General features: G+C 37.5%; 3 protein-coding genes and 1 long non-coding RNA gene across 9 annotated transcripts; 3 read left to right on the forward strand and 1 right to left on the reverse strand.

Annotated features, from left to right (window-relative positions):
* Nucleotides 1–3769: 3769 nt before the first annotated feature.
* On the reverse strand, nt 3770–83247 carry NAA15 (N-alpha-acetyltransferase 15, NatA auxiliary subunit). 5 transcript variants are annotated; one of them, XM_081303638.1, is made up of 21 exons: nt 82942–83247; nt 51101–51185; nt 48977–49081; nt 46722–46879; nt 45256–45390; nt 43965–44118; nt 38781–38900; nt 37212–37307; nt 36969–37075; nt 35649–35721; nt 32867–33036; nt 31470–31622; nt 30784–30912; nt 29274–29487; nt 23855–24048; nt 19206–19314; nt 16787–16885; nt 10189–10332; nt 7261–7293; nt 6894–6991; nt 3770–5202 (listed from the first exon to the last, which is right to left on the reverse strand). In XM_081303638.1, exons 1-21 carry the CDS (start codon nt 82993–82995, stop codon nt 5002–5004), a joined length of 2631 nt encoding a protein of 876 aa, XP_081159764.1. In that variant the 5' UTR covers nt 82996–83247; the 3' UTR covers nt 3770–5001. The 5 variants fall into 5 exon arrangements, 4 of the variants coding, with proteins under 4 accessions (XP_081159764.1, XP_081159765.1, XP_081159766.1 ...); XM_081303639.1 differs by lacking the exon at nt 7261–7293 and having other exon boundaries at nt 82942–83245; XM_081303640.1 differs by lacking the exons at nt 51101–51185; nt 82942–83247 and adding an exon at nt 50327–50408.
* A 157-nt stretch (nt 83248–83404) lies between these two features.
* On the forward strand, nt 83405–96200 carry NDUFC1 (NADH:ubiquinone oxidoreductase subunit C1). Of its 2 annotated transcripts, none has more exons than XM_081303643.1 (4): nt 83405–84119; nt 89579–89682; nt 92765–92847; nt 94243–96200. In XM_081303643.1, exons 1-3 carry the CDS (start codon nt 83945–83947, stop codon nt 92822–92824), a joined length of 339 nt encoding a protein of 112 aa, XP_081159769.1. In that variant the 5' UTR covers nt 83405–83944; the 3' UTR covers nt 92825–92847; nt 94243–96200. The 2 variants fall into 2 exon arrangements, with proteins under 2 accessions (XP_081159769.1, XP_081159768.1); XM_081303642.1 differs by lacking the exon at nt 83405–84119 and adding an exon at nt 89040–89187.
* On the forward strand, nt 89702–91235 carry LOC308654365. The gene is made up of 2 exons (XR_014023242.1): nt 89702–90452; nt 90499–91235. It is a non-coding gene; the product is annotated as an uncharacterized lncRNA (long non-coding RNA).
* Nucleotides 96201–102683: 6483 nt separating the features above from the next.
* Nucleotides 102684–119210, forward strand: MGARP (mitochondria localized glutamic acid rich protein). The gene is given in 6 exon segments (XM_081303644.1): nt 102684–103277; nt 103627–103640; nt 103642–103729; nt 108691–108794; nt 116366–116459; nt 117985–119210. Coding segments are annotated over 6 exon segments (813 nt in total). The 5' UTR covers nt 102684–103195; the 3' UTR covers nt 118416–119210.
* Nucleotides 119211–144179: the final 24969 nt, after the last annotated feature.

Here is a 144179-nt window from a genome sequence, read left to right on the forward strand (position 1 = left end):
AATTACAGATAAGGATAAAAAAAATTGTGAGACTTTGTAGGTGACCTGAAAGTTAACAGTACTTTATTGCTATTTTCTACAATCTGTAGAGCAATAATATTCACAGCAAGCTTAACAAGGATTTAAATATCTACTATGCACTGTCCTAGTCACTATCTTTATATCAGGTACCCAGTGTAAATCCTTAGGTTTTCATACAACACATTAAAAACGGATTTACATGAGTCTGAACCAAAGCATTAATAATTTCACTCCATATTATAATTGGGCATTTTTCTCAAATAAAAAGCATCCTAGCAGGTGAATGGAAAAATGCTATGTTAAATGGAATGTCTGAAAAAACAGACTTTTAAAAATTTTTAAGCCATAAAAAATTACAAGTGAAGGAGTTGGCTCATTCTTAGAGGTCCTTTTTAATGAACTTCTGGACAAATATTAACTATACAACTATGCTAAATACATTTTTAAAATACTTCTATTAATTTTTTTCACTAAATGAATTAAGAATTAGTATTTAGTATTCTAGAGTTCAGAACTAAGAAGGAATAATGTAGAAGAGCGGGATGTTATTACCTACTTCTTTAAATGGCCATCTTTTTATTTTAAAAGTTAAGCAGTATGACTATTTGAAGGCAAATAAGCAGTTCATAAGGAAAGATGAGAGGTGGTAATTATTAAATAAAATTTTAGAAGCACACTTTACCCATTTGTGGTGAGGCATTAAGCACACACCAAGGACCCAAACTTGTAAATCAAAATCAAAGTAAACAGACTGCAAATTTATAAAAGCTCAAAGTTACAATCTACCTATGGTAATCTGGGCTTGGAATGTTAGGGAGGTTTGTCTTAATGCACAGAATATAAATTTAATTATATTTAATTATACTGAAAGCAAGCCACAGGTCCAGAATATACTCCAAAAATAGATTTTTTTCTAAAAGAAAATAATTTGTACTTATTGAAGCCAAGTTAAATATTTAGCAGCAGTGGAAATGTGTATATCACAGAAAAATTTCAAGCATATTTTCATCATAATCAATTCTTTTCAGTTAAAAAGAATTACACCACTTGTATGGAATAACACAAGACTCTTAAACTACAGAAAAAGACCTAATTTTTAAAAGATGAAGTACCACAGTATGGTCTGTTAGTTTGCTTATACTTTTGGTATAAGTAGCCTTGAAACAAAGTCTTTTTTTTTGGCCAAAAGAATTCTATAAAGGACGCTGAAGACTTCCAATCTTGTCTGTAGTTGACTAGTTAGTAAAAGTTCTAATATTATCTGAGTTTTTTCTTTCTTCTGGCAATAGTACCAAAACTGACAGTACTTAAAGGCACCTGAATAAATCAACAGTGGGAAACTTCCACTTCTTTCTTATACTATTCCCTCTCCTTTGGCTCATTTTTAATGTAATCATAAAGGGATATGTCCTAATGCAAATACCAGTTTGTGCTGGTATTTATATATTTAGGGAGTATATAAAAGATACTCTTCTGTGCTGCTAAAATAGAGCATTATTTTCTCCAGAACCTCCTCATAGTACAAATATTTTATTTCAAGATCCATCTCATAGGTTGCATGCTGAAAGTTAAAAGTGCAATTTGATAAATAATTTTCCAAAAATGTTTTATTGCTACAGGTTGAGAGATTTTTGAATGTCAAAATTGAAACAAAATTTAATGTTTTGGCATCCCATGTTACAACACAGTCATAGCCATTACATGGGATCTTGTTTTTAATTTAGACTTAGTAGCAGATTCAGCAACAGTTATTAAGAAACAGAATATTAAGAAACCTTATCTTGGGGCTGGGGTTGTGGCTCAGAGGTAGAGTGCCTGCCTAGTACACATGAGGTACTGGGTTCGATCCTCAGTACCACATTAAAAAAGAAAGAAAGAAACCTTGCCTTAGAGGAAAAAAAAAAAAAGCAGCAGCAGCATGAGCTAATAAAATAGGAAGACTACACTACTTTCCACCAGAAAGTTCTTTGAATTTTCCTAATTTCAGAATTCAAGGCTGGCAATTTTCAAAGACAAGGATATACACAAGTATGTCTTGTATATACCCATCTTTTTCATTTTTTACCTTTTCCCACACATGGTACACATGGCAGCTGAAATATTCCTAGAAATTGTACAGAAGAGAGATTTCCCTGAATTTATTGTAACCTACCTGAATCTGGACCGCACTGTTCTGACCTCTTCACAGTCAGTTTTCGTTTCACAGCTCTAATAAGCAACATACCACAGAGTACATGCAAACACTGAAAAACAGAGCCTGATACAGCCCACAGAAAAGCTCTTCACTAATATCGGCACTACTTTTAGTCATGCCATGATAGATCATACTTTATTGTTGCGCATAATAAATACAGAAAAAATGGTGAAAATGTATGACTCAGAACTATCTAATTAAAGCTGAGTAAACTAACCTAGTCAAGATTTTAGTCTTCCAATGAGAAATGACAAGAGTAACTGAATATAAAGAAAAACGAAAAGAACTTTACTTTCCTATGTTAATACAGGTCAAGGGACCCTTTCTTATCAAAAGGGTTGATAACACCAGTTCTTAGCAATAAACATAAGGCACTTGTTTAGATTACAACATCACTGCAATTTTTTCCACTTGTTTTCTAACCCTGTTTTTCCCCCACAGTATCATTGGAAATTAATGAATGAGGCAAATATGAGATGATTTAGTTGATACTTCTTAGAGCAAGAGGGTACAGTACACAATATTTTAGGGGTGATGTCTGGACATAAAATGAACCCAGTCAAGGTCCTCTGACACCAGACAATGTATCCACTATCAAGTAAACCTGAAAGAAAATAAAAGATTTATTCAATAGTTTCCAGTAAAATCGGGTTGGAATACAATATACATGTTAGGAATTTAGCTCCCCATGGGTGGCATCTGCATTTAGAGTTCTGAGTACTTTTCATTCTAAGACAATCTACATCATTTGAACATTGTCAAGACATATAGATGAATTTCATTTCAATATACAGTAGAGTTTAAACAGAATTCACACACATACCCCCTACATATGGCTGGTGCCTCCTCCAAACACCTCATTAGTGGCAGAGGTAGCACTAGTGTTCTTTCCCAACAATAAGAACTTCTGTTGCCACTCATAGGAGAAGTTAAAAAAAAAAATTTATTTTTTTGCCATCTGTTAAGATGTTCCTGAGACAGGGCCAGTTAATAAAACAAAACAAAGCACTGGAGTTCTGTTTGTAATTTTCTTTTTATCACTAAACTGTTAGACTGGGGTGTGGAATGCAGGTCATGTACTATGAAAGAATCAATGAAACAATTAGGACTTCTGAAAATTCCCTTTAGAGTATACACTCTATATACTAAAAGTACTACAAAAAGTTCAATTATATATACAGCTGATTCATTTTACTTAATCTTATTTGCTCAGATCTTGCAAATGCAATGAGAATATTGAGCCTGAGGCTAGTTCTCAGTGTACAGGTTTGACATGTTTAAGGCTCATTTTTCCCAAAGTAGCAGTTTTGTTTTCCTTTCAGAGTATGAGTTACATTCATAGTACCTGCCACCATCCCACCCTCAATGAAGCCTTAATGTCGGGGCACATTACACTTCATTACGGAACTTCCCTGACACCAGCATCAGCCCATTCTAAAAGCGCCCACTGCACTAGCTTGACAGTGCGCTACATGGCCTCTGGCTTGCACCTCTGTTTCCACCTGTGTATTTTCACAGAAGCCCAACACAGATTAGTGGAAATATTCACACAACTGTTTTTCAAAACAATTTATTGCATCATATTTGGTACCTTATGTTTGACAACAAAAAAGAAATTACATCTGTAACTGCAGGAAAAAGAAGCTGGTCTGTTATTGGAAAAAAAAAAATCTTGGGCCCTTTAAAAATTACAAAGTCTTGGGCTTGCCTGAAACAACTGAGCAAGAAATATATTCTTAGAAATGTAGGGCTTCAAGTATTACAAACCTGTGACACTGTGGAAAAATTCCAGAGGTATCTAAACTGCAGCACTTTTTTTTTTTCTGCATATCGTGAACAAGGCCTGCTGAGGTTTTAACTATTAGTCTCTTGATCAGTCATAGAATGGTAGTCAGGAGTTCTGTCTGTAACTTCAAGCCATGGTGGATTTTCTTTTTTCACTCTTGGGTGAAAAATTCATGCTTGCTAATTAGTTGGTGCCACATCACAGTGCATTTGGTTCTTGCATTACAGTTTTAACAAGTTTGGCCAAAACAATGCTAAAAGGTTTGCATTGTTATTTTAGTTCTTCAAGTTTTAGTTAAAATTGAGATTGTTCCAACTGGTTCCTTCAGTTAAAAACTGTGGTACAAGAACACCAAACTGATCATGTACAGTGAATTTTGGAAACACAACAAGCGTATTGAACACCTCCTAGGTTTCTTATAATCCTGCTTGGTATCTATATGTCCCAGTTTCTACAACATCAAGCATCTGTTGTAGATTTCTCCGTAAATAGTGATTCACATCGCATACTTCCTATGGTCAGAATCAACCCCGTAACAAAATCAGTCAGATGCTAAAGCCCCAACAACTCTTTGTGCTCAGTGAAAGAATCCAGTGCTAAAACAGCATTTATGCTGTCTGAGATATAGTAAAATCTCACAAGACAAATTTAAAGTAATATTTCTGCCACACACCTGCTTTGTTAGCTGTAATAGCCTCCAGATTTTATATAAATTAGTTTAAAAACATGGTGGGTAGGTAGGAATAGGATAAGGTATCTTTTTTTTAATCCCTCAATTTTAGCAGCTTTTAATTTTTTAAGAAACTGAACCTATGTCCTGTAATGTTAGATATCTTATATATACTTTTTCAGCAGGATAAAAAAACGTAAAACACTATTTGAAGGCAAGAACATTTACTCCTCTCATTCTGTGTAAGTTAGAGCAATGCAGCAGGTGCGTGACAAAAATATTATACACTAGATATGGTCCAAAATCATCCATTTTCTTGTTTAATGATGTTCAAATTTCATTGGCCAGTTCTTCGGTTTCTGCAGAACTATCTCCATTAACTGTGATCTTCATATCCTCTTCATATCCAGGAGGCATAAAAGCCAAAGCATAAGGGAAAAGCTTATGACAACTTGCTCTATAAGCTTCAGCAGCTTCTTTACAGTCTCCTAGGCTACCAACACACAAGGCTTCTAATACCTCCATACAAGTCTAAAGAGAGAAGAAAGGTCATGTTATAACTTGTTCAAAAATGGACTTTTTTGTGAATTCATGAGACATTTTGACATTAACCGATTTCTAAAATAAAAAAAAATAATTATTATTTAAAAGGGGGGGCATACTAAAAAGGAAAAAATGTACTCCTGTGTACACATTCTATTAGAATGTTCTTCAAGGCCTTCAAAGTATTTCTTGCAAATTTCAGGGTTTATACAAAAAGCATAAATAGAGACAAATAAATGAACAAGGTCAGGACTAAGGTGAGGCAATGTATACAAGGTGCTGAATTTAAAGGAACACTCAGCAAGTGCATGACCCTTCACTTCATACCTACCCTAGCCCTCTGTATAAATGTCAAAATTTACAATGCCAATGCCAATTAACACATGAAAGCATTCTGAATATTTTGGAGGCTTATAGCCACCCAGCAAAATCAAACACTGGTTTCTCAACTTTGTATTCCAATTAAGAAGCATCTTAAGGAATATCCACAAACTAAGCACAAACCAAGAAAAACTGGGTTGATGAAAACAAAACAATGATTCTTTCAGTCACCCCCTAAGTAAGTCTGTTTCTTATATTTTTAAATGATTCATACTGAGTTGCATTTCTCATGTTTTCTTTATCTTTTCACTTAGAAAACACTACTTAGGGGGCTGGGGATGTGGCTCAAGTGGTAGCGCGCTCGCCTGGCATGTGTTTGGCCGGGGTTCGATCCTCAGCACCACATACAAACAAAGATGTTGTGTCTGCCAAAAAATAAATATTAAAAAATTCTCTCTCTCTTAAAAAAAGAAAACACTACTTAGGCCAGGCACAGTGGTGCACACCTGTAATCTCAGCGACTTGGGAGGCTGAGGCAGAAGGATAACAAGTTCGAGGCTAGTCGGAGCAAGCTAGTGAGACCCTGTCTGAAAATAAAAAATAAATAGGGCTGCAGATATAGCTCAGTGGTAGAGCACTTCTGGGTTCAATTCCCAGTACCCAAAGGGGGGGGGGGAGCTGGAAAACTATTTAGTTTCTAGACAACATAGTACCCTATAAACTTTGCCAAGCTACCAAAGACCTTAAATCCAGGTTCTAATCTAAATGATGCATTAATTTGCAACCAACAAGTTTAATTATTCCTTTTTATTTGTTATTAAATGAACATGAAACTATCATCAATAAAATTGTCTATCAAGCTGATTATAACATGAGGCAGCTGTCCTTTGTTTTTAATTTAAACTAGAAGTAACATTTTGCCATATCCTCATAATATATATTTTGTTCTATTTCAGTTTTTTAACTTAGTTCCTGGTAAATAAATCATAAGTAGGTAATAATCTTCACTGAGACCACTGCTAACTCAGAAAAGGTGAATTAGTTGAAACCCCAAAATAACTACAGAATCTCTCTATAACTTTACAAAAACATATCTCTAAAATAGTTATTCCAACTTATAGATGTAAAACTCGTTATGAAATGTCAGGTACCCTGGTGCATGCGCGCGCGCGCGCGCGCGCACACACACACACACACACACACACACTCCTAAATAAATTTAAGATAAGCTGTTTCTGATACAAATTCATAATGGTTTAGAGAATATTATACATAAATAAAGAAACAACAATTATTTCTCTTGGTGACTAGAGAAAAGGTAGTTAGGTTTTCTTACAAATTATTTCAAAACTCTTTACCTGGAGATTTCTGTTAGTGAGGGATTCATCAAGGGTTGTTGCCAATTCTACAGCTCGTTTCTGACTAGAAGGATCTAAATAATATACCATTTTGGCAGCTAAACGAGAGGAAAAAACGAAATTTATTTTAAGGTAAAACCATTATCTTATCCTCTACTCAATCAAATATAAAATGCAGGATATAGGTGCACATAATGTATTATTACATATTAAAAATGGGAAGACACTGTAATTTAAGAAACAAAAATCCTGAGAAACAGTCTAACAGTCCAGAGTAGGAGATTATAATACATTAGCAATAAAACACTATGTATTTGGAAATGTGCACAAGGAGATAAAGAAATACAAATATTCTAATCATACTTGCCTTTATGTGGTGAAACCATGGAAAGTTTTCTTTCTAAAATAAACATAAGGATTTGGTGGTGAAGGGAATACTTTTGGTGGTGAAGGGAGAGGGAGGTGAAGAGAGGCTACCAAATCTCCATGGTGTGAGACAAAAGCTGAATTCAGGTTTCCACAAAGGCAATAATAGCTGCTGGGCTTCTTAGTCAGGAATTTAAAAAGCATACCACTAAAGCACTACCCACAAAGTCCCATAAAGTCCCGACCTTGATTCTTGGACATAGACCTTTTACCCTTAGATTTTGTGAACTATGAGATGATTTCAGGTTTATCATTACTAAATTTGATACCTACATAAGCATGAGAAATGGGATATGAGGTTCACATGGAGAGAATCTGAAGAGCATAATGAGGGAAGAATGAGAAGAAAGCAAGCTCCACCTCCATTGTTATGTACATGTTTATATTCAATTATATTTGTTTGTAATGCCAATGGTGAACTAGGAGAAACAACTGGTCTTGATTTAAGTTTAATTCTATAAAAACAGGCAAATTTAAGTTGCCTGTTTTTATAGAATTAAAATATAACAGGCCTCCTCCTAGGGGCTGTTATAAGGAGAGTTTTGTTCCTGAGCTATCCCTTCCACCACGATATTCTGCCTCACCTTCGCAACCATGAACTAAAATAAACTTTTCCTCTTCTAAGTTATTGGGTTGTTTTGGCTTTTAAAAAAAAATTTTTTTAGTTGTTGATGGACCTTTGTTTATTTATACGTGGTGCTGAAAATTGAACCCAGTGCCTCACACATGCTCAGCAAGTGCTCTACCACTGAGCTAAAACCCTAGCCCCTCTAAGTTGTTGTCACATATTTTGGTCACATTAATGAAAAGCTGACATTAACATAGAAATTGGTACAATGATGTAGGGTCATTGTTGTGACTAACCCATCAGTCTTTGAAACTGCTTTGTAGGAACAATTTGAAAGTATGGGGATGCAGGCGAGGGAAGCCATAGAATGCTGTAAGCACAGCTTAATGGGCAATTTTGGAGTGAGCTTTAAAGACCAGAATAGACATGCTCTTGAGGTTTCAGATGCACTAATTGTTAAATTTGGTGGAGGATATTTCAAAGCAGCATAGCATGCAGGCAGTGGCATAGATACTGCTGAAGCTTTTAGCAATCTTCACTGTGAGAATTGGGAGTAGAAAGCACAAAAGATTTGAAAGTCTTGCAGTTTGGCTAGGAAAGACTGTGAAACTGGTACCAAGGAAAATGTGATTGCTGAAGAGAATACCACCACTAAAGAGAAGCTAGGTACTTAGCACAGACTAACAGGAAAGATGTCTTGAGGGCATGTCAGGAATTGGCAAGACTCAAGTGTGTATAAGTGAAAGCTTGTTTGGAATATGTTACATCCAGGCTTCCTGAAAAGTGGTTTCCCCGGGATTCAATTCACCATGTTCAGCCACCCAGGCACCCAAAGGCTTCATGCAGCAGCAGTGGCCCAAGGAGGCCCAGATATTGCCTGAGCAGGCAGCAGACCTTGACATCATCCACATGCTGCTGGTTCTGTAGGAAGACAGGATGCTGCTACAAGGGGTCATAGAGGCTTCCACTCAGATTCAAAGGAAGGCCTGGGGGCTCAGGCCAGTGTAGCAGAGGCAGAATCCCTGTAGGCATCCCAACAGAGTGATGTGTGAGGCTTGGGAAAAAAAGCCAAAGCTGAGGTAAGGATCCCTGGGATTAAAAGAGACCAAGAAGGCTGGGATGTCTGCTGAGGAAAGTTGAAGAAAGTGAGCACAGGCCAAGAGAGAGGCCATATGTGCTACAATGAACCAGGCTACAGGGATGGGACTGTCTAAACCTTCTGGAGATCATGTGTCCCCACCATGTGTCCCAGATGCCAGATATGGAGCTACAGGACATCTGTGTTTCAGTCTTGCTTTGCCCTATCCCTTCTTTCTACACCTCTATGCCTTTCATTAGGAACAGAAATGTTTACTTTGTGCCACTATATATCAGATGCATGTAACTTTGCTTTCGATCCTACAGGGGCCCACAGACAAGAGTTTACCTTGAGTCTCAGAGGAAACATTGGACTTGGACTTCTGGGCAATGCTGAAACTGTTAAGACTATGGGAACTCCTAAAGATGAATTGAATATATTTTGCAATGTGAAATGGACATGAACTTTTGGGGCCCTGGAGCAGGATGTTAGTTTGAATCTGGGAATATCCCCTGCAAAAATCTCATGTTTTGAAAGCATGATCCCCAATGCAGAAATGTTCAGATGTGAATGATTAGATTATGAGAGCTGTGAGACCTCATAAGTGGATTAATCCATCTGATGAAGTAATAATTTCAATGGACTACTGGGTGCTAACTGTAGACTGGTGGAGTGTGGCTGAAAATAGCAGGTCACTGGGGGCATGATCTTGGAGATTGTATTTTATTCCTGGCTCGGACCACACATGTTCTGTTGTGAGGTGACAACTTCCCTTCACCATGATGTTCTGCCGCAGCTCAGGCCTGGGGCAATGGAGCCAGCTGACCATGGACTGAGACCTCTGAAATCATGAACCCAATATAAACTTTTTCTCCTCTAAGTTGTTCTTGTTAGGTATTTTGTCAAAACAAAAAAAAAAGCTGACTACACAAATCTCTCTTCTTAATACCCAGCTAACTCTTACACCCACTTATAGATACAGCCAGATCTCACCTCCTCCTCACATCTGCATCTCTTCAACAGGGCTAACACCTGTGCATGCCTCTAACATTTTTCCATATAGAATTCTGTAAACATTACTATTAGGTCTAATAAAAATAAAACATGTTCTCTTTTTTTAAAAAAAAATGCATATTCCCTCTTCTAAGCTTAACTTATCATTGTTCCATTAAAATACTGAAGTTGTTTTAGAAAGCTGAAAAAAGACAAAGTAAGGTGATTACCTGATAATCTGTGAGGCAATGAATCAGAATTCCTTTTCAGAAAAGTTTCATTAAAATTCTTTGGATTCGTTGCTCCAAAAAGACGATTCATTTCTTGTTTTAATACTGTTCTAACTGTATCAGGCAAATCTTTACTTTCACACACTGTTGAATAAAGTAAAGTAAACTCTCTTAGCATTTAGATACTTTGATAAAGGTTTTAGTACTTAAATTATCTGCTTGATGAGATCAATGAAACAGCCATTATACACCAACACCTATGGATAATTCAACATCTAAAGAGCTTACCTACAAAAATTTAAATGATATGTAGTATTATTTTCTTACTCTTTCCTTCCATATCCACATAAATTTATCAATTAAAACAAAAATAAAAACATGGTTGACTTTAGTAACCTTTATCTCAAGGAACTATATGAACTGAGCTATTTATAAAAAGCTCTTTAAGAACCACCAAAACATTTTCCTATAATAAATACACTGGAGTCATCATATTCTCATTGGACTTTGGAAGTGAAAAAGTAGACCCCAATCTCTCTAGACTAAATCCAAGTTATGCTTTGTTTCATTGTTATTTTGGTACAGTCTGGAGCTTTATAGCTAGACAGACCTGGGTATGGATCTAGGCTTGAATAAGTTATAACCTCCCTGAATCTATTTACTGATATATAAAATGGGGAAATAGCTAACCTAGAAAAACTGCAGGAAGAAAAGGCTATGTATAAAAATGCTAATTAGTGTGTAATAAATTGTAGTTACTATTTTTATCACAGTCTGAAAAGAATAAGTAGATTTTCATTATGGCTAAGAACTAATGTGGTGGCTTCCAAATTTTGACTTGCAATTATTTATCTGTACTGGGACAAATATACATTCCATATCCATAGTATGTGCAATACATGCTGGCATTTTCTGTAATGTCCTATTTGAGGTTTTCAAATGCTAGTAATGTTCCACTGATAATCGATCTCACTGTTCCACTAATGGATCATGACCCTAAAAGTTCTAACGCTAAACTCTGAGGGGGAAACATCTAAGTTAACTATTCTACACAAAATTATTAATTGAATAATTCATTGATATGCCCTTTGTTGGTTAACAGCACCTTTTTCTATTGTACTATAGAACTGGATAGCTCAAATAAATGAGCTACTAAAAAGTTTAGTTTAATCTTCAATGCCACTGTACTTTCAAATTTGTTTTGGCAATTTATCAATACTTGTTTCTTAAGGAAGAAACAAGTTGTTTTTGTTTGTTTTTTAAAGGTTCTGAATTTATTAGACAGCAAGGAAATAACAGGTTTAGACTAAACTACAAATAGAGCTCAAACTGCTCATAAATAGCAACTGGGCTTACTTGGGGGTAGAAAGAAGGGAAATTCTTCAGACTACTGCACAAGGACACAGACTCCTCACCCTAAACAAAGTATTAAAGAGTAAACAGGAAAATTTCTGGTAAGACAGAAAATAGAAAAATCCACATACTAAATAACATGTCCATAATGACTTAACACATCCCTTAGGGTTAAGCATGCATTTGTAGGAAGCAAACAATGCTTTCCATAGAAAGAAAAGTTGTCAAAATAGGTTAGGGCCAATTAAAATGAACATTACCTCAAAAATTACAGATCTTGTATAAAACACAAATTATTTCCAGGGACCTTGGTGGTATACCTAAAATGTTTTTGGAAACTACATAAATATAAAGGGGAGGGGCGCTTTATAATTTTTGTTACCTATATTAGTTTATTTCCCTCAGACTAATATCCCTAGAAGAACCAAAACTGCTAAGAAAAGAATCCTACAAAAGTAAAAACAACCTATAAATACATATGTAACAAATCATATACACATAAACTTCCATTCTTACTAATAGTTGCTTACGAAACCATTACTTCATTTACAATTTTACAAAAATTCACTTTTTAAAAAAAATTTTTTAGTTGTAGATGGACACAATACCTTTATTTATTTTTCTTTATGTGGTGCTGAGGATCGAACCCAGTGCCTCACATATGCTAGGCAAGTGTTCTACCACTGAGCTACAACCCCAGCCCCACAAAAATTCATTTTTAAAAAATCATATAGATTTTAAGTGTAACTTCCAGGAAGATAGCAACAATCTCCCCCGCCCACCACCACCACCACTATAAGAAATGCCTTACGAAATTCCTTTATTTCTTTTCCCCTTGGTACTATGGACTCAACTTAGGAGTTCCCTACCACTGAACTATATCCTCAGCCCTTTGCTTCTGTTTAACTGTTAAGTCAGGGCCTCACCAAGTTGCTCAGGCTGGCCTCAAAGTTGGAATCTTCTGCTTCGACCTCCCTAGTTGCTAGGACCACAGGCTTGCATCACCATTTCTGGCTGGCCCATGGAATTCTAAGAAAGGAGCAATATCTAGGCTAGGGCTATAGCTCAGTGGCAGAGTTCCTGTCTTACACTTCTGAAGCACTGGGTTCCATCCTCATTGCCACATAAAAATAAATATAGATACGGTGTCCATCTAAAACTTAAAAAAATATTAAAAAGAAAAAAAGAAAGGAGCAATGTCACATGGGACAGGTTTATTAGAGGACCTATTGCTGCTAAAGACTAATGGGCAAACCAGGTGCAGTGGCGCAGTCCTGTAATCCCAGTGGCTCTGGAGGCTGAGACAGAAGAATTCAGAGTTCAAAGTAAGCCTTAGCAATAGCGAGATGCTAAGCAAGTCAATGAAACCCTGTTTCTAAATAAAATACAAAATAGGACTGGGGATGTGGCTCTGTGGTTGAGTGACCACGAGTTCAATCCCTGTTCCCAAAAAAAAGGAGTAAATAAGTCACATGAATCAAAGAACAATAACTGAGGAGAGGTTGGCTGGGGGTGAAACAACAAAATTTCTTCTAAGGGGTCTCTGATTTGGATCCTATTATATCTTAAAACTAAAACAGTGTTTGGTTCAAGCTATTAGTTTATCAGCAGACAGAATTAATTAAGTAATCATCAATGATTATAAGTTCCACTAAAAGGCAAATCTAAGCAAAAGGAGTTGCCTTAAGTTACCAGGCCAGCTGTCATTATTAAAAATTTGAGCTGGGTGCAATGGTGCACATATCTGTAATCCCAGGGCTCAGAGGCTGAGGCAGAGGATGCCAAGTTCAAAGCCAGCCTCAGCAAAAGTGAGGCGCTAAGCAACTCAATGAGACCCTGTCTCTAAATAAAATATAAAATAGGGCTGGGGATGTGGCTTAGTGGTCAAGTACCTGTGAGTTCAAATCCCTAGTAGCCCCCCCTGCAAAAAAAAAGTTTGGGTTGAAAAAATGCTCATATTTTCAAACCATGGGTTACTAGCTTGTAGGACAATCTACTAAATGATTACCACTGATATAGCAAAATAAATGAGAATATTAAACAGAATTAAATAAAATGATAAAAGATCAAAGGACATTTGAGATGATACACAAATACAGAAGAAAAGTAATCTTGGCAGATAAAAAATGAGGCGGTACAAATGAAAAAGAAAAGAGATATAAAGTTCATTGTGGAGCCAGATAGCCAAATAGTACTAACTTTTAAAGTATTTAAGAGAATATAAACCTGTTTAAAAAAAAAAAAAAAACTAGACAAACTGAATATTAATATATAAACTTCTGTCTTTTACTTAGTACTGGTCAAAATGTAATTAAAGTTGCTTAAGTTTACAACAGTAAGCTGGAGGTGGGGCACATGCCTGTGATCCCAGTTTCAAGAGGTTGAGGCAGAAGGATCCAAAGTTTAAGGCCACCCTGAGCAACTTAGTAAGACCCTTGGTAATTTATCCAGATCCTAACTCAAAATAAAAAGAGCTAAGAAGGTAGCTCAGTTGTAAAGCACTCCTGGGTTTGATCCCCAGTACCATAAATAGAAATAAAAATAAATATTTGATAAAATATACATTCACTTCAAGAAAATTTTACAACTAATAAAATAGTTATATACTCTGTTTTTTTTCTTCCATACTCCCCAGAAAACTGTGCTCATGTGTACAGTTATCTTTGTAAAGGAATTATAACCAATACTTAACACGACAAATGTATTCCTGAAAAGTTACCTCTAAATCAAAGTATTAATTATATTACTTAAAGATATCTTGGAGCATAATAAAAATGCCCCTACTATCTTATATTCTGTAGTTTCACAAATATTCACTCTTCTTCTTAACAAAGGGAATGATAAACAGACTACCCAAATTCTTAAAGGTCTTTTAAGAGCACATCTCTATCACTACAAATAATCACTGCCTATATTCAAAATAGGGATTACTTTGTAAAGTCTCTTTGTAACAGTAACTTCAGCTGCACACTTAGAGCAATAACATAGCACAGATATGCGATAATTTTAACTACTTATTAATAATTCTAAGTCCATATGCATTTTAATTCTAAAATAATCTGTAGAAAGAGAAGTCATGTCAATCAACCTACACTACTACAAGCAAAATCATTTAAATGTGTAACATTTTGGGGGGAGATGGGATGGGTATAGGGGATTGAACTCAGGGGCACTCAACCACTGAACATCTCCAGCCCTATTTTGCATTTTATTTAAAGATAGGGTCTCACTGAGTCGCTCAGCACCTCGCTTTTGCTGAGGCTGGCTTTGAACTCACATTCCTCCTGCCTCAGCCAGTGGATTATAGGCATACACCACCACACTTGGCTAAATATGTAATTTTCAATGCATTATTTAAAAAGAAAGTCTCAAGCTTAGAAGGATTTCCATCCTATTAACTCTAACCTTAAATTCTGATTCATGATTTTAAGAATTTTGCTGTTGGGACTGTGGGGGTAGGACAACAGTCCTGGGGATTGAACCCAAGGACCTTTTACCACTGAGTGAGTTATAATCCCAGCCCTTTTCATTTTTTATTTAAAGACAGTCTCACTAAATTGCCCAGGTTGCCTTCAAACTTATGATTCTCCTGCTTCAGCCTCCCCTGTTGCTGGGATTATACATGTATGCCACCATATACAGCTTTAAAGTTCTTTATTAGCAACCCAAAAAAGACTAAAAAGGAAGTGTCTTTATTTTCCCTAAAATACAGAAATTCTTTCATTTTCTAACATGTTATCTATAATATTATAACTGATAAATTTTTAAAATTGAGAACATTTTTGTAATTCCATTTCTAAAAAGCTTTTATTTTTTAAAACCATAAATATAATATTTTTTAAAAAATTTTAACCTTTACCTTATGTGTTTTTATGTGATGCTGAGGCTCAAACCCAGTGACTCACTTGTGCTAGGTAAGCGCTCTACCATTGAATTACAACCCCAGCCCCTCATAAATATAATTTTAATAAGGCTTTACTTCTGCTTGGAAGTCAAAATAAATTTAGCTCCTTTTTTTATTTATGTTGGGGATGGTGGGGATTCAGGGAGGGGCATTGTGTTGCTAGGGACTGAACCAGGGCTTGCGCAAGCTAAGCATCCACTTCATCACTGACCTAGACCTCAGTCCAAATTCAGCATCTTTTTAAAATGTGACTGAAATGCTTGGTTTAATTTCATCACTTTTATACAAATGTATGGAGCCGGGTATGAGAGAGCAAATTTAATATCATTTCAAACTCTGTATATTGTTCTGTACTCCTCTTTTAGTTACTTAAAAACCAAAACCGAAATCCAAAAGGTTTTGAGCACTGAACAAATTACCACAAATGGAAAATTTCGTATCTGTCTTGTCTGACAAGTCACAAAACACAATTGCACTAAAAATACTGTATAAAATTTTCTTCAGGCTAATATGAGTTGTATATGAAATACAAATAAACTTTATGTTAGACTTGGGCCCCGTCCTCAAGATACCTCAGTTTATGTACAAGCAAATTCCCCAAGAATGAAAAAAATCCCAAAATTGAAACCCTTATGGTCCCAAGCATTTCAGATAAGATACTTAACCACAAGAGAAAGAACAAATAGTCCCTATTTCATTACTAAGTAGTTATTTTACCTAGAATTAATTATTTAATCTTTTAGGGTTCCAGATTTCTTAAGTATAAAACAAGAGATAATTGGGGGGGGGGAACCCTACTTTTGGGTTTGTAAAATTCCATGGTTCTATTTCACACTAAAATGAAATGTACTGATCTGTTTGTCAAAATATTTCAAGGGCACAGATGATGATGTTTGAAGTAACAAAAACAATCTATGACTTAATTGTGCTAAGCAAACCTAATTCTTACAAATTGAGGTCTTTAAGAGATAATAAGGAGAAAACTAATCAATTTAAAAGAGAACCTTCAATTTTAAAACAATTTAGTAAGGTACTTTATATAATGAAACATAATTTAACACTTCAACTTATTTGACTTTTTTTTTTTTTAAACAACCAAAATGAGTCTCAAATACCTGGGCTAAAAAATAATGTCCAAATCAGGTAACATCTGTAGCTCTAAAATAAATGCCTTTATTAAAAAGAAAAGTGCCCTGCTTTCCCCTCAGCTAACTGAATATACAAAAGTTTTTAAATTACTGAATTTATGATAATCTTATACAGATTACTTATACAGAAAATATCAACTACTATGTCAACTACTATAATCAAATATTTTAGTAATGGAAAATAAAAACATACCAGAACTAAAGAGTCGAATCATACACTCATGAAGCCAGGGATGACTAGAATCAATAGCAAACGCCCTTTTTACTGATTGTAGCATCAAAAGAAATTTTTCTGTAAAAAAGAAAAAGGTATATTTTGAACATCTGATAAATTGCCTCCTGTGGGGAGCCAAGACCTTAGAAACTGAAAAAATGAATTTAGACTCCATCACAACTGAACTGACTAAAGCAAACAATTTTTCTTCAATTAGCAACATATTTTTCATACAATATTAAGAAAAGGTTTTACAAAATAGAGAAAACCTTCACAGCATTTAGAAATATTTGAATTAATGCCATATAAACAAAGAAAGAAAATTTGAAGCTATTTCCTAATTTCCTTTAGTCAAAATAAAGAAATGTATGTACGTCCTTCTTTTGATCTATTAATTTATTAATGATTCCCCTTCTACCTGACTGTTCCTTTCCTTTTCTGATTTCTCTGTCACCTCTATAGGTTTGAGATCACCTTGGTTATATTTTCAGCCAATTTCTAATTTTTCCCTATGAGGTGCCCATTCTCAACTTCTATCTTTCCCAAGCTTCAGTAGCCTTTCCACCTGTTAAATGGAAATCTTCAATTGAATACTCAGTCTACTTTCATGTCGTCTTTATAATCATTTCTTTGTAGAGACTTCTTTAATTGGTACCATTTCCCAAAGTACAAAACTCCAAGTTCTTCTGACTATTCTTTTTCCGTTCCCCACAATACTCAGGAAGCTTAAAACACAGCCCTGCTCTGTCATTACACATTTCACACTACTACAGTGGATTCCAAATGTTGGTTCCTTTTCTGAGTCAGCATGCAGCCAAGAAACTATGTGGGGGCTTTAGATTACCCCTCCCCACTTTAAGCAGAGCAGCTTTCGTACTTTATATTTTGGAGTTCCATCTGATAACCCCCCGCTTTTTTTTTTTTTTTTTTTTTTTTTGGTACCAGGGGTTGAACTCAGAGGTGCTTAACCCCTGAACCACATCCCCAGCCCTTTTTAATTTAGAGACAGGGTCTCATTAAGTTGCTTACGGCCTTGCTAAGTTGCTGAGGCTATCCTCAAACTTGTTATCCTCCTGCCTTAGCCTCCTGAGTTGCTGGAATAATATGCATACTCCACTGTGCTCAGCACATCTAAGAACATTTATAAAGAGGAGAGCTGTATTAAATGTTAAAAGTTTGAATATTGCTATTTATTAAATTTATTTTCTAATTTATAATCACTATGAAAAATAGAAAATATAGTAAAAAATATATTTGGAAAACCAAAATTTTTATCAAGAGACCATATCTATTACCTTTTGATTTCTTCTCAGTTTCTTCCAATCCATAGTAAGTTTTCTATATCCTATTTCAAAACTGTATTATGCCTGGGCAAGTGGCACATGCCTGTAAGCCTAGCAACTCAGGGAGACCCTGTCTCAAAATAAAATATAAAAAGAGCTGGGGATGTGACTCAGCGGTTAAACACCCCTGAGTTCAATCCTCAGGACAAAAAAAAAAAAAAAAAATCTGTTATCATGTAGCAACTTTTACCCAAGAATTTAATTTAAAAAAATTAAAATTAAAATTAAATGTCTAATAAATTGCCCAGGCTGGCCTCCAATTTCTGGGTTCAAGTGATCCTCTTGTGCCAGCCTTCCAAGTAGGAGGGACATAAAAAGGCATACCCTGTCAAACCTGGCTTTTCAACAATTTACTTTTCTGATGTAACAACCTCCTGTCTTCATTAACAAAAGTTGTTCTTCAAAATGCATCACCTCAAGATAAAATTTAATAGCTTCTTCCAATGGAGTTTTTAATGAAGCAGTTGGATTACATCAATTCTGTACAATAAAAACCTATTATCTACTGTATATAGTCTCAGCATTCTGAGTCTAAAAACCAGGACCCTTATCTTTTACCTTGCTCCAAAGCTATATAGACAACATCAACATATTCATACACTCCTGTGTTTTCTTAATGGGTACTCTTCCCTTCTATGTATCTTTAACTTTGAACACGATTCATCCTTCAAGATCCAACCCAAAATATCTTCTATTTATAACAATAGCTAATAACAGGTAGTATTTATTTGATGCTTACTATGGTATAAACACTATTCTGAGCATTATATACAATAGCTGATTTTACCCAATCATCAGCTACTTCACTGAACCACATATTTGACCTTAAACCTAGTTTATCTATATTACCTATTGTTGATTTTAATGTCTTCGTAATGGTAACTGTATCATTGTCATTCCCCACAACATTCTGCACATGGATGGCATTTCTGTAAGGATGCTACAATCACTTGTCCAAAAAAAGCCTACAAAGGTAAAGCTATCTGAAGTGTGTCTCTATACCTAAGAAAAACAGTGATCAGTTTTATCAGGGCCACAACAAGATAAATGCCTACCTTTCCTAAAGTAAATTTCAAAGGCAAAAAGATGAGTTTCTATCTTGTTCTTCACCAAGTTCTTCAATGGTGTTAAAAATTTAATAGCTTCTTCCAATGGAGTTTCAACCTAACAAAAATAAAAGATATTATACAAATGTAAAAAAAGATTCTTGGAGAATGTGATTTTATTCTGTTAAAAATATGGAGGTGGGGGGAGAACCTCACTTACCAATCACCCAGAAATATACGGTCATATTTTAACTTCCCATAATCTAAACAAAGGAGATTCTGAACTCTACAACTGTATGTGTGTGTCAGTACTAGGGATCAAACCCAGGGTCTCACGCATGCTAGCAAAGTAAGTTCAACTACAGATGTCATATTATCTCTGGATAGAAACTATCAAAAAATAAGTGGATAGGGCTGGGGTTGTAGCTCAGCGGTAGAGCGCTCGCCTAGCACGGGCAGGACCCAGGTTCCATCCTCAGCACCACATAAAAATAAAGGCATTGTGTTGTGTCCACCTACACATTAAAAAAATAAATATTTTTTTTAAAAAAAAGAAGTGGATAAAATAGAAGAACCAGGGAAAAACAACAGCCAAAAGAAAAAAAGACAATGGATGTAAAATAGCATCAAAAGAAAAGGAGTATGAAGAAAATTGTCGGCAACATTAAAGAATAAGTAAATGTTCTTTATAATCAAGATATTCAGAAGAGTATACTATCCATGCTGTCTTGCTTTGTTTTACTACAAATTCTATAGAAAAAATCACTTTATTTACATGCCATACTAATGGAGATGAAATCTAAAGACTTTATACAATTCTGCCCCTACCATCCATTACTAATCACATAAATGCCATGTTCATGTAATCATTACTAAGCAGGAATAATATTTACCCCATGATCATGCTACTGTTATATTCCCAGACTGAGTATAAAGACAAGTTAATTCCTGCACACTGGGGTGGGATGGAGAACAATGTCATATTTATCAGACTCTAAATTCTTCTCTCAAAGAAGCAGCAACAATTTACTCTCAATGGAAAATGGATTTGCCATTATCTATCCTACAGGCTTCTGCCAATAGAATATCTGTGGTTTTACCAATATAAGTTCTCACCAAGGAAATTATTCCACAGAATTAAAACAAATTTAGCAATGAAGTAATCTCTCTGGGATTCACCCTGTCTTTTCATGTAAAGCAGTCAGCCTTATAGGACAGTAAGGCTATCCATTAAAACCCCAGCTACCATTGCTGAATGGTGTTATTTTGAAGGATATGTGTTCCAAACCAGAAACAAACTTTATATATGGAACTGTCTCTCTAATTAAACTACAGAGTCCAGAATCAAAGGGTAGAAAATGTGGTCCTTATACATGTGCTTTTCTTGCACAGTTTTAAATATTTCCCTTCTTGTTCCCATGATACTATATTCTATTGGGTTTCAATTTGTGAAACACAGGGAAGAAAATGTTTCTTCCCTGGAAAGGCAAAGAATGAAAACTGAAAATGCCAATCAGTTCTAACAAATTTTTCATGTCTATGGGGGTACAGTCTGAAATGAGGGCCAGTATGTTAACCAGGATCATTTACTCTCAGGGTGATAGAACTACTATTAAAAATAGAAAACAGAGGCTGGGGTTGTGGCTCAGTGGTAGCACACTTGCCTGGCATGTGTTGAGGCATTGGGTTTGAATCTCAGCACCACAAAGATCCATCAACAACTTTAAAATTTTTTTTTTTAAAAAGATGAAAAACAACAAGGAATAGAGGAAGGTAAATCTATACAAGCATCAGTATGTAGTAAAATCAAGCAATTGAGAGGGAAAAAACAAATTATGTCTGTAATTCTTAATAAATAAGAACATATGTCTCCAAAGGAGACCTGGCTGGGGTCTGTTGTTCCCACATATAGTCTCAGTTTCTGTGTGTCTTTCACAGGTAAGATTTTATCAGGTCAAATTTAATTGTTTAAATATACACACCCAATCACAACAAAACTAACTATATTCCATCTTTAAACACACATTAAGTTCAGGGTTATACATAAATGAAAACATACAAACAAGAATGAGCTTTTAAAATTGGTGCTTAAGAGGAAAAAATGTAGTCAAAAGATTAAAAAAAAAGGGCAGGGGTTGTAGTTCAGTAGTAGAATGCTTGCCTAGCATGCATGAGAACTGGGTTTGATCCTCAAGTAAAATAAAGGCATTCTGTCCATCTACAACAACAAAAAAAATTTTTTAAAGATAAAAAATAATATTAGTTGCATATATGTATGAAATCACTATAGGAAGACTGCTGCACATAAGAACTAAGACAGATTTAACGAACAGTAGTTGTGCCTTCCTCCTGTTCAACTAGGATCCCATGTTCACTGAGTCAAATATTGGATAGAGTTGAAAATGTTATGCATATTCTTCTATGTCACTCTTTGAAAAAAAAAATTAATAATAATTAAATAAATAAATAATACTGCACGAAGTTGCAAAGACTTAAATTCACCAAAGACTACAGTGTACTTGACTGGCAATTTAGGACATCTTTTGCAAAGACACTATTCATCACATACAATTTTTAAATTTACAAAGTGACTTGAAATCCCATGTCAAGACATGTTGTACAGTAGTCTCTATTCACTACTCTCACAGCATAGCAACAAAATGTTTAAGATGATTAAACTCTACAAAGGAAGATGTAAAAAGGAACATAAGATGGGTGGTACGTGACAGAATTCAGAAATACCAACTACTGAGCTGGGGTTGTGGCTCAGCAGTAGAGAATTTGCCTAGTACAAGTGAGGCCCTGGGTTCGATCCTCAGCACCACATAAAACTCATTAACTAAATCCCTTCTCAATTCTTCCTTTCTTCTTTTTAAATGATATCTCTGCTGGGCTGGGGTGATGGCTCAGCAGTAGAATGCTCACCTAGGTGCTGGGTTCAATCCTCAGCAACACATAAAAATAAATAAAATAAAGGTACTGTGTCCAATTACAACTAAAATAATAAACAAATAGGTAGATAGATGAATGAATGAATAATATAGCTGCTAACATAAAAATGCTTTCATTTTATTTTATATGTTATCATGAACCGGTGACACAATTTGCCACATGGAACAATACTGAAATATAGTACCAGATAAAAAAGCTAAACCCAGATACAGCAAGCAATTTTTAAAATAGCCTACAATGCCACTCCTTGTTATGATAGCTTAGAGTAATTTGACACTGCTACCACAATGGTGTATGGATGCTATTAGAACAGGCATTTTGGAGAAAATTAGCCTATGTGCTTAACAGGCAAGAATATACTCCTTCCAAACAAAGCCATCAAAAACATATTCTATAGGTATTTTGTTCTGACATGCTTTAAGCCTAGCTACAAATAATTATACCACAGCTTGACATGTGGCACAAAGGCAACCAAATAGCCTGAACATAAGAAAAACCTAACAAGTCTATTAAGGAGGGCTGGTATAATAATTCTAATGTGAAAAAAAAAAAAAAAGAATTCTAATGTGTAGGGATACATACTCTTTTTTAGAAAGTGACAAATAATACAAATATCTGTTCAAGAACTATATGAAGATATGGAGGAACCTGAAGTTCATTATACACCAAAGGACTCGTGCAATTTTCCATGAGACCCAAGAGGTGAATTTTCTGTGCTTCTTCACTTCCCAGTGTATTCTTCCAGTAAACTCCCAAATAATAAAAAGGTACTATCTTCGTCCACAGTGACTACACATTTGTGAAAACACTTCAATCAATATACCTTGTGAAATCCAAACTAGATTTTTCTAAATTTCTTTTATTAATATTACTGTTTCTATGAGCCACTACTATCCTTCTGCTCTGGTATAATTATAAAAATATTTTAATTTTGAATTTTCAGTTATTACTGAGACTAAAATTCAAGTCTCAGGAAATATACTTACTATTGCTTTAACAAAGAATTATGTAAATATTTTGACATGGAGTAGGATGTCAAAGGTCAAAAGAAGAGCCCCGATATTAATCAAAATTAGTCAAAATGTTTCATGCGATGTTTTCTCAGAATGCAAAAAAAGATCAGATTCTGGATTGGGAAAAATATTTACAGGTTTTTTAAAATATTAGATTCAAATGGAGAAGACCAGTGAAGAAATATTATTAACTGACAATAAGGATGATTGAGAGATACACATATAGTCTTCAGAGTATGGCAAGCTCAACTTAGCCTAGATACAAAAAAACTTTCATTTTACCACTTGTAAAGACCCTAGATGCTCTACATATATATTTTCTCAAGTCCTAGTAAGGACTTATTGCCATTTTACAGATGAGAATACCATCAGAAAGATTTGATGAAGTATCCAAGGGCACACAGTAGAAATATAAGAGCTGATATCTGGACCCAGATCACAATGACTCACAAGTGATAACTTTTTCCACCATACCAACCACACTAATCACTCTGGACCTAGGCTCATTATTTCAAGTTTTAAAAATGAAATATGATTTTTAAAATATATATATTTATTAATGAGAGAAAGTTAAAAAATGAACATGATTTTTGTCTCTAATATTGATAACATTGGGCAAATAAGGCAGTATAAAAGTGACAACAGCTGGCCATCAAATTTCACTCAATTGTGAAAAAATCTATTACTAATTACCTTGGCCAGTTTCTCTGGGATAAGTTCTTCTTTTGGCCCTCCAATTTCCTCATCATCATCATCCTTCTTCTTTTTCTGATTTCTCTGCTGCTTTTCTTTTTCTGCATTTTTTTTCTCCTCTTCTATCTGGGCTTTTTTTTGAGCTCTTCTTTGTTTGTTACGTAGCTTCTTTAGCTCTTTATCAGACATGTTCGCTATAGGCAGTAAGTGTTAATGAAATTAAAAGCATGTTAATCAGACTAATAATTATCAACCTATACTTTTTACTATCCCCAAACTCCTGTAAAAGAATGCAACACAGTATGCATGTAAATGTGCCTACATACACCTAGCCTTTTTATGGTTCCACGTAATATAGCAAAAACAGGTAACCTCTTCAGAATTTTTTTTTTAATTACATGGGTTATACATATAAACATGCAACAAGGCAAAGCACACCAGTTCCTCCAGCAATAATAAACTATTTGCAATTCTTGAACGTAAAAGAGTTGTTGCAGCTATCTCTATGGCTTTATTATATTGTACTCTGCTATATTATACTCTGCTTTGTATTATACTTCATATATTCTGCTCATCACAGTATCTTATACATTGTCTCTTTATAGATGTGGGCTCCTTGGGGATGAGATGCCACTTTACTCATACTCTATATATATTCTCAAGGCCTAGCAGCAAGTTGAGCATACAGAAAACACTCAAAAGATTTGTTAAGACAGAATAAATGAATAACTATGATAACTTAAATTTTTACACTGAAAATTCATAATATCTCTACAGGTACAAAGTTCAGAATGTCTCAAAGGAATAATAAAACACGGGCAAATAAATATAATAAAGTGAAAAATGTATATTGTTTAGATTTCATGCAACAAATGTGAAAACTACATGCTCAGTGTTTATTTGGTTAACACTTGTTAATACTGAAAAATTTCATTCCAAAAGATACTACACTGTGATTTCAAAATATGCCTACAAAATTCTTCCCTTCAAAATGCAGAGACTATGGGACTGGGGTTATGGCTCACTGGTAGAGCACTTGCCTTGCATGGGTGAGGCACTGGGTTCGATTCTCAGCACTACATATAAATAAATAAAATAAAGGTACATCAACAACTAATAAATTCTTTTTTTTAAATGCAGAGCCTATTTCCTTCCCCTTACTTGGACACAGGTTTTACAATAATGATTCACTTATAAGAAGAATGCACTAGAAATGAAGGTATGTAATAACCTAAGATTTGGTTAAAAAAAAAAAAAAAAGCATTGTAAATCTTCCTTGTTTGTTCATCACTCCAAGGAAGCCAGCTGCCATGTGGTAAGTAAGCCCAATCTACCTTATAGACTATAAGACACAGTGGCCAAGAACTGAAGACTACAAGAGTAAGCTAGGCTGGGAGCAGGTCTTCCAACCCAACTCAATCCTTAAATGCTCTGGCTAACATCTTGACTTCAACCTCCTTAATATTAGACCCTGATTCTTCAGAGCCATATGGCTAATGTGACTTCTGAATTCCTGGCCCACTGAAACTGTCAGATGATAATCATGCCATATAAAATTTTTGACTAATGTATTTTGCAGCATTAGATAACTAAAGAGGATGCTGGTATGCAGAAGTGGAATAGTGCTATAACAAAAACCTAAAATGTGATAACTTTGGAACCAGGAAGCAGGGAAAAGTGGACTTAAATGAACTTCAATGAAAGTTTGAAGAGTTTTAGCCTATTAATAGAAGTCAGCTTTGAGGGGACTGCAGATAAAGATTTAAAGTGGCAAAAAGTTTAGCAAATGTTGTAAAATAAACTGATGATCTAGCTAAGGTGATTTTTAGGCAAAGTGTTAAATTGTAGCACCTGATTACAGTTCTGCTTAGAATAAAATGCAAGATAAGAAAGCAACTAATGGAAGAATCAGGGATTTGACGGTTTTGAAAACTTTCATAAAAATCTCTTCAGAAATGGCTACTGAGCAAAGATCAAATCCAAGTCATTGTCAGGAAAACACATGCCAAGAGAGAAAGTCAAAGTATTGGCTATAAAATCTTTTAAGACCCAGAACTCAGAAAGTGGGTGCCTTAGAATAACAGTCAACCTGAAGAAAGTTTTCCAAAAAGTTTTTAAGGCGTGACTCACAGGGACCTCTCAATCAAACAAAGCTTGTAAGGAACTTGAAGATGCAAGGTATATATGGATTCCAATAAAATTCACAAAAAGAGCTTTGATGGTCTTAAGAAAATTCCATAGATGGAAGCATACCAAAATTTGGTTGAAAAAATAAAGAGTACAAAGTCACACTGGCCTTTAAAAACTCAAAATTATAAGGGCAGGAAGCAAATGGAAAATATATTCAGTTGCAAACAAATGTCACCTTTCAAGCAAAAGCAAGGACGACTAAGAAGGTGGAACCAAGAACCCAGAGAGCAAGAGTAATATCCAAGAGCCATAGAAAATCAGTCCTCCGTCTTTAGTCTAATCAAGAAACTATTGATCTGTGCCCCGCTGGACTTGAGAATTGACATGAAACAGTAAATTCTGTGGGCCTTTTAAGAATGTACACCATGGGAGTCCTGTGACTGTCCCAACATTTTGTACCAGGTGAATAGCTGGTGATAACTGTCTCTTTAGTTCACAGAATTACATGTCAAGAACTATATTTGAAAAGCTATAGTAGAAAAGCTACATCAGCACTCTTACCTGATTCCTATGATAACATTCTAGATTTTAAGCTAATGCTGCAATGGGATAACACTTCTAATGGCATTGGGAGGACTAACTATATTTTGCATATATATAACATGTTCACAAATTCTTTAACAAGCACAGGTTATACTTGGTGACTCCTTGTCAACCAATTAGGGTGTAAAGGAAGTAACAAGATGAAAACAGAATGTTTTAAAGGTACTGTGGCTTCATGCTCTTCATTCTCTTGTGATGCTACCACCTCTTGAGGAACTCTAGAAACCTATGGAGAGACTACAAGACTAAAGAATGCCAACAACCCTGGGAGTGAGCTACCTAGGAAATGTACCTTTCTTTCAGTCCTAGTCAAGTCTTCATGAGACTGGGGCGCAGCCCAACTTTTAGCTATAACTTCATAAGAGACCCTAAGCTAGAACCATTTAGATGCTTCTGAATTCCTGACCCACAGAAACAATTAAGAGGCTAGATTTGGAGATAAATTTATTATTCAGCAATAAATAATATGCAACCACCAATAATAATTACATACCTATTGCTCTTTTTCCTGGTTAAAAAAAAAAAAAATCCCTTAATAGTAAAAAAGGAATATTTCAAACAAGCAGCAAAAAATTACTTTCTGGAAACACAAGATTATGACCATATAAGAGCTATCTTTTCAATGATGTATAGAATAACTACACCAAGGGCAGTGGTGCGTGCCTATAATCCCAGTAGCTTGGAAGGCTGAGGCAGGAGTATCTCAAGTTCAAAGGCAGTCTCAGCAACTTAGGTCCTAAGCAACTCAGTGAGACCTTGTCTCAAAATAATACTTTTTTTTTTTTTTTTAAAGGCTAGGGATTTGGTGGTTAGGTGCCCCTGGGGTTCAATACCAGGCCCCCAAAATTTAAAAACTAAAACCAAAAGTAACTGCTATACCACTTGGATCCTTGCTACATGCTACCATACATAATGTAATATTCTCATGAATTAGAGAGTAAAATGTTTCTGTAGGTTCTGCATCTGCATTGCATGCAGAATCGCCCAACCTCAAAACAAAAAATATTTGGGGGAGAAATTCTGTTGGTATTAAACATGTTCAGACATTTTTTCTCACCAGTATTCCCTAAACAATACAACCATTTATATAGCACTTACAACATAGTAGGTATTATAAGCAATCTGTAGATGATTTAAAGTGTATTGATAGATATGCATAGTAGGTTAACTGCAAATACTGTGCCATTTTATAAAATGGACTTGAGCATCTATTGATTTGGGTATCCAAAGAGGGTCCTGCAAACAATCCTCTGAGGGTACTGCAGGATGACTGCATGAGGACTGCATGAGAAAACAGAGGTTTCAGTTTTGAAAAATGACAACACAGAGCAATATAAAAGGCAGAGCAAAAATTTAAATCTACTGACTCTGAAGTTAAGTTTTTTCTATTATGCTATACCAAGGGTCAGCAAACTTTTTCTGCAGTGGGCAAGATGTTAAGTATTTCCAGCTTTACAAGTCATAGGTGTTACTGTTTGCATCTGCAATAGCCCTGCAAAAGTCCGTGTTTTAGACGATGCAGCAAATTTCAGAGGTGTTAATGATGGGATCCTGAGGGATGTACCTCATCAGTAGATTAACTACTGGATGGGATCTATAATCAGGTGGGGTATGACTGGAGAAAGTAGGTCACCAGGGGACATTAGGACCGTATCTATCCCTGCCCTCTTCCTCTGTCTCCTACTCTTTTCCTTCTTTCTGGTTGCCATGAGCTGAGCAGCTTTCCTTTGCCACACTCATCTGCCATGATGTTCTGTCTCATGATGGCCCCAGAGCAACAGAGTTGGCCAACTATGGACTGAGACCTTTGAAACTGAACCAAAATAAACCTTTTCTTCTCTAAAATTTTTTTGGGGGTAGGGGTGGTAACCCGGGATTGAACTCAGGGGCATGCGATCTGAGCCACATCCCCAGCACTATTTTGTATTTTATTTAGAGACAAGGTCTCACCGAGTTGCTTAGTGCCTCACTTTTGCTGAGGCTGGCTTTGAACTTGAGATCCTCTTTCCTTAGTCTCCCAAGCTGCTGGGATTACAGGCATGCACCACCATGTCCAGCTAAAAAAAACACCTTTTAATAATCAAAACAAGACTGCAACATGAATTTAAACTATTCTTTATTATCTGCTTTTTAAAAATTATTTTATTTATTTTTATATGGTGCTGAGGATCAAACCCAGGGCCTCACACATGCTAGGCAAGCGCTCTACCACTGAGCCACAACCCCAGCCCCTATTATCTGCTTTTTATCTGCAGTGGCAGATAATAAAGAATAATGGTCTCAGCAGGTTAATTATAAATTACTATTAAAAAGAGGAATTACACTAACAGCCAACCCTAATAGAGTCCCGCACTAATTATGTAGTTAGAAATTTATAGTACTATAAAGTAATTAGCTGGGTAAAACAGATATTAAATGTGAAATTAAAACTTAAATGTTAAAGACTATTTATAATTAAATCCCTATTTATTTTGAAAGTATAAAAGTAAAGCAGTATTTATCTTCTATTGCTTAGAGAAATTCACAAAATATCTATTATTTTCTAACCCTGTAAAACATATTCCCAGAAGATGTTCAATAAAAAGCTGAGAAAAAAACTATATTACTCAAGACACAAATAAATACACACACACACACACACACACACACCCCAGAGCAAATAATAAGAAGTCTTTGAATGTTATACCTGTGTCAGCTTCATGCTCCTTATTTTCATCTGTAAGGGGGTTGTCATGAAGCTTCAAATAGATCTCTATAGCAATTCTTGCTGCCTTGAAGTAAAACGGATGCTGTCGAAGTACATCTTCTAGTTTTAATAAGTCCACATATGATCTAAGGGTAATCTTCCTCATACAGTATGTATGAAAGTCAAACTGGTCGTCAGTGATTTCTATAAAATGCTAACAAAATTATCTTTTTATTATTACACTGAAGTATTGCAATGTCTAAGAAAACTATAAAGTCAAAGCCTTGGAATTACTTGTTTCTTTGGAATGAAAACTTAAGTCAAAAATATACAAAAAATTACAACCATTCAATATAAATATTTTGCATAAATAAAAGATTTTGCATATCAAATAAGCAAATATAGTTGGTCATCACCTAGCAAAGGACATGATATACAGCAAGCACTGATAATCGCTGAATAAAAGAAAAGCACAATGCTTTTATTTACACACACACACACACACACACACACTTTATTCCTGCCTTAATCAGATATAAGTAAAGTCATTCTGACAAACCAACCATAATTAATTAATATGTAAGATGGGGGCTGGGACTGTAGCTCAGTGGCAGAGTGCTTGCCTAGCATACATGAGGCACTGGGTTCGATCCTTAGCACCACATATAAATAAACAAATAATGGCATTCTATCCATCTACAACTACAAAAAAGAATTTAAAAAAGATGTAACTAAAATATATGAATATATATATAATGGTTCAGTACAGTAGACTCATTAGACAATTTAGAACAATCTGTAAAGGATTATTATATGTAGCATTTGATAAAAATATTTTTTCTGAGGGTATAAATCTGAACCCTATGTAGTTTAATGCTGGTATATAGGAGATAAATCAGCTAGCTAGTAAGCCAGACGATCAGCAACTTCCACCTTTCAACCATGCAATGGGATTCTGTGCTTGACAATATTATAAATGTGAATTATATAAACTATTTTTATCTGTGAAAAACACACAAAAACAAAAGCCTATTACTAGTGATAGAAATTAATCTAAAGTGAAGAAGACTAAGAAAACAAAGACTTTGTCAAAAAATAAAGAACTGCACATGCTACAGACATATTGTAAAAGGGTTGTGAAGCTTGGATATTATCAAGAATACACTGCTGGCCAACACAAATCAATCCCACAAGAAACAGGATTCTAGGATTAGTTAATGAGCTATTATGTACTACTGAAGCAGCAGCAACAATTCCAAAGATAAATTAAAAAAAAAACACAAAACCTAAAAACAGCTAAGATACAATAATGTAAAATTTTTAAAAAGAGTTCTTACAAGAAAAATACCATACACAAGTTAGCTAAAAACAAAGCATATAATTCTTCTATTACAAAAACCGAAAACAGTGAATCACCTATTATGAATTATAAATAGAAGAGGAAAAAAACTAGATTTCCCCAAAAAACTTTCAATGTCTGACAGAATAAAAAGATAAATAAGGTACTTACTCTCTCAATTTCATGACATTTCTTAAGTGCTTCACCAAATTTATTCATTGCTTTATATGCCTGGGCACATTCTGTCTGGAACCACATACATTGCATTTCATTCAAATTCTCAACTGCTGATGTTCCTTCCTACATGAAAAATCACACACATCAAGACCATTTCTTACCAAAAACACCATTCATCGCAAGATTTAAAAAGGAAAAAGATAATCAACCGATATGAGTTCTCTCAAAACAATTTGCTGGATCTATAATCAAAAGTCTCAGGGTAAAAAGGAATAGTTCATATGTGAAAGAAAATGAAATTACTTTTTAATCACTAAAAATAATAGATTTTCAAATGATTAAATAAAAGGTGTGTTAATTGTGCAGCAGAGATTAGCATAAGAAAAAGAACACCAGTACACAGCAAATATTCAATAGATACTAATTCTCTTAACCCCTAAAAAGTTCCTCTAGATATATACTAATATAAACCAGAATTTAAAAATCCATCATACAACTATGTAAAAAGAAAATGTTTTATACTGACATTGTTTTAAATGTCTTCTAATATAATAATCTAATTAAAATCTGGACTATTTTGCTGATGAAAATATTAAAAACTAAATTTATAAAGGAGACAGTATGAATATAAACTGGCTCAGGTCCTCTTTATTCATAAATAAGACATAAGTTGTACAAACCCTTGTAAACTTTGAGCACATTTCTTCAGCCTCTTTAATCAGATTGGCTTTTAGCATATACTTTGCACACTTGGAGTTGATGAATCTATCTGCTGTGTCCAAGGCCTGAGCTTCATCCATCCACCTTGCAGCTTCTTTAATATTTCCAGCATGCTTACAAGGTACAAAAGCAAAATAAACCAATAAGTACACTCATTTTACTGTGCAGGTAATTTGTTACCTGTTGATAAGTAATGAAAATAAACAAATGAAGGGGGAAAAAAAAGATATTCTCACGGCTCAAAAGATGCTATTCAATATACAAGCATGTTTTCCTCCATAATCTAAGTTCCGTTATCTTTCCGGCCATCTAAAATGCATGCTCTCTGACAGAGAGTCTGGTTTTAACAATTTTATTTACTGTTAGCCCCATTATATATATATACAGCAGATCCTAGCACATAGCAATACTCAAAAATAGCTGTCAAAATCTAAGAATAAATATTAATAAAAGTCTTTAAGCCAAATAAAAATTTATATATACCAACTTAAAAGTCCCAAGAAGGAAATTAATAGCCAATTTCCACAACAAAGAAACCACAGATAAACATTATTGTTTAGAACATTAATGGACATTCTCCCAATGATCCTCATTCTAATCCACCCAGCTAGTCCATTTGGCAAAGCCATAAAACCTGATGAACAAAACCTGGGCTTTAAAAGGGTTAGAAATACCATGTAATGGCAGAGTGCTTGCCTAGAGTGTGTAACACCCTGTATTTGACCTCTAATACTGCCTACCCCCACCCAAAATAGCAATTTGCAATTAATTACTTAATTTCCTGCTAAATAAACTATTAGTTTATAACCACTCTCAAAAACTTTGATTTATGAAATTGTATTTGCAACAGAAAGAAGAACCAACTTTAAGGTGCTAATCATAATAAGACTGAAAATTCATAAGCAGAGCCCAGAAGGCAAATCAGAAAAGATAATATGTAGAATTCATAATTAAATCTTCACTGTTTTATTTCATTTACACATACCGAGGTGACCATACTTAATAGTTACTATAATCACATACTTTATTAGCAAATAAAATTACCCTTGGATTACATATACTTTTATTCCCCCAAACCAAGAGAATAAACCAGATATGTGTGAATGAGAATATATACACACACATATATAGTACATACCTATAAAATACATATGAATGGCCTTATGTATGTATATGTATATAGACATAGATGAAGGATCAAAAAAGCATGGTCACATTATAAACATAATCAGACTAAGAAATAGACTTCTTATTCCATGTTTTGTATGATGTCATTTTTCTTACATTTAGAATCTATAAAATACAGAAAAAATTATGACTAATATCATTATCTTAAAGGAAAAGGAAAGATTTTTACCTTATAGATTTTAGCTTTCACAAGAAAAAGTTCTATCAATGTAGGTGTACTTTCAATAGCAGTATTTATGTATTCCAGAGCAATAGATGGCTGACCAATTTTGTCATAATGTTGTGCCAAGTAGTACTGGACCCAAAGTAATGTAGTTGGTGGTTCCTCCTTTCCATCATCTTTAAAAAGTGAGGAATATTGGAAGAGAATTCAAATGATTAGGTATTACACATGTTAAGAGTGCCCCCCTCAAAATGGTCCCTATATTCATAAGGAAAGAAGTTTGAAAGTAGTTTGTGTACAAAACTACATCATGGTATATAAAATCTTTGGAAGGGATCATGTTTTCTGTTCTACATCCTCACAATATTTTAGCACAATGCTTTGCATTTAAGAACTTTTCATAACAAATAAGGCTAATAAGTAAGATTAATCATATAACTAACTGCTTTAAAAAGAAAACAAAAAAGAGTGAAGGGAGACAAAATTGTACTAGAACTAGAGAACGCAATGATCAGGATGCTTTTTTAAGGCGGGGTGGGGAGGGTGGAATCAAAAGATATTCCCCAGTAATATGAGGTTTAAAAAAACAAAAAAGACTACTTGAGTTTCTATCTAATGCATTTAACTGTATGTATGTTTGTGATGCAGTTATTTTGAATTTTGGTGGTATTCTTAGTAACCTAATATTATATTGAATATACAAAGATGAATTATTTAGTCTGAATAAAAACTATATTCAAAAATGAGATGACATATTTAAAAAAACTTATATTTTACTTCATGATTTAATATACTCCCCCAAAAATGTGTGGGTTGTATATTTAAATTACACACTAAAATTTTTTTTAAACTCAAATTTCTAAAACTTGGGAACTGTTATTTGCTTTCAAATAAAGCAATATACTGCTTATTTTCTTCCTACTAAAAGCAAGATGGCTCAGTGGACAAACAATAGGAGTGGAACTCACCAACTCCCGATCTGATAGATCTGCAACAAAAGTGCTGCATATTCTTGGGCATGTCATTGAACCTCTTCCACATTTGTAAAATATGTAGGAAATTGCTGATAATCAAAGGAACATCATGATGATTAACCAATGAAACCATGGTAACGCCTTTTAAAAAGTACTATTAAGATTAATCTGAGACTTAGAAACAATGACCAACTTATGCAATGCACACCCCAGGTTCCATTTTGGGCTTTCACAGTATAGAAACCAGAGGTCCTGGAAAAACAATGATTCCAGATCTTCAATGGCAGTGTACAAGATAAACTACAGTATCTTGTCACATCAAATAGCAAAAAAGCTACCATTTACTACCATGGCACGAGAAGGATAAAACCACTTGAGATTGGAAATATCAAGTGTGTTTAAATCACAAGTTCATAATTTTTAAATTTTTATTTGCCATCTCCAAAAGATGCTACTGAACCAATTCATTCTTTTCCAAATTGATACAGGAAAAAAAAAAAAAAAGGTAGACGGTAGAGGAGAAAAAACGTTATTATCATGCTTTTCCTATACAATCTGAAATACTAGATAAGCAGAAAAGAAATGAAACTTCTCTTTTAATCACAAGATATGCCTACTGATGGAAGAATACGCCACCTATAAAATAATCTTGGCTTGCCCCTCTGGTGTTTTAAAAAAAAAAAATAAAGATAAAAGCAAAACAACCATAATAGAATATCACATCTAATCAAACCTCAAGCCAGACCTATGTATTAGAAGGTTCTGCAATAACAGAAATGTTCTATATCTGCCCTGTCCAATTTGGTAGGCAGTATCTATTGTACAGCACTTGAAATGTACTGTTAACTGAGGAACTGAATTTTGTTTAATTTTTAAAAAGTGCAAGTAGTCACTGAGGCTAATGGCTACCATATTAGACAACTCTATATCCAACCACCAACTTACAGAAAATTCAGAGGACAAAAGAACAATGTGCTAAAATGTAGGGGTACATTCAAAATCTAGACTAAGAAAACACAAAAAAATTTTTCTTCAACAAAAAATTTATAGTAAATTATAAACCTTATCTGGATCTACATTCAGACAAACTTTTAAAAGTATGGAAAAAAGACAAATATAATGGGAAATGTGAATATGGACTGGATAGTTTATGTAAATAAAGCTTTAATTTCTTTTTTTTTTCCATAGTACTGGGGATTTACCCAGGGGTGCTCTGACACTAGCCCCGTTTTATTTTTTTTCTTTTGAGATAATTTGCCAAGGTTGGCCTTGAACTTGCAGTCCACCTGCCTCAGTCTCCAGAGATGCTGGGATTATAATAAGCATGTGCCATAGCACCTGGGTGAAAGTATTAATTTTCAATCATGATAATAGTAATTACACGATATTTTAAGTTCTTTACCTTTAAACATACTGAAATATTCACAAATGAAATGCGAGTTTCAGATTTATTTCAGAATATAAGAACAGAGAGAAGTAGGTAAGACTATAAATAAGATGAATAAAAATACATTTGGACATGAATTTAAAATTACTGAAGTTGAGTGATGTATAGGAAGGACATTTACATTATTACCTCTAGTTTTATTGAGGTTTTAAATTTTACATAAACTTTTCCCAATAAACTAATATGAATCTCTTCTAACAAAATATCGTTACACAATGTACAAATTAATGGTTCTTCATTATAGTAGGAAAAAAATTGTAATGTACCATGTTTGTAACAAATAATTAATACTGACCTTCTGATTAAGAAGTTCATAATGTATTAAGAATTTCAAGGTGTTTTCAAAAGGCAAAGCTTAGGCACTTACCATTGGGGTTAAATAAACGGCAGCTTTTTAGAGAGGTTTCATAACCTACTACTAATTCTTCTATGATTGCCACCTAAAGTATAAACACATAAGCACACTTTAATAGAAAAAATACGTGGTTACCACTCATGAAAAATTTGCTATTTACTAATGAAGACTAAATAAACACACTCACCTTTATAAATATCTTACCCTCTGAGTAAAAATTTGAAAATAAGTAATATATTTGTGAGCTACACATTAAGCTCTAACTTTTTTTTAAAAAGTTATTGGTAAACTCCTTTTCCCTGGTAGAAAATAAAGCATCAGCTGAACTAGAAATCAGGAAAGGCAACACTGTATATGATTTATATCTTGAATCATTTTTATCTCAAATCACATAAATAACACCCACGAGTGTTCTTTAAGAATCAAGAATTAAACAGTATGTGAAAAGAGAAGTTTCCAAAAGTAGATGGTTGTGTTCAACTGTCACTTTCATAATCCAGGAGAGAACATTAGTTGAAAGTGAAACAGAACACTGGGGCATCTGAGGCCCAGGAGAACAAGTGGCTATCTAGGTGTGATTTCTCCAGAGTCTGGACTGTTCTACCTTTTCCTGGCTTCCTGAGAGATCTTGAATATTCTTATTTCATTCATTCTCTTCTTTAAGCTGAACAAGGTTACATTTTTATGGACTTGATTTGTGCAAGGAAAAGAGAAAAATTAATAAAGCCCATAACTTCAGTTTTTCAATAAAGACTGGCAATGCAAGCTACAGTACATGTTATTCATATTTAATTTGTTTCATTTCTCTGATTCTTTTCAATATATTTTGTTTTTAATCCAACTAACATGTTTTGCTTGCACTTGCAAGCAAATTAATGTAAATCGAGATTAAAACACCCTCTAAATAAGCATTTTGAATCTTACAACACAGTGCTGAAAGAGAAAGTTAAGTCACTGGGGACAGTAAATAACTCTTCTGACAATTTTTTTTTTCTCTACCAAATAAAAATCAAAAAATTACTAAGCTAAAATAGATTTTAAAAAATCACTTCTGACTTCTGAAATAAGGATTAGAGAAAACGTTGGAGAAATCAGTATTTTATCAACTTTTTATAACCCACACTGACTCATTAACTTATTAGCAAAAACAAAGGAAAGAAAACAACCACTGAGTTACCAAAGAGAAAAGGGAATTAAAAGGCACAGAGGCATTCAAACTGCAAACTAAGAAGACTGATAGCAGATTCACAACAGGGATAATCAAGACTCAATCATTGTAAATACTGAATATAAAGACATGACACTAAAAGAAAACATTGTATTTTATTTTACCTTTTCTTTATCTTTATATAAGGACCTCAAAGTATTGAAGACTGGTGGACAACCTTTGCTGAAATTCATCCGTAGGAATTTATCCAAACATTCTTTAAACTTTTCACCTTGGAAGAGAAAAATCCTGTTGGCTTACATTTGCCCAGAGAGACAACTCTAACAAAGCATACCTTAATCTTCATTTACATACTCATGCTTAAAACCAACAGCATTTTCATGCCTTTGCCATTATTCTCAACTCACCAGATAAAAAGTTTAATGGCAGCCTTCTTGGCACCAGTCCCCTGGGATATTTACTCCAGGCTTCCTCATATATTTTTAGCCGTTCTAACATATTAGCTGTGAAAAAAGAAAACTTGATTTTGTATGTAATTATAACTTACACATTTTTATGGCAAATTTTAAGTTTCTCACAATAATTAAAATATGTAACAAGAAAATTTGAAGATGAGAAGAAAATTTATTTGTAATCTTGCCACCTAAATATATTATCATTTAAAAATATTTATATCCAGTAATTTATGTCATATCTTAAATACCTAGAACTATACAGTGTAATTTTCTTTATCCCATTCTCACTTAGGTAAGCTTTCAAAATCTGAGAGCTTTACTTAGTACTGAAAAGGTTTCACTACTGTGTCCCCCTAATGTTGCTTCTCCACTATTTATCTTCAACCCTCTAACTGCTCTCCTTTGATCTCTCCAGAGCTTTTGGACCAATCCCCTCTCTTACATTTCTCCCTATTTATTTTATGTTTTTTCTTCTACTCTCAGTGCAAACATAAATAGGCTTTCCTCAGTTTAATCTTTCATTTCACTACTTTTTCTCAGCTGTGACCTCTCTTATATTCAGCCTATTAAGATTTTTATTTCAATTAATAGGCTTTTCATTTCCTAGATTCCTAATGAGTACTTTCACATGACTATTCATGTTTCATGGCTGCAATGCCCTCTATTCATCTTAAATTCCTCCACCATCTCTACTCTCCCTTTTGTAGTCACTGTTAGTTACTATCCAGTGCTGGTGTTCCCATGATAGTCCGAGAATCTTTGTTACAAAGTATCAGTAGTCAGGTTTCTCTTCTATACATCAATGGTAACAAGAATGGCTCACTTGAGGGAAATAGCTTCATATTATATCGTTTTGCTAAGAATCCTGCCTATTTGTTTCTGGGCCTGTCTCCACAAGTGGACACCATTTTGGGAAAGAGGAAGTTGGGGGAGAGGCCACAAACAGGGTCTCTGGAACCAAGTTTATCTGAGTGATGGAAATTTTATCTTTCTACAAAGGAACAATACTACTCATTCAGCATGGTTATATGCATATGACACTGGGATGATCTTCTGTTATAGCCACAGTTTACCACAGAGATTATGCTTTGCATCTTTCCTTAAGGAAAACATCTCCATTTCTGTCAATTGAAATTTCCATTTCAGGGCTGAGTTTGTAGTTCAGTGGTGGAGCACTTGCCTAGCAAGCAAGAGGCACTGGGTTCAATCCTCAGTACCACACAAAAACAAATAAAAGTAAAGGCATTGTGTCCATCTACAACTAAAAATATATATATATTTTTAAAAAAGAAATTTCCCTTTCATGATTTTGAGGCTACTGTGCATTTGTGAGTTTTCTTTAAAATTGAGATGTTTTCAATCAATTTGTAGCAGAAAAGATTTTAGGACATGCTCAATTTGTCATATGAAATGGAAGTATGAAATGTACTTTTGTATTCAGATTTTGAACCAACTCTTAACAGTTATTTTTCTAGTACGTTAACAAAAGAAGCAATTAAAACTTAGTATTAACAACTCTACCTGGCTTCAGTGCTTTTTCTAAGCCTTTGTAATAGGCCCAGTTCTCAGGATTTCGCTCTTGTAATCCTCTATATACATCAGCAGCATCTTCCAAGCGACATAATTGCAACAGAAGTTCCCCTGATTATTTAAGAAAAAAAAAAAAAAGCTAAGAAAAATCTTCAAATTTTTTTTTAAACTTTTCCTCAAAATTTCTCTTAAAACCTTATTATAAATCAATGTTGAGAAGTGGATAGATTTGGTATCCCTCTGGAAGTCCCATCTCCCTCCAAGAAGACTATTTATCATGTAATTTTATTATCTCCTTCTTAGAAGTCTACATTATTTAGAAATGCCATTTTTTAAAATAATGTTATTATATTTTTTACAATTTTATTTATGTTTATGTGGTGCTGAGGATCAAACCCGGTGCCTCACACATGCTAGGCTAGCACTCTGAGCTACAACTCTAGCCCTAGAAATGCCATTTTCTTCAGATCCTCTATTTATTCCGGAAATAAATTCAGGACTGTCCAACCTCAGGCCGCATTCCCATGTTAACTGAACACCTATCACCAAACCACCATCTTCCTCAAGTATTCCTAATATCTTAAGAAAAACTTTGAGGCTGTGGCTCAGGGGCAGAGCACATGCCTAGCATGTGTGAGGCACTGGGTTTGATGCTTGCACCATGTATAAGTAAATAAAATAAAGGTCCATCTACAACTTAAAAAGAATTAAAAAAAAAAAGAACTTTGACATCTAAATCAATAACCCAATTTAATACCCTGTCCTCATGATCCCTTAATCAACTACAAAACAATTCTATGGTAGCAATCCATAACAACCTGACCACATTCAAAATCACCTGGCCTAGCTGGAAGCAGTGGTACACACTTATAATCCCAGTGGACCAGGAGGCTGAGGCAAGAGGATTGCCCTAAGCAACTTAGTGAGACCCTATCTCAAAATTTAAAAAATAAATAAATAAATGTGGTTCAGTGTGGTTATGCATCTCTGGGTTCAATCCCAGGTACCAAAAAAGCCCCATTAGTCTTTTATCTTTTTATCTCTTCCAACAACCAAATAAGCATCCTGCTTTAAGCTTAACTGTCTCTCTTATCTAATTTTACTCCAATCCCAAACCATTCCCTTTTCTTTAAGCCTATTAGCAAATTATAGACTCAATGCTTGCCTTCCCCCAGCTATAATAAATCATTCCCTGAATAACATTAGCAGTAACAAGCATCAAAACTATCTCAAAGCTAGGCTTCCATTATTTACTTCACACCACACTAAAGACTGGATAATTCCAAATGTTTGTTGAACAATTTCTCATGGAAGGAAGCAAGTTAGATGAATAAAGAGAGACAATAGTTGCAATGGAAATACATGAGCTCCAAAGTCACATGAACATCTGACACTACTCAGGATTGCTTTCCCATACTATTAATCAGCTTCCATTCACCAAAGGTATTATTTTCAAACTATTATTTCACCCTTCCATTCTTCACTTCCATCAGGTAATTAAAAACAAACTGAATATTCACTTTGCATTTTAAATGTTGTTTATTAACTAATTAAATTCTCAGAACTTTACGAAATAAGTTACTATTATTTTCATCATTTGTAAAGCAGAGAACTTAAGTAAATCTGTGAAGGATGTTTCAAAGAGTATTGGTAACCAGAATTTGAACCCAAGCAATTCAGCTAAAATAATTCATATCCCTAACATCAATACCAGTGGTTTTCAACCAGGGTACCTTTTGGCACTATCTAAAGAAATTTTGGTTGTCATACTGGGGTGATGGGAGCTATTGATATCTAAAGGGAAGAAGCTAGGGATGCTGCTAAATATCTATAATGCACACAAGCAATCTCCACCCCCAATAACTCAAGCTCATAATATCAACAATACAAGCTGGCAAAGTTTACTCTATATTAATCAAATATCAACTTCATTGAAAACATAAAAAATAACCTGCAATTTTACTACTCTACATTGCATCCACCCTCATTTCCTTCCCATAAACTCATCCCACCTTTTTCAGTATGGAGGGAACACGTGAATTAATGATATAAGGAGTGGGGATATAGCTCAGCAGTAGAGTACTTGCCTAGTGTATTCGAGGCTCTGGGTTGAATCCTAAGTTCCACACACATGTGCATACGCACACATACACACACAAAGGAATTAACTATAAAACATTTTACCTATCTTTGCCCACTCATCAACTTCAGGAAGTTCCAAGTGATCTTTATCATCTCATTCTCTCCCCTCAATCACTACCACTAGCAATAATGCCTTTGCAGCTAGAATAAGTCCACTTTCAGCTTCCTTCTCTTTGTATACCTGTCCCAAAACCTAACAACATATATTTTGTGGAAAAGCCGAGTGCCTTGTTTCTCTTTCATGTAGAAAATAGAAGCAATGATAAGAAAACTCCCAAATACCTCTACTTCTACATGTGCTTGTCCATGTACAACCATCTTTGTTACTAGGGATGAACTATTCATACATACTTTTATCTAAAGTTCATCTTTCAAATTATCTACAAGATCACATCCCCTCTACATTATCAAGTATTCTTTTGTTTCATTCCCCAATCAGCACAAAACATGCTGCAAAAAAGAAACCTTCAGATCCTTACAATATTTCATCTACACCACCCCACTGTTTCCTATACAACAAATCCTTCTGAGTCACTTGTGCTTAACAACTTCAATTCCTCTACTCTCACTTTCATTTGAAAAGCTCTGATATTTGGGCTTTTATTACCTTCCTCCCAAATGTTCAGATTATGTGTTTGTTAAGATCACTAACAAATTCCAAACTGCTAAAATCCATGGGTCAATTCTGAGTCAGAATCTAATTTGACCTATCTACTATTCTTCCTCAATAATAAAATTATTAACAGGAATGAAGAAAATATTATGCTTCAAATTACCTTGAAAACTATGAAGTATTTCTACTAAGAAACTGAGGTCCAAGCCTTGTTCCTGGTAACCAACAAAAAGAACTTGTGATCTATTTTTTCCAGACTTCTGATCTTTCCATCATGTCAGACTTCCTTATTTTTTTTTTTTTGGTTTATTTATTTATTTTTATATATGACAGCGGAATGCACTGCAATTCTTATTACACATATCGAGCACAATTTTTCATATCTCTGGTTATATACAATTCATGTCTTCATACCTGCACTTTGCATAATAATGATCATCACGGTCCATCATCATTAACAACCCTATGCCCCTCCCTTCTCCTCCAACCCCTCTGCCCTATCTAGAGTTCGTCTATTCCTCCCATGCTCTCTCTCCCTATCCCATTATGAGTCAGCCACTTTATATCAAAGAAAATATTTGGCATTTGGTTTTTTGGGATTGGCTAACTTCACTTAGTATTATATTCTCTAACTTCATCCATTTACCTGCAAATACCATGATTTTATTCTTTTATTGCTGAGTAATGTTCCACTGTATATATATGCTGAGTGATGTTCCATTGTGTGTACACACACACAAAGTTCCATTGTATATATATGTATATATATCCTTTCATCTACTGAAGGGCATCTAGGCTGGTTCCACAGTTTAGCTATTATGAACTGTGCTGCTATAAACATTGATGTGGCTGTGTCCCTGTAGTATGCCGTTTTTAAGTCCTTTGGGTATACTAATCTCTAGGGTATATAAAGAACTCAAAAAGCTAAACATCAAAAAAAACAAAAACAAATAACCCAATTAATAAATGGGCCAAGGACCTGAACAGACACTTCTCAGAAGATGATATATAATCAATCAACAAATATATGAAAAAATGTTCATTATCACTAGCAGTTAGAGAAATGCAATCAAACCACTCTAAGATTTCATCTCACTCCAGTCAGAATGGCAGCTATTATGAAGACAAACAACAATGATTGTTGGCGAGGATGTGGGGGGAAAAGGTACAGTCATACACTGTTGGTGAAGTCCCACCAGCAAACTGGTGCAGCCAATATGGAAAGCAGTATGGAGATTTCTTGGAAAATTGGGAATGGAACCACCATTTGATCCACCTATCCCTCTCCTCGGTCTATACCCAAAAGACCTCCTCCCTTTATAACTCATAGAAAACTAAGGGATGATCAATTCAAATTAAAGTGGGCTATCCTGGACCTACAGTTCACTCAGGAGCTTTAGATGTCCAGTTTTTCTTGCCAGGAGCATTACCCTCTGACAAAAGTTTACGTGTGAGCAAATAATGACTATACTTACTACACACATAGATTCTATAGTTTTATAGTGTCTAACTTCAAAGTGAATCAAAGAAATTTGAAACCAGCAAGCATAAGTTCCCCAAACAGCCAGGGCAAAGCAACATTTTAGACGGTATTCTTAAAAAATTATTTGTCTTTTCAATTACTTATTCTTCTATCATATTTTACAATCATGTCTTCAACTTCTAAAAACGTGGGCCTCCTTTTTTTCCTTGACCCTCTAATAAATAGCAGCATAGGAACCATTTATTCAGGGATTGACCCACCTCCATCACAAACTACACATAAAACCCAAACCTTGTTTCCTTTCCTTCCAGAATTAATGTTCTTTCTACTGCCTCAAAGACATTCATATTAACCATAAAGACACCCAGGAATGTCCTATATGCATTTCAGTGAATACCAATTTTTCAATATGTGTTACTGGCAATTAAGAAATCTGGCACACACCTCCTCCACTGTAGTTTTCTAATAAGCTGTTTCTAAGGTAGTTAATCCTGTATCTTATAATTGCTTCCTATGTTCTGTGTTTAAACCCTGTAATAACTTTGAATCTCTGTATTTATGAAAAGATACTTTAAGAGAGTGGAGCATGCCTGTGATACCAGCCATACCCCAATGAGGCTGGAAGATCAGTTAAGCTCAGGAGTTTGAAATTAGGTTGGCCACACAGGGAGACCCTGTCTCAAAAACATCAGTAAAACACAAAAATGGATGCTTTGTTGATTTATTTCATTCAACTAATTTTTATTTGCAATTTCCCCTATATTAATGATATCCATTAAGTGTATATTTTACCACATACAAATTATTTAACGTACACAATCATTAGATTTTACATCATCAAAAAGTTGAACTACACTCAGCTATCAGCTGATGACTATTCAGCCTTGCTCTTCAACATAATTAAATATTAAAATAAATGATGTTCTTTTAAAAATACCTTTGGTTTCTTCTACAGCAAGTTTATCACAAATCTGCTTTTCATAGGTACAAAGATGTTCCAAGGCTTCTCTATAGAGACCTGCTTCCCGAAGAACTTGATTTTGATATAAAAGGAGTTCGCTATATTCATAATCCACTTTATCAGGGGATGTCTGTACATGGACATAAGGAATACTAACAGTAAGAATTTTGTTTTCCTATTAGAAAATAATTTGCATACTCAAAAACATAAAAAGTCAAAGGATAACAGCTATTCGGTAAATCATATTTTTAAAAAATTACTCAAAATATCTATCTATGGAGCAATTAAGTAAATAGAAACAATATTAGTTTATAATAAATTGAATAAAAAGAACAATCTATAAGTTCTTATGTACATTAAATAAATATGGAAGAGGGGAAAGATCTTAAGAAATACCTAATAATAAATCTAGGTAAGAGTCAGAGTAATTGATTCAGGTAAGAATCATAACCAATGAATGATAAAATTAGTGATTAAAGTTTGATGAGAAAAAAGCTATTCAGTTTCAAATTGTTTAATAAATTCAAACAGAGGATAAAACTCAACTTTATAGTTGCAGGTACCACCTTAACATAGAAATCAAATGGAAAAAAGAGCCGTCATGTGTCTCTCAATCTGATCAACTGAGAAGGATTCATTATTATGTCTAAAGTTTCCTACCAAAAATGCATAATTATATCTAATGAGAAAATATTTTTTAAAAACCCCAAAGTAAGGAACATTCTACAAAAGCACTGCCTGTACTCTTCAAAAATATCAATGTCATGAAATACTAAGAACATTTTTAAAACTATTTCAGATTAAAGAGACTGAAGAAAAATGATAACTAGATGCCAGATATGATTCCAAAGTGGGAATGAGGAAAAAACTGGTAGAAAGGATACAAAAAGACAATCAGTAAATTTTCAATAAGGGCTATAACTTAGATAATAACAATTAATGTCCAACTATCTCTGCATCAGTACCTACAGAATTGACAATTACAGAGTTATTCCTAGAAAGGCACACTGAAGCACTGAGGGATAAAGAGCATGATGTCTGTAACTACTCTCAAATGTTTAAGGAAGAAAATGCAAATAGAGATGCAGGTCAGAGATTTAAAAGTAAATTCATCAAATATTAGCATTACATAATGTGAATTAACTTCTATATAAAGTTCTTTGAATTATACCTGCAACTTTTCTCTAAGTATAAAACTATTTCAAAATAAAAACAATTCTTTCAGTTATATTTAGAATCAGACTAGTGACTGTATTCTTGTTATTACCTGTTGTGTTTTCCTAAATTCTTCTAAAATCTTTGCTGCCATTTCATAATCTTCTAATAAATGGTAAGCAATAGCATAACCAATCCATGATGCTCTCTGTGCAGGTCGAAGCTGAAGTAACTGATACCGTGTTTCCTTCAAGGGGGGGAAAAGATTTTCTTAGGTTTACAGTTCAGATAGATGCACCTTTAGAAGACCACATGAATTTACCCCCCAACACTATGTATTTTGCTACAAAATGCTAGAAATGGTGATAGAAAATAGTTTGAAACATCCATATTGTATAGCTTTAGAGGCAAAGGAATATGTGTACTAAGCACTATGAAGCCTCCAGGCTATGACTTTTTTTTAAAAAAAGAGCCACACACAGTGGCACACACTTATAATCTCAGCTATTTGGGAGACTGAGGCACAAGCATCACAAATTCAAAGCTAGCCTCAGCAATTTAGTGAGATCCTGTCACAAAAATTTTTAAAAAGGGTTAAGGATGTGGATCAGTGATAAAGTGCCCTTGGGTTCAATCTCCAGTACCAGATTAAAAAAATAAAGACCAGATATCCTTTTTTATTTCCAAATCTATCCACTTCAAGAACTAAGACAGGATAATAACAATAGTACAAAGGAAAAAAAATTATTCAAAAATTCTTCAGAGGGCTGGGGATGTGGCTCAAGCAGTAGCGCACTTGCCTGGCATGCGTGCGGCCTGGGTTGGATCCTCAGCACCACATACAAACAAAGACGCTGTGTCCAGCGAAAACTAAATATTAAAAAATTCTCTCTCTCTCCCTCTCTCTTTAAAAAAGAAAAAAAAATTCTTCAGAAAATAAAGTTCCCAACTACTAAATGAAGATATATAGAGAGAAAGCTCAGCAGGTACTACAACAAGAAGAGAAAAGAAAAAAAAAATATGAAAGAGTTAGGAACAAACTAAATTCAAGACTAACTTAAGGGCTAAAACTGAAACTAAAGCATGACGTGGTGGTGTGTAACTCGGGAGGCTAGACCAAGAGGACTTCTCCACATACAACCCAAGAAAAGTAAATTCAAACTACAAAAACAGGTTATTCTCAAGGAACGTAAAAAGAGAAGGAAAAAAAAGTTTGCTTTCCAGGAAATGTGGAAAGGCAGCTGAGGATGTTGCTTAGTTTATTTAAGAGCACTTGCTTAGCATGCATGAGGCCCTGGATTCAATCCCCAGCACAACAAAAAAGGAAAGGAGTGGGGTGGGAAATAGTAAGTATGAGTTAGAGTTACAACATGTTAGTACCAGTCAAAGGACTGGACTTATTTTTTTAATGAATGGATTAAATCAGCCTGACAAGAAAATAAAGTCAGATTTTAAGATGTACCTGTTCTAAATTGGGGGGGGGGGGGTCCATTTAAATTCTTTTCAAAAATGAAGTCCTTAAAGTTCTAAAGAACAGTATTTTCCTCTTAGAATAAAAAAATTCTGTAGTTTACTTACCCTGTAACCCTCAAGATCTCGCATTTGAATCTGTAGTAAAGAAAGGTCCCTCAAGATTTGAAGATTGTCTTTATCCCATTTTAGTGCATTTCTGTAACATTTAATGGCTTCATCATACTTCTTGTCTGACCTCTGAAGAAGGCCATAAACATGCCAACCTAAAGAACTCAGTTAAGGATACAAACTACAATTCAAGAAACAGTGTTCCAAATGATCCTCGAAGAAACTTGGAAACCTACAACCACTGGTAAAAATTAACTTGAAAAAAGGTGCAGAGAAGAATACAAAGATAAAAGGGAATTAATACAATGGAAAGGAGCACAGCATTTGGAACCAGAGGAAAGTAGGCCTACCCTGCCTTATTATCACTCACCTTGCACAAGTTAATTTCTATAAGTTTGCTTATTAAAAAATGTAAATGGATATAATCTAAGAGTGAAGCATAGTAGTGATGGCTAAATGGGATAACTATAAAGGTTCAGTATCTGGTACAAATTCAATGAATACATACAATAAATAAAGGGATTATCTTTATTATTAAAAGGAAAAAGAAGCCAGGCCTCCATGGTATATAATTATACAATATCACGTAGATTTTTCTTTGGCTAACAAATGATATACTTAGCACAGTAAAAAGTTCCTAAAAGCCAACCACATATAATATTAAATCATTCATTCATTTAATAATTATTAAGAAGTCTTAATAATTAGGGTGTAGGTGAACAAAACACTTGAAATTTTACTAAATATTTTAGCTATTAAAATTGTTAAGCTCACAAAATAGGTACAAAAATATCTGTCAAAGTTTATTTAGAATATAACAACACAATTTTTCTCCATCTTCCCTCTTGCATTTCTTTATATATATATATATTTTAGTTATATATGGACACAATATCTTTATTTATTTTTATGTGGTGCTGAGGCAAGTGCTCTCTACCACTGAGCCACAACCCCAGCCGCCCTCATCCATTTCTATTTGATCCCCAAAATCACATTTTCCTTAATGAAATAAAATTTGTTTTGCATTTCATCAATGTCTTTATAGCATCACAATGAGGTGGGTGAAATTATCCACATTTTGCACATGAGGAAACTGAACCCTAATATCACACAGAAAGCAGAGTTGCATTTCAAATCTACATGAAGTACATTATATTCCAAGCCTGTATTCCAAAGCCTGGGCTGGGCTTTGAACTATATGCCACTGTGTCTAATATTACTTATTATACACACACACTCTCTTATTTTTCTCTAAAATTATGATCATGATAAAGCTGCATGGTGCCTTAGTCCAGTCAGACTGCTATAATAAAATAGCTAGACACAGTAATCTATAAACAACAAGACACTTATTGTTCATAGTTATGGAGGCCATGAAGTCCAAGATAAAGCAAATTCAGCATTTGGTGAGGCTTGTTCTCACTTCATAAACAGCTCCTTCTCGCTGTGTCATCACATGACCAAAGAGTTTCTGCTGGCCTCTTTTATAAGGACACTAATCCCATATTTGAAGGCTCAACTCTCTTGACCTTTTCACCTTCCAAACCATTACACTGGTAGTTAGGTTTCAATTATGAATCTGGGGAGACACAAACATTCAACAATTTCTCCTCCCCCTTTTTTAAGAATGGGAAGAGCTTTTCATAGACATTTTTAAATGCAAATCCTATTTATATGTGAGACACATATACTGTTAAAACATGGTGGGTCCAGATGAACATGTTGGTGCACTCTTGTAATCCAAGCAACTCAAGAGGATGAGGCATGAGGATCTCAAATTCAAAACCAGCTTCAGCAACTTAGCAAGGCCCAGTTTCAAAAACAGAAAATAAAACAAAACTCAAAAAAAGCCAGGCACAAAATGTTGCACACATATAATCCCAGCAGCTCAGGAGGATCACAAGTTCAAAGCCACCCTTAGCTACTTAGCAAAGCCCCAACTAACTTAGTGAGACCCTGCTTCACAAATAAAAAAATAAATAAAAGGAGATGGGGGTGGGGATGTGGCTCAGTGGTTAAGTGCACCAAATTCAATTCCTAGTACCAAAAAAAAGGGGGAGGGGGCCAAAAAAATCATGACAGGTCTGTTAAAATGTTCCCTGAATGAAGGCAGTTGCTATTAACTCAATTTCAGAGAGAAAAATCTCTTCTGGAATTGCACAGTAAGAAGAAACTAGACCTTCTGACTCTCAAACTGCTGCCTTAGCTCAAAACACCCCACTTAGTCCTGAAATATATTTCAAAAAGGATACATACATGACTCTTCAAGTCATTTCTCAGACCTCTACGAACCAATTCATAAGCTTCTTCCTTTTTTCCCAAGCAGTTCAACGTTAATCCTTTCATAGCCAGGGTTTCTATTTTTAATAACAAAAGGGAGGGGGAGTAAAAAAAGTGAAAGAAATTAAACATTAGAAATAAAAACAGTCAGCAATAAAACATAATCATACCCTCAAAAAAAAAGCCATGTTATGCTAACAATTAAAAAATTGAAGGAGATTACTGACATATTTCCAGAATTAAAATATTTTTTAAATCAACCAACCAAATAAGCAAAGACTTCTAAATTAATTCTTGGAGACTCTCCTATGCTTTTCTTTCTTTCTTCTTTTTTTTAAGATTAAAAACATACATAATGCATGTACATCTGACCAGAAAGATGACCTAGTAATTTATATACTGACAACATGTAATCACTCTTACTACTATTTTGTTCTCAGGGGAATTCCATGGGATGACCTTTAAACTATGAAAAGCTATCTTAAAAATAGAATTTATTTCTATGAACCTAATTATGTAAAGGTTAAATTTACTCTTCTGATTAAAACATAAATACATAAGTTACCTACATTTCTGATTTTCATAAATTTCTTTTAAAATGATTTTTTTAGGATTACTAAATATATGAGTAAAAGATGTCCAAAACCTGCCATTTGCAGTCAACAGATTCAAAGAGAGAACTGTGGCAAGTATTGCGTTTCCAGAAAAGATTTCTAATTTTATACTGTATATCCTATGAAGTGTAAAGGTATAAAAAAATGTTAATTGTTGCATGCCTGTAATCCCAGAAGCTCAGGAAGCTGAGGCAGGAGGATCACAAGTTAAAACCCGCCTCAGCAAAAAGTGAGGAGTTAAGCAAAAACAAAGCACTAAGCAAATCAGTGAGACCCTGTCTCTAAATAAAATATAAAATGGGGCTGGGGATGTGGCTCAGTGGCTGAGTGCCTCTGAGTCTAATCCCCAGTAATTCACCCCCCCCCAAAAAAAAGTTAATTGTCATTTATTTACCTAATTTTAAGACAAAATTTACAATTTATAGAGAATTTAGTGAGAAATAAAAGATAAGGACTAAAGGTATAATCAAAAGGAAGATTCAACAAATACAGTTTTAAAATATTTTCACTGAAATTATGACACTTCACATGCACCTGATTTCAAGATATGTTAAAATACAGGGTGCTGCAGTTTAAAAATAATCAAACAGTGTGAGGGAAATTGTACTTTTAACAATGAAATATGGTACTTTTCTATAGTATCACTATGTTACTACTAAAATGGCCACATTACCAGTATGCATATTTTAAAAATGAATATAAAACAACCTGATATCCAGCTGACAAGGAAAAGGAGATGCATTTAGATACTTTTATCAGCATTGCTTTCCATCCAAACAACTGCAGTAAAAGTAAACACTGAAATGCAGTGAAGGAGAAAGTACAGTAAATGTAGGCAAGGCTAAAGAGAGCTAACAGAGAATTATTATGCCCCTCCCCTCTTCAATACTAGCACACTACCAAATTCATCACTGATGAGCTTTCCAAGGTCTGCACAGGTCACATCTGCAAAAGGTCATTTTTCCTTTGCCTCCTCATAGCCACACACTTCTCCAGGTGCTCTACAAATACCCACTCATCTACTTTCATACTGGGAAACTAGTAAACCACCCCAACTTTATATTAAATGTCTTAAACATGACTCACTTTTGAAAATCTAAGACACAATGTAAATATAAAAAGGATAGTTTATGAGTGAAGACCAAAAAGGTCACTTTCTGAATAAGCTTATTGATAAGGAATAGAATTTAGAACTTCATGAAAGTTCTAAAGTAAAATTTTCTTATAACATAATTTGACGTAAATAAGCCAACTGCCCTTTGGTCCTTCTATCTTTTCTATATAACTAATATCAAATTAGGAATAAATCAGAATTCAAGTAGAATGTGCTATCCATTAAATTAAAAATTTAGTATTGAATTTTATTTTCTCACAGGAATGAAAAATAGGATTCATTTTCTCTGGAAAATAAAAGCAGCTGAATAAAAGAGCCCAATAAGAAGCTAGAAAGACACGCAGTAAAGACATAGTATTTGCTCTTACCTCCATGCTCTGCAAATTTGGGATTAGAGAGGATTTGTTTACAGAACTTCAATCCATTTCTATACTGTTTATGTTCATAACATCTCTGTGAAAACAAAAAATAAATAATGCGAGTTTACCAAGAAATGCAAAATGCAAAACCTTTAAATTCAATGTTAACATTTAATACACTTAACAACTAAAAATTTATTTCCATATTCTTGTAAGTTCCACTAAAATGCCACTAAATATATAAAAACCTCAAATACAGAAAGTAAAAGTCGTTGAGACATAAAATAGATTTTTTGGTTTTTTTGGAGTTAGCTTATGATACTTGAATCTAACAACTGAGTGTCATAGAAAAGTGAAAATAATAAAAGATATAGGAATCATATTTTTAAACATTTTCTTTTTATAAAGAAATGAAGTCTTTTAAGCTTAAAGTGCTAAAGAAGTACATACAAAATATCTAGAATAAAAGACTCAAGCTATGGCATACCACAGTGACATTTCAAAGCCTTGGAATAAAAAGATACTAAAAGCTTTGGCAGGGGTGGGGCAACAAATAAGTCACATAAAAAGGGTATAATCAGAATGACACTGAACTCTATTCCATTGTTGTACTCATTTTGGCGGTGCTAGGGACTGAACCGAGGGACTCAAACATGCAGAGCATGTATGCTGAGCCATACCCCTAGCTCTTTTATTTCACATAAATGAAATATTGTTAACAAACAAGAGAACAAATACACAGCCTTCAAAATCAGAATGAAAATTAAGTCTCAATAATCCCAATCACTCAGGAGGCTAAAGAGAGGAGGATCACAAATTCAAGGTCAAGTCTCAGCAATTTATTGAGGCCCTAAGCAACTTGGCAAGATCCTGCTTCATTTAAAAAAAAAAAAAAAAAACTGGGCTCAATCCTCAATACCATATGAAAAAAAAAAAAAGAAAACACATCCCATACCCAGCCAAATGACTATTAGATATATAAGTAAAATGACATTTTAAAGTATTTTCAGAAAGCTAAGCTTTCATCCTCATATACTCTTAAGAAGCTTTTTTCTTAAATAATTTTAGTTGTTGATGGACTTTAATTTTTCATTATTTATATGTGCTGCCGAGAATCGAAACCAGTGCCTCACCCATGCTAAGCAAGCATTGTACACTGAGCTACAACCCAGCCTGCCTTAAAAAGCTTTTAAAAAGGAATTCAAACAAAATTTAAAAAGACAAGACTAAGTACATAAGGACTCTAATACACAAATAAGAATTATAGCAACTTCAAATTGGAGCAAGAAACTAAAAGATTCCCATAGGTTTCTACTAAGAGCAAAAATGCACCTGTTGTGCTTGATAACATGGAAAACTATTATAAGAACAAGACAAAAACATTCGGGAAAAATGAGCAACAAGTCTATAGAAAATCAAGCAACTGATTAAATGGAAAGGTATTGACTCCAAGGAAAACAAACACTGGTATATAAAAGGATATGCAGGAGATGTGGCCCAGCATGTGTGAGGCACTGGGTTCGATTCTCAGCACCACATGTAAATATAATAAAATAAAGATCCATCAATGTCTAATTTTTTTTAAAAAAAAGGATATGCATATTTAGTGAGATATCTGACCTAATAGTGAACAATATATGCACAATTAGAAAAATGTAAGTATTCAGTACTGGTTTATCAAAACTTTTGATGTAACTATGAAGGAGAAATGAGAAAAAAGAAGTAGACAAATGTGTCAATGATTTTTATTAATCAATAGTAAATAAACATCTTTAGAGTTACATATCAAGAAATAATGATATTGGGCTGGGGCCATAGCTCAGTGGTAAAGAGCCTGCCTTGCGCGTCGTAAGGCACTGGCTTTGATTCTCAGAACCACATAAAAACTACAACTAAATATTTTAAGAAAGAAAGAAAGAAGATATATTACTAAGCAACAAGGGGGAAAAAACAGAAAACAAAGAGCTTAAGTTGCTTGATTCTGGACTGGAAATAAAAGGGGGCAGAGGAAAATAAGGGAAATATTTTTCATCATAAACCTTTTACAGTTAATTTACACAGGTATCAAAATATGGTTTCAATGCCAGGCATGGGGGTGCACCCCTGTAATCCCAGCTTCTCAGGAGGCTAAACCAAAGGATCACAAGTTCAAAATAAGCCTCAGCAATTCAGCAATGCTCTAAGGAACTTAGAGAGACATTGCCTCAAAATAAAAAGTAAAAAGGGGTAGTGATGCACAGTGTTTAAACAACCCTCAGCTAAATCTCTAGTGCCAAAAAAAAAAAAAAGTTTTTATAAAAATATTTTAAATTGATGCCATTCACCACTATAAATTTAAACAAATTTACTCATAACTTCTTGAACAATATACTCAAATCTGGGAGAGACAGTTAATGCAAGTATAAAATAGAAAATATATAGAAACAAAACAGTGAAAATATGAACTTTTACATTCAGCATGAAGAAATCATTGATTATACTCATGCTACAACAAACTAGAGTGAGATGTATTCACTATCTCTACTTTGCTATTTTGCATCTCAAACCTAATTACAACACAACTAGTTTTCTTCCCTAAAAGGTATTCTTTTTATTAAGTCTTTGCCATCTCAGTAGGTGCCTTCACCTCAATTCACTCATCTAGCTGGTTAAGCAAAACTAAATAAATATCTTTGGTGTTTCTCCTTCCCTCGTATTTCTGTTCTCTAGTAAGAACTGTCATCTCCAGCTTCTGTGCAATAGCTTCCTAACCAGTGTGTATATTTTCTCTGCCCTCCAACATTCTAGGAGATGAGAAGAGGGAACAACAGCAGGAGTAACTTGGGAGCTTTCATTAATCACAAGTGGTCAAAAAAAAATAAAATATAAGACCTAAACAGTATTTTGGATTCCTCTCTATTTAATAGCAGAAAGCCCAAGAACAATTTGCTTTTCTTATAATAATAATAAAATGCATTGAAAGAAGCTGTGATAAAGACTAAGCTGATTAAAAGGTATTTTTTTTAGTTTTTCCTATTTCTGAAAACTACATATGTACAAAGAGCCTAAGTGTTATTGTGCATAAAACCACCATTAAAGTATGAAAAATTATTTCCCTAAAAACATAGAAAGCTTTCTAAGATCTAGAACAAGATAAAATGGCCATTTTCACCACTTCTATTTAACACATACTGGAAGTTCCAGCCAGAGCAAATAGGCAAAACAAAATTGGAAAAGAATAAGTCAAACTGTCATGGTTTACAGATAACAAAATCTTACATGAAGAAAACTCCCAAGAGCACCAAATAACTTTTAGAACTAATAAATTCAACAAACTTACAGGATACAAAATCAATGCACAATAATCAGTACTGCTATATGCCAATAGTCAATGGTCTGAAATTAAAAAAAAAAAAAAAAAAAATCAAGCAAATCCACTTATAATAATTACCAAAAAAAATAATACCTTTAACCAAAGAAGTGAAAGATCTCTACAATGAAACACTGATGAAAGAAAGTAAAGCAGACACCAAAAACTGGAATACCCAATGTTCATAAATTGGAATAAATAATGTTAAAATGTCCATATTTGGTCTGGGGTTGTGGCTCAGCAGTAGAGCACTCATCTAGCACATGCGAGACCCTGGGTTCGATCCTCAGCACCACATAAAAATAAATAAGTGAAATAAAGGTATTTTGTGCAACTATAACTAAAAATAAACATTAAAAAAATCCATATTTGAGGCAGGAGGATCGCAAGTTCTCAGCAAAAGCGAGACGCTAAGAAACTCAGTGAGACCCTGTCTCTAAATAAAATACAAAATAGGGCTGGGGATGTGGCTCAGTGGTCAAGTGCCCTTGAGTTCAATCCCCAGTACCAAACCAAAAAAAAAAAAAAAAAAAAAACCAGAGTTTATCCAGAGTTATCCAGAGTTTCCTATTTAAGGAATTCAATATGATCCCTGTAAAAATACCATTAACAGTCTTCAAAGAACTAGAAAAAAAAATCCTAAAATTTGTATGGAACCATGAAAACCCTGAATAGCCAAAGCAATCTTGAGCAAAATTAACACAGAAGGAGGCATTAACATTGCCTGACTTCAAAATATACTACAAAACTAAAATAAAACAATTTGGCATTGGCATATAAACAGACACAGACCAATGAAACAGGATACAGAACCTAGATATTAACACACATATCTACAAATAATTTTCAACAAAGATACTAAGGATATATAATGGAGAAAGATGGTCATCTCCATAAATGGAGCTGGAAAAACAGGATATACACATGCAGAAAAAGTAGACCCATATCTGTCACCAGATTCAAAAGCAACTCAAAATGGGCTGAAGACTTATGAAGCCTCTAGAAGAAAACAGAAAATGCTTCAAGGCATTTGAATGGGCAAGGATTTTTTGGCAACACCAAAAGCAGAGGAAACAAAAACAAAAGCAGATACATGAGATTGCCTCAAACGAAAAATCTTCTGCACAGTAAAGGAAACAAGAGCATGAAGGACAACCTACAGAATGGGATAAAATATCTGCAAATTATACATCTGACATGAGCTAACATCCAGAATATATAAGGAACTCCAACAACTCAATAGGAAGAAGAAGAAGAAAAAAAAGAATTATCTCATTAAAAAACGGTCACCTTGGGCTGGGGATGTGGCTCAAGCGGTAGCGCGCTCGCCTCGCATGCGTGCGGCCCGGGTTCGATCCTCAGCACCACATACCAACAAAGATGTTGTGTCCGCCGAGAACTAAAAAATAAATATTAAAAATTCTCTCTCTCTCTTTAAAAAAAAAAAAAAAAGGTCACCTTGGGCTAGAGTTGTGGCTCAGTGGTAGCGCGCTTGCCTAGGATGTGTGACGCACTGGGTTCAATTCTCAGCACCACATACAAATAAATAAAAGGTCCATCAACTACTAAAAAATATTTTTTTAAAAAAAAGGTCACCAGGGCTGGGGTTGTGGCTCAGTGGTAGAGGGCTAACCTAACATGCATGAGACACTGCATGAAAATAAAGTTATTGCGTCCACCTAAAACTAAAAAATAAATATTTTTTAAAAAGTCATCGGACATTTCTCAAAAGACATTTAAAAAAAAAAAGCCATACAAATGGCCAACAGGTACATGAAAAAATGCTCAACCTCACTAATCATCAGGGAAACGCAAATCAAGACCACAATGATATATCACCTCACTCCAGTAAGAATGGTTCTGATCAAATAAAGTAAATATAACAAATGCTGGGAAAGATGTAGAGAAAAGGGAATCCTCACACACGGCTAATGGAAATGTAAATAAGTATAGCATTATGGAAAATAGTATGAGGTTCCTTAAAATATTAAAAAATAGAACTGCCAAATGACACAGAAATCCACTCCCAACAGAAATGAAAGCCGTGTATCAACAGATACATGCACTCCCAATGTTTAAAGCAGCACTATTCATAATAGCCAAGAAATGGGGGGAAAAAACTATCCATCAATTGATGAAGGTTAAATAAAATGTGACACATATACACAATGGAACACTATTCAACCACAAAATAGATTAATGTTGGTCCTTTGTGAAAACATGGTTGCAACTGGAGATTACATTAAGTGAAATAAACCAGGCAAAGAAAGACAAGTGCTACTTGATCTTACTTGTATGTGGAATATAAAAAAGTTGATCTCATAGAAGGTGAGAGTAAGTAGAATGGTGGCTACCAGAGGCTGGGACAAGCAGAAGTAAAGCAGGGTGGGAAGAGGCTGATCAACTGGAACTAAGTTATATTTTTTGGAAGGAAGAAAGTTCTGGTATGTTACTGCACAGTAGGTAGACTATAGATACCAATATACTATATATTAGAAGAGCTAGAAGGATTTTGAATGTTCTCAGAAAAAATAATGTCTGAAACAGATCTGCTTAACAGGATTTGAACATTATACAACGTATACATGCATTGAAACATCACACAGTGCCCCATAAATATGGATGATTTTTATGCTTTTATGTGTCAGTTAAAAAACAAGTTTACTTTAAATTTTGAAAAATTTTGAAAATTAAAAATAGATGACTTCCATATTAGGCATGATGGAGTGAAGGTGAACTTGCCTTTCCAACATAAACAAAACTGGATCAAGGATAAAATAGGCAACACAAGATAGTGAACCAAGAGGGAAAGAAACATGAGCAGCTCTTAAAACACCACTTCTTTACACCTGTAGGCACTTTCCACATTACAGCACAGGAAGAAAGATCCCAACAGAGCATACTAGTCCACAGGGTTAAGAGAAACAGATTAATATTCAAAACGGCAGAGGTACTCTGCAAAGAAGAGTACTGAAAATGATGGATTGTTGAGAGCCACAGCCAAAGGGGCCCCAGCAAACTTCCAGCTGTCAGCAAACTTCCAGCTGCCGGCTGATGATTAGCTCACAGCAGCCCCAGCAACATCTAGCTGATTGGCTCCTCCGGAGCTGCTCATTGGGGGACTTCTTTGGCTCCGCCCATGCAACCCAGCCAATCGGCCTCAAGAACAGGAGGATTGTGGGAGGTGGTGAGGTTTGTGTGGGGGTGAGAGGCTTGTGGGAAGCCGGTGGTGGCAGTTGGGCTCTGAGGGGTTTTTCCTGAGGAGCTGTTTTGTTTGGTGTTTGTAGTTCTAAAAATAAAGTTTGTTTCTTTTGACAAGTGGCTCCTGAATTGTACCCAGCCAGACTGCGGCAATGGATCTATCCAGGGAAAAAGATCCAGAAATCTGCACAGGATGTCATGCATTTTTAGGATAAAACTTCACAAAGCTAAAGAATGACCAGAAAGCAGTCAATGGTGCTGAGAGTTCCAACTAGCCAGAATGGAGTGTCAAAGACTAACTGCAGAATTCAACAAACACTGCAGAAAGGCCACACCTAGGTAGTGAACACAAAATAGCCCTGGAGTAGTTTTCACTTAACATGGACAGTGTGACTTTATTTTTGTAGAGTTGAACTTCAGGATTTCATGGTCTGAATGGAAACCACCTGTATTTGTTTACACTACCATATTTTCCAAAGGAATTTCATACTAGCGTTATCACATAATCTTCATGATAGGGCTGGGGTTGTAGCTCAGTGGTAGAATGCTTGCCTAGCACATGTGAGGCACCGAGTTCAATCCTCAGCACCACATAAAATAAATAAATAAATAAATGAAAATAATCTTCATGATAATCCTGCAAATTAAGCACAAAAGGTTCAACCCTTATTGCATGGGGGTAAAATGTGGAAAACAAGCAATTTACCCAATATTACATACCTAGATAATGGCAAAACTTAAGACTACAATCTAGGTCTTCTGATCCTTGGTGGACAATTCTCTTTACCACATATAGAAACTGTATTAAATGTTATTGGCATAAAAGTTGTTAATGCCAAAATTTCCAGTCTTTTAACAGATCTTCAACAAATTCAATCATATTACCCTGTTTCTTTCCTTACTCAGTTTTCCATCAAGGGGATATAAAATCACCAAAAATTAACTGAGAAAAATAAACCCAAGATTAACCAACTGGAAAATCCCCCCAAATAACTGAGTTTAAAACAAGAAAATTAAGCTGGGTGTGGTGTTGCACACCTGTAAACCCAGCTCAGGAGGCTGAGGCAGGAGGATCACAAGTTAAAAGCCAGCCTCAACAACTTAGTGAGGTCTTAAGCAATTTGGCAAGAACCTGTCTCAAAATTTAAAATAAGACAGACTTAAGAATGTGGCTCAGTGGTTAAGCACCCCCAGGACTGAAGGGTTCAATCATCGATTTAAAAAAAGAGGAAAGAAAAGAATCGGCTTGCAGGAGGCCCAGGGTTTGATACCCAGCACAGCAGAGAAAAAAAAAAATCAGTATGCATTTAAGTAAATAGGTCTCAATCTTTTTTTTTCCCCCTGAAAGCACTACTTCTATAAGAGTACTTGTTACAAATGATAGCAGTCTTCCCATAAAGGAAAAAGTATCAATATTCAATGCATGGCTAATCCTATATTTCCTGATGACAAAATCCAGCCAAAAAACTAGGGCTAGGGGCTGGGATTGTGGCTTGGCTCAGCGATAGCGCACTCGCCTAGCACGGGCGGGACCCGGGTTTGATCCTCAGCACCACATAAAAAATAAATGCATTGTGCTGTGTCCATCTACACCTGAAAAATAAATATATATTAAAAAAATAAACAACAACTAGGGCTAGGGTTGTGGCTCAAGTGGTAGAGCACTCACCTAGTATGCACGAAGCACTGGGTTCAATACTCAGCACCACATAAATAAAATAAAATAAAGGTATTGTGGGCTGGGGATGTGGCTCAAGCGGTAGCGCGCTTGCCTGGCATGCGTGCGGCCCGGGTTCGATTCTCCAGCACCACATACAAACAAAGATGTTGTGTCCGCCAATAACTAATAAATAAATAAATATTAAAAAAATAAATAAAGGTATTGTGTCCACCTACAACAAAAAAATATATATTTTAAACTTTTTTAGTTTTATATTTTAGTTGTTGATAGACCCTTTATTTTATTTATTTATTTATTTTAAATTTGATCCTGGGCTTCTCAACCATTGGGACAACCCTGAGATTTTTTTTTTTTTTTTTTTAAGAGAGAGAGAGAATTTTATTATTTTTTAGTTTTCGGCGGACACAACATCTTTGTATGTGGTGCTGAGGATCGAACCCGGGCTGCACGCATGCCAGTCGAGCACGCTACCACTTGAGCCACATCCCAAGCCCTATTTTATTTATTTATATGGGGTGCTGAGAATTGAACCCAGTGCCTCACACATCCCAGGCAAGTGTGCTACCGCTGAGCCACAGCCCCAGCCAAAGATATATATTTGAAAATTGAATTTAAAAATACAGGAAACTATGCATCATATCTTACTGAACAGTTTCTCTTTCGCCAAAAAGGTAAATAACCAGGCATGGTGGCACACACCTGTAATCCCAGTAACTCTGGAGGATCACAAGTTTGAGCCCAGCCTGGGCAATTAAGCAAGACCCTATCTCAAAATTTAAAAAATATAAAGGGTCAGGGACATAGCCCAGAAGTAAAGAAGTGTGTATTATAAACTCCAGTGCTACCCAAAACAAACAAAAGAACCAGATGCACTCAGCTTTAATAAGTTTTATATAATTAAAATATAATGTATAAAGTCCAGATTATAATAGAAAATAAATGTTGATTTTTAAAAATCCTCAACAAAATGGCAAACCAAATTCAGTAACAAATTAAAAGGATTATACACCATGACCAAGGAGAATCTATTCCTGAAATGCAAGGATTGTTCAACATGTGATAATGGATCAATGTAATCTAATATATTACATTAGTAGAGACAGAAAAAAAGTACTTTATCATCTCAATTTGTATACACACAAGTGTTTAACAAAATTCAACAACCTTTCAAGATTAAAAACACTCACCAAACTAGGAATAGAAGGAAGCTACCTCAACATAATAAAAAACATATATATATGAAGAACCCACAGCAAACATCAAAATCCATTTTGAAGAAATGAAAGCTTTTCCTTTAACATCAGGAACAAGAAAGAATTCTTACTTTCATCACTTCTGTTCAACATAGTACTAAAACTTCTAGCCAGAGCAATTAAACAAGAAAAGGAAAAGGCATTCAAATTGGAAAGAAGTAAAATTATTGCTGTTTGAAGATAAATTTTATATCTACAAAATCCTAAAAAACTTCACCAAAAAAAAATCTGTTGGAACTAATAGAGGAATTCAACAAAGTAGAAAAATATATAAAGATCAACACAGAAGTTTTCTTTCTATACACTAACAACAAGCAATCCAAAAAAGGAAATCTAGAAAAGTATTTCATTTACAGTCATATATAAAGGAATAAAACACTGGGAATTAACCAAGGAAGCAAAAGCCTTGTACAAAAAATTACAAAACCATTTCAGGAAGAATTAAAGACATACCAAGTTCATGGATTGAAAGACAATATCAACACTACCCAAAGTAACCTATAAATTTAATGCCCTCCTACTGAAATTCCAATTTTTTTTTTGGCATACAGAAAACACACACACACACACAGAAATTCACATGGAATATGAGAGGAGCATAATAATTCTCAAGCAGCAAAATAATTCTCAGGGGGAGGGGAAAAGTTGAAGGACTCGCACTTCCCGATTTCAAAACTTAACCACAAAACTAATGAAAACAGATAAACGGAAGACCAACCGAGAAATAAGTCCTCCTGCGTTTGCTCAAGTGATTTTCAGCAAGGATACCAAAGCCATTCAATGGGGGAAAGGAGAGTGTCAATAAATAGTGCTAAGAATCTAGATATCTGCATGTGAAAGAATGCAGCTGCATTCTTACCTAACATTATAAAAATTGATTCAAAATGGATCCAAGACCTAAAATTATAATACTCATAGGAGAAAACAAAGCAAAAGCTTCACAACATTGGATATGGCAATTATTTCTTGGATCCAACTCCAACAGCACAATCAATAGATTTTTTTTTTCCTTGTGGTATTGGAGATAGAACCTACAGGCATCCTAACACTTGAGCATCATTCCCCCCGCCTTTTAAATTTTTATTTTGAGACAGAGTCTCAGTAAGTTTTCCAGGCTAGCCTTCAACTTGCAATCATCTCACCTCAGTTTCCCGAATGTCTGGGATTATAGGTGAGCACCACTGTGTTCATCTTAGCAATAGACAAATTTTTGACTTTACAAAAATTTTTAAACTTTGCACATCAAAAGATACAATCAACAGTAAAAAGGTAATCGAGCAAATGGGAAAAATATATGTAAATCATATATCTAAGAATTAATATTTAGAATAAAGGATATCTCCAAAAAATACACAAGTGACCATCAGCACATGAAAAGATGATCAACATTACCAATCATTAGAAAAATGTGAATTAAAACTCTGAGATAAAAAAATACTAATAGGTAAGGGGTTTTAAAAAGGGTTAGGGATACAGATCAGTGGAAACAGAATGCTTGCCTAGCATGTGTGAGGCCCTTGGTTTGATCCCCAGCATTAGGAAAAACAAAATAGAAAATAACAAGTGTTGACAAGAATGTAAAGAAATTGGAACCCCTATATCTTTTATTAAAATATAAAATGGTGGTGTAACTGAGGACAATAATACAAATTTCTCAAAATATTCACTAAAGAATCTTGTGATTTATAAATTGCATTCTGGGTATAGATTCAACATAATTGAAAGCAGGATCTCAAATAGAGGCTTACACACCCATGTTCACAAAAGCATTACTCAGAATCCCTAAAATATGGAAGCAACCCCAAGTTACTCAAGGTTAGAAAGTAAGGAAATTCTTCAATATTCTATGACATGGATGAAACTTGAGGACATTATTCAAAGTGAAATATGCCAAGCACAAAGCAGTCAAACTCAGAGAAAAAAAAGTATAATGGTGGTTGCCAGCAGCTGGGGATTGAGGGAATGAAGAGTTACAATTCAATGTGTACAAAGCTTTCATTATGCAAAATGAAAGAGTTCTGGAGATGTATGGTGCTCATGGTTGCACAACAATATGAATATACTTAATATCACTGAAATGTACACTTAAAATGATAAAGACAATGAAAAAACATATTTATTTGCTTATTTTCTTAAAACCCATTTCATACTACCACTGGAGTTTATTCCACAGAACTATATGGGAAGACAAGTATTACAATATTCTTAATGCTGTAACCAAACTACCAGGCTTAAACTAAGTTTTCTGAGAACTTACTTTACCTTTTATTCTGGAGAAAGAAAAATAGAAAATACTTCATATTTGAGCAAATCTTTCACATACACTTATTTAACACAGGTATTGTGAAATGACAGTAATCAAACAAATTTAATTCTCTACAATAGAATCACTGCATTAAATAGAAATACAAGTCTATATTTCCTTAATCTGAAGCTCTTTTGTTTGAGGAGTTCTTGAAATTTCAGAACTATGAATAAAGAGTTCCATTGGTATGGAATGAATGCCCAGTACTCTATATTTTTCCTCCTGCCTATAACATGATCATATGTTATCATATGTTATCAAAGCTAAATAATAGTTTTAAAAATACTAGAGCACTACAGGCTGTACTATTTTCACTCCAGTATCTTTGACCAGTAATTAAAAATTATAAATGTTACCACTGTGTTAACAAACAATGAAGCAAAACAGGATATAATTAAAACAGACTTTAACATCCCATGTGCTAAATTCTGAAAGCATATACTTGGAGACTTCTGCTTCCAAATGTATAGGAAAAATTGACACCAAATCAGGTTCTTGCAAAGAATAAAACTGGAAAGTACATATGTAAATAACTGTTTTCAGCTGCTGGACAAAAGCCAACACAGGAAAGTGGTCTCAGAAAGGGGAAAAAAAAAAAAAAAAAACCCTGATTCTACCTTTAGGCATTTTCCAGACTGCAGAATAGAGAGGGAAAACCCAAATAGCTCCATTAGTCTCACTAATGTAAAGATATATCACAATGAGAAACTGCTGGAATAGGTAGAATGTATGGAACAGGGTACCAGAAACAACTACACAGAAATGAAGCTTCAGAAATCTGCATAGCAGCTGGGTGTGGTAGTGTATACCTATAATCCCAGAAATTCAGGAGTTAATGCAGGAAGATAAAAAGTTCAAGGCCAGCCTCAGGAACTTATAGTTAAACCCTGAGCAACTTAGTGAGACCCTGTCTCAAAAAAAATAAATAAAAAGGGCTGGGAATGTGGCTCAGTGGTCAAGTAATTCTGAATTCAATTCCTGGGAAAGAAAGGAAGGAAGGAAGGAAATAAACGAATAAATCTGCATAGCAATCTTTGTTAAATATTAAGCTGGACAGATACACAGCAAGAGTCCACTGAAGCCAGGCAAAGAACAGTCACCAGTCCCAGGAGTCCAACTATGGTGCTTATACATGAGCAGCAGACATGTGAGTTCCAACAACCAGCTAGGTGACTTCAATTAAACAGTACTGAATTCAGCAAAAACTCAAAGCCCACTCCTTAGAAGTAAAGCTACTCTAGACAAACCTTTATTAAAGCTTAAAAATAAGTCTTGAAAAGAAACAAGCTGATGCACAAATTAACTGCCTGTGGAAACCAAACTATTAAAAAGGTAACAGGATCCAAACACTCAATATTCAAGTGTCCATAAGATCCAAAATTATGGGGGTGGGGATTACTAGAAATATGTATAAGCAGGAAATGGTGATCCGTAATATATCTGGTTGCAAAATTAATCAATGGAAACAGACTCAGAAATAACAATGACAGAAGCAACAAAAACTTGAAAACATTTTAGATATGGCATTAAGATTACATGGTGATGAGCTGAGGTTGTGGCTCAGCAGTAGAGCCTAGCATGTGTGAGGCCCTAGATTCCATCCTCAGCACTACATATAAATAAAGGTATTGTGTCCAACAACAACTAAGAAAAATAAGTATTTAAAGATTACATGTTGATTTTCTTTAATAATATTAAATATAGCTTTCCATCATTTTATTTCAGCTAATACCAAAAAAAAAAAAAAAAAAAAAGTATTTCCCTGAAACTGTTTAAAAGAAATGCAGTATCAAATCAAGATAAATGACAAAAATTCAGCTTGGTTGAAATGATGCCTGGGATTTCTTCAACATAATCAAGGGAGGTAGGGGTCACAGACAAAAGAGAATGAACCAAAAATTGGTAACTGTCAATGTAAGAGGATAGGATCATTATATTATTCTCTTTTTTTTTGTTGTTTGAAATTGTCCATAAGTAAAAAATTAGAAAGAAAATTAGTCATAAGGTTGGGGGTGTAGCTCAGCAGTAGAGAGTGTACTTGTTGTGAGAGAGGTCCTGGGTTCCATTCCTAGCATGAAAAGAAAACAAAAGGAAAGGAAAGGAAGAGAAAACTAGCCTTGGTATGACAAAAATCAAATTAAGACATATTAACTCTAGAAGCCTGGCTGTCTCTTATTGTAGGCCCCATAGAGGTAGAAAGATATAAAGACAGCATATACAGCTTAAGAATCTAGAGCTGTAGCTATTTAACATTTAAATAAATTAAATAGCATTTGAAACTCCTCAGTAAAGATCCTCAGTCTACTACCCACATATCAGGTGTTCATATGTGACTAGTAGCAACTGTACTATAAGCCAGATATAGAAATTTCAATCATCACAAAAATTCTAATGGGTAATATTGTCTAGAGTTTAAATCTTAGCAACTATTTCATATATAGCTTTACAGCACTGGCCTAACATATTAGAATCTCAATTGTGTCTGTAAAATGTGGACATTAACAACCTTGCATGGGTTGGTCAAAATTTAAATGCAAATGCACATAAAAAACCTGAGTAAGCACTCAGTAAAAATATTTAAATAAAGCACTATATTATTAAACTAAAGCTTATAACTTTAGACCCAATCAGCTTCAATGATTATAGAGAAATCTGAAGCAGAAACTAAATTAAAACAGAAGAGAACAAGAGCTAATGATAATGTTCTATATCTCAAAATGAAAGCAGTTGCACAGATGTATGCATTTGTTACAATTGATAGGACATATACCCATGACTTCATGCATTTCACTGTGGACAAATGATACTTCAATTTAAAAAAAAGTTTTTTTAAATGTTTTTTGCAAACAGACTCTAAAAAAATTGTCTCTCTCCTAAAATTCTTTTAGTTGGAGCTTCTGTTTACAGATAATATTATATTTTTGATATCTTATGATTTATGGCAAACTACCACAACTATGAGACAAAAATTCTTTATATTGTATTTTAAAATAAGTTTGTTTATTCTAACAGTGTAAAAATGAAATAAAATAAGACCCACCAAGGTAACACTTAACAAATCAAGGCTATTTTATAATATCCCTTAAAACTAAAGGAACTTCAAATGTCATCTGGTGTAAGTAGTCACACAGCTCATGTCTGGTGCCAACTGACTATTATCTTTATTTTTATTATTATTTTTAGTTACAGGTGGACACATATCTTTATTTTATTTGAATGTAATGCTGAGGATCAAACCCAGTGCCTCACACATGCTAGGTGAGCCTTCTACCTCTGAGCCCTCTACCTCTGAGCCACAACCCCAGGCCCCACCTGACTATCTTTTAACTACCAAAATGGTTTTTATCATAAATGGACCCAAGCTCCGTCAACCTTTAAGCTGATAACTTATGGAACTGGAATCAGTTTAGTTTGCAAGCTAAACATCTCTTTCCTTTAATTATTCCTTATATGAAAGTTTTAAGTCCCTCTGACATTCTGATCAGTCTGAGGTTAACATAATATTGTTCTCATATTTCTATATTTTTAAAAAAGTAGTAAAGTTTAAAAAAATTGGATGCATTTTCATCACTGTGACCAAAATACCTGACAAACAACTCGAACAATGAAAAGTTTATTTTGGGCTCACAGTTTCAGAGGTTCTGTCACAGTGGGCCAACTCCACAGGTGAGGCAGAGCTTGATGGTAGAAGTATGTGATAGAGGAGCACTGCTCCAATCCTGGCAGCCAGAAAGCAGAGAAAGGGGAAAGAGGTGCAGGGAAAATGAACCCTTCCAGGGCAGTCCCAGTGACCCACCTCCTCCAGCCAAGCCCCCACCTACCCACAGTTTCCACCCAGTTAGTCCATTCAAACTTGGATGGACTGATGAGGTTACAGTTCTCATAATTCATCTCACCTCTGCATATTACTGCATTAACACAGGAGATTTTGGAGACACTTCATATCCAAACCATAGCCCTGGAGGACTGAAATAACTTGTCCACTTTATTTTTCCAAATACACCTTTTTAAAAAAAAATATTTTTTTTTAATTGTAGTCATCAATACTTTATTTTTTTATGTGGTGCTGAGAATTGAACCCAAGGTCTCCCACACACTAGGCAAGCGCTGTACCGCAGAGTCACAACCCCAGCCCAGATACACCTTTTTTTAAAGATATTTATTTTTTAATTGTAGGTGGACACAATACCTTTATTTTACTTGGTGCTGAGGACGGAATCCAGTGCCTCAGGCATGCTGGGCAAGCACTTTTTCCTCTGAGCCACAACCCCAGCCCTCCAAATAAACCTTTTTTTAAAAAAAAAATGTGTCATCAGTATTTCACAAAACAATGGACATCTTAATATTTTAAAAGAAATACAGAGTGTCAGAATAAAATAGACAAAAAAAGGTCTGACAGAATTTGACATCAACATTTCTGTGAAGGATTGGCCATTAGGGAGTCATTCATTGGCATATATTTCTGGATATTTTGGGCCCAGAAGTGAAAATTATATACAGTCTTCCTAGCAGCAGAACTGAAAGTAATAATCACTATCTGCTTTCAGAATACTAAAATGTTAATGTATCATAAAATGTGCAGCTTTTATTGGCTCTTTTATTTTTTCAGCATTAAATTATGTCATTTGAAAAACAAAAATTGAAGGGGAATTTAGGATTCCAGCTTATGAGCAGATTTCTGCAAAACTCAAGTATATTCATATGACTCAGTTAGCTATGAAATAGAACTTCATAATTATTTCAATGATAAATTTTCCCAATGGAGACTGGAGAATGATGAAATGGCCATAGGGGCACAGAAACAGAAATATACAGTTATTCAATTATATAAAACCTTAATTACAAATTATTTTAAAGCAACCATTATTATTTTCAAGCAAAATATAAAAACAAAGTTCCAGTAGGATAATGTCCACTTCCTAAATACTTCATAAATCATCATAAATACCATACAGATTAAAAAAGAGCAAATAGGGCTGGGGTTGTGGCTCAGTGATAGAGTGCTTACATGTGAAAGGCACTGGCTTTGATTCTTAGCACCGCGTATAAATAAATAAAATAAAGGAATACTGACAACTAAAAAATATTTAAAAATAAAAAAGGCAAATAAAACAACCTGCAGCTCTCATCCCACAACACAAGATGATGAAAGAATTAAGAACACCAATTCACATATAAATGCATAAACACTGACTGTCCAAAGGGCAACAGCGCAGGGTCCTAGAGGTGACAAAATACTATACGTATAATATTACCTAAAATTCACCCTCAGAAGCACGCCCCCATCTGTAAGGAAGTACAGACAGCAGATCTGAGACATGAAGGAGAAATGGCATTGGGGAATCAAAAAGCACAGATTCTGGGAGGAAAGTAGGCATCTTAGAAGGAAGAGGTGTCATCTGGGCTGGATGGTGAAGAGAAGAAGTGACTGGAAGACAAAAGCCCTACTAAAGCAAGATTGAGCTACGTGGAGAAGTTTATTTAAAAGCTGAATTCTTACAGCCAGGTGTGGTGGTGTACACCTGTAATCTCAATGGTTTGGAGGCTGAGGCAGGAGGATCCTGAGTTCAAAGCCAGCCTCAGCAACTTAGCAAGGCCCAAAACAACTCAGTGAGACCCTGTCTCTATATAAAATGTAATAAAAGGGCTGGGGATGTGGCTCAATGGTTAAGTGCCCTTGTGTTCAATTCCCAGTACCAATAACAACAACAAAATGCTGAATTCTACTGCAGCAACAAATAACACTATTCTTGAATTAAGAGATTTAGGAAGCTGCTCAAACCCTGTCACCAAAATAACATCACCTGTTGTTGGTCCAGTAAAATCCTGCACAAATAAGGTGAACAGAAAAAAAGACCCAGCATCCTTACCAAATTCCTTATAAAAAATAAAAAGTACATAAAGATAATGAAGAGTCGCTTGTAATCAACTCAGGAGGCTAAGGCAGGAGAATTGGGAGTTCAAAGCCAGCCTCAGCAACTTATTGAGGGCCTAAGCAACTCAGAGAGACCCTGACTCAAAACACAAAAAGGGCTGGGGATTTGGCTCAGTGGTTAAGTGCCCCTGGGTTCAAACCCTGGTACAAAAAAAAAAAAAAAGTTAAAAAAAACTTGTCAGCATATGGAAACAAATTAAAAAACCTGAACCATAACAGGAAAGATGCAATATAATACCCCATATTACAAATTACAAGCAATTAAATAACAAATAGACATAAAAACAGTTTCAAATCAGAAACTCAAAACAGACTGAACAAATAGGAACATGTGAAAACATGAACATGCTGAATTTAAATGAAGTTACCAGATGCCTTAGAGATCAGATATGATGATATAGAAAATGGGAGTGTTATCAAATAAATGAAGAATAGAGGTGAAAAGAATCAAAGAATAACACACAGAAGAGTATAATTCTATAGACAAAGAATACCGAAGTGAAACAACAGAACCATTACTGGAACCTGTAATTCAAGAAAATTTCTCGAATTAAATTAAAACATCAACCTACAATTTGCGATTGCAAAAGCACAAATCAGGGAAAATTTATACTCTATAGCAGATACAGAGATATATCAAGAACTCAATTTAGATAAAGAAAAACCCCTTGGATCTCTGAGAACAAAGTTGTCTCCTACAAAGGAAATAAGATCAGGTTGGCATCTGCAACGTAAGTGAAACAATAACAAGGCTATTCAAGATGGAATGTGAATCAGGAATTTTACAACCCTTTGTGTACAACCACAGAAATGAAAAATTGTGCTCCATGTACTATGGACTGAAATGCATTCTGCTATGATGTATAACAAATTAGAATAAATTTTTAAAAAAGAATTTTATAACTAGCTAAGCTATCATTCAAATAACAAGAATATAGAAGGGCTGAGGCTGGGGATGTAGCTCAGTTGGTAAAGTGCTTGCCTTACATGCACAAGGCCCTGGGTTTGATTCCCAGCATTTAAAAAAAAAAAAAAAAAAAAAATTGTCTGCTTGGGCTGGGATGTAGCTCAGTGGCAAAGCATTCACAAAGCCCTGGGTTCGACCCCCAGTTCCAAAAAAGAAAAAAGAACCCCACCAAAAAAAAAAAAAAAAAAAAAAAAGATTAAAAAAAAAGAATATAGAAGGACTGGGGATATAGTTCAGTTGACAGAGTGCCTGCCTTGCATGCACAAACCCGGGGGTTCAATCCCTAGCACCACATGCACACATACAAAATTGGCAAATCTTACTGTATGTTAATTGTACCTCAATAAAATTGACATAAAAATTGTTGTAAATGAATACACATTTTAAAAAGAATGTAGAAAACAGTTTAAATGTGTAAGAATTTAAAAAATATTTCCATTAGCTGGGGTTGTGGCTCAGTGGAAGAGCACTCGCCTAGCACATGCAAGGCACTGGGTTCAATCCTCAGCACCACATAAAAATAAATAAAACAAAGGTATTGTGTCCAACTACAACTAAAAAAAATTTCCATGAGCATTCTTGAGATAATAAGCCTTCTTCAACAAAGAAACCAATAAGAAAACTTCAACAAAAGGTCTATTGCGGGGGGGCGGGGGGGGGGGGCTGGAGTTATGGCTCAGTGGTACAGTGCTTGCCTAGCATGTGTGAGGGCCTGAATTCCATTCTCAGCACGGCATATATATAAATAAAAAATAAAGGTCTAGGGCTTGTGATGTGGCTCAAGTGGTAGCGCGCTTGCCTGGCAGGCCTGCGGCCCGGTTCGATCCTCAGCACCACGTACAAAGATGTTGTGTCCGCCGAAAACTAAAAAATATTAAAATTCTCTCTCTAAAAAAAAAAATTAAAAATAAGAAAATAAAAATAAAGGTCTATTGATGACTAAAAAAAAGGTCTACTGGTAAACACCAACTATATTTAATTATAGAACTAAATCTAAAACAAAAGTGTTGATGAGATGTTTACAGTATGTAAAACGTTAAGACTCTCTCTGGGCATTGTGGTGCACATCTGGAATTACAGTTACTCAGGAGACTGAGGCAGGAGGATCACAAGGTCAAAGTCAGTCTCAGCAACTTAGACCCTGTCTCAAAATTTAAAAATACAGTGCAAGGCATGGTGGCACATGCCTGTAATCCCAGCGGCTCAAGAGGGTAAGGCAGGAGGATCTCAAGTTCAAAGCCAGCCTCAGCAACTTGGCAAGACCCCAATCAACCTAGTGATACCCTGTCTCTAAATAAAATACAAAAAGGGCTGGGGATGTGGCTCAGGGGTTAAGTGCCCCTGGCTTCAATCCCCAGTATGGGGGGAAAAAAAAAAACAGGGCTGGGGTTGTAAGCACTGGGTTCAATCCTCAGCACCACATATAAATAAATAAGTAAATGAAATTCATCAAGTAAAAATAACTGTAAAGTTATTTTTACATGGAAAAGGGGAAAGTAGAATAAGGTCATTCACTGCCCCACACATAAAAAAATGAGACTCAACAGCTTCAATTAAAGCATACACGGGGCACTGTGGCAAAGGCCTATAATCCAGCAACTCAGGAGGCTGAGAGAGGAGGGTTGCCAAGTTTTGAGGCCAGCCTCAGCAACTTAGCAAGACCCTGCCTCAAAATAAAAAGGGCTGGAGATGTAGCTCAGAAGTAAAGTACCCCTGGTTTAAATCCCTAGCACTATTAAATTTTCTTTTAAAGAATAAAAAGAAAAAAAGAAACTGACAAACCAAAAGCAAAAGCCTAAATAAGAAAAAAGAGGGAGGAACACCCCTGGGCTTGTTTTCCAAAGAAAAGTATTTCAAGAAACAAAGCTTAAACCTCCTTCCTTAGGTGTGTTACAAAGCTGTTCAAAAAGTAACTCAGTAAGGCTTGTGAATGGAAATATGTATTGCCCAAGTCAACATTCTGCTTTAAACAGTAATAAATGCAGATAAGTTTAAAAAAAAAAAAAGAAAAAAAGACTTAAGATAATTTTTAAGGAATAAATATAAAGATAACAAAAACGTAGGCTGAGGGTGTAGCTCAACAGTAGTGAGTGTGAGGCCCCGAGTTTAATTCCCAGGCGGTGGGGGAAATATATATTTTTTTCATATCAAAAATAGAGCAAATAGAAATATCAGATAACAAGACACAACGTTAAGGGCTGGGGTTGTGGCTCAGGAGCACAACACGCATGGGACAAGTAAGAAGCCCTGGGTTCAATCCTTAGCACCACATAAAAATAAATAAATAAAATAAAGGTATTGTGTCCAACTACAACTAAAAAATAAATATTTTTTTAAAAGATGCACAGTTAAATATAAGATCAATTCACTGAAAAAGTTGAAGTTCACAATAATATACTAAAAGTACCATTTACCAGGTACTTTCATTACTTTAAAAATGTATTGTTGGGGCTGGGGATGTGGCTCAAGCGGTAGCGCGCTCGCCTGGCATGCGTGCGGCCCGGGGTTCGATCCTCAGCACCACATACCAACAAAGATGTTGTGTCCGCCGAGAACTAAAAAATAAATATTAAAAATTCTCTCTCTCTCTCTCTCTCTCTCTCTCTCTCTCTCCTCTCTCACTCTCTTTAAAAAAAAAAAATGTATTGTTTCTGGGCCAGGATTGTGGCTCAGTGGTAGTGTGTATGCCTAGCATACGTGAGGCACTGGGATCAATCCCCGGAACCACATAAAAATAAACAAATAAAAGTATTTTGTCCATCTATAACTAAAACAAAAAACTTTTTTTTAAAACGTATTGTTTCCCTACCCTATCCCCCCATTTAACAACTGGTCTTAAAGAGAATAAATGATAATCAAGAGCAGTGGCACACATGTGTATTCCCAGCAACTCGGGGAAACTGAATCAGGAGGGTAGAAAGTTGGAGACAGTCCAGGCAACTTAGCAAGACCCTGTCACAAATTTTAAAAGGGGGGTGCTGGTGATATAGTTGAGTGGCAGAGCACCCCTAGGCTCAATCCCTAGATTCATACTCCAGGCTTCCTCCATTGAGTATCAAAACTGATTCAAGGGGCTGGGGATGTGGCTCAAGCGGTAGCGCGCTCGCCTGGCATGCGTGCGGCCCGAGTTCGATCCTCAGCACCACATACCAACAAAGATGTTGTGTCCGCCGAGAACTAAAAAAAAATAAATATTAAAAAAAAAAAAAACCTGATTCAAAACACAAATTGGAAAAATGTGCAATATTTTATTTCCTTGGTTTTAAAACATTAATCTCACCACAAAAATATTTAGAGTGAATTAGCTTGTATCAAAGCTCCTTGAACAAAGGAAACATTGGAAGAAGTTTAAGTCACCCTGGATATCCTTCAGTGGCAGTGTAAATAGTATGACCCTTCACAGAAACTATGTACAAAAAGACCAGGGGCTCTAGCTTAGTTACTAACCACACGGGGAGAAGAGCTACCCAAACACAGGCAAGGTGATCTTTATAATACTAAGGTAATGAACAGTAAATTCTGTAGTAATGCTTGTTTTCAAAATACACATTGGGGGCTGGGGATGTGGCTCAAGCGGTAGAGGGCTCGCCTGGCATTCGTGTGGCCTGGGTTTGATCCTCAGCACCACATACAAACAAAGATGCTGTGTCTGCCAAAAAAACTAAAAAATAAATATTAAAACTAACTCTCTCACTCACTCTCTCTCTCTCAAAAAAAATATTTTAAAAAAAGAATATAAATTCAATAAAGCTGTTTAAAAAAAAAAACACATTGGCTCCAACATGGTTTATTAGGGGCCACTCTTTAAATTTCATGCTTGCTTCTATAGAACTTCACATGCCAGAACACTAGGTGAAAACAAAAAACAGCGCCCAGCTGAAACAAGTCCTGTAAGCAGGCAAAGCACACAGGCACATACATCAAACACCTACCAGCTGCCTCAGTTCACCTTGTGTGTTGGGAGCCACCTTAAGCCACATCCACCCACCTCTGATGTTATCATTGGTCAGATTTCAGATAATCTTCCTCTACCACTTCTCAACAATTCACAAACTCCAATCCTTCAGACCCCACTTATGCAAGCAAGTTTTTGGTGTTTTGAAGAGAAAGTGCAACATTTACATAGTAGTATTAACGCATTTGTTAACCATTAACATGTAAAACTATGCAACCATTTTTATTATGTTCTTATCTTTGCTTTTAACCTCACTAATAATATTTTTGAATGCTATGCCCTACTCCATTTCCCCCATATTATTCATAATTATTAAATTTCTTCATGATTTTGCAAAGTACAGAGACTTTTAGAAACTTAAACGCCCCCCACCCCAAAACAAACAAACAAAAAACAAGGAAGAGGGGGAAAAAAAGAACCTATGTCCTGATACAGCAGAACTAACTGTATATAAAACAATTAGAATTATCCTTTTAAAAAATGCAGTCCTGGGGCTGGGGTTGTGGCTTAGCGGTAGAGCACTTGCCTAGCATGTGTGAGGCACCAGGTGGATTCTCAGTACCACATACAAATATATGAATAAAATAAAGGTTCATCAATGTCAAAAAAAAAAAAAAAAAAAGCAGTCCTAGGCAGGGCTTGTGGCTCAGTGGCAGAGCGCTTGTCTCTGCACATGTAAGGCACTGGGTTCGATCCTCAGCACCATACAAAAATAAATAAAGATATTGTGTTCATGTATAACTTTAAAAAAATTAAACAAACCAAAAAAAAAGATAATGAGTACTCGTTCCCAGGCACAGTGGGTTACGCTTGTAATCCACCAGCTCAGGAGGCTAAGGCAGGAGGATCAGAAGTTCAAATCCAGCCTTAACAAAATAGTGAGGCCATAAGTAACTCAGCAAGGCCTTGTCTCTAAATATAATATAAAAAGAGCTGGGGTTGTGGCTCAGTGGTAGAGCACTTGCCCAGCATGTGTGAGACATGCAATCCTAAGCACTGGCTATACTTACTATAATTTCCTTAAAGGAATATCAGATTTATATCAGCTAACATGCAAAGCCTAGCATAAAATGTACCTCAAAATATTCACTAAAATACTAGTTTTTCATTCTTAAAGATTTTGATCAGTCTTCAAGCACTGATAATCAAATGTGATCTTGTAATCCCCAATAAGATCTCTCTAAAAAATAAATATTATGATTTTAATTATAAAAAATCATCTTGGAACCTATGTTTCTCAATTTTCAAATCTATTTAGCACCTGAATAAAACTGTCTTTGCTTTTATTTTAATCTTTAAAAAAAAAATCATCCTGGAGGGTCTGGGGATGTGGCTCAGTGGTAGAGCACTTGCCTCACATGCACAAGGCACCGAGTTCAATCCCCAGCATCACAAAAAAAAAAAAAAACAAAAAAAAACACTGCTTTAACTGGAACAGTAATCATGTGTGAAAGTAGACAACCAATCCTAAAAGTTAGGCTTTTTTCTCTTATGTTTATAATTTTTAAAACAAACTCTCATGTCTCCTTTAATGTAATCAGAGAAAAACCTCAATAAGATTAATTTCCCCAAGAAAGCTCTGAGAAATTTCAACTTACCTCAACTAAAGATTTGTTCATATACTAACCAAAGAAAATCTCAGTAGAGTGTTATCAGATAAAAACATTGGCCTTTCCAGCAATTATTTCTACACAGGAATTTTTATGTACTTTAAAAACAATTTTTTTTTTTCAGTACTGGAGATTGAACCCTGGGCCTCATATATACTAGGCAAATGCTCTACCACTATGTTACAGCTCCAACCTTTTTGGCTTTTCTGAGACAGAGTTTCACTAAGTTGCCTAGGCTGGTCTTGAACTTGCAATCCTCCTGCCTCAGCCTCCAGTGTAGCTGGGATTACAGGTGTGCACCTCGGTGCCCTGCTTATCAAATTAAAAACTTAAGGGAGCAATACAATTTATGTCCTATCTCGAAGGGATTAAAAAAAAAAAAAAAACATGCAACAAGTTAGACTAGTATTTTTTAAAGTCACAACTTGAATCTAAGTTTATACAGCTTGCATCATAAAAGAACTTAAATGTTTTAAGTGTACAGCTGACATTCAAAGGAAATCCCCAAAAGTCAAGAATGCCACCACAGCATCCAATTCCCTCCACACCTCAATATTTATATAAAACTATCACTCTTTAAGATTCTTCTTCACTTGCACTCCTCAATATTAGAACTGGCAAACAACATTCTTTCCAGAACCATTTTCACTTAGAATCTAAATTTCTCTCTCTTCAACAGAGATAATGCCCGTAAATAGAAAGCAAAGTTGTATGCAGATATGAATGCTGATGGCTGGCTAACGATCACTGATTAATTAAATTAAGCACCTTGCTTTCTTTCCCACACTGAATTCCCAACATACCTTGCCAAATTCTAAGAATTCAACTGAGAAACACTCATAATGCAACCCTAATCTACAAAAATTTCCCAATATTGTATACCCCTGTTTCATAGTTATCATATACAATGGTCCTCAACCCTAACCTTGTAAGAATCAACTGTAGAGTTTTAGGAGCAAGTGACTAAGCCTTACCAACTGGAGATTCTAAGTCAGCAGGCTCCCTCCTCACACCAAACTCATATAATGTCCTGATATCACTTTTTTTCTCCAATGCTAAAACAACCAAAAAAGAAACAATAAAATTTTCCTCTAGCTTTGCTTTTCTGAGAGAAGGCTACTTAAACAAACCAGGTACCATTATTCATTCACAAATGAAACCTCCAAGATCTTATCAAGGATAATATAGATTCTGCCCCATATCCTATAATTACCTCAAATAATAATGTAGTCTACAATGCCAAGGGCCAGCTTAACTCCTTTCTCCAAAAATATTTACCCAAGCACACATCCTTAACCTTTCTCTTGCCCTGTAATCATTATTTCAACACTCAATTCATGCAACAATATTTATCAACATTTACTATATGTATTAATATTTACTATTAACATTTATTAATATTTGCTACATTTCAATTTATTGTGGATCACTTTAACCACTGTAAGTACAGTGATTAGTAAAACAAAGTTCCTATCTTCATAAAATCCACTCTTAAATTTTTGTTAAATGGTGATAAATGATATTGGAGAAAAATAAAGCAGGGACAAAAGAAATAAGTAAGAAAGTACTCCTGGTCAACAAAGACCTCTAAATAACACTTGGAGGACACCTGAGCGCAGTCCTAAAAGAAACAGGAGAAATGAGCCATGTAGTTAGCTGGGGGAGAAAATTCAAACAAAAGCCCCTTGCATATGATTCTTTATATGACCTGATTTTTTATGTCCAAAAATGCTTTTGTGAACAAAGAAGATATACTTGAATTGATGCTCTGTCAGACTGCATTGTCAGAGGCAGAAATATTAAAGGAAATGAGAACACACACTAAAGAGAGAGATCCCTCCACTTAAAGCAGGTTGGTCAGCAGCCCTCCAGCATGTCTCTCAGGAAACTGTCCCTTAGCCAGTGCTTCAATGCAATAGTTGGGATGGCCATTCTATTATCATCAAAAAACTAGTTTGTGTGAGGCCCAAATGACCCAGAAGGACTGTAAGGTTTTGAAATACTTATAGAATGGAACATTAAATTCAGTTCCCTATTAAGTTATCATCCTCTTTCCTAAAAATATAGTGTCCTCTATTGCTACTAAAAACTAAACTGCTGTCACTCTTTATTTCACTAAAACACCCTAACTCCCCCCAAATAATGTGCCAAATAATGTACTTTTAACCTGCTTTAAAAAAAAAAAAAAAGAATTTTAATTTTTTTTTTTTTTTAGTTTTCGGCAGACACAACATCTTTGTTTGTATGTGGTGCTGAGGATCGAACCCGGGCCGCACGCATGCCAGGCGAGCGCGCTACCACTTGAGCCACATCCCCAGCCCCTTAACCTGCTCTCTTAACCCAAAGGAATCATTTTCTTTAAAAAATTTCAGGTTTCTGGGGCTGGTACTCAGTGGTAGCGCACTTGCCTGGCACTAGGTTCGATTCTGAGCATCGTGTATAAATAAAAGTCTACCAACAACTAAAAAATATATAAAAAATAAATAAAAATAAATTAAAAATTTTCAGGTTTCTAACACCATACACATTTTAAACATAAAATGTGTCAATATAAAACTTTAAAGATATATTTATTGTTCACTCATACTACACCTCATTCCAGAAAGGATTAGAGCAAAAGTGTCAAAGTAAAGAAACAAACAAAAGAGTAAATGTACCACATCATCAAAAGGTTTTTCCTCTCACTAGATTTTTACAGGCTTCTTAAAAAATTGTGATTATGGGCCGGGGATGTGGCTCAAGCGGTAGCGCGCTCGCCTGGCATGCGTGCAGCCCGGGTTCGATCCTCAGCACCACATACAAACAAAGATGTTGTGTCCGTCAATAACTAAAAAAAAATAAATATTAGAATTCTCTCTCACTCTCTCTCTTTAAAAAAAAAAAAAATGTGATTATAAGAATACACCTATAATCCCAGAAACTCAAGAAGCCGAGGCAAGAGGATCACAAGTTTCAGGTCAGCACCAGCAATTTAGTGAGACCCTGCCTTAAAAAAAAAACAAAACTGGGGATATAGCTCAGTGATAAAGCACCCCTGGATTCAATCCCCAGTACCACCAAAAAGAAAAAAATAAAAGCGATTTTTAAAAAAATAACAAAATGATTTTTTTAAACAACAAAGTATATTTACATCATAGCAAGATTACATCTAGTTTTCTCATATTATTCATTTTATAAATTGTCTTTATTTTTTTAATTGACATGATTATAATATTTATGGCGAACAAAGTAATATTTTTCAGATCACGGTAACAGGTATATCCATAAGCTCAAACATTTATCATTTCTTCATGCTGAGAATATTCAAAATCCTCTACTAGCTATTTGGAAACACATGATTAATTGTGCCAATCAAGGTTACCCTACTGTGCTGTAGAACATTATAAGTCATTTCTCCTCTCCAAATGGACCTCTATATCTATTAACCAACATCTTTCCACCCCTCCCTCCCACTCTGGAAAACTTTAAAACACAAATTTATTCTAGTTTCTGGCTGGGTGTGTGACTCAGTGGTAGGGCACTTTGCCTAGCATGCACTAGGCCCTGGGTTCAATCTCCAGCAGGACAGAAGGAAAACAAAACAAAAAGAAATTTATTCTATTTTAAACTTTTGGTTACTATGTACAGAAGGGAATTTCACAGCAGGTAAAAAATTGTTTCTATTTTTTGTTTTTTCTTTGTCATATTCTAAACACAGGCAATACAAGCAAAACTGTATCAAAACCAATTTCAAAGCAACTATCTGTATTTGGTTGCAAAACTAAAATTCTATCACACGGAAATTTAATTTAAATCACCTTGCCGAGTTTGATCTCCAGTATCACACACATGCACAAAGTTAAAAAAATAAATCAGCTGTCCTTTCATGTGCACATGGAAACCTACTTGGTAAGAATTCCTAACGTGAGCTTTTTCAGCAACTAAAACTTATCTGCTTTAACTGTAAAAACAACCCTTTTTCCAAAAATCATATGAAATAATTTACCTATAATATGTGCAAACCTAACAATTACAACTCTTTGCCTACAAAAGAACCCTTCCCTCCCCTTATACTACTACCCAAAATATCCAAACACTAATACACTAATACAAACATAAAACACTAATACAAATGTACAAACACTGGGGGGAAAAACCCAAAAGTCTGATTCCCAACTCCAAAACTAGCTATTTGCTTAATAAAAATGCCCATTTTAAGAGTATGAAGAATAGCCAGGTACAGTAGCAGGCATCTATAATCCCTTAAGAATGGGGAGGGTAAGGCAGGAAGATCACAGATACAAGGCCAGTGCAGGCAACACAGCAAGACCCTGTCTCAAAAATAAAGGAGAAAACTTCTGGCAAACACAATTCTTTAAACAAAATCTTACACAATATATATATCGTATTAAATTAACAAATTATAGACAAGAAACATTATGCAGAGGTTTTTTTGACTAACTTGTATCAATGCTTACTCAGAAGTAGAATATGAAAAATTAGAAGGGCCAAATGTGCAACAAAATTTAATTTTAGATATCAACTAAACTAAATCAAGCCAGGCAAATCTACTGCAGAAACTGAAATTTTTGCAAACTGTGTAAACAAGGCTTCCACTGAAAAATTAAGGCCAAAACATTTTCATTATTTTTAAATTGAAGCTTTACATTTTTAGAAAGCATAAGCTAACTTCATTTCCTACATAAATTTACAAATATAGTACAACAAATTATGTAAAACCTCAAAAACTGAATGGTGCCAGAATGATTTAACAGTTACCAACTTACTAACATTTGACTTAACCATTCAAGTATGTCCACCTTCATCACAGAAAGGAAAAAAGGCTTAAAATAAAGAGCTAATTTAAAAGTTGAGCAAGCTGAAGTAATTTGGGAAAAAAATACTATCCTTTTGTTTAATATTTTCTTCACTCTTAATATAAGAGAAAGATAAGGACATTATTTCTCTTCACTATTTTATTTCAGGATTTTCATATTTCTTTTCCTACACTTTGTCACAATAAATAAATCGTTGAGCACTGTGATTGTAGCAATGAAATTAAAGATTTGTTCCACCATCACTACGACTAAAGAAAACTGTCTAAAATGCTTAATCAAGAATTGCTAGACTAGAGCCAGGTGCGATGGCGCACACCTGTAATCCCAAAGACTCAGGAGGCTGAGACAGGAGGATTGCAAGTTTAAGACCAGCTTCAGCAACCTAGCAAGTTCTTAAGCAACTTAGTGAGACCCTATCTCAAAATAAAAAAGGGTTGGGGATATAGTTCAATGGTAAAGTACCCATGGGTTAAATCCCCAGTACCAAAAAAAGAAAAGAAAAAAAAAAAAAAACTGCAGAACTGGGAACATAGCTCAGTGGTACAGTACTTCCCTGGAATGTATGAAGCCCTGGATTCAATCTGCAGTATTGGGGAGCAGAGGAAGAACTACTCTTCCACGAATAGTTAAACAAACTGTGGTAAATCCATATAATGGAATACTACTTAGCAATAAAAAGGGACAGACCACTGATACAAGCAACAACTTATATAAATTATATGAATTAGGGAAAAGTAAAGGGTATTTAAAAAACAAAAATAAAGGAAAGGGGGGATATTAAGATAAATTGCAATAAAACTATGTTTAACCCTATGTTTAACCCATCAATCAGCCTTTTAAAAGGTTTTTTAAAAGGTTTAAAAAATAAGGGCTGGGAGTGTAGCTCAGTGGAAGAACAAATGCTTAGAAAGCCACAGGCTCTGGGGTTCAATCCCCAATACCTCAATGTGTGTGTGTGTGTGTGTACGTGTGTGTACGTGTGTGTGTATGTGTGTGTGTGTGTGTGTGTATGTTATATTCATCCTAAAACTATGCCACTTACACTTCAATCACTTTTGTTGAGGGGTACCATGGAGTGAACCCAGAGGTGCTTAACCAATGAGCCACATCCTCAGCCCTTTTTAGTATTTTATTTAGAGATACAGTCTCACTGAGTTGCTTAGGGCCTTGCTAAATTGCTGAGGCTGGCTTCTTGAGATCCTCCTACCTTAGCCTGAGATTACAGAACTGCCCAACCACTCTGGGCTTCCAATTAGTACGCTCCCCCTTTTTTAAATACTTGAATTTTTTAGTTGTATTTGAACACAATACCCTTACTTTACTTGTTTATTTTTATGTGCGGCTGAGGATCAAACCCAGGGCCTCGAACGTGCTAGGCAAATGCTCTACTGCTGAGCCACAATCCCAGTCCCTCCAATTAGTCTTAAAAACAAAATGCTAATACAGATCTCAGGGTAATTGAAACTTGACGAAACTTTCTAATGTTTTTAATATGAACTGAAATCTGACATATGGATTCTTTTGGAAAAAAAAATCAGTTTGATTATTTCTAGAAAAACTGGAATTTCACTTTCCAACAAGTGAAATAATTATAATTGCAAAAGGTGAACGCTTACACACACCCTCCAAATTTTTAAGACTTAAGTTTGGCAAGTACAGTTAATTCTTTCCTAAAGTAATATTTGCACGAAAGAGACAACCCACACACTAAATGCCAAACCAAAAAAAAAAAAAAAATGTGATACAATGTATTAATTATAGCTCCAAGGTTACAGGGCATATTTTATAATGTAAACAGTCACTACAAATATCAACGCATTCCGCTTTTTTAAGAGTGCAATCTGCATACATTTGAAACGTAGAGAATGAAGTTCAGCCAGCGTCAACAAGATCCAACTTAAAAGTTCTTGTGTTTCCTTTTCTGTGTTAAGTTTTGGCATCAGTGTTAAGACATTTCAGAGAGTTAAGAAAATCTGTCCAGAACGTCTCAACTAAAGGCTCTAAACTTTTCACTTCCTACCAGACCGCCCCCTCGCCATGGGCCCCACCTCCCGAGGAGGGTGATGGGGTGGGGCTGTTTCCCCGCTAGGAAACTAAGAAATAAATGCTCTTCCCTACTCCAGAAAGAAGGGAACCGGGGAGGCCGTAAAGAGCTTCAGACTCAGATATGCAACGAACTTCGAGGAGGTAGCTGACTGGAAGCTTTCTCCCCTGCACTGAACTCCCTTCTCCCTCCCCTCCTCCCAGGTCGTGCAGTGACCCCGGGCCGGGCGGGGACAGGTGAATCCCAGGAGGGGAGAAAGAGGGAGGGACTGCCGACCGAGAGGGAACCGCGTTCAGGCAATGAATGAGTCGTGCCGCAACCGCACCACCTGTTCCTTCCAAGGGTGCCACTTCGGCCTGCCGGCAGTATTCCTGCACCAACCGGGCCGCTACCGCTGCCCGTGCTGCCGGCTTCCCCGCTAGAGGCCAGGCCTCTCCTCCCTCCGCTAGGGAAGGGTGAAAGCCAACCGTCTAGAAGCCGGGAGGTCGGGGCCTAGTCCGGAACCAGGGCCTCGGAAGCGCGGGGACCGGAGGGGGAAGACTGTGGTCCCTGGCGCGCGGGCCGAAGTGGGAGCCACAAGGAGGGGACGGAGGAGAGGATTCGGCCTCGCGAGTACTACGAAGGCGGGGTCCCGAGCGGGGGTGGCTGGGCGCCCGCCGGGCCGAAGCTTGGGCTGACAGGCCCGGCTGCCGGCTAAATCCTCCCCCCTGCTTGCCGGGAGCCTCACACTTACCAAAATCCGCTTGAAAAGCGCGTTCTCCTTGGGCGGGAGGCTCACGGCCGGCATCGTTCCGGCTCCTCCCGAGGCTCCCGCCACCACCCGGCTCGGTCAGTCTGTTTGTCCGACCGCCTCCGATGCCTAGCCACTTCAGCCCCGAATACCCCGATCCGCCGCCACCACCAGGCCTCGGATGTCGCCGCGTCGCCCTACCCGGACACCTCCTCCTCCTCGTTGTCTTTTTTCCTTTCTCACTTAACGCTGCCGCCGCCTCCCTCCCCCCACGGGTCTCCGTCGGCGGTTCACGTGGTAACTGAACAGACCGACAGAGGCAGCCAAAATGGCGGACGCGGAGGGCTTTCCCACCCGGGTCACGCCTCCTAGCACGCAGGCGCGGTGACCTTCTGTCCCACCCTCGCTGTCCCGGAGCTTGCCGGGAACCTGGAGGCTGGCCGGCCTGCGGAGGTGGAGGGGTACTGGGCGGGCCCCCGGCGTCCTTCCCGTGGGCAGCTCCTGGGAGGCGCCCTGGGGAGGTCCGAGAGCGCGGCCGGCTACGCTTCCGACCGCCTCCTCATCGAAAATCGCCTTTCTGCTCCTTCTTGCTAGACTGGCCTTCATTCATTGAGTAGCCGCTCCCACACCGTGTGGTCGTGCTTTAAGCCTGCAGGGCTAAGCTGCAGGTGTAGGTGTTCAAGAAGCACTGTGGGTCATTACCGAAGTCATTAAGGAACAGAGGCGGAGGGGGAATGAAAAGCCTTCACCGCGGTGGAGACTAGTGAACACACCTGGAGACGAAGGGGTCTAATCGAGTTTGAAAAGCGTGAAAGAGCCTGACCTATTAAATGGGCCTGGCTGCAGTATCGGTGATTTGGGTGAATATTTCTTAAGATGAGCCTGGAAAGTTCGCTACCCAGATCTGAAGTGACCTATTTGTACTGGTCAAAGGAGCTCTGCAGGCTGAAGCGTATGATTTATCTCATTGTTGAGGCCAAACAATGCAGGGTTTGAGTCGCCTTGTATGAGTCACCTTGGTGTAGTGGAGGGGTTCAGGATCACTGACCCTACTGGAACTGGTTTCGAGCTCCTGTTTAATATTGTGACTATTGACTTGCCCATCATCACAAATCATCAAACTTTAGACATTGAAGACAAGACTAGCAAGACTACTAGAGGCAACTGCTCCAGTAGGCAAGGTCAGTCTAGACTCTAACAAGACCCCTTCCGCATATGAGACATTTCATTAACAAGAAAAAAAGGGGGGAGCTTTTTAAAAGCGGCATTCCACTGATGCTCTAAAAATTTTCAAGAGCCATTTTGCCCTTGATTATCTCTCCACATCCTGAATTCGATCTCTAGCGTTCTTTGCATTATGAGTCATTAAACAAGATGTGCAGTGGGTTTACCCTTTTAAATTTGTTTACACAGATACTTAACAGTTTTCAAATTGCTCTTCTTTACCCTTCCCTGGAAAGCGTGAGTTAAAAGACGTTTCCCAGTGGAAAAATCTTGAGACTAAAATTTAGGTGTTGGTTGCCCACTATGTTGGTTGCTCTCTTTTCACTTGGGTCATAAGTAAGGTTTTAGCAGTTAAATCCTGGAAATTCCTTGAATTCGGTAATCTCTCTTCAAAAGTTTGAGGAAATCATATCTACAGGAATTTGAAAAGTAGCCAGATTTTTAGACTTTTTTGGGGGGAGGGCAGGGTATTAAATATAGGGGCACTTTACAATTACCACTGAGCTTATTTCATTTTTTATTTTGAGACAGGGTTTCACTAAATTGCCAAATGTGGCCTCCAACTTTCAACCTTCCTGCTTCAGCCTCCTACATCACTGGGATTACAGGTTTACACACCATGCCCTGCTTAACCATAATCTTTTTTTTAATAACATATAAAATTAAGTTTAATTTATAAAAATCAATTGTTATTTAGTAATAATGAAAAGTTCACTCCCTCCAGCGGACTTTCAACAATCTGAACTATTAAAAAATAGAAAAAGCGTCTTTTTTTTTTTTTTATTTAGTCACTAACTTGAGTTTCCAAATCTCTGGCCTCATTCAAAAATCCCTACAGCAATATTATTTGCTATAGATTTTTAAATTTTTTTCTATATATAATATTCTATTTTTCCCCTCAGGGGAAGCGCATTTCTGGTCTTTGAAACACAGTGGTTTCCACCAGAAACTGAATACCTACTTAAATAAGCCAGCAATAATAGCTTGGCAAATGTTAATTCTTTTTGGCTAATAACAAATAGTTTTTGTTTTGTTGGTACTGAGAATTGAACCCAGGGACCCTTAACCCCTGAGCCACATCCCCAGCCATATAAATTTTTTTTTAATGTTTAATTTTTTTGTAGTTGGACACAATACCTTTAATTTATATGTGGTGCTGAGGATTGAACCCAGGGCCTCGCACTTGCTAGGCGAGCGCTCTATCACTGAGCCATGACCCCAGCCCCTTTTTTTATATTTTTATTTAGAGATAGAGTGTGGCTAAATTGTTTAGGCCCTTACTTACTACATTGCTGAGGCTGGTTTTGAACGATCCTCCTGCCTCAGCCCTCCCAGCCACTGGGATAACAGGGATGCGCCACCAAACCCAGTTTAAATAGCTTTCTCTCCTCCTCCAATACTAGGGTTCTTGGGATCAGGGGCTTCTGCATGCTAGGTAAGTGCCCTAAAGCTTCTTTCTTCTCCCCCCCCCCCCACCCCAGACAATATCTCACTAAGTTACCCAAGCTGGCCTTGAAGTTGCCATTCTTCTGCCTCAGCCTCTCAAGTAGCTGAGATTACAGGCACACACTCCCAGGCCCAACTTAAATAGCAGTTTTTAAGGTTCAGTGGATATTAGTCTGATTTCAAGTTAAAATGCACCTACAGGAGCTGGGGTTGTGGCTCAGTGGTACAGCACTTGCCTAGTATGTGTGAGGCACTGGATTAGATTCTCAACACCGCATATAAATAAATGAATAAAATAAAGATCCATTGACAACTAAAAAAATAAGAATTTTTTTTTTAAATGCACCTACAGGGCTGGGATTGTGGCTCAGCGGTACAGCGCTCGAATAGCATGAGCAGGACCCGGGTTCAATCCTCAGCACCACATAAAAATAAAGGCATTATGTTGTGTCCATCTAGACATAAAAAATTTATATATATATATATATATATATATATATATATATATATATATATTGCACCTACAATTCACAGCCATCTGACCACACAGTGACTTGATAGCCTGAACACAACAATAAAATAATCTACTCTTATCACCACCATTTGACAAATAAATATTTCATTTGAGTTATGCTGTGAATGATATCTATGCTTCCAAGTTTTCATAAACAAGGCTCTGTATGCTGCAGCTGCTGCTATAGCATCTTAACATATATTTCCATTTCACTGTGATCAAAATGTTTCCTCTAGGGTTGAAGATACAGCTCAGTGGTAGAGCTCTTTCCTAGCATTCATAAGGCTGTGGGTTCCAGCACCAGCAGTACACACACACACACACACACACACACACACACACACACACACAAGCTTCCCCAAAAAATAACCAAAAATAAATAGAATCATTTGGCTTCCAGACTTTACTTCTACAAAAGGGATATATATAATAAAAATTCTCCACCTTCATATATGTAAGATGTTCTCTATTGAGACTTTTACATCTAGATAACTAAATATTTATATTTTACAGAAAAATCACACAAAATAGATTTTACGTGTTTAACAAGTGTTAAACAAATTTAACAAATGTTAATATTTTGCTATTGCCTTTGATTTTTTTTTCTTTAATAGAAACTTATAGCTAGAGGGGCTGGGGTTGTGGCTCAGCGGTAGAATGCTCGCCTCGCATGTGTGAGATGCTGGGTTTGATCCTCAGCACCACATAAAAATAAATAAATAAAGGTATTGGGTCCAACTACAACTAAAAAATAAATACTTTAAAAAAATAAATTAAGGGGCTGGGGATGTGGCTCAAGCCGTAGCGCGCTCGCCTGGCATGCATGCGGCCCAGGTTCGATCCTCAGCACCACATACAAAGATGTTGTGTCCGCCAATAACTAAAAAATAAATATGAAAATTCTCTCTCTCTCTCTCTCTCTCTCTCTCTCTCTCTCTCTCTCTCTAAAAAAAAAAAAGTTTAAAAAAAATTAAAAAAACTTAGAAGAGGAAGTCCATCTCTCTCCAGGTCCTAAATTTGATCTGTACAATTCTTATGTACCATAAGTCAGTAAACATGTAGTGGTGTTTTGCATTTTATGTATTTTCAACTCAATCTTCTTTAACCCTCCCTGGGAGATATAAGCTGAGTAATACTTCTCCTAATGGAAAAATATTGGACTAAAATTTTGCTTTCCTAGCTGCTAACTCAAATCTCTGTGTTAACCCTAGGTCATGAATAAGATTTTAGCATTCAAATTCAGGAAATAGTTTAAATTAATGTTATGAAACAACTTCTACCAAAATATAATAGCTATTAACTCCTAGCTGGAAATGCTTCATCAAGATTCTTTTCAGATGGAATTTCACCTACAGCTGCCTACTACAAGTGTAGGGTTCCATCAGCTCTAACATGCTGTGAGCAGTGTACTTCTACTTCATCACTTTCCCAAAATACACACTAGTAAAAGGATACAGGGACCAAAGCTCTGAAAAAGAATGAAACAGCCTTTCTTAGAACAGATACTGATATTAGTAATTTGCTCACTGGTTCTAAATACTCTGACTAAATGTGGCTTTTGTTTCAACTTGTTGGAGACTGACAAAAGCTTTGCCAGGACAAGTTTCTAAGGGGTGGTGTAGAAAGGATATACAACTGACAGGTTGCTGAGTGGACAAGAAGCCAAGAAGCTGAGAGCCAACAACTGACTCAGCGCATTAGTTGGGTAGTTTGCTTACTGGAGCATGAGTTCAGGAGGCTCAAACTAGGTTACAAACTCTCTAAAGTGACTCACAATTTAGCAACCTATTCAATCATCATTTACATTTTTAAAATGGGCTAGAAATCGTAACAACTATTTTACTCTTCAGTTAACAGTTTTTTGTTTTTTTTTTAAATCTTAAATGATGTTGGTAAACATACATAGAAGGAAAAAATTGCAAACATTTTGCTTTTAAAATGAATCTAAATGGCATTGGGTTTAAAGAAATAGCTTTAAAGGTTAAAAGTATCATCTAGTACCTATACATATTTTTACATGGTTTTTAGACATCACATTGAACTCAGAATTGAATACACAAAAGTCCCGCTAGGTTATGCAAGATCAGACCATTGATCAGAAAAATGCCTTTAAACAAAATGTTGTTTCCTATTCACACTTTCTAAGCTTCCCAGCGACCTACCGGTTAGTTTTTATGTTCTACATGTAAAACTGAAATACAGGGGCTGGGGATGTGGCTCCAAGAGGTAGCGCGCTTGCCTGGCATGCGTGCGGCCAAAGGAGGGTTGGATCCTCAGCATCTCTTTTCTCTCTCTCTCTCTCTCTCTCTCTCTCTCTCTCTCTCTCTCTCTCTCTCGCCAGATGGTGGTTTAGTACAGGCCTATTAGGTGGGCTAAGAGGATCACAGAGCTGGAGTCAGAGCACCTGGAACTCAGTCCCACCTCTGCCAGCTGTGTGATCTTGGGTTGGTCAGGGCACTTTCACTTGTACCAGAACTGTCTCCACCTCTCGGTGTTCAGTATGACCTTGAGTGTAAACACATTTAGGAACTGTTGTTTAGGTCTTCGAATGCAAGGTACGAAATATCGCCTTGGATGAGCCCTCTTCTGTGAGCTAATCTGTAAATTGATGGTAATCACCGGATCCCGGTGAAGAAGAAAAGACCCAAGGAACCTAGGCCATGCGATGCGTAAATGCACGGGGCTTAAAACACCTCAGCGCGACACTTCCTTTTACTTTCTGGCTCACCTAGGAACAGTTTCGTCAACTTTGGGGTGAGGGAGGTGACTAGAAACCCTCCGAAGACCAAAGACGTGGGTAAGCTACCTGCCTCCACCCCTTTAACCATTTCCTTCCTAACCCCACTTTAAAGACAAAAGACCCGGGCCAAAGGCGCCGGGAACCAGGGCCACTGGACTCCTTCGCGCCGCACGGAGCTCTAGCGCTCCCGCCGCCAGGGGGCGCTGCGGCCGCGCAGGCTCGCCAGGGGCGGGGCGAAGGCGGAGCCTGTCCGTAGACATGGCGCCGTCCGCGCTGCTGCGCCACTTCTCGCGGCTGCTGGCCCCCGCCAGGCTCCCGAGCGGCGGTGAGTGTCCCTTCTCCTGCCGGCCCCCTCGACCCTCAGCCTTCCCCTGCCCAGGGCGGTCCTGACCTCCGCGGGCAGCAGACGGCGGCGACCCGCGCTCGGCCTAGTGACCTTCGCCGGCCACGATCCGGAACCCACCTGGATCCTCTCGGTCCTCGTCTCGCACTCTGCAGGGTGGGTCCCGCACACACCGGGAGGGGACCCTCGGGTGCCTCTGCGGCCCTCCGCGGGTCTGAGTGGCCGCCCTTCGGCGAGGCTCGGGGGCGTCCTTCAGGACCCGTTTCCTGGGCCGTTGAATGGGGGGATCGAAGGAAGAATTTACCCGGTTACGCGTAACTGCTGGCTCCTTTGTCTGCCCGCGGTCAGTTAGACGGCCTGTGTTCCCTTTCAGCTTGTGCACGGTCCAAGTTCTACCTGCGGGACCCGCCGAACGACCAGCCGGACTGGCTGAAAGTCGGGCTGACCTTGGGTACCACCGTCTTCCTGTGGTTCTACGTGAGTACTTAGTCCCCAACACGCGTCCCGACCCAGCCGAGGGCAGTGAGACCGAATGTTGAAGACGAAAGGTGTGGAGACAGAATTCCCCCACAATATGATATTCGTGTATCCCTAATAACCTATTTCTCCCTAAAGGGAATCCAAAAAAAACAAAAAAAGACTTAAAAAGAAATTAAGATTTCAGCAGTATGGAAAAAGTATGATAAGGTTGAAATTTCTGTTATCTATTGTTATGTAGCATAGTCTTGTGAAGAACAGCAGTTATACCAATACATTAATTATTTCTTAATTAGTTTTGAAGCTCGTTAGGGTTTTATGAAGGCACCTCTTTCAATGACATAGGGATACGTAGGCAGTAAACAAGTTTACAAATTAAATTTCATTAGACTTCCAAAACATCAGAGTTTAAAAAAGTGTAGGTCTTATCAGGGGCTGTCTGTAATCCCAGCGGCTCAGGAGGCTGAGACAGGAGGATCTGGAGTTCAAATCTAGCCTCAGCAAAAGTGAGGAGCTAAGTAACTCAGTGAGACTCTGTCTCTAAATAAAAAATACAAAATAGGGATGGGGATGTGGCTCAGTGGTTGAGTGCCCCAGTGCAAAAAAAAAAAAAAGTTGTTTTTTTTTTTGTTTTTTTTTTTTTGCCATGCTGGGGATGGAACCCAGGGCCTCTTATATGCTAGGCAAGCCCTCTACTACTGAGCCCCAAGCCCCAAAATATTAGGAATTAATAAGTGTTTATATAAATATTTTGCTGAAAATTGTACTTAGTGTATAGCAGGGTATTTGATGTTTTCTTTATGCAAAGTGCTTTAGTTGTAAACTTTCCTTTAATCATTATTAAGTGATACATATTGTTGACTCTTTTACAGGTGAAGAAATTTAGAAACATTAGTTTGCTGAACCCAGTTTCACCATACAAAAATAAGAACTTTGCTACACCACTGTAAAACATTGCTTCTCTAGAGATAAAATTATTTTAAGTTGACTAAAAAAAAAGGTGTTATGGATATAGCTCAGTTGGTAGAGTGCTTCCCTCCAATGTACAAGGCCCTGGGTTCAATCCCCAGCACCAGGATGGATGAATGGATAGATAGAATGAATGAATAAAAGTATCTGCTGTATTGGTTTTTGTTTTTAATTTGGTACTTAGGATTGAACCCAGGAGCTTAATCATTAAGCCACACCCCAGCCCTTTTTATTTTTCTTTGAAGACAAGTTGTCACCAAGTTTCTTAAGGCCTGAGAAATGTTGGGGCTGGTTTTGAACTTGGGATTTCTCCTGCCTCAGCCTCCCAGGTCACTGAAATTATAGGCATGTACCACCACACTTAATCTCTTATTTGGGATTTTCTCTTCAAAGTGGTTTAGATCAGCTGGGTGCAGTGGCACATGCTTGTAATCCTAGCTACCCAGGAGTCTGAGGCAGGAGGATCCCAAGTGTGAAAGCCTGTCTTTTAAAAAAAGGGTGGGGGGCTAGCAATACAGCTCAGTGTTAGAGCAACCCTAGGTTCAATCCCCTATACCAAAAAAAAAAAAGCCAAAATAAATAAAGTGGTTCAGATCTTTGAATAGGAAGGGGTAGGAGATGTTGAAAGTCACAACCTAATGGTAACTACTCTTTTTCAATAATTTTTGTAAGGGAATGTTTTCCCTTTTTTGGTGAGGGGGACAAGGGGCCTTAATTTTAGAGACAAGATCTCCCCTAGTTGTTGAGATTGGTCTCAACTAACTTGGGATCCTCCTGCCTCAGTCTGGGATTATGGGTATACACAACCATACCCAATTTATAATGAAATTTTTTTATGCGTTCTTTTTTTTTATAAGGGAGAGAGAGGAGAGAAAATTTTAATGTTTATTTTTTAGTTTTCGGCGGACACAACATCTTTGTTTGTATGTGGTGCTGAGGATCGAACCCAGGCCACACGCATGCCCGGCGAGCACGCTACCGCTTGAGCCACATCCCCAGTCCTTTATGCATTCTTAGTTTAACGTGTTTCCTAAAAGAAAGCTTCATTGCTGTTTAGAACACTAATGATCGAAACTGGATCTTCGCTTGTCATAAAGGTCCTGTGTCAGATACATATTCTATCAGTGATTCTAAGAAAGTAACTGTCCTCTGACATCTAACTAATCCACAGATAGTTGAGGGATGAAGTTGGTATGGCATCCCAGTATCAAACCTCTATGGTTAGAAGTGTAACACACACCCACCAGCCTGAGTCTGTAATATCCAAGTTCTACTGTGCCCCGTTGATTTTGTCCCTCTGTGGTAAGGCTCTCCATTATATTTATTACCCACCAAGTGAAATTTCACACAAGTTCAATTTTAATGTTTAAGGGTTGTCTTCTTATATTTAGTATGTCAGATTATGGGCAACAAATATATTCCATTCATGGTTTTTGGACTTTTGAATCTCTTTAGGTTTTTTTTTTTTTTGGGGGGGGGGTTACTGGAGATTAAACTTGGGGCCACTTGACCACTGAGCCACCTCCCAAGCCCTATATTGTATTTTGTTTAGAGACAGGGTCTCAGTTGCTTAGTTCCTCGCTTCTACTGAGGCTGGCTTTGAACTCGCAATCCTCCTATCTCAGCCTCCCAAGCTGCTGGGATTACAGGAGTGTGCCACCATGTTCCGCTTCTTAGCTTTATATTTCTCTCTGGAATAGTAATTAATCTACCCTGTTCTTCTTAAAAAAATATATAAGCATCTGGGGCTGGGGTTGTGGCTCAGTGGCAGAGTGTTTGCCTCATACCTGTGAGGCACTGGGATCGATCATCAGCACCACATAAAAATAAATAAACAAAATAAAGATATTGTGGTAAGTGTGTGTGTGTGTGTGTGTGTGTGTGTGTGTGTTTAAATATTTATTTTTTAGCTTTAGGTAGACACAATATCTATTTTTATGTGGTGCTGAGGATCGAACCCAGTGCCTCACGCATGCCAGGCGAGTGCGCTACTACTTGAGCCATGTCCCCAGCCCCTAAAAAAAATATTTTTTAAAAAAGTAAGCATCATTAGTTAATTCCCCTTCTCTTTGCCAGAAAGACTATATTTCTAATTTTAACTGTTAACTTGTAGCTCATCAAACAACATGATGAAGATGTTTTAGAGTATAAAAGAAGAAATTCTTTGGAGTAAATTCTTTTGGAGATACTAATATAGTAAGTATACATTTATATAGGTGATGAGAGTATGCAACTTAATTTGACCTCTTTTTAAATACAGTAGTTTTGTTTTGTCTTTTAGATTTATACTTTGTAGTGCCAGATTTCTGTCTGTGACACATTTATGAATTTTTATACCTTGGCTTCACCATCTTTTGGCATAATGATTTTTTAAATTGTTTTTAAGGTGTTGATGAACGTTTATTTTATTCATTTATTTATATGCAGTGCTGAGAATCTAACCCAGTGCCTTCACACATGCTAGACAAGGGCTCTACCACTGAGCCACAACCCCAGCTTTGAGCATAATCATTTTTTAATCATTAATTTACTGTATTCAAAGACAGTTATGCTTAAGAATGAAACCAAAATTATATATTTTTTAATCTAATAGTTCTTTACTCGTTGCCTTCAAAGCATTTATGACAAATTATCATAATTTGTTTGTATATTTTTTAATATGCTTGGCATATCCCGCACTGAATTCCATGAAAGCAGGAACACTGTTTTAATAATGGTAATGTACTCTGCAGCTTGCTGAATGCCCATCTAATCTAAAATCTAGAATGAGTGACTCTAGATTTTGGATTTTTTTTTTTTAATAGTTGTAGATGGATAGCATTCCTTTATTTTATTTATCTTTTTCATGAAGTGCTAAGTATTGAAATCAGTGCCTCATATGTGCTAGGTAAGTGCTCTGCCACTAAGCCACAGCCCCAGCCCTGGAATTTTTTTTTCTGCATGACCCTTTCATTATCTCTGTCCAACTAACATCTAGTTGGATAATTTCTGATAAGATCTAGCTGTGAACAAGATATACTGTGCATGATTCAAGAGAATTTGATTAAAGTAGATAACTTCTATCTGATGAAAAATAAATAGAGTGATCAAAAACTACAGTTTTCCATATTTAACAACTCAATCTCAGTGCTTTAGGGTTGACTATCCATATCTTTTGCTTCTTTGTTTTCTATAAATAACACCTTGCCTAGTGGGCTGGGGTTGTGGCTCATGGTAGAGCACTTGCCTTGCACATGAGGTACTGGGTTTGATTCTCAGCACCACATAAAAACAAATAAACAAAATAAAGGTATTGTGCCCATCTACAACTTATATACATATGTATATATATAAAATAACACCTTGCCTATTTCACTGTTCTGATCAGGCAATCAAGAGATGAAAATAAATCACTTAAATTAAAAACAGATGACTTTTGTTATTTCATGGTTCAAACCATATTTTTGTTAAAATTTAAGATAAAGTATTAATACTCTTTGTAGATATGTTTTCTAGACTTTCCCCAGTTCACTAAGATGAATTATTTAGTCTAATTTTAATATTTTTTTCTGGTAAATGCTATAGTTGAATTCTTTTTCCTCTTTGTTGTAGGTATGTTCCATATAATGATTATAGAAGATCTTCTGGATTCACCAATCTATTGAGTTTCAAATGTCAGAGAAAGTTAAATGTGAATATATATGAAGTCAGAATTTGTGTTTTGCTTGATAATACATATTATGACAACTTGTAAAAAAAAAAACGTGTAAGGTACATTATTAGAAATTCTTAAATATGAAGACCATCTTATAACAAGGTCAGTGGTATTTTAAAAAATTCATGAGAGGACTTGTTCTTGGGGCTGGGGTTGTGGCTCAGAGGTAGAGTGCTCACCTAGCATGCATGAGGTACACTGTGTTCGATCCTCAGAACCACATAAATGTAAAATAAAGATATTGTGTCCATCTAAAAATAAAAAATAAATATTAAAAAAAAGACTTGTTCTAGAGATGAATTCAATAATCCCTGCTGATGAATTTACTTCTTATGAACTTTTAATTTCTGATTAAAACACTTATTCTTTAGTATGTCAAGGAGACAGGACTACTTTATTACTCAAAATACAAAAGGTCCTAAATGTTTTTTTCTTCTAGAGAAGTCATTTTGGTAAGTCAGAAAGTAAAGATGAATTCTATTATCAGTAGTTCTTCTAACTTCATTTCCTTGAATTTAAATGATTTTTATTTGGGTGAAATTTGGTTTTTTTTTTCTTAAATATTTTTTTTAGTTGTAGATGGACACAATATCTTTATTTATTTGTTTGTTTATTTATTTTTTATGTGGTGTTGGGGATTGAACCCAGGGTCTCATGCATGTGAGGCAACCGTTCTACCACTAGCTACAACCCCAGCCCCCACTTTTTTTAATATTTATTTTTTAGTTGTAGTTGGACACAATACCTTTATTTTTTTTATTTTTATGTGGTGCTGAGTATCAAACCCAGGGCCTCTCACATGCTAGGCGAGCACTCTACCGCTGAGCCATAACCCCGGCCCCCTGTTGTCCTTTTTTAATAATATAACTTTTATCCAATGATTTAGCAAACTCTAGATTCTTTCTTTCTTTTTTTTTTTTTTTCTTCTTTTAATAGTCTTTAAGTTGTAGGTGAACACAATACCTTTATTTTATTTATCTTTATGTGATGCTGAGGATCAAACCCAGGGCCTCACACATGTGAGATGAGTCCTCTACTGCTTAGCCCCAACCCCAGTCCCTAGATTGTCGGTAAAAAGGAGGAAGAGGGTCAGTTGTGGTTTCGCATGCCTGTAATCCCAGCAGCTTGACAGGCTGAAGCAGGAGGATCTGGAATTCAAAGCCAGCCTCAGCCACTAAGGGAAGCAACAAGCAACTTAGTGAGATCCTGTCTCTAAATAAAATATTAAAAAGGGCTGGGGATGTTGCTCAGTGGTTAAGTGCCCCTGAGTTCAATCCCTGGTATTCATTATTTGCATCTTCTTTTTGAAGTTAAGTAGAAAAGTCTTATTACTTTTTAACTAGTATTATATGTATTTTGGGCTTTGGCCAACACTCATTCTGGAGGACTCAACCCAGTATCTTTGGAAGTCATTTCTGAATTCAAAGTTACTTTTTTCAGAATAATTATTTAATATATATTCGGTGAATAGACATTGATAATAGAGACTATTACTTTGTGTCAGTTTGGATTCCTGTTAAAACTGGAAGGGCCTTAGAGATTACATAGACAAATTTCATGCAGCTGTAGTAACCAGAGGTGCAAAGTGCACTGTCCAACATCTGTGGTTAGCAGAGTAATGAATCAATCAAGATGTTTATCTCATAGCAAGAACAGGTGTATGTGTCAGATTGTATGGCAAAGGGGAGTTCATTGCAATGGAATTAAGATTTCTGGGCTGAGGATGTGGCTCAAGCGGTAGCGCGCTCGCCTGGCATGCGTGCGGCCCAGGTTTGATCCTCAGCACCACAAACAACCAAAGATGTTGTGTCCGCCAAAAACTAAAAAATAAATAAATAAATAATTTTTTTTTTTTTTTTTTAAAAGAAAGATTTCTAATCATCTAGCCCTGAGATGAGACTACCCTGTATTGTCTAGTTGGGCCCACTAATCACAAGACTTCTTATAAAGGGAATAGGAAGGAAGGCAAGAGAGTATTTCAGAGTGATGCAGTATGAGGATTCAACCTGCCATTGCTGGTTTTGAAGGTGGAAGGAGGCCAAGAGACAAAGACTACCAAGAAAACAAATTCTCAGGGCTGGGGCTCAGTGGCAGAATATTTGCCTGTCATGTGTGGGGCACTGGGTTTGATGCTCAGCACCACATACAAAAATAAGCAAATAAAATAAAGTCATGCTGTCCATCTGCAACTACAAAAAAAATTTTTTTTAATCTCTCCTACAACTTACAAAAAGGAATGATCCTGTTAACACCAAATTTGTTTCAGCCCAGTGAGACACCTATAAAGCAGCAAGATAATAAATCTTCATTGTTTCAGGTCACAGACTTTGTTACAGCAGAAATAGGAAACTGATACTATCACATACAAATTGAGGCTAAGGGGTCAGGTAACAACTCGAAATTAAGAGCATTTTCCACACAGCACTTAGAAATTCATATCTCCAAAGGGATTAAAAATGTTAATGAGACTTGAAATTTTGGAAACTGATGGTCTTATTTGAAAATAAAATATACCTTTAATAAACAGTAGCTTTGGGCTGGGGTTGTGGTTCAGTGGTGAAGTGCTTACCTAGTTAATTGTTTGAAATTGTTTAAAAAAGCTTCTATATGTCAGGTCTGGAGAATGTAGCCACTCTTGGTGGATCTTCCTCTTGGTTGTGCCTCTGTAACTCTAGGGGGAGCCCTTTATGAAGACCAGGATGTCCAAGAGTGCAATGACGGAATGCTCTGTGCTATCTAGTACAGCAGCCACCAGTCCCATGTGGCTGATGAGCATTTGGAGTGTTGCATGTATCTACATTTTTAATTTAATTTAAATACAAGTGATGGTACCTACTGTGTTAGACAGCAGTTCCTAAAATTGTACTACAAAATGGTGCTGGTTTAAAAAAAAAAAAAAAAAGAGCTTCCTAAATTAAATAATTGAAGCCTAAGTTGGACTTTAAAAAGCAAAGAATTCTGAAGCTACACATCGCCAAACAGGAATGCACCCAGGACACAAATGTTATCACAACTTAGCCTTAGCTGTGCTAACTGAGCAACTGAGCGTCTGCTAGTCTCCTTTGCACCAGCCTACCACCCACGTTGTGAAGAGAAGCCCATGGGAGATAGCTCCTGGGATTGTATCAGGAGAATTGCTAGGCTGAGCAAGAATCCTTCTGATTCTAAATTCCCAAAAGAATCTATGAATTAACTGTGATCAAAGGATGATTGTTAGTAATAACACAGAAAGAACTAAGGATGCAAACAAAATCATACCAAGTTCACTCAAGATTTTTATCAGATTAATATCAAGTTCAGATTCAGCATTTATGAGGTAAATCATTTGAATTTTTTTATTGCTATGGGAAAAAAACAGGCTGTATGAATTAAATTTCTAGTATTTGAAGTTGTTATGGGTTGAGCTATATCCCTTAAGTTATGTTGAAGTCCTAATCCTTAGTGCCTCAGGAGAGTGACTTTATTTAGAAATAGGGTTATTGCAGATGTAAGTTCAGTTCAGGGCTAGGTCTGTAGCTCAGTGGTAGAACGCTTGCCTAGCACATGTAAGGCACAGGGTTCAATCAGCACCACATAAAAATAAATAAAAGGTATTTTGTCCATCTACAATTTAAAAAATTTTAAAAAGATGAGTTCATACTGGAGTAGATTGGGCCTTAAATACTAGGAGTATTTAAAAGGAGGGACAATTGATCATAGTGATATACCTGTAGTCCCAGCTGCTAAAGAGGCTGAGGCAGGAAGATCACTTAACCCCACAAGTTTGAGACCAGCGTGGGCAATATAGGGAGACCTGTCTCAAAAAAGAGTAGAAAGATACACAGAGTCAAGCACAGTGGTACGTGCCTTTAATCTCAGCAACTTCAGTGGCTTAGGCAGGAGTATCACATTTAGGCCAGCCTTAGGAACTTAAGGAAGACCTAAGCAAATTAGGGAGATCCATGTCTCAAAAATAAAAGTGATGGGGTATGTGACTCAGTGATAAAGCATTCCTGGGTTCAGTCCTCAATAACAACAAAAAAAGATAGCCATGGAGGCAGACCTTGGAGTGATGCATCTACAAGCCAGGGTTCAGGCAAACAACAAGATCTAGAAGATGCAAGAAAGGATTCCCCCTAGGAGGAGGTTTCAGAGAGGGCATGCCCTGCCAACACCTTGATTTCAGCTTTCTAGCCTCTAGAGCTGTGAGACTAGATTTCTGGTTTTGTTGTTGTTTTGTTTTTTTAATTTTTTAAAAAATATATTTTTTAGTTGTTGATGGACCTTTATTTTATTCATTTATTGTTATGTGATGCTGAGAATTGAACCCAGGGCCTCACACATGCGAGGCAAGCACTCTACCACTGAGCCACGACCCCAGCCCTAGATTTCTGTTTTAAGCCATCTCAGTTTGTAGTAATTTGTTTATAATATCCTTAGGAAAAGATTACAGAAATGTTAGGGGGTCTCATGTTTATTTTGCTACCAAAGGGAAAATGAATAGATGACAGTACTGAGCATCCTCCAAAAATAGTTTAAGAATTTATCATCACAATTTCCTTTTCTCCTTCATTTTATCCAAATGGTTTAGGATAGAGTTTTTGCTTATCAGGACTTTCTTAATTGCTTGCCAATTTGTCTTCCTAGCTACTCTTCTAAATCATTTCACTTTCTATCAGTATCAATCTGTCAGAAATACAGATTGTGCTAGGTACTTGCTACAATCGCAGCTGTTTGGTTGGCTGAGGCAGGAGGATCACAGGTTCAAGACTAGCCCCAGCAATTTAGCAAGACCTATCTCAAAATAAAAAATAAAAAGGGTTGGTGATGTAGCTCTGTGGTAGAGTGGCCCTGGGTTCAGTTTCCAGCACAAAAAAATAATCAAACAGGTTGCAACCTAAGAATTAACTATTAAGGAAAAATCGGCTTCTAGCTTTCTTTGGAATCTAAGAAATAATTCAGTCTCTCAAAATTGTTTTTTAGTTACATAACACTTAAACCCTGAAGGTATAATTAATATTGTCAGTATAATTAATATTGTCAGGACTTTCACAATATGTTTTCAAAATTAGTACCATCCTGTCAACAATCCAAGATTAGATGGAGGTCATATGAAGTAAGCCAAGTTATCTCCGACTGTAGATTTTTGTTTTCCAACCAAACCAGAAAAGTGCCAAGGATGTGCTCAGGGGCAGCATTGTGAATAATGTGATCCAAGGCTGGGAAACTTGCCTGAGCTTTACATAGCAAAGAACTAAGGTTAAAGTTCTCAGGGGTTAAGGAGAAACAACTGAAAATTAACAGTGAATTTGACAACCTAAGAGCAATGTCCTCTCTGGGGAAATGTTTCATCAAGATATGAAAAGAATTTGCCACCCAAATTTGCCATATAAGCTATAGGAACAAAAGAGTAAATAATACCCTTGAACCTGAGAGGCAGGAGCCTTTAACTAAGAAAAGAATCTAAAGAAATGGCAGTAATTTATCATAGTTCATCTCCCCAGCTGGATTGCCACATCCAACCTAGAGGGCAAAACTTCCCACTGGACCTCACTACCTGGTGAGTAAAGGCGGAAGACAATGAGTTCCCTCCTATGCCACACTGAGAGGCAGAAGAGCATAGCAAGGGAGCCTTGGAAACCTGAGCTTTGCTTAGACTGGAAGTCAGGATCTAGTGTTGCCTCCTCCAACTAGCTAAGCACATTTCATGCCTAACTGCTTTAGAGCACTTGCCAACCCTATCAGTAAAGGAATTATCCACATTTTATTCAGATCAGATATTTGATTCCCAAATTTGTGCTCTTGGCCACAGTTAACTACCTCAAAGTTTTCTTTTCATATGTAATGTAAGGATAATCAACATACCCCCCACCTATTCCTTAGCATTGGTAAATAGAGGACAATGCTTTGGGAGAAAAACAATTGGGGAGAGCTGTACTAGGGATTAGACCTAAGAGCATTCAACCTCTGAGCTATATCCCTAGCTTTTTTATTTTTTGAGACAGGGTCTTCCTAATTGCTGAGGCTGGCTTTGGACTTGTGATCCTCCTGCCTCAGTTTTCTGAGTTGATGGGATTAGTTGCCCAGTGCATTGTTTAAACCAATTTGACTTTGGCCAAAACTCTTTAAATTATCTTTATTATTGATACCTAGTCAGAGATTTCTTTGACCCCATTGATGGTGAGCTTGACAGCAGCTCAAAAGAAAAGACGTTGATACTGTGTCTCTTTAACCTTAAGCCATAGTTTGTGGCTCAAGCGGTAGCGTGCTCGCCTGGCATGCATGCGGCCCGGGTTCGATCCTCAGCACCACGTACAAACAAATATGTTGTGTCCGCTGAAAACTAAAAAATAAAATTAAAATTCTCTCTGTCTCTCTCTCTCTCTCTCTCTCTCTCTCTCTCTCTCTCTCTCTCTCTCAAAAATAATAATAATAATAATAATAATAAAAAAAGCCATAGTCTCTGTAAGTAATAACAATTTGTCTTGTTCAGACTGGTCCCACAACGTTGCCCATACTGGCCTTGAACTCACAATCCTCTAGCCTCCTGAGTAGCTGGGATTACAGGTGTGGATCACCACACTCAACAATTTACAATTTAATTCTGAAAGCCTTAGAATTGGGATTGTTTATAAATATTGTTTATAAGTGTTTGCTCAGAAAGAATACCATTTAGGGGAGCTTTGGGATTTAAGGTTTACAATAAACAGTATTAAATACAATAAGTGCATCCATTCATTCATTAAAATGCATTTACTAGCTGGCCAGGTACTAGCTGAGGCAGGAAGATCAGGAGTTCAAAGCCAACCTCAGCAACAGCGAGCGGGTAAGCAACTCAGTGAAACCCTGTCTCTAACTAAAATACAAAAAAAGGTCTGGGGAGTAGCTCATTGGTTGAGGGCCCCTGAGTTCAATCCCCAGTACCCTAAATAAATAAATAAAATGATTCTTTTTTTTCTGTCTCTGATAACCATCCCATCCCTAAGTACACCAAGGAATGAAGTAGCTGTGGTGGTAAACAAATGCAGTTTGATTTATTAGTCTGTCGTTGTTCATTAAACATTCCACACCACCAGCAATGTAGAGAAGCGCTTCTTGGTTTGCTAAAGATTATGCACTTGGTGCTGGTCAAATATAACAAGTATGTTAATCTGTGGTTTTCTAGTCTCAACTTCTGGGTATATACCCCTTTTGCTGCTTTTAGCTAAACTTGACCCTTAACTTACTACAGATGACCTAATTGCTCTTGTTAAAGGCTTAATCACTAGGGATAGTTAAGAGCTCTTTTTGTTTTGTTTCCTTCTTTCCCTCCCCCCCCCCCCTCTCAATGTAGTGCTGGGGCTAGAACCAGGGCCTTGAGATTCTAAGCCTGTTTTCTACCATTGATTTACAACCCCAGGCTATAACTATTCCCCCAGCCTATAACTACTGCAAGTATTAATTTTTTTAAAGGGGCGGGGCTGGGGTTGTGGTTCAGCGGTGGAGTGCTTGCCTAGCACATACAAGGCCCTGGGTTGGATCTTCAGCACCACATGTAAATAAATGAATAACTTTTTTAAAAAATGGTTTGTACTCCTCTTGTGAGGATGTTAATATTATTAGAATGAATGGTTCAGGACTATAACGTCTGAAAAATGTTTATTTACATAGCAAAGGAAGACTATTTTGCCTGTTACATGACTTCCAGAACTTGGAGCTAGAAGTGTTAAATTCAGGTCTTTTTTTTTTTTTAAACTCATGACCATCAGTAAATTCTTGAACATTATTTCCCCACCAGCTGATGTTGTCATTTGCTAAAGGAAATAACTGCCACCTCTCTGAGAGTTGGAGTGAGAATTAAAGGAGATATGTGAAAGTGCTTTATAAACTGTTAAATGTCAAACACATGAAGGATTATAAGAGTAAAAAATAGTGCTTTCCAAAGATTAATCATTTTGAAAACGTTATAAATTATTAGTTTCCATATTCAAACCATAACAAATTCTTGTAGTCACAATGAGGTGAGTAATTAAAATTTGGGGAAAGATAATAATTTAGCATTTTTAGTAGATGTGAAAATACTATTTTCACTTCCCACAGAGGAATATACAACATTTTGGGGTTTTTTGTTTTCCACTCGTACTGGGAATGAACTCAGGGGGGCACTTTACCACCAAGCTATATCCCCAATCGCGATTCCCGTCCCCGCCCGCCTTTTTTCTTTCTTTTTCTTTTTTTTTTTTTTTTTTTTCTTTGATAAATCGCCAAGGCTGGCTTCGAAGATATGATCCTCCTCTCTCAGCCTCCTTAGTCGTGGGATTACAGGTCTGCGCCACCGCACCGCGCTAGTGTTTTTGATGTTTGTATTTAAAGTCGTCTTAACAATGATTTGCCTAGAAATCCAGCCATGGCCTAGGGATTTTCTTAGGATTAATGGAAGTTAGAGCTACCCCTCCCCTCACTCTACCTGTAAAAAATTACCGCTGCCTTTTCCTCCGAGTGCGAGAGAAACTGGGTTCAGATTCCATCCAGCATGATAAACCATGTCAGTGTTGAATCCGAAGAGATTCTCCAACATTTCCAGTCCACTCTGCAGGAGTTACATTCAGTGGAACAGAAGGGTCAGGCAGGTGACAACTTCTAGGTTCCCGATTCCTTTTCCGAGATGCAGTCATCAGCTTCCCCGACACCGGGAAAGCAGTCCAGCTGCAGGCTGGGCGGGGATGGACTGTGCAGACCCAAGCCCTGGGCGGTGGACCCCGACCTGCCAGGCGGGGCTGGGCCGGGGTCGGCGCCCCGCCCCGGGGCGGGGCGCTGGAGACTCACAGCCTCGCAGAGTCTGGGCAGTCTGCGCCAGGCAATCTAGGCTGCCGCGCCGCCAACACAGGCGCGATGTATCTCCGCAGGGTGGTCTCAAAGACCTTGGCGCTGCCGTTGAGGGCTCCCCCCATCCCGGCGCCGCTCGGGAAGGACGGTGAGTGCGGGAAGTTCCTGGATCCTCCGGCACCCAGTCCGCCAAACTCGACCCGGAGCAGCGGAAGGCTGGGTTAGGGGTGCAGGGAAAGAAGGGAAAGTTTGGAGGGGACGAGGCTCCAAAGTTCTCGGATGCTTGGGCAGTAGGGAACCTTTCAGCGTGGCCTCTGAATCCGGACTAGGATTTCTGGTTCAAATGTGGACCTCGAGAAAGTGATCTAACCTGTTTTCATCATCCGTTCAGCGGAAACAGTGATAATTGTGAGTTTTCATGAGTTAATATACAGTTACACGCACTTTTAAAAGTGCCTGGCGAACATACTCGTAGCTTACTACTTTTATTGTTATAGGGATCGTTTCGCTCCCCGATCTCAGGAGGAAGCAGGATTGGGTGGGAAGGTGGACTCCGCCGCGAGCCGGGCGGCGCGCGGGAGCGAGTGCGGAGAAGTAGACGTGCGTACGAGCTAAGTCACCGAACCTGGCCGGGCTCGAGAGCCTGAACCCCGAGAGCAGCCTGGCCTCAGCGTCCCCCCAGAGGAAGAGCGCTTCGGTCGCTTTCCTAAACTAGGTTGCAGATAGGCCTGCGGCTATCCAGCTGTTTGGCTCTGGGGTTCAAATATTTTTCATCTTTGGCTTTAGGGATGCGTGAGAAAAGGATGCGATTCTAAAGGGGAGGTTGCAAGGTGGAAGTTGATTAAATAAGAATTGGCATGAACCGGACGTAGCGGCACACGCCCATCATCCCAGCGACGCAGAAAACTGAAGCCGGGAGGTGGCAAGTTCACAGCCAGCCTCAGCAATTTAGCGAGGCCCTGATCAACTTTGCCAGACTCTGCCTCAAAATAAAAATAAAAAGGGCTGGGGATGTAGCTGAGTGGTAAAGTGCCCCTGGGTCCCGTCCCCGGTACCCCACCCCCCTACAGAGCCTGGAACATAGTAGGTGCTTGACTAGTGAGCAAGCAATCATCTTTCTTTCACCCTGGCTGCCCGGGGCTCTGGGACAAGATTTGCAGTCCGACCCCCGCCGCCCTTTCCTGGTCCTCAGGCACCCTTCCCCGTCGCTGATTGAGGGACGGAGGTTACACAATCTCATGGAAAGGTCTGGATTCTCTCTTCACTTCCACCCTCCTCCCGAAGCTCCCGAGGCGGCTTTAGCCCGGAGTGTGGATTCGAGGCCGAAAAAGTCCTGCGGGAAATTCCGTGCGCCAGTATTGTTGTTGTTGTTGTTTTGGTTTTCGTTTTTGCGTTTTTCTGTTGTCTTGTTTTTTGTTTTTCGGCTTAAATTGGCGTGTGTTGGTGGAGGAGAGAAGGAGGAAGAAGGTCTGCCCAACTAGCTTTGTTTTTCTTTTAAAATGCAAGTGCGGGGAAGATGCCCCACAAGCTTCGCTGATCATTATACCTACTACGAGCTATTTCCTCCCATTGGTGAAATGGGGCACAATACCCTTATTTTACACTTCTGAAGATAAGGGGCTGTTTTGATGGGGAAGTGAGGGGAAAAATGAGCACCGCCCTCCCGACCTTGACCTTGGCCTTTCAGGTTTTCCCAACTAAACCTCCCAAACATACACACCGTTGTTTTGGTAGTTGGCACAATTCAGAGTGACTTTCTTTCCAAAATGGGGCAAAATAGAAGTAATTGAAAATTCCAAATATATAGTTAGCCATACTGGTAGTAAGAGTCTTTATCTCATCCAACTACTATTTTCTAAGTACTGATTTGTGTTTTAAGAACTATCATAGGTGGGAACCTATTTGTCTTCAGTTATGGACATTAATTAGCCTTTTATTGGTACTTTCTACTTTGATTTTTTTAAAATGAAAGAAATTTTAACTGTCTCATCAAATTTTTTCTCTTCTTTTTGCCTTTAAAAATATAACTTCTTCATGAATAAATCATTTAGATTTATAATAGTTCATTGGGGAAAGACCAGAAAGGCAAAATCTAAACTAAGTCATCTATAATCTTACCACTCAGGGAACATTATTATTTACAGTTTTTCATATAGTTTTCCAGATCTTTTTTCCCCCTGTGTATTTTTCCTGGAAACAAATCTGGATAGTCTCATACATAGTATTTTGCTATGAATGTTCATTTAATATGTTGAAAACATTTTCTGCTGGAAGTAAATATTCTTCTGCAAAAGTTATAGATTATTTGTTTCACATTTTATGAAGGTACTAAAACTTGTCTGATTAATTCCTATTGAATATTTCCCATTTCTTTGCTATTTCAAATAAGTTTTCAAGTATTTGTCTACTTAAACCCCTGATAATTTTCTTTATGTCTTTCTATTTAAAAAAAAAAAATTTTTAAGCTAGAGATGTAGCTCAGTGGTAGAGCACTTATCTAGAATTCATGAGGTCCTGGATTCAATCCCCAAAACCAAAAATAAAAAAAATTAACACATTATTAAAAATAAAGAAATCTTTTTGAGTCTTAGGGGTATAACTCAATGGTAGAGCATTTTCCTAGCATGCACAGATCCCTGAGTCTGAACAGAGGCATATGGGATTCTTTTCATTGTTCAGGCTAGCCACAAATTCCTAAACTCAAGCAGTCATCCTGCCTCAACCTCCTCAGCGGATGGGACTACAAAACACTTCACTTGCCAGCTCACAGATATATTTTCAAGCCAACAACAATCTAGCACAAGCCAAAGCCATAATCTTTTTATTAGTCCCTTGGGCACATTTATATGGAATTATATGGAAATTTTTTTTCTCCAATATGGTCTTTTTTTTTTTTTTTTGATGCTGGGGATTGAACCTAGGGGTGCTAACCACTAAGCTACATCTCCAGCCCTTTTTATTTTATTTTTTTTATTTTGAGACAGGGTCTCCATAAGTAGCTGAGGCTAGCCTTGAACTTGTGAGTTGCTGGGAATACAGGCCTTTGCCACCACACATGACCCAAAATGGTCATTTAAATCCAAACGAAGAACACAAATAGGAAGTCATTGTGATTTTGCTACTGTGAAGCTTATAACCAGTAGAGATGTCTTAAGGTTTGCCTGTGCAATTTGGTCTCTCTTGGTCCCTGCGCCCGAGCACTCTCCATTAGGCCACCTCAAATTATTTGCACTTTCCCAGTTGCTCATTCTCTTGCTTTGCTGTGTTGTGCCTCCTGCCTCCACTGCCATTTCTCCTTTTATTTATCAGAGGAAGGCCCACTTCAAAACTCAGGTGGTGTCTCTTCAATTGTAAAAGCTACGTTGAGCCTGCTAGCTCAGTTTTCTAGCATTTTCATCTGCTTAACATCTATAGCAACTTTAGTCCTACTCTATCGCAATTATTTGTCTGCAGTTATTTGTCTGTACAAGTGTCCCCTCTTTCTAGACTCTGAGCTACTCTTGTTCATAGTTGTGTCCTTGATGCTTCTGACAATTCCTAAGAATTCCAAAGTGCTCAAGTTGAATGAATACAGAAACGTCTCTCTCTCTTCACCTTTAAAATAAAGAATTTGAGCTACATGAAGTTTAAGCTCCTTCCAGCTTTAAGTTCTCTGAAAAACTTTCAATTCCAGATCATTAGTGCATATACAAATTCTAGAACTAAAAAATAAATATTTTTTTAAAAACATTTTTAAATTGTAGATGGACAAAATACCTGCGTTTTATTGATTTATTTGTCTATGGTACTGAGGATCAAACCCAATGCCTCACACATGCTCCACCACTGACCTACAACTGCAGCCCCCAAATTAAATTTTAAATGAATGGAGTTGGAGAATATCATGCTAAGTGAAGTAAGCCAATCCCAAAAAACCAAATGTCTTCTCTGATATGTGGATGCTGATCCATAATAGGGGTGGGGGGGAGCATGGGAGGAATGGAGGAACTTTAGATATGGCAAAGGGGAGGGAGGGGGAGGGAGGGGGCAAGGGAGTGGTGGAATGAAATGGACATCCAAAAAAAAAAAAGTAATGGACATCATTACCCTAAGTACATGTATGAAGACATGAATGTTATGACTCTACCTTGTGTACAACCAGAGACATGAAAAATTGTGCCCTGTGTGTATACAATGAATTGAAATGCATTCTGCTGTCATGTATAACAAATTAGAATAAATAAGTAAATTTAAAAAGATAGTACTGGAAAAAAAAATAGGACTGGGGATGTGGCTCAGTGGATGAGTGCCCCTGGGTTCAATCTCCAGTATTCCCCCCCGCCAAAAAATTTACAGAATTTCACTTCTATTTCAGATATGATCTTATTGCAACATTTGGCTTAAGGAAAGCTTTTATTGGGGTTGGGGCTTTAGCTCAGTGGTGGAGCACTTGCCTCGTACCTGTGAAGCACTGGGTTCTATCAACAGCACCACATAAAAATAAATAAATAAAATAAAATAAAGGTATTGTGTCCCTCTACAACTAAAACCGAACAAACTAAAAGCTTTTTGTTTTGTTTTGTATTATTTTTTTAACCCCTTATGCTCAACCACTGAGCCACATCCCCAGCCCTTTTTATATTTTATTTAGAAACAGGCTCTCCCTGAGTTGCTTAGGGCCTTACTAAGTCACTGAGGCTGGCCTTGAACTTGTGATCTTCCTGCCTCAGCCTCCCAAGCTGCTGGGCTTACGGGTGTGCACTACTGCACCCAGCTAGCCCTCTTTGCTTTCTATGGTATTAGAAAAATCCAGATTTCTTTCTGTATCCACATTTCTATTATAGATTTATAAAAAATGTTGGATTTTTACTTATGGGGGGGGGCAGTACTGGGATTGAACTCAGGGGCACTTGACCACTGAGCCACATCCCCAGCCTTATTTTGTATTTTATTTATTTAAAGACAGGTTCTCACTGGGTTGCTTAGCACCTCGCTTTTCCTGAGGCTGGCTTTCACTTATGATCCTCCTGCCTGCCTTAGTCTCCCAAGCCACTGGGTACCAGTGTGCACCACTGTGCCCAGCTTGGATTTTTAAATTAATGTTTTATTTAACATACATAAATTGAATTGAATTGAATTTTATGAAATAAATTGAATTTTATGAAATTTTAGGTATAAATACGTTTACTTTTTTGAAAAATAATCATTTCCACCCTTTCTTCCTTTCCCCTATAGTTGAATGTGTACAGTAAATGGATTTCTTTGCTAATATGCTTGTCATTTTGCTGTTAAGATTATTCAGTACTCCTGTCACTTCTCCTTACCTACACCTGCATCCCTTCCAAGAAAAGCATGATGCTTAACATCAAGATGACAGGCTTCACAAGTACTTATCAAATTAGATTGGGAAAATGTCAAGTGGAATTATTATCTGCCTTGTGATACCGTATTCCCTTAAGCTAAAATCATTTGATGATAATAGATTCTAGGTTCACTGAGGAGAAACATCTTAAAAGATGAAATTATTTTACATAGTTGTGCTTAAATGGCGATGCTAACTGTGTTTAAACTTATTTTCCTAGCATCTCTTCGCTGGATGTCATCTAACAAATTCCCTGGAACATCTGGATCCAATATGATTTATTATCTCGTTGTAGGTGTCACAGTCAGTGCTGGTGGCTATTATGTAAGTGTTTAACTGTAGTGTTCAGAAATTCATATATTTTACAACTTGTGGTAAAACTCAAAGCAATGTTGCAATTGGGACATGCGATATTAAATATACAACAGAGAAATAGGTTTAAATGTCATTAAGCATACACATTTGAAAAATACTCTATAGTCATTAGAAATATAAAATTTCCAAAAAAATGTATTAACTAAATTATTATCATTTTTTTGTATTACTGGGGGTTGAACCCAGGGGTGCTGTAGAATTGAGCAACATCCCCAGCCCTTTTAATTTTTTATTTTGGGGCAGGCTCACTAATTTCATCGAGCCTATTGGTACACCTGGGATTAAAAACAGTGTTATTATAAATGCTAATAATAATAGTTGACAATTGAGTATTTATCATTTGCCAAACTCATAAATCCTTTAATAGTTTCAATAATTCTATGAGGTGGATACTATTATTCCTGTTTAACAAGAATTGTTTTGGGTCGGGGCAGTGGCCAACACTTGTAATCCTAGCAACTTGAGAGGCTGAAACAAGAGGATGGCAAATTCAAGGGCAGCCTCAGCAACTTAGCTAGGCTCTCAACAATTTAGTGAGACCCTGTCTCAAAATAAAAATAAAAAGGGCTGGGCTGGGGATGTGGCTCAAGCGGTAGCGCCCTCGCCTGGCATGCGTGCAGCCCGGGTTCAGTCCTCAGCACCACATACCAACAAAGATGTTGTGTCCGCCTAAAAGTAAATATTAAAATTCTCTCTCTCTCTCTCTCTAAAAAAAATAAAAAGGGCTGGAGATGTCACTCAGGAGTAAAGAGCCTCTGGGTTAAATCCTTAGTACCAAAAAAAAATTGTTTTGAAGATATTCTCATTTTATTTTTTAATTTAATTTTTACTTATTTTTTAGTAGTGCTGAGGATGGAACCAGGGCCTCGTCATGTTAACTAAAGCATTCTCCCACTAGTTACTCCTCCAGTCCAACTAACTTTAAAAATAATAGACTTTTATTTATTAGATTTATAGAAAAATGAGCAAGGATTTGTGGGTATAGATCAATGACAGAACACTTGCCTAGTTTCTATGAGGCCCTGGGTTCCATCCCCAGCACCAAAAAAAAAGAGCAGAAAGTGTTGAAAAATTCCCTCACCCTCTCTTCCTTTCCCCTATTCACATTTTGCTCTGGTGTGGTACAGCTGTTACAATTAAAGAGCCAATATTTATACATCATTATTAACTCAAGTCCAGAAATTACATTAGGGTTCACGTTATTGACTGATTGATTGATTGATTGTACCAGGAATTGAACCTAAGCGTGCTTAACCACTGAGCCACATCTCCAGCCCTTTTTATTATTTATTTATTTATTTATGGTACCGGGGATTAAACTCGGTCATTCCACCAGCCTTATTTTGTATTTTATTTAGAGACAGGGTCTCATTGAGTTGCTTAGCATCTCACTTTTGTTGAGGCTGGCTTTGAACTCACAATCCTCCTGCCTCAGCCTCCTGAGCTGCTGGGATTACAAACGTGTGCCACCAAGCCCAGCTTACTAAATTAGAGTCTTACTAAGTTGCTTGGAGCCTTGCTAAGTTGATGAGACTGGCTTTGAACTTGTGATCCTCCTTCCTCAGCCTCCCATACTGCTGGGATTATAGAAGTATACTGCCGCAACCAGTTTAGGATTCAGTCTTTACATTGTATGTCCCATGGGTTTTGACAAATATATAATGACTCTACCACCTTTGGCAGTGTCATGCGTTTCACTTCCTTAAAAATCTTGTATTCCACTTATCCATCCCTTTCTCCTTCCTCCCAATATTTTTACTGTTTCTATAATTTCTGTTTTCTTTTTACATAGTTTTATTTTATTTTATTTTATTTTTAAAGAGAGAGTGAGAGAGGAGAGAGAGAGAGAGAGAATTTTTTTTTAATATTTATTTTTTAGTTCTCGGCGGACACAACATCTTTGTTGGTATGTGGTGCTGAGGATCGAACCCGGGCCGCACGCATGCCAGGCGAGCACGCTACCGCTTAAGCCACAGCCCCAGCCCCATAGTTTTATTTTAAAAAGTCATATTCACATGCCAGGCATGGTGGCGCATGCCTATAATCCCAGTACCCCCCCCAAAAAAAAGTCATATTCATAATTTGTTAAAAGTTCAGAAGAAGCATATGTAAAATTCTATCTATATTTTCCTCCCCAGTCCTCCATCCACACCTTCCAGGATTCACTGGAAGACAAAAGTCTTGGGTTTTTTGTTTGTTTGTTTGTTTTTAGTGCTAGGACCTGCACATGCTAAGTACATGCTCTTAGCACTGAGATGCATCTCTGGTCCCAGGATAAAGCTTTTAAGTGTAGTTCTGGAGCTAAAACAACAGAACATTTGAATTAAATAAGGTAAGCCTATTGAATCCTTTCCCATTTTGTCATAAATTTTTCAATTTCAAAAATCTAACAAATAAAAAAAATCTGATGTTTATTGTGAAGAAAAATAGAATAAGCGTAAATTCTTCAGAAATCCTTAAAGTATGCAATCACTATATTTTGGGTTGACCCTACAGAGATTTGCATAAGGGATTTTTAGTCATAATTAGGAGCCATTTTTATAGGACTTATGTAGGATAGCCAAACCAAAATTTTAACCTTCGGATTTTTTTATATTTATTTTTTAGCTGTAGTTGGACACAATACCTTTGTTTTATTTATTTTTATGTGGTGCTGAGAATTGAACCCAGGATCTGGCATGTGCTAGATGAGCACTCTACCGCTGAGCCACAACCCCAGCCCTTTTTTTTTTTTTAAATACTGTGGGCTGAACTTAGGGATGCTTTGCCACTGAGCTGTGTTCCCAGTCTTTTTTTTTTTTTTTTTTTTTTTTTGAGACAAGGTCTTGCTAAGTTTCTTAGGGCCTCACTAAGTTGCTAAGGGCTGACCTCAAACTTGTGATCCTCCTGCTCAGCCTCCTGAGTAGCTAGGATTACAGGCTTGTACCACCATACCAGACTAACCTTCAGAATTGTGACAGCCTCAATTAGTCAGGAAACTTCAAATATGTCACTGGTATCTGCCAGCTTTCACTCACACCCATTTTCCTTTTCTTCTATCATATTTTGCTGCTTGATGTTGAGTTCGTTGCCTAGGCCACTCTAGTTGAATGTAAACCCTGAAAAAACAAATTAGGACTAGGCCGTGTGATGGATGACCTGGGAATTTGGAAGACTAAATTTCATCTGGCTATCACAATACTACTTAATTATATGAACTGATGCCAGACATGAGCCTCTTTAGTCTGCTAATTCTTTCTTTGCAAAAGGAATCTTAAACTGAGCCGGGTGTGGTTTCACACAACTGTGATCCCAGTGGCTCAGGAGACTAAGGCAGGAGGATTGCAAGTTCAAAACCAGCCTCAGCAAAAGCGAGGCGTTAAGCAGCTCAGTGAGACCCTGTCTCTAAATAAAACACAAAAAATAGGTCTGAGGCTGGGGCTGGGGCTCAGTGGTAGAGCACTTGCCTAGCATGAGTGAGGCACTGGGTTCGATTCTCAGCACTGCATATAAATAAATGAATAAAATAAAGGTCCATCAACATCTAAAAATTATTTTTTAAAAAATAGGGTTGGTGGGCTGGGGATGTGGCTCAAGCGGTAGCGCGCTCGCCTGGCATGCGTGCGGCCCGGGTTCGATCCTCAGCACCACGTACCAACAAAGATGTTGTGTCTGCCGAGAACTGAAAAATAAATATTAAAAAATTCTTTCTCTCTCTCTCTCCCTCTATCACTCTCTCTTAAAAAAAAAATAGGGTTGGTGATGTGGCTCAGTGGTCTAGTGCCCTTAAGTTCAGTCTCCAGTACCCTCCCCCACCAAAAAATATGAATCTTAAACTGAAAGGTTATAGGGCTGGGGATGTATCTCAGTTGGCAAAGTGCTTGCCTAGAATGCACAAGGCCCTGGGTTCAATCCCCAGCACCACAAAAAAAAAAAAAAAAAAAAAAAAAAAAACCTGAAAGGTTATCAACTGAATAGTCCTGAGAGCCCTTTGCAACCTCATTCTCTCAACATGGAATGAAAATTGAACAAGATGATGATCTATGTCCCCTTTCGTGTCTGAGATTATGTAGTTTTTAAAAAAATTTTAGTTGTTAATAGATCTTTATTTTATTCATTTATTGATATGCAGTGCTGAGAATCGAACCCAGTGCCCTCACTTATGCTAATCAAGCATTCTACCACTGAGCCACAACCCCAGCCCTATTTTATTTATTTATTTACTTTAATATTTATTTTTAAATTTTAGGTGGACACAATATCTTTATTTTACATTTATGTGGTGCTGAGGATTGAACCCAGTGCCTCATGCATACTAAGCAAGCCCTCTACCACTGAGCCACAACCCCAGCCCCCTATTTATTTTTTAATAGAAAGTCAGAGATACTTTATTTTTACTTCAAAATCCAAAGGCTGAGTATAGCAGAGTTGTAAAAATGGAATCCCACTAAGTCTGATTCACTCGAATACTAATGTTTAATGAGATTCTTTCATTTGAAAATCAAACCTTAAAAGCCTTAATTCCCAAGAATCTTAGGCTACTTTTAGGAATCACAGAATGTGAAGCACTGCAAAATCTGTATTCTAGTCCTCCCTTCTCTTTCACTTTTCCTGCACTAAAATGATTCTGTAGCAGGGTTTTGCAAATTGATCTGCGGATGGTCAGTAGCCAAGAGCACTTTTCCATTTCCAAGGAAAATATTCTACTGTTAGGGCTCCTTAGATATAAAATAGTCCCAGATCAGTTCAATTTTCTCTAAAGGTATTTCTAAAAAGAACTCCAGCTGGGCATGATTGTGCATACCTGTAATCCCAGCAACTTTAGAGATTGGGACAGGAAGATGACAAATTCAAGACCATTATCAATTTATTGAGACCCTTGGCAACACAGTAAGACCCTTTCTGAAAGTAAAAAGGACTAGGGATGTGGGGTGCAGTGGCATCTGCCTGTGATCCCAGGGGCTCTGTAGGCTGAGGCAGGAGGATCGCAAATTCAAAGCCAGCCTCAGGAGCCTGGAGTTGTAGCTAAGGGGTAGAGCACTTGCCTACCACTTGAGGTACTGGGTTCAATTTTTAGCACCACATAAAAATAAATAAATATAAAGGTATTGTGTCCATCTACAATTAAAAAATATTAACACAAAACAAAAAAACAACATCAGCAATTTAGTGAGGCCCTAAGCAACTCACGGAGACCTTGTCTCTAAATAAAATATAAAAAAATGGTGGGTGATGATGTTTGTATTTAATTAATAAAAATAAAGTGCTAGCTTCCTGATGATTAAAATTTAGAAAATATATATGAATATACAATTTTTAAAAATTCATCATTCTACCACTAAGAGTTAAATCACTACCAAAAAAGCTGAGACATTACAAATAATATTATCTAAATAATAAGATTTTCATTTTTATTTATTAATTTATTGTTGGTGCTGAGGATTAAATCCAGGCCTTGATATACTAACTACATACTCTACCATTCTTGAACCCCAGCACTAGATATTCTTCTTTGTTTTTTTGTTTTGTTTTTGTTTTTTGGAGTACCAGGGATTGAACCCAGGGGCCCTTTACCACCGAGCCACATCCCCAGCCCTTTTTATATTTTATTTAGAAACAGGGTTTTCTGAGTTGTCTAGGGCCTGGCTAAGTTGTTGAGGCTGGTTTTGAACTCATGATCCTCCTGTCTCAGCTTCCCAAGTTGCTGGGATACAGGTGTGCATCAGATTTTCTTCTTTTCTCTGCTTCTTTCTTTCTTTTTCTTTCTTTCTTTCTTCTTTCTTTCGTTCTTTCTTTCTTTCTTTCTTTCTTTCTTTCCTTCTTTCTTCTTTCTTTCTTTTTTTGTTTTTGTTTTTTGTTTGTTTGTTTTGTTTTGTTTTTTGAGAAGGGATCTCACTATGTTCAGGTTAGACTGGCCTCAAACCCTTGATCCTCCTGACTCAGTCTCTCAAGTAGCTGGGATTACCGGCATGCACCACTATTCCTGGTTAGATTTTTATTTTTTGAATATTATTGCCTAATGTGATAGACCAAAGAAGACTTGTGAGTATGAAATGAAAGAAAGCCTGCACATTTTGTCTATAATTAAGATAACTTTCTGCCCCATATTATTTCTCCAGTAACTTACAGTCAGCTAGTGTTGCTTTTTATGACTCCCCCTAGCCTACCTAAGAAATCTTCTTTAGGATGTAGCTGTGTGGTGTGTCATTTGGGAGATTTTTTTTTTTAATTTCATTGTGAGACAAGTAAGATTCACATGCAGTTCTCTCTACCCTTTACCTCATTTTCCCCAATGATAATCTTTTTTTGCTATAATGCAACATCACCATCAGGAAAGTGACATTTATACCACTCATCCATCTTAATCCAATTTCACTAGTTTTACATGCACCCATTAAATTTTATGCAGTTTTATCCTGTCTGGATGCATAGATGTGTCAGCACTTTCCAGATGCAGGATAGTTCCAATACTATAAGCATCTTTCATGCTACCTTTTTATAATTCTCTCCCTTCTGCCCTCCCTTTTTCCTAACCCCTGGCAACCAACTAATCTCTTCTCTATTTCTATATTTTTGTCGTTTCAAGAATGCTACCTAAATGGATCCACAGGTATGAAACCTTTTGAGTGGCCTTTTTCCCACTCAGTGTAATTGCCTGGAGATTCATTGGAACTGTCACTTGTACCCACTGTTCATTCCTTTTTGCTGCTGAGTTGTGTTCCTTGTTACAGAAAGACCACAGCTAGTTTAACAGTTCATCCTTTGTAGACCATCTGAGCTGATTCTTGATACTTGACCATTATAAAAGAAACCACCACGAATATTTGTGAGTGTCTGCGTGAACCTGGATTTACCTTTGTCCGTGATGAGTTCTGGAGGATGTTTGTAAATGTCTGTGAGGATATTTTGGTTCTGGCATAATTAATTTTTTCCTTCTTTGTCCTCATCTTCTTATTTCCTGTGCATGTTTTCAGCTGACTTTGACTCATGTTAGAGCATGTTCCTTTCCTTTTCTTTTTTAAGCATTCCACTTAATGACAAAAGTGTCCAAAGGAGAAGTAAAAGAGTAAATGGTAAAGTTGGTTTCCCTTCTTGGCTGCACTGGGATTGTAGCTTAAACTTGTTATGGTAATTACATGGAGAACCGTGTGTACCTTTGAACTTGGCAAGAGTTTAAGAAATAAACTAAGGCTGGGCATGGTGGTGCATACCTGTAATCCCAGGAACTCAGGAGGCTGAAACAGGAGGGTCGCAAGTTCAAAGCCAGCCTCAGCAACTTGGCAAGGCCCTAAGCAATTTAGTGAGATTCTGTCTCAAAACAAAAAGGGCGGGGGCTGGTGTCTATGGATATAGCTCAGTTGGTAGAGTGCTTCCTAGCATGCACAAGGCCCTAGGTTCAATCCCTAGCACGATCAAAAAAAAAAAAAAAAAAAAGAAGGGGGGGGTGCTGTGGATGTAGCTCAATGACAAAGTACCCCTGAGTTCAATCCCCAGTACTCCCCCAAAAAAGGAAGTAAAGTTAAGGACACATTTTCTTTCAGACTTACAAGACAGTCACGTCAAAGCAAGCCAAACACACAGAACATATAACAAATTTGAAAGAAAAAACAAAAGCAGAGTTACATCCACTTCAAGGTAAGGGGACTTTCTTAATTATTTTATTTTTATTTATTTATTTATTTATTTATTTATTTATTTATTTATTTATTTATTTATTTTTGAGACACTGATTCCCATCCTCTTAGTCTAGCAATGAACACTATTTGCCTTTGGCTTCTTGGCTAACTTAATCCAGAATGGCTCTTCGTAGGAATTCATTCAGGAAGGAAAAGCCCAACCAAAATCTAAAGAATATTCTTAGGCATTTTGGATGAGTGCATTTGATAAATGAACATTTTGCATTTATGCCTCTGACCGTGGCTTTGACTTCTTTGTGTGGTAATATTATTTCTCTCCTACTCAGACATCCATTCATGTGGGCATAATTTTAGAATTTGTCTCCCTCAGCAGCTTGACCTTTCGTTTCCCTCATTTTTTTTTTAAATCATAAGGTTAATTTTTGTTTCTGTTTTGACTAAGACCTCCTTGTGTCTTTGCTGAAAGTGTACTGGCCATTAGAGTTGGGTACACTGAGCCCCTCCATTGATAAAAATGTCAATCCTGGGGACAGAAAGTTGACATATTCACCCTTATGTCCATTTCTTGCCTACAACTACTTACTTTTTAAAAAAATTTTTTAGAGGTAAATGGACATAATACCTTTTCTTAATTAATTTATTTTTATGTGGTACTGAGGACTAAACCCAGTGCTCACATATGGGAGGCAAACACTCTACCACTGAGCCACAATCGAAGCCCCTACAACTATTTACTTTAAAATAGTTTTTTTCCATCTCAATGTTAATGCCATTATCAATTGCCATGGTCACTATTTAGGGACGGAGATACTGGCTGCTCATGAATCAGTTTACCCTTTTCATCATGACAACAATAAGAGACAAGAATATCACTGATAAATGTTATTGAATAGAATCATGAGAAGTCTGTTTATAATATTATCATTACAAATATTATTATAATATTATTAATACAGCATCTGTGTAACACTTTATTGGCTTGAAGGCCCATTTTATATAGATTATTTTAGTTAATCTTCACAATAGCCTTGTGAAGTAAATATTATCAGTATTCTTATTTACAGATGATTAAGCTGAAGTTGAGAGAGGATTAGTGGTTTCCTCAAGGTCATCAGCTAGCACCTTGGCCACTCTTCCATACCATCTCATATGGAAGGTTGAAATGGTGGTTATTTGTTAGTATTAGTGTTTGAATAAGTAATATATGCAAATTTTTTAAGTTCAGAAGAGTTTATAAGAAAGCAGATCTCTCATCTTCCCTCCCAAAAGGCAACTGATATTATCAGTTTCTTTGAATCCCAGAGAGGGTCTTTGCAAATACAGCCCTCTGGCTATATAACACCCCTTTTTGTCCATACTGTATACATTGTTCTTTCCTTGATTTTTCCTTTTAAGTCCACTTGGAAGACCATTAAATATCAGCACATGTAGATCTGACTCAGTTTTTTAAATGATTGCACAGTGTACAATTTCGTCCCATGTTCTTTAAATTAACACTCTGCTTAATGGACTAAATCTTAAAGGTGAAAAAGAGAATGTGGCAGAAGCTGAGAAAGCGAGTTCAGAAGCTCTGGAAGTTTCTGTTGTGCAAGCTGAGGTGGTAGGTGCTGAAGAAATTGCAGAGGCTGCAGTTGGGGACGTAGAAGAGTCCACGGGTCCAGGTGGTGTGGAGGCCACTAAGGAGGAGGTGACGGCTGTGGGTGCTGAAATGGAGCCCGAGGTTACAAGTGCACAGACAGGTGACACCACAGAGGACGGTTCTGAAATGACCCCAGAGGCTACGAATGTAGCAGCAGGTGAAGGCATTTCCACCTGTAACAATCAAGGTATTCCAGAGAACGACTGTTCCCAGGAATGTGCTGAGCTGGAAGGAACTTCTCCAGCTGATTCCCAGTCCTCTGCTGGGCCTTTGCAGGAAGAAGCTGATGCTGGTTCAGAGGCTGCCTCAGGCTAATCTCCTGCCAGTAGCAGGTTCTGCAAAAACAAAAACATCATAGTGTGTCTAATAGCTGCCTTTGTATTTTCAGTAATTTTGGTTTTGAAAAGACATCTTCCTAAAACACTTCAATGATCCTTGAAGATTTTTGGTATCTTCTGGTAGAGTTTTGAGAGATTTCCAATTTTACATTTCTTAATTATTTTCTACTCTCTAAAATTAGATCGTGACATTGCAGTAAAGAGTTTATAGTTTTAGCTGGGTACAGTGGCACATGCCTGTGATCCTAGCAGCTTCAGAGGCTGAGGCAGGAGGCTCACAAGATCCAGGCCAGCATCAGCAACTTAGTGAGATCCTGACTTAAAAGAAAAATTAAAAAGGGCTGGGGATGTGGCTCAGGGCTTAAGCACCCCTGGGTTCAATTCCTGGTACCAAAAAAAAAAAAAAAACCTAGCTGAAATAGTTTTACCTTGAATTTAAATTTTGCATTATAGAAGTTATCTCTACATCTTGTTTTCACTTTAATTTTGCTCTTTTTGCTCTGCTTTTACCTTACTTTATTATGTAGAACTGGATTATCAAGCTCAATTTGAACTCATTTGAATAAAATTAGAAAATCTTTAGTGTTTCTATTTTTATTCACTAATACTTACATAGGTATAAATAATACACTGTATTATACATTAACATATACACATGAAGAAATTAAGCTTTCATAATATGATTGAAGAAGGGACATATTTGTGGAGAACTGTGCCTATGATAATGTATATGCCTTCCCCTCTCTCTATTAATATATAACAGGCTGTGCCGATATTTCTTGGTTCAATTCAAACAATATTTTTTGAGGACTTACACTTTGTGTTGGGAGTCATTCATTCATTCATTCATTCATTCATTCATCTGAGCACCTATAACCAACAGAGGCACTGTTTTAAATCTTCCTCACTATATATTGTAGAGTAGGACTAGATAGTAAACAAGATAAATAAGGAAATTGTAAGAATGTTAGAAACTGGCAAGTGCCAAGGGTAAAAGTAATGAAGAAAAAAAGGATTATAAGTACTGGTTTGGGGTGGAAGTTGTCATTTAAAACAAATTTAATTTTTTTAGTTTTCGATGGACATGATACCTTTATTTTATTTATTCATTGATTTTTTATGTGGTGCTGAGGATCGAACCCAGGGCCTCTCACGTGCTAGCCAAGCGCTCTACCGCTGAGCCATTACCCCAGCCCCAAAGTTGTCATTTTAAATAGAGCAGCCAGAGCAAGTCTTACTAGGAAGGTGTGTTTTAAGTAAAGATCAGAAGACTACATCAGGGACCTCATCACCAGGACCTCAGCAGGGAAGATCATTCCACGTGAGGGAATGGACATGTGCAAAGGATCTGCAGCAGGAGCATGCTGAAGAATTTGAGGAATTGCAAAATGACCCATATGGCTGAGGTGGAGAGTAGTTGGAGATGATCTCAGAGGGAAGGAGTTGGGGGTGCGGATGAGCTAGGTCATGTGGATTTATGCAAGATTTTGGCTATTGGAGTAAGTTGGGAAATTGTAGTGGTCACTGCCAGTGCTCTGTCTGGATCCCCTTAACTGGGTGCATTTACCCCCAGCTGTTACGTTACTCCCCCCCTACCCACCCTTCACCCCAGGCAGCTCACCACCAAGGACTGACAAGTGCTGTGGTACTAAAGGTGGGGCCAACTCTGCAGTACAACTCAGAGCTCCCCATGGTCAGGTTGAAGCTAGTCTCCTTGAGCACCACCACCCCCACCCTGTGGCACACATCCTTTCTTCCTATCTGTTCTACTGAGAGCATTCCTACATAAACCACTTGGCCAAGAATCCGTTTCCAGGGAGCTTCACTTAGCATAACTGGATATGGTCCTGGGAGGCAGATGTCAGAATAGGCCCCTGGAGTTGTCACTCTCCATCTAGATGTAATGAGGGTCCCTCACTGGTGGTCAGTGCAGGATTGCTGGTCCCTGGCAGTCTGCAGCAATGTGATTACTAAGCTTTTCAACAATGGTAAACTGAGGCAGGATATAGGTGAAATGTTATGTACTGAATAGCCTAACATCCCAGGGGGCTGAGAGGCATAAAAAACATAACCATAAGCACTTAATCATGTTTTGAGGTACAGAATAGTACCTTGATTTGTCCCAATATCAACTCTGCATTGGATTCCCAAGTCCAAGGCCTATGGCGCAACTGAAGGGATGCTGCTTTACTGGACGCTCTGAAGATGGGGCAGAAGCACTCCCAGCTCTGCCCTCACTGACCTGATGCACACAGCACACACACAGGCATTCTTCCCACTGTTTTGGTTTGGAGAGTTTCTACTACAAATAACAGAAGCCAGTTCAAAACGGATTAAACAACAGAGAGTTCTTATATAACCAGATATCCAGGGTGGGTTTATTCTTCCGTGACTCAGTCAAGAACCAGGTCATGTATAACTAAAAAGAACAACAACAAAAAAAAAAAAAAAAAAAGGAAAGAAAGAAAGGGGGAAAAAAAACCAAAACAGGTCATCTGTGATCCTTCTCTACGATCAAGAATGTTCAGGCGGGCTGGGGATGTGGCTCAAGTGGTAGGACGCTCGCCTGGCATGTGTGCGGCCCGGGTTCGATCCTCAGCACCACATACAAACAAAGATGTTGTGTCTGCCGAGAACTAAAAAATAAATATTAAAAAAATTCTCTTGGGCTGGGGATGTGGCTCAAGTGGTAGCGCGCTTGCCTGGCATGCATGCGGCCCGGGTTCGATCCTCAGCACCACATACAAACAAAGATGTTGTGTCCGCCGAGAACTAAAAAATAAATATTAAAATCTCTCTCTCTTTCTCTCTCTCTCTCTCTCTCTCTCTCTCTCTCTCTCTCTCTCTCTCCTCTCTCACTCTCTCTTTAAAAAAAAAAAATTCTCTCTAAAAAAAAAAGAAGAATGTTCAGGCTTTAACCTTGGCCAACTTTCCTCGTCATCACAAAATGAATCACCACATTCAAGGTATTTTATTCTGAAAAACAAAAAGAAGAAGAAGAAGAAGCTTCTTCATCTTAAAAAAAAAAAAAGGCTTAAATACAGTCTTTTTTAGTGGTCAGTGGACCTTATTTATTTATTTATTTATTTATTTATTTATTTATTTATTTATTTGCAATGCTGAGAATGAAACCCAGTGCCTACACATGCTAGGCAAATGCTCTAACTCTGAGCCACAACCCCAGACCCCAGTCTTTTATTTTTTAACATTTTTTAAAAATTTAGTTAGTTAGTTAGTTAGTTGTAGATGGGCACAAACCTTTGCTTTATTTATTCATTTATTTTTTATGTGGTGCTGAGGATTGAACTCAGTGCCTCACACATACCAGACAAGCATGCTACCCCTGAGCCACAACCCCAGCCTTTAACATTTCTGTTGTACAAAATTTCAAACAAAAGTAGAGAGAACAGGATAGTGAGTCTTCATGTGCCCTAAACCATGAAGTCGGAGTAGTGTGTTCAACAGTGAAATGTAGTTAAAAGATCATAAGGCAACAAAACTTGACTTTGACTTGGTTACTCTTTTTTTTTTTTTTTTTTTTAAGCTTTAGCACTATTGCTTTTTCACATTTCTCAACAGGGTTGAAGAAAAAAACTAGCTATGCCCAGCAGACTAGAATTTGTCTGGCTTAGCCTCCTGGCCAAACTGAAATTCTTCTCTGAACTGATAAATGCCAAAATGTGACTGCATACAAACAAATTTTTTTTTCTTTTAAAAATTCAGTATTGGGCTGGGTTGTGGCTCAGAGGTAGAGTGCTTGCCTAGCATACCTGAGGCACTGGGTCCGATCCTCAGTACCACATAAAAATAAAATAAAGATATTGTGTCTACCTATAACTAAAAAATAAATATATTTTTAAAATTCAATATTTATTTAATAACTTTTTCTTTCTTGGTACAGGGAATTGAACTCAGGGGTGCTTAAGCTCTGAGCCACACCCCCAGCCCTTTTTATTTTTTAGCTAAATTGCTGAGGCTGGCTGTGACCTTGCAATCCTCTGCTTCAGCTTCTTGAGTCACTGGGATTGCAGGCATGCACCGCTATGCCCAGCCTAAAACCATCTTTTGAAGTAGTAGCTATCAAGTCCAAACTCAACGTGTCTCATGAAACTTTTTCAAATTTAACAACCAAGGTAGGAAAAGTTGAACAACAGCAACCCACAAGCAATATCTTTATCATTAGAATTTTGACTGATTTTAATAACAATACATTGAAAAAGTCGGAGCAGGACAAATAGAGGTCTAGAATGTGAAGCATATTGCAAAAGATAAAAATTGCTAATGGAGTCAGATAGGCAAGATATTTCTCTTTAATGCAGGCAAGTGATACAAAGGAAGACTCAGTTTGAAAAATGCAACACACTTTCCTATCAATGACATGTCCATGAAATTTAAATATTACTTTGTTGAAAATAATACAGTCTTGGGCTGGGATTGTGGCTCAGGGTAGAGCGCTCACCTAGCATGGGAGGGACCCAGATTCGATCCTCAGCACCACATAAAGATGAGGGCATTGTGTTGTGTCCATCTACACCTAAAAAAAATAAATATTAAAAAAATGTTTAAAAAAAAGAAAATAATACAGTCTTGAGTAATGGGGACAGTCTTGAGTAATGGATCTGAGACAATTATTTTTGTCTGTTTTTTTAAATGAGAAACTTCTATCACAAAGTACAGTATATTCCACAACCAGCTTTTGAGAATTCAAGCTGAATTCAGGGAAGATTGGATTCTGAATAAGTTAGTTTCTGGGACAACTGTTTGTCCTGTCATAGCATCCATTGATATACAGCTACCTGTCCATTTTAATAAAACACACTACATAATGTTTTTCCTCAGTTAAAATAAAGAAATTTCTAGAAAAATATTATTTAACCTTTAGGGTATTTTTGTGAACAAGTTGGAAGAATTTTGAATTTCTAGGATATATTATAATTCCAAATAATCATTGCTCAATTAAAAATCAAACTAATATAAAACTTTTTATTTCTGAGATTTTTTTCTGTTTTTCTTTCTTTTATTGGTGCATTATAATTACACATAATAGTGAGATTCATTATGCTGTATTTGTGCACGCACATAGCGTCACTGGAGCAATCTCATTCCCCAGTACCTTCCCTTCTCTCCCCTCCTTCCTCCCCCTGATCCACTTGCTTTACTTCACTGATTTCCCTTCTATTATTATTATTATTATTATTATTTTAATTAGTGCATTATAATTTTACATAAAATCAGGATTCATTGTGGTGTACACATACATGAACACACCATAGTTGGTAGATTTCTCCCCAGTAGTTCCCCAACCCTCCTCTCCTCCTCTCTCTCCATCCCTCTCCTCTACTCTATTGGTTTCCCTTTTATTTTCATGAAATCCCTTTCTTATTTCTTTTTTCTGTTTTGAAATAGCTTTTTAGATGTTGATGAATCTTTATTTTATTCATTTATTTATTTGCAGTGCTGAGAATCCTATGCAGTACCTCACATATGCTAGGTAAGCATTCTGCCCCTGAGCCACAATCCCAGCCCCCTTTCTTATTTCTCTCTTCCTCTCTCCCTCTCTCTCTCTCTCTCTCCCTCTCCCTCTCTCCCTCTCTCCCTCTCCCTCTCCCTCTCTCCCTCTCCCTCTATTCCTCTCTCTGCTCCCTCTCCCTGAGTGCATGCTTCCCCATATGACAGAATACATCTGACCCTAGACATTCTGAGTCTGGATTATTTCACTTAGCATGATGGTCTCCAGATCCAACCATTTACTGACAAATGCCATAATTTCATTCTTCTTTATGGCTGAGTGATATTCCATTGTATACATATACCACATTTTCTTTATCAATTCATCTGTTGACAGGCACCTGGGCTGATCACTTCCTGTTGTGAATTGCACTGCTATAAACGTTGGTGTACAATATGGGGATTATTTCTTATGGATGAGGATTTCCAGAGGAAAAGAGAATGAAAAATAAATCAACTTTTTCCTTTAACAAATGACATGAACACGAGAAGATTTTGGACACTATTACCCCCCCCCACACACACACACACCCTTTAAGAATGAGAGCAACTCTTAACATATACAAAAGGCTTTCATTCACAACTAGGAAAAGGAATCTTCCATTGGAGTAGAAGGTTCTATGAAGTCCATGGTTACATCCATTATTTCTCATGCAGAAACCAAATAGAATGACCACTGAACCTAACTTTTAAATTCACCTTGAGATGACATTGTAATTAACTAATTTGATTATGCAGTGATTTTTATTCTGTAAGGTGAATAAAATAACAGGTGTTACAAAGCCATAGCGAGGTTATTGAAGTCACATACAATTTCAATAAAGAAAATAAATGACATTTTTCAAAAGGACTCAAGTAGTAGGAAAATGTTCTGGAATTTACCTTCATCACATCTCCCAACCCTCATCTGCATCTCCAGACTTTCAGTTCAAACCCTCACACCTATAGCATCTAAGCGAGTCTCCCCACTCTTCAGCCCCCAGAGCTAGCTTCTGAAATGCTGAGTTGATCATGTTAAACAACCCCCCCCCCCCACTAGCCTACTGGTTTCTGATTGAGGACATTTAAATTTGTTATAACTGGGCTGGGGATGTGGCTCAAGCGGTAGCGAGCTCGCCTGGCATGCGTGCGGCCTGGGTTCGATCCTCAGCACCACATACAAACAAAGATGTTGTGTCCGCCAAGAACTAAAAAAAAATAAATAAATATTAAAAATAAATAAATAAATAAATAAACTTGTTATAACTTTACAGTCAAAATTCTTATTCCATAGTATGGCATTTAAGGCTCCACAATCATGCTCATTCTGCTCTCTCCAAGCTTATTGTCTGTACTTATTCCGATTTTCCTGTAGCTTCTAGCCACCTTCCTTCCCCATGAGTCAGACATTCTGAAAGACTTAATGGCATTATTTCTTGAACTTGCTTGAACCATTTTATGCCTAAAGATCATATATAGTCCACTCCACCTGCAAAGATACCCCATCCCTCCACCAATTCAACTCCTCTGTGTGTGTATGCTGAAGATTGAACCCAAGGGTGCTTTTCCTCTGAGCCACATCCCCAGATCTTTTATTTCTTATTTTGAGAAAGAGTCTCACTAAGTTGCTGACGATGGCTTTGAACTTGCATACCACTGCCCTCCAAATTGCTGGGATGACAGGCGTGCACCACTGCACTTGGCCAACTCAACTTCCTTCTAATTACTCAATTAACCATTAACTGCTTAGCAAATCTTTTCCTCTCAACAGCAGAGCAGATCACACCTTCCTTTGTGCCATTCCACACCTGACTCTGCATTTCTCATTCTTTTTTGCAATTATTTGTTTATATTTCAGGATCTCCCACTAGAATGGGAAATTGCCTTACAACAAAGACTGTACTAGGACCCTCAAAAAAAATGTTTGTTGAATTAATTTATGAGGCTCAGGGGGTTAATGACTTATAGAGTTCCAACCATGTGAAATTGCTGGTATTTGATCATCTGTTCCTACAAAAAGCCAGTAATTTCACAGGATTCAACCAAAATACATTCAGAGAGCTAAAACTTGAGAAAACATTGGATTTGGTTAATGTCATTTGTATTATTATAACTTATAATACAAACACAGAATCTTCTCAGATTATTAGAAACTTAAATTTTCAAATAAAGTTTTTTACATAAAGATATGAGCCCACATTTTTCCCTTTCAGCGCAAATACCCCTTGTTATTCTAAATGGGATATCCATAACATTGGTACTTTCAAAAGGGAACCATAATTATTGATCTAGACTATTGCCCTCCAAATCTTCATCAATAGGGACTGGGGTTGTGGCTCAGGGGTAGAGGGCTTGCCTAGCATGCATGAGGCACTGGGGACCCGATCCTTAGCAACACACAGAAATAAAATAAAGATATTGTGTCCACCTAAACTAAAAAATAAATTTAAAAAAATCTTCATCAAAAAAACTAGACAGGGCAAATGCAGGGTCTGGGTTCAGCAGGGCTCTGCTTTTGTGGTTTAGACCAAGCATCGTCGCGTTAGTCAGTTTACGTGAGAACTGCGGTTGCAGGCAGATTCCAGTGCAATTACATGTGCCCCCTCTCATTATTTTCGCTTCACTGTTCCTGAAGAGACTGTATTGAACCCGACTCTTCGTATCAGAGCGGCCAGCTTTCTCCTAGAAGCAAAGTCCAACAGAAACACCCCATCTCAAATTATCCCCTAAAACTCATTCGAGAATCAAGTCGGTATAATAAAGTCGATATGAAAAGTTATGTAAATTCTTGGAAAGACACCTCTGGTTCACTTTAAAAGAGTTATTTATGAGAACAACTGGGTTCCTAGTACCATCCTCATTCTTTTTTACCTATTGGCTATTTTGCTTATGGTAATATTTCCTGCTTCTTCCTGAAACTCAATTTCCTGTTTCCTTATAACTCTGTTAATTGGAAGCAGAATTTCTCAAACTCATCTCAGTTCTGAAAGTTGGCCATCATCTGGATTGTGTGCGATTTCTTTGTGTGGAAGAGTTCTGTCTAATCAAGTCCCCATAGTTTGAAAATCAATATAAATATATAGTTTAAAATATGGGGGGGTGCGGGGAGGAGGGGGAGAGGGGGAGGGGAGGGGAGAGGGGGAGGGGAGGGGAGAGGGGGAGGGGAGGGGAGAGGGGGAGGGGAGAGGGGGAGGGGAGAGGGGGAGGGGAGAGGGGGAGGGGAGAGGGGGAGGGGAGAGGGGGAGGGGAGAGGGGGAGGGGAGAGGGGGAGGGGAGAGGGGGAGGGGAGAGGGGGAGGGGAGAGGGGGAGGGGAGAGGGGGAGGGGAGAGGGGGAGGGGAGAGGGGGAGGGGAGAGGGGGAGGGGGAGGGGGAGGGGAGGGGGAGGGGAGGGGGAGGGGGAGGGGGAGGGGAGGGGGAGGGGGAGGGGGAGGGGAGGGGGAGGGGAGGGGAGAGGGGGAGGGGAGGGGAGAGGGGGAGGGGAGAGGGGAGGGGAGAGGGGGAGGGGAGAGGGGGAGGGGAGAGGGGGAGGGGAGAGGGGGAGGGGAGAGGGGGAGGGGAGGGGAGAGGGGGAGGGGAGGGGAGAGGGGGAGGGGAGGGGAGAGGGGGAGGGGAGGGGAGAGGGGGAGGGGAGGGGAGAGGGGGAGGGGAGGGGAGAGGGGGAGGGGAGGGGAGAGGGGGAGGGGAGGGGAGAGGGGGAGGGGAGGGGAGAGGGGGAGGGGAGGGGAGAGGGGGAGGGGAGGGGAGAGGGGGAGGGGAGGGGAGAGGGGGAGGGGAGGGGAGAGGGGGAGGGGAGAGGAGGGAGGGGGGAGGGGAGGGGAGAGGGGGAGGGGAGGCCTGGCATGGTGGGACATTCCTATTATTCCAGCTACTTGGGAGGCTGAGGCAGGAGGATTTCAAGTTACTGGCAAGCCTCAGCAAATTAACGAGGCCCAAAGCAATTTAGCAAGACCCTGTTCCAAAATAAAAAACAAAGGGCTGGGGATGTGTCTCAAGCAGTAGCGCCGCTCACCTGGCATGCGCGGGGCACGGGGTTCCATCCTCAGCACCACATAAAAGTAAAATAAAGATGTTGTGTCCACCGAAAACTAAAAAAAATAAATATTAAAAAACTCTCTCTCTCTCTCTCTCCAAAAAAAAAAAAATTAAATTAAATAGAAAATAAAAAGGGCTAAAGATGTAGCTCAGTGGCAACACACCCCTGGTTCAATGCCTGATATTTAAAAAAAAAAAAGTGTGGAAACTCTAGGAAGAAGGCAGGACAGTTCTGCTCCCATGAAGCCAGGGGCTAGGGCAAGGCACAAAGCCAAAGTGAGGAAGTCTGCACTCTTCCTGGGCCCTGGTAGTTGAGGAGGAGTAACCCCTCTGATGCTAAAGATGAAAGGCTGGGGCTGCCCCGCTTCTGGGAGGCCTTGCTGGGAATTACCTGAGCTCAGAGAAGACAGTCTACCTTATGGAGCTTCCAGGGCTCTGGTGGATGAAGTAGAGTGGAAAATTGCCCCCGTCACTTCCCAGAAGACTTTCAGATGGGACTTTGCAGATAGATCCAGTTGGCAGCCAGTCAGTTTTGGAGGTGCCTTAGCCTGCTCAGAGGCCCAGCTCACAGAGTGGCGAGAGGAGGTAGGTGACTGGGTGAAGGCTGTGGGGAAAGCCCAGCAAGATGGCACACACCTGTAATCTCAGTTGAGGCAGGAGGATGGCAAATTCAAGGCCAGCCTCAGCAAATTAGCGAGGCCCGAAGCCACTTAGTGAGATCCTGCCTTAAAATAAAAAATTAAAAAGGGCTGGGGATGTGGCTCAGTGGATAAGCACTCTTGGGTTCAATCCCTGGTACCAACACAAAATGTGAAGGGAAGCTTCATGTGAAGCTGAAACAACATTAGAGAATCTGGGATAGAGTCCAGAACCTTCCCTGGGAGTAGTTATCTATCCACCCAGAATCCTGAGGTGAGGAAAGTTAGGAGTTCACTGTTAGTGCTCCTCCTTAGGCTCTGTGTACACACTTAATTTCTGCTCAGACATGACTCACCAATACCTGTGGCTTGTCCAGTGGCATTATCATCAAGTTCCACGTCCTCAGAGAATCCCGAGCAGCCTTCAATAGAGTCCCTGTGCCTGTCCATCTTGGAAAAGCAGATCTTGAATTCCCAGGGTGGGCTGATGTAAAAGTGATGTCACACTCACTTTGGGAACTTCTGTCTTTTTCACAGCTGTCATTGGGACAGGAGATTTCATTCCACTGCTCTGGAAGTGAATGATCATTAAGAGTTTTGCTATTATTTTTATCTTCGGTCCTCTGACCTCCTGGCTGGGGTGCAAGTCTGTAATACCCTCCCGAATAAGGCTGAAGGTGGTGACTGAGGTTCCAAAACTTTCCACCAGTTGACTCCGTCTTAACGCCCTTTATTTTTCTTCATTTATTTGCTGATTTGATGTGATCTTTACTGGTTCAGAGAGTTTAATATCATGCACTGACACATAACTGCCACAGTTGAAGCTGGGAAACATTCATTCTTCTCTGTACTTGGCTCCTTTTGATGAATTTCTGTAGATGTGATTGATTGGCAGGTTAGGGCATTGTGAGAAGGAGTCCAGACTTACAGATTAGAACCCTATTTATTCTAGTTATCTTTCCTCTATTTCAAAAATAAAACCTGCAGTCCCAACTAAAAGACTTCAACAAATACATGCCATTTGTCAAAGGGCTACTTGGCAGACGTGGTTTCTACAGCATAAACTCATTACTACCACTAGAAAAACATGTCGGAGTTAATACCTGACTTGTGAATAAATAGTCGAAATAGAATATTGCTCCATATCTAAGTCTCTGGGTTACAAAAAAAACTAAAATGTGCTGGGTTCATTGGCACATGTCTGTAATCTCAGGTGGCTCTGGAGGCTGAGACACGAGGATCACAAGTTCAAAGCCAGCTTCAGCAAAAACAAGGCATTAAGCAACTCAGTGAGACCCTGTTTTTAAATAAAATACAAAATAGGGCTGGGGTTGTGGCTTAAGTCAAATGCCCCTGAGTTTAATCCCTGGTACCCCCCCCCCCAAAAAAAAAAGAACCCAAAATGTCTTATTAGCCTTCCTCAAAAGCATACAGAAAAGGGCCAGGACACAGAAGCACTTAAAATTAGGTAATGATGACTAAAGAAATATAGGTTTATATTTGTCATTTATTCAGAGTTTACCCATCTTGCCTCCAAACAGTATTGGCAATAATACAATAAATTATGCTCGCTTCGGCAGCACATATACTGAAATTGGAACGATACAGAAAAGATTAGCATGGCCCCTGCGCAAGGATGGCATGTAAATTCGTGAAGCGTTCCATATTTTTAAATTACATATATTGAAAAAAAAATAATACAATAAATCACACTCACGCTGTATAAAAACAGATATAGGGAAAGATAAAACTAAGTAGAAAAAGGTAGCAATAATTACAGATATATGAGTATTTTTATTAAATATATAATCTTCTAGTGCTTTCAACCTTCCACTCAAAACTTAACCACTCACTATGGTGACTTTAGTTGCAATTTTAGTTTTAAAAGAGTATGAATATTGCTAGGCGTGGTGGTGCACGCCTGTATTCCCAGTAGCTTGGGAGGCTGAGGCAGGAGGATGTCAAGTTGCAGACCAGCCTCAGCACTTTCTTGAGGCTCTAAGAAACTTAGTGAGACCCTGTCTCAAAATTCAAAATAAAAAGGGCTAGGGATATGGCTTAGTGGTTAAGTGCCCATGGGTTCAATCCCTAGTATTAATTAATGAATTAGTTGATTAATTAGGTTTCTTTAAATGGAAAAGAAATACAGTAATGATGATTTGTTCAAGATGAGAATGAGTCCCACATTACTATATTTCAAAATTTTAGGACTTGGTAAAAGTCACACAGAGAATCTTTTCTGTCTCTCCCTGAGTCCCAGAGAAAGAACATCTGTGGGAGACTCAGAAGATAGAAACAAATGGTGTTTTCAGGAAGCCATTTCTGGTTCCCTGTTGCATCCTTCACATCCAGAGAAGGTCAAGCCAGCTCCGCAATCCCTCAGGGGCAGAGCTGCAGTGACAGCAAAAGCCCTGTTTCCTGCGTGGTCAGAAAACAGACGGAGGAAGCAACTGGTTGTCCCTCCCGTCCTGTGGGCTGCTGGGACACAGAAATTCAGAGAGGGTCCAGGTGTGTTCCCAGGTAGGAGCCACAGGGGTGTCTAGATAGGATGGCATAGACGCCATATAATAGCTGTTTTTTCTTTTTTGGGTTTTTCAGAATCAGACATTATTTGCTTTTTTCCCCATTGGCAAACTTTAATTAAAAAAAAAAATTCCATTCCTCTGAACAGTTTGAAAATATTCCATTATCTTCCAGGCATTTTCTCAAAGTAATTTCCTGTTTTACTTTCAGAAATGTAAAATATGGAATGGGGATAAAGAAGGATCTCCCTGACATTAGGAATAGTAATACCTGCATAAGGCCCTAGCTAAAACATCCCGAGAAAAACATATGCTTACCCTCTTTATCACTTATTTAAAAAGATCAGGCTACAAAGTAAATAGCTGTTGACTTGCTTGCCATGCAATTAGGGATGGTAGAGAGTTCCAGCTCCATTTTGAAGTGGCCCGGGTTATAGGACCACGTATTTTCCTTTAATTTCCTTCCAGAATTTGTTTCTGGCTCTGTAATTTGCTCAAAGACTGATAGAGGGGATGGAGGTATAGCTCAGTTACAGAGCATTGGCCTAGCACGTGCAAGGCCCTGGGTTCAATCCCCGGCAACACGGAAGGAAGGAAGGAGAGAAAGCCTGATGGCCATGCTGCCCTGCATGTGTATTTCTCTGTCAAATTTAAGAACAATTTTTTTTTTTTCTCCTTAGTCATAAGTGTTGCAGATTGGAGACTAGATTCTCCATTTTCATGGTCAAGAAAGAATTAGGGCCGGGCATGGTGGTGCATGCCTGTAATCCCAGCAACTCGGGAGGCTGAGGCAGGAGGATCCTGAGCTCAAAGCCAACCTCAGCAGTTTAGTGAGGCCCTGAGTGATTCAGTAAAAATAAATAAAATACAAAAAAGGACTGGGGATGTGACTCAGTGGTTAAGTGCCCCTGAGTTCTATCCCCAGGACAAAAAAAAAAAAAAAAAAAAAAATTAAGAATGTCCCATCCTGATTCCAGAAGGTATGAGAGCGTCCAGATTCTTTAATACACTCAGCATCTGGTTACAATTTCTTGTTAATCCTATTCCCTGCCACACAACTGAAAATGGAAATAAAGGTGACAATCTTTATTTATTTATTTATTTTTATAGCATAAAAAGAGGACCCTAGTGAATTTGTAGTGTCTTTCTGGAAAAAGAAAGAAAGCTGAAGGGTGCCTCTTAGTTTTAGTGACCACTGGCAAATTTTGTGGCATCAAGGTTTACAATTAATGGAGTTTTCGAAGCTCCTTCTTTTATTTGGTTGAATCAATTCTCTACTTTTCAAGACTCCAAATAATATTTATTTATTTATACTGGGACTTGAGCCAGGGGTGATTTACCACTGAACCACACATCCCCAATCCTCTTTATTTTTTATTTTGAGACAGATTTTTACTAAGTCACTTGAACTCATGATCCTACTGGCTCAGCCTTCCAAGTTGCTGGTATTACAGATGTGCATCACCATGCCTGGCTCCAAAGAACATTTATTTAGTGAACACTTGTTGAACTGTCTATTGTGGTAATTACATGATTAAACTGAGAAGCCTACATTCTAGTTGGAGACAAACCAGGTAATGTATTAATTATGCAGAAATGTGAAAGGTGCTATTGGAGTTTGCATGAGTGGGGACATGAACTGTGGTCACAGAGGGCTTCCAGGTGAAGGGAAAGTCTCATCTGAGCTTTCATGGTGAGTACTGTGACCCCAATGAGGAAGTGGGGCTTGCTTAGGTCATCGGCATTTCTAGATAAAGGAGGAGTCAAGGTGAGCATTCAGAGTCTAAGGTGTTTGGGGGCTGTGGGGGGATTCCTGAAACTAATTCCTGAATTAGTTCACTAGTTTAATTAGGGCACATACCACAGGTTACCAGGCAGTTCAGGTGCTGCGCAGAGTTCTAACACCTTGGATACAACCATACTGATCACAGAGGAGGAACCTGTTTGGACAGACCAGGCCTTTCTGGTCTTATTACAGTTACTGCTGCCTTCTGATGTCTAAATCATTTCCACATGAACTAGATTTCCGCGGACACAACATCTTTGTATGTAGTGCTGAGGATCGAACCCAGGCCGTGCTTGAGCCACATCCCCAGCCCCTAGATTTTTTTTTTTTAAACATGAAATCATCTTTTTTTTTTTTTTTTTTAAGAGAGAGTGAGAGAGGAGAGTGATGAGAGAGATATTTTTTTTTTTTTTGAGGAAAGAGAGAGAGAGTGAGAAAGAGGGAGAGAGAGAGAGAACATTAATATTTATTTTTCAGTATTTGGTGGACACAGCATCTTTGTCTGTATGTGGTGCTGAGGATCGAACCCGGGCTGCACGCATGCCAGGCGAGCGCGCCACCACTTGAGCCACATCCCCAGCCCTATGAAATCATCTTTATTGCTTAGTTAATCGGCAGTGTCGGGAAGCAAAAGCTAGCACTACCACCAAAGGCCTGAAAGCTTCCTATCTGGCTTTTCAACAGCACCCACACAGCTCTTCTGGTTTCACTTAGGTCTTAACACAGAGGGGATCCAGCCCTTAACAAACCAGGGAACACAGAGGATGTAATCATTCCAACCAGAACTTCTGTATAGACTTTAGGCCCTGCCCCCGCCTGTGGTGTGGGCATTGAACCCAGGGCCTGTGCATGTGAGGCAAGCACTCTACCAACTGAGCTATATCCCCAGCCTTTCCAACCAAAACTTCTATGACATGTTGGGCTCATGCAGATAATTTTATGACTGTATTGCATCACGAGAATAACAGGGATAGCAGAGATTTTTGAGCACTGGGCTTCTCCTCCTGCCGAGATTCCATCATAAGTTTTGTTTGCAAGATGGCCATGTGTTTCCTAAATTCACTTTGTTCACCAGCAAGAACTTTTCCATGATTCTCCTCTAGGTCCAGCAGATCTCCAATAATTGCTCACATAACTTTCTAAAGGCTTTCATTTTCTGGTTCTGAACAAGTTGAGATTGTTGGAAAGCCTTTCGTTGTTGTTGAAATACACTAGTTAATTTTCCTCCTATTCCTTGACTTTCTTCACATCTAGGTTCCATATCTGAATCATAGTCGCAAACTGCTGACATTATTCTTCATAAAGCTCCTCCTTTTGCTCACGATGGATTTTCAGAACATGCTCAATTTTCTGCTGAATGGTTTTGACAGAAGCACCAATACTCATTTCGAACATTTTTTCTCTTTGCCTGAAGAAGCTTCTTGATGTCCCCTTGAAACTATGCCAACATATTCTGTAGTTCATTCCCCATGTCTTGCTCATGTCATCCTGTGAAAGAACTGTCCTTCCAACTGTCATCAACTCCTGAACTGCTCAGGACTTGTCCGTCACCAGTGCCTTGGCAGTGCTCCCCAAGCTCTTCCTTGACATGAGTGTAGTACCCACAGCAGCCCCTCGCTGCACTCGACTCTGGAACCTTGACAAGGCGGGGCTCCCTGAAATCCACACCGTCAGGCCACATGCAATTCTTAATTCCCGAGGACCCCTCACCCAGCCACATGACCTAGGACTAGATGTTTTAAAAAATATGGATATTATGTAATCAGAATCAGAACACCAGCACCTGGAGCTTACTCTTATGTTGTTATTATTATTATTATTCATGGACAGAATGCCTTTATTCATTTTTATGTGATGCTAAGGATCGAACCCAGTGCCTCACATGCTAGGCAAGCGCTCTGCTACTGAGCTACAGACCTAGTCCCTCTTATGCCATGATTTTATTAACTACTCTTAGTCTCAACTAACTTATCTGGATTGCACTGTATTCCTTTTCAAACTCTCTCTCTCTCTCTCTCTCTCTCTCTCTCTCTCACACACACACACACACACACACACACACACACACAAATTCTCTTTTAGGCAATAAAATGATAATTATGACATTATGGGGCATTTTCTTGGTTCAGAGAGAGAGAGGGAGAAAGGTTTTATTTTACTTTTTGAACTTGAATTTTCATTTTTCAGTAAGGATAATACATCTACAACCTATCAGATTCTAGATATGGTCTATTTAAGTGGTAATTTTAAAAATTATTATTATTGTTATTATTATTATTTGGGGGAGTACTTGGGATTGAACTCAGAGGGACTCGACCACTGAGCCACATCTGCAACCCTATTTTGTATTTTATTTAGAGACAGAGTCTCACTGAGTTGCTTAGCGCCTTCCTGTTGCTGAAGCTTTTTAACTCATGATCCTCCTGCCTCAGTCTCCCAAGCCACTAGGATTACAGGTGTGTGCAACCGTGCCTGGCTTAAATCATTATTTTAAAGAATATTTCCTGACATTCTCCCATATCCAAAAAACAAGCAGCAAGCAAACAAACCCAAATCCTCCAACTTTAAGCAAGATTACAACTGTATTTTGGTACCACATAGAAACTGGGCATGGGCTCTGTCCAGAGCACTCCATCTATTTGCTGAACAGTCACCCTTTGGGACCAGAATCATGACTCCAGGTGGGCACACCGGGAGCAGTAGAGTCTGTTGGATCACAACTGGTCATGAAATGATAGACATCCTCCCCCTCCCTTTCCCCCGCACTCTCACCCTCTTGACGTCCAGAACAAGCTAGTGAAAAGTTTTCCGTTTATGGATTAATCACACTTAACTTGTTGATCACTGCTTAAACTTCGCCTGTCCTTCCCTGTGGCCCCTGGGGGTTCTGCCTTCCTGCAGGACAGCTGTGTGGTGCTGAAACCCAGACAGAGACACAGGCCATACATTTATCATTTCTCAAGTATTAACTGAGTGCCTGCCACAGGCCAGGCATGCAGACACCCAACGAGTCCAAAATCCTAGTGTTCCAGGGGCTGATATTCTAAGATTGATTTCTGTCAGCCCTGGTGTCCTGCTTTCTATGTCTGGGGCTACTGATGCAAGACTCTGCGGCTGGGGCTCAGTGTTTCTTCCAGGCACTGTGCTCCAGTGTCACTCTTAGCAGTGGCCCTCCCGGTACTGTTCTTCTCACTCATCACACGCAGGCATTTCCTTCAAAGCATCACATAGTAGAGGTGGCCTCTGTATACACGGGTTCCAAGTCTGCAAACTCAAGCACCTGCAGAGAAAATATTGAGGAAAACAATTGTATCAGTACAGAACAGGCACAGACTTCTTTTTCTTGTCATTGTTCCCTAGGCCATACGATATAACAACTATTTATGCAGCTATTGTATTAGGTAGTATATGTAATGTAGAGGTGATTTAAAGTATATAGGAGGAGCCCTGTAGGTTATATGCAAATCCTACACTCCATAAGGAACTTGAACATCTGCAGATATTTTTCATTGGAAAATAAAGAAAGTGACAAAGACAAAAAAAAATTATTTTATCTTATAGTACCCATAGGTCATGATGCTTATAGCACCATTGTATACTTATAGCTTAGGATACATTTGAGCTTCCTATCTTTAAAAAGTTTTTAATTAGAGGGCTGGGGTTGTGGCTTAGTGGTAGAGTGCTCATCTAGCATGCATGAGGCACTGGGTTCAGTCCTCAGCACCACATAAAAATAAAATAAAGAAATTGTTTCCACCTAAAACCAAAAAAATAAATATTTTTTAAGCTTTTAATTAAATTTAAAAATTTTTTAAATTAATTACTGAGCAAAAATCATTCAGAAAGACATACAGCATAAAAATGTTCCCAGTCTAGCTGGTTGCTGTGGTGCCTGTGATCCCAGTGACTTGGGAGGCTGAGTCAGGAGGATGGCAAGTTCAAATCAGCCTCAGCAACTTAGCAAGGCCTAAGCAATTTAGTGAGACACTGTTTCAAAATTTAAAAAGTGCTTAGTGGTTAAGCACCTCTGGATTTAATCCCCAGTGTCCCCCCAAACTGTTCCCAGTTTCCCCTCATGATAGCACTTCTGAGAATTAATCAGTACTAGAAGTATTTTTCTAGGCATTTCTATGTATGAATAAACATATTTTCAATCTTTTTGAGGGATGATGTATAGTTCAGTGGTAGACCTTTTGCCTAGCATGTGCAAAGCCCAGGGTTGGATGCCCACACCACAAAACAAACAAAAAAGTCCAAAAACTATTGTTTTGAATTGATGGGTTTTGTGGGCTTGATTTATTAAATGTTATATTTCTTTTTTAAAATATATTTTTAGTTGTTGACATTTCTTTTTTACAACAAACTTTGTTGAGGCTTATTTTGTGTACCATGTAATTCAATATTTTAAATCTATAATTCAGTGATCTTTTGTACATTTATTTTACTATTTTACCTGTGCAACCATCACCATAAATCAGTTCCAGAACATTCCCATCACTCAGTGAGATTCCCTCAAGCACATCGACTGCTAACCTCAGCTCCCTGAAGCTCCATCCCCGACAACTTCTAATCTACTTTTAGCTTCTTATCTTTATAGCTTTGCCTTTTATGAACACTTCATATAAATGACATGGCACAATATATGATTTTTTGTGCCTACTTTATTTCCCTCTGCATGATACAGTTATTTTTCAAAAGAAACTGGAGAGAAATGTTTATGGATGGCAAGTGAATTTTATCTGAAAATAATCTTTTGCAAATAAAAAAAAAAAGAACTTTTATATTCTGCTCACGTTAGGGAAGGAACCAACACTTCTTATCGGCCATTGAGAACTATGGAAGACAGCTAAGTCTTTTTGACATTCTACTCTTCCCCCTAGTGGTCAGGACAAAATTGCTAAAAGAATTTAACTTTCTCACCACCGTGCCCAATCTGCCTACAGTGAAAAAAAAAAAAAAAAAAGCTGGTAAGGTGACTATGTTAATGACTTTCTACAATGTAAACACAGATCAAAACACTGCACTGTAACCCATAAATACACACAATTAATATTCATCAGCTAAACATACATATATTGAATATATTAATTAATTTGTGTATTTATTGTACCAGGGATGGAACTCAGGGGCATTTTACCACTGAACTATACCCCGGTATTTTTATCTTTATTTATTTACATTTTTGAGACTGGGTCTTGCTAAGTTGCCCAGGCTGGTCTTAAACTTGCCTTCCTCCTGCCTCAGTCTCTAGAGTCACTGGGATTTCAGGCCCTTGCTACTGACCCCTACTAAAAAGAATATTAAAAAAACAAAACAACAACAAAAAAAAAACCTATACTGTGTTTGTCAGAATGCATTCCAGATTCTTCAAACACTGTTAAATGAGAAGTGTTATACTTGAGATTATCATGTAAAAGATATTTCCTTTTTTTAAGAGAAGAGAGAGAGAGAGAGAGAGAGAGAGAGAGAGAGAGAGAGAATTTTTTAATATTTACTTTTCAGTTTTCGGTGGACACAACATCTCTATTGTATTTTTATGTGGTGCTGAGGATGGAACCCGGTGCCCCGCGAATGCCAGGCGAGCACGCTACCGCTTGAGCTACATCCCCATCCCTTCCTTTTCTTTTTTATTGGGAACTGTCACTGTAGCCAAAATACCTGACAAGAGGAGGCAAAGTTTATTTTGAACTCATGATTTCAGAGGTCTCATCCATGGTCCTCCAACTTCATAGCTTTGGGTCCCAGGTGAGACAGAACATCATGGTGGAAAGGCCGCCTACTCATGGCAGAGAGAAAGACAGAGAGGTGCTGGGATAAAATATAAATCTTAGAGGCAGGCACGCCTCAGTGACCGACCTGCTCCAGCCGTGCCCAATCTGCCTACAGTAACCACCCACTCATCAATTCAAATTATTAATCATCAAATGAATCCATTGAGTATTAATCATTTTGCCTCCTGTATTAACACAAGAGTTTTTTGGGGGAACACCTCATATCAAAATTATAACAGAAGATTTTTATAAAGCAAATTTTTGGGGAGGCATAATTTATTCTCTTCAATTGTCCCACCACCAAATCTGCCTTTCACGTAGAGGCGTTTAATATAGTGATCAGACACTAAAGAATGCTTTCTTTTTTTAATTTTTTAAAAATATTTATTTATTTATTTTTTAGTTCTCGGCGGACACAACATCTTCGCTGGTATGTGGTGCTGAGGATCGAACCCGGGCCGCATGCATGCCAGGCTACCGCTTGAGCCACATCCCCAGCCCCAAGAATGCTTTCAAATGACCCAAATTTGATTTTTTTTTTTTTTTTTTGGTACCAGACATTGAAACCAGGGATGCTTAATCACTGAGCCACATTCCCCAGTCCTTTTTAATTTTTTATTGTGAAACAAGGTCTCACTAAGTTGCCTAGGACCTTGCTAAATTGCTGAGGCTGGCCTCAAACTTGCCATCCTTCTGCCTCAGCCTTCCAAGTCTCTGGGATCACAAGCATGTGCCACAATGCCCAGCTCAACTTCAAATCTTAACTCTGCTGCTTGCTAATAATGGACCCTTGGGCAAGATACCCACACTGTGGGTGAGTTTCTTTTTTTGTGAGATGAGGATGATAATAATACCTGTCTCGTGGGATTGTCGTAAAGATTCATATGCAGTAAATTAACCAGTTCTGGCACAAAGCAGGTGTTGGGTGAATTTTACATATCCTCTGTCTCCACCTTTTCTGCCTTTTTTCCTATTTCAACAAAAGCCTGAACCCGCCCTTCCTGGTGCTCTGTTGTTATTCTGTGACCCCCTTCCTAAGGACATTGGTAATTTCTCCACATTTCTCCTTTTTGTAACTTTTTCCTCTTTACTCTTCCAGAATCCCCCAACTGCCTCTCAAGTTCCAGACACCATCGTGCACTGGTCACAATGGAGACTATTCACTGTGGTCTTCTGATGGGTCACCCTGCTTCTACCCCTACAGTGTACTGTCATGCAACAACCTGAGTATTTAAAAAATATTTGTATTTTAAAAACACAAGCCGGAGTTTGTTTCTGTCCCAAACTAATATTTTGTGGGAGTCATTTGAATGCCATATGCTATGGGTACAGGAAGACTTTTCCACTCAACAATTGCTCTCTCCCCTTCAAGGGCATAGGTTGGACAGCCCTCACTTTTCCAGGTGCACCCTCCAACCACCACCTCCTTAATTTTGGAACGAGTCCTGACCAAGACAGGTAATTCATGAAGAACATGTTTTCACCCACAGGTGGCGTCAGGGCTTAACTCTACTGTTGTGAGTCCTGCTCCAGCCCTTCCCCACTTCCTGGGCAAGCTCTGGAACCCTCCTACCTACCTCCTGAGTGGCATCCTTCTTGGCCACCTGCTTTGCATACCCAGGACATATTTGTCTAGATTTTTCCTTGAGACACAGGATCTGCTACAAGAAATAAAATAGATCTTTCCTGCTGCTAACTCTGGATCCAGATGCTCACAGTATGCTTAAGTTTTACCACTTTTCCAAGGAGCTGGACTTGGCCTTCATTCCTCATAGCTGATCTGCAGTCCTATTGGAGGCCAGATGGGCGGTCCAACACTGCCACTTACCACTCACCCGACTCTGATTAACCTCTCCCTGTTAGGACTTCTGCTGAATGACCCCCCTGCCAGATTAGAACTCCTTGGATATTATGGAAAGTAAGGACACTTTTACCTCCCTGATTTAGACATACAAAAGTGGCAAATTCTCAGGCAGCAGATTTGGGTTTTTTTTGTCACAATAGCAGAGAACAGGTCTATTCTTGCTCTCATCCCTGTCCTTCCACAAGCATTCATAGGCAGTAAATTAACCAGGATGAGCTCCATCCATCCACCCCTCACCCCAAGAGACTATGAGTTTCCCAGGCTAAGTCAAGTAAGGAGCACAAGAATTTAAATGGAGGCCCACATACCATATGCCTGCATAGGTATAAGTTACAAATCAAGTTGCTTAATAAAGTCTATTCTATCCTCCTGCCTTGAAAAAATATACCTTCAGAACAATATAACTGAAGTATGTATAAAGCCAATGTTTTTCATATGATGAAATATTGGCAAAATATTCAAGAGAAATGATTTTAATTATTATTGCACATGTCTGTGTGTTCTATTGATGAGTAATATAGTAAAGGCAATCATAATTCATAAATTCCTATTTTTTTTCACTTCAGTAAGTCACAGAAATCTTGTGATCAAGATTTTCACAAACAGTGGGGCTGAGGTTGTGGCTCAGTGGTAGAGCGCCCACATGGCAAGTGCAAGGCACTGGGTTCGATCCTCACCACCACATAAAAACAAAAACAAATAAAAATAAAGGTATTGTGTCCAACTATAACTTAAAAAAAAAAGATTTTCACAAACAGATATATTCAAATGATAGCCATGATCTAGATTAAAAAGTATAATGCAACTATATTCCAAAAGTATGAAATTTGAGTATATTTTAATAAAAAATATAAATTAAATGTAAAAAATTACTTAGAGTTATTTCCAAAGCAGCTATTTTTCTTGTAAAATACTTAAAATTATTACAGCTGAAAAATAAACTATAAATTATAATTAATGAGTACTATGTTTAGCACTCTCTTTTTTTGTTGTTGTTTTTTTGGTACCAGGATTTGATGCTTATTAACCTTTTAGCAACCCAGCCCTTTTTATTTTTTATCTGGAGACTTGCTAAATTCTTAGGGTCTCACTAAGTTGCTGAGGCTGGCTTTGAACTTGTGATCCTCCTGCTTCAGCCTCCTGAATCACTTACATTTTTAAAAATACTTCTAAAAGCTGAAATTTAGATCTTACTTCTAAAAAAACATGTGATTGTCTAATTAAATGTTTCTATAAGAGTAAATATTCACATTTTAAACGTTCAATATTGTGTTAGTGAGCTTACTGTTACTATAACAAATACCTGAGATAGTCAGCTTATAAAGAAAAAAGCTTTATTTTGGTTCCTAGTTTTGGAGGTCTGAATCCATAGTTGAGTAGTCCCATTGCTTTGGGTGAAGCAGCACATCATGGTGGGAGCATATGACAGAAAACAACTGCTCCTGTCATATTCAGGAAGGAAAAGAAGAAGAGGAAGGACTAGAGTCCCACTATTCTCTTAAAGGGCATGCCTCCAGCTGCCTAAAAACCTCACACTGGGCCTCAATTCTTGAAGACTCCCCATCTTCTAAAGGCCCCAGTCAATACTTGATGACTTGTCCCCATCCCACCCTGGGGACCAATCATTTAACACATAGGCCTTTGGGGGACATTCAAGATCCAAATTACAGGGGCTGGGGCTGGGGCTTAGTGGTAGAACACCTGTCTCAAATGTGTGAGGCACTGGGTTCGAGTCTCAGCACCACATATAAATAAATAAATAAATAAAAGGTCCACCAACAACTAAAGTAAATCAATAAATTAAAAAAGTTTAGAAATCCAAATTATAGCAAATATCTATTTTTTTGTCTAAAAAATTGATATCACAGTTATCACATTTTATCTAAAACTATGCAGGTGTCAATCTCTAAGATGGCCTTGAATTGTCCTTGCCTCCTGGTATTCATACTGATGTGTCAAATCATGGCTGGTCTGTATGACCCATAGAATATGGTGGAAAAGATGCTGCAGGACTTCTATATCTAGGTCTTAGGACTCACTGAAACGTCTGCCTTGATCAAGTGCAGCCTGCCCTGGGGCAAGCTGGCAGGCATGAGGGCATTCAGCAGCTCAGGAGAGAGTTTAACGTAGCGAGGACTGAGGCCTTCCACCAACAGCCAGCACACTCTTGCCAGATATATGAGTGAGCCATTTTGGAACTGGATTCTCCAGCCCCAGTCAAATCCTGATGACTATAGATCAAGGTCTATATCTGACAAAAACCTCATAAAATATTGAGAACAAGAACAGTTCAGCCAAGCCACTCCTGAATTTGTGATCAACAGAAATGGTGACAGATGACAAATTATTATTGATATTCTAAGGTATTAAACGATGAGGCTGGAGTTGTGGCTCAGTTGCTGAGTACTTGCCTAGCATCCTATTTTCACCACATGAAAATAAACAAATAAAATAAAGACATGCTGTCCATGTACAACTACAAAAGAAAAATTTAAAAAAGGTATTAAACTATGAGATAATTTTATAATAAAGCCTTAGATAATGAGTGCAACACAGCATATACAAATGTAAGAGGAAAATGAATTGGGTTTTATTGCAAAAATGTTCCTCACCTGCCATGTACAACTTTAGAAAATAAAATACCAATTCATATATAATCCCAGAATGACAAATTGGAATGTAAGCAAAGGCAAGAAAAAATACATTTTTGGTCCTATCATGTGTTAGTCAGCTTTTCATTGCTATAACGAAATGCCTGAGATAGGCTAACTTATTTAGCTAACGGTTTTGGAGGCTAAAAAGTACAAATGATGTAGTGTAGGCTCTGACAAGCAAGCGCTGTCTCTTGGATATATCACCTCATGGTGAATAACAATGGTAGACATGCACACAGAAGCAGTGGTCACATCTTGAGCCAGGAAGCAGAGAGCACTAGATAGGAGCAGGTTCGTTCCTTTTACAGTGCTTTTTTTTTTTGAGAATTACCTTAATCTCTTTTGAAGGCACACCCCTTAAGGACAGAGGGCTTGAAAGAAGGGCTGAGCAGGTCAGGCCCTTCCTCCTTTCCTTTGAGTGTTGCCTGCCCACAGGCTGCATGAAGTCTGCTCTGTTTGCCATGTGATGGTCCAGTACTGCCTGTGATGAGAGGGAAGTTCAATGCAGGTGCAACATTAGCCCACTCGGCTAACACACTCATCGGCATCCTTTGACTGCCTATGGTGGCAGTAAAGCTGAAATTTCTGTTCTTTGCTGCCTTACTCTTTCATCTTTCTCTTAATTGTTCCATGTTTAGACAGAAAACAGGGTGTCATTCACTGGGCCCCCCTAAATCCTAGCTCATGGTCGTACTGTCTGGATGTGGTGTTTCCTTCATAGATTTGCCCAAGGTGGGGCGGGGGCATGCCCGTCAGCTAATTGCCCAACACGCGTGAAGCCATGGTTTCCCTGGAGCAAAATGGAAAGTGCAAAATGGAAAATAACTTGCAATAAAAGCTTCATCACAGGTCTTCTCTGGGGTTCTCTGGACAAGTTAACTTCTTGCCTGGCCCTGGCACTATTGTGATGAGTCTGGGCACATTCTGTCCCCTGCAAAAACCTGGTCACCACTATAATCTCTAGCAGCCAGTGTCTTAGAACTCAG

The sequence above is a fragment of the Spermophilus citellus genome (genome assembly GCF_964194105.1).
Source record: "Spermophilus citellus genome assembly, chromosome: 8".
Lineage (NCBI taxonomy): Eukaryota > Metazoa > Chordata > Mammalia > Rodentia > Sciuridae > Spermophilus > Spermophilus citellus.

Coding starts and splice junctions, on each gene's coding strand:
- NAA15 (XM_081303638.1), bottom strand. CDS start 82,995: ATGCCGGCCGTGAGCCTCCCGCCCAAGGAGAACGCGCTTTTCAAGCGG. Junction 44,119..45,255: donor AATTTAGGAAAACACAACAG/GTAATAACAAGA, acceptor GTCCATGTACAG/ACATCCCCTGATAAAGTGGA. Junction 6,992..7,260: donor CATGGTTTCACCACATAAAG/GCAAGTATGATT, acceptor CCTCTCGTTTAG/CTGCCAAAATGGTATATTAT.
- NDUFC1 (XM_081303643.1), top strand. CDS start 83,945: ATGAGTCACCTTGGTGTAGTGGAGGGGTTCAGGATCACTGACCCTACT. Junction 84,120..89,578: donor CAACTGCTCCAGTAGGCAAG/GTCAGTCTAGAC, acceptor GTTCCCTTTCAG/CTTGTGCACGGTCCAAGTTC. Junction 89,683..92,764: donor CCGTCTTCCTGTGGTTCTAC/GTGAGTACTTAG, acceptor GTTAACTTGTAG/CTCATCAAACAACATGATGA.